The following is a 144,179-nucleotide window of genomic DNA, read 5'->3' on the forward strand; positions in this document are numbered from 1 at the left end:
TCCTGCAAATTTTCCTGGAGCATCATTTCCTGACAGTACAATGAATGTGTCAGCTGTGATTCTGCTGGTCCTGACTTGTCAGCATGATGTATACTGAAAATAGTGGCCACAGTGGAGATGTCCTACAACTGGTCACCTTTTCTGCCTTGTTCTTTATTATCACTGTGTGCAGCACCCAAGATTTCAGTCTGAAACCTGCAAATTGCTAAATACATTTGTAAATATTCTGGCTTTGCAGAGAGGTTTTGGACTCCCATTCTTAGCTCATATGTCTCCTTATTTACTGTCAAAGTCAGAAAAAAATGGCTAAACTTCTATTTCCTTGCTACTTTTTTTGACACACTCTGGTTTAAGTGGAAGCAGTGTATTTCTAACATTACATTACAAAAGAGGTTTAATAAGTCATTTTTGCATTTAGATAGATGTTGGCTTTGGTTAGATTACCCTCAGAAATGGAACAGTGCTGGAAAAATAAATAAGGCATGGTTTTGTTAAGATGCTTTTCTAATATTCTCTGTTCTCAGCAGCTCAACCCATCTCAAAAAAGAATGTCCGAGAAGTCATATCCTGGGGCATTTACTGTTCTGGGTCCTGATGGGGTCAATGCAATACTTACCTAACGGTGCATGAATCTAAGTTAGCAGTTAGATTTAATATAGCTGAATTTATGAGAGCAAGCAATTTAGCCTGTGCCTGAACTACAGACTGAAGCTCATTTTCCTTGCATTCCCTCTTCACTTGCCCAAACAATCAGCCCAGTGGTGCATAACTTCTTTCATTTTGTAAAATTTCTATGTTGGGTGGTATGATAACTCAATATCTTATTCTCATGATTTCCTTATGTCCTGGCAGCTGTGACACTACTGCTGCTAAAGTTTTAATTTTGCACTGGATCGTGGTGTGATTCTAAATGCTTGTTCTTCATCAAAAGCATAATGGATGGGAACAGTAATTGTGTAGAGTTAAAAGGGGTTAATTGGACACACAATCTTCTCTGCAGGTTGTCTGCTTGGCTGTAAAATCCAGTGACTTTGCAAAAAAAATCACCTCAGTAAAAATATGATGTCTCTATATAACATACAAAACACACTGACATAATTTTGACACAGCACTATGCTAAGCCATTATTAGTGCCATGCATAAATTTATATAAATGTTTGTATAAGTTCTGAATTCATTTAGTTAGCGGTTCTATTACCACATAGAAAAGAGAAAAAAAGAAAAAAAAAAAGGAAAAAAAATTGCTTTCAGAGCATTTCAGAGTATTTTATAAGCCAGTAAAGGCAATTTAAATAAATAAATAACCTACACGTCTCTAAGTGTGCATATGAGAAAGATGGGGGAAGAAGGAGAAGGAAAGAGTTCTTATGGGTTTTTTTTATTATTATCTTGAGTTTTTTTGATTATCTGGAGATTCTTTTCTCCCTCACATTTCATTCACGTCATTCATTTTACAGCTTTGCAAGGTAACAATGATCAGTGTCTGAACATCATAAGGCCCAGAGCTAGCACTGGGCACAATTCTATATGCATTTATATACACCCATGTAGCTGCTGCTGCTACTCCATTCAGATTCTAAGGGCTCCATGTATTGATGATACTGAAGTATTGTAACTGATGGCAGAGACAGATTCCAACCATTGTTATCTCAGTGCAAAAATTTCATGCTGCAAAAGCAGCTGACATTAATGGGCCTTCTGTGGCAAGCCCATGAGTGAAAAATTTTGCAGTGAGAGTGGAAAAACTCAAATTCTGACTGAATTTATATGCTAAAATAAAATTTCATCTTCAGTACCTCTCAGAGGAAAAAAAAAATAAAAAAAAATGGGCTTTTCAAAACACACTTTAAAATATTTTGAAATTAAAAAATGCTAAACACATTAATATTAAATACTTTATTTTTCTTTGAGTAATTACTGAAATAAACAATAATCCTTTGCAAGAAGCCCTGCTTGCTTCACTGTGTGACTGTGTGCTAGATTTTATGCTAGCAGGATCTGGTACATACATCAGCAGGGAGATACAATTCATAATAACATCCAGGGTGATTTTACACACTTCCTTTAAGGCAGTACTTTCTCAATATTTTACAAATTGTGATTAAAGATCACAGCCTCATCGGATTTGTAATAAAATATTGCCTATCAATCATAAAGATGAACAGAATTATGTTTTAGAGAAGAGTTCACTCTCTCAAGCCCTGCTGTAAATAAGACATGTCCAGATAGCTTTGAAGAAATCTTTCAACAGTCCTGCTGGGTATGGTGGCTATTGTATTAGAGGTGCAACCAATGGTTAATAAAGCAGTTCATAAATCTGCAATCTATTATCTGGCCGTAGAAATGATGCAGCTCCTTGAAAGTACATAGAATGGGGTTGTACTGAATGAAATTAAAAGGACACGGTCAACCTGATATAAACCAATTACTTAATATGAGCTAAAAGTGCTTCTACAGACATTTTAAAAAACATTGCCTGCTTCCTAGGATTTGCAGAGGGATTATTTCTAGGTAAATCACATATTTCTGACTGATTGCTGGCAGGTCATAATCCAAGTTTTTTCTACTCTGATTGCTTTGAGTTTCAAAGACCTTAGAAATGGAAGATTTCCTTCCCTATAGAGAATTACCATTCCACACAGGCTTGCACAAGTTTTAACAGAGTAAAAAGATTCTTTGTGTGCTCCTCCCAAGCTGCAAACACATAAAGAACTGCTACTGTCTGACTGCAGGTAAGTACTGTGCTTGGAAGAACAAGAAAAATATAAAAACTGTTTAAAAGTGGTTTTGTTCTGTTTACCTATCAGAAAAACACTGCAGGGCTGGTCCCCTGACAATACAAATAAGAGATTCTTCATTAGTCATGTTGTTGATAAATAGACATATTATACCTGTCTGAATGGGAAAGATGAGCTTCTAGTGTGGGGGAAAAAATCCCAAATAATTTATGGGGTTTGGAGTTGTACTGTAGGGATAGCAAAAGACACTAAAATCTTTCATGGAATTAAATTTAGGGTAACAAAGAAAATAATTATTTAGCACAGTTTTTTAATGCTGAGGTGGTAATGACACAGAGAAAATGTAATTCTCACCAAAGTCTTCAATATGCTGGCTCTTCCCTGGCAACTTCAAATTTTTACAGATTTTATCCTATGTAACAACTGGGAAATGTCTAACAAAGATCATTATTCAGTAACAGACTCTTAAGGGTTAAGATGGGGTTAAGACATTTGGGAGAGTAAATCTTAGAGATTATTTTATTTTTCAGGTGCCAGTTACAAATTCGGAAGATATTTTGAGACATGACAAAAACCACAGTATCTTACTTTCTGCATGTATTCATCTTTAGGCAAATGTGGACAGAGTGACCCTGTCATGACAAGCTCAGAGCAACCTCTAAAAGTGTCCAGAACAGGACAGCACAGAAAAGTTTGACGTGTTGTAACAAATCTCACACTCTCCTTTGTGAAGACTAATATGAGTAGGCATGAAGAGGACTTAATGTTCCATTAAATTCTCTGCATCATCCATATCTGATTTAGTGTTGTTGTTGTTGTTTGGGGTTTTTTTTGTTGTTTGTTTGTTTGGTTGGTTGGTTTGGTTTTGTTTGGTTTTGTTTGGTTTTGGTTTTGGGTTTGGTTTGGTTTGGTTTGGGTTTTTTTAATATAAACTCCCAGTGGATTTACATAGACCACTCTGACTGTTTATGTAGTGATGCTGAGTTGGCTGTTTACACAGATAGATAGACAGTGAAATTTGTCTTAAATTCTACCTTGGAGAAGCAGAAAATGTGTGTCTTTGCGGAGATGTTATTTAGATAAAGATCAGGAAAAATCCTATTAGAAGCCTTGTTTTAAACTAGTTCATTAAGAGAGTAAGTTGTTTACTGAGCATGGAATTCTTTGCTAAAACTTTTCATAAAAGTCAGTGTTTCCATGAAATAAGCTTTCACCTGCGGCAAAGCAGACTCCTCAAAGTGGTTATTCCAACTCTAGAGGTGTTTTGAGCCAGTAACACCTTAATCATACAGGGCAGAGGGGAGGATAGGGGAATATTAACCTTAAGCACAAGTTGATTTTCAGGTTTCATAGAACCAGAGAATATGCTGAGTTGGTAGGGGTCCACCAGAACCTAAATCCTGGCCCTGAGCACAAAACCCCAAGACACTACATGCCTCCTTTTAATACTATCTAATAGCTTAATGTCTTTTTTCATGATGTGATGCCCAAAACTGCCTTATTGAGGGTGAGGCCACACCGAAGCAGAGCAGAGCAGGACAATCCCCTCCCTTGCCTGGCTGGTGATGCTGTGTCTGATGACCCCCCGGACACACCTGGCCCTCCTGGCTGCCAGGATACACCAATGGCTCATGCTCAACTTGTCATCGACCAGGTCCCTTTTCACAGTGTTTCTCTCCAGCCTCTCATTCCCCAGTCTAGGCGCACAACAAGAGTTGCCTGGTCTCAGGTGCAGAACCAGGCACTTGCCCATGTTGAATTCCATATTTTTGGTGATTGCCCACCTCTCTAATTTGTCAAGGTCTCTCTGCAGGACCTCTCTACCCTCAAGGAAGTCAACAAATCCTCCCAATTTAGTGTCCTGGGCAAGCTTACTTACCTTTGAGTCCTGTGTCTGTGTTGTTTATGAAGATGTTGAAGAGAACAGGACTGAGGATGGAGCCTTGCCCAAAACCACTTATGACTGGCTGCCTGCCTGATGTCACCCCATGCAATATAACTCTTTGTGCCCAACCTGTGAGCCAGTTGCTCACCACCGTACAATACAGTTAGCCAGCTGTGTGCTAGACATTTTGTCCAGAACGATACTGTGAGGGACAGTATTAAGGTAGCAAAGGTCTAAAAAAGCAGAGGGTTAGAATAAAAGCAAAATTAAAACTCTTATCATATGAGAAGGATTAGAAAACAGCAATATGAAAATTCTTGGACTTATTCTGTGTGCAATATGCAGAAATAATTGAGCCTCAGCAGTAGAATGCTGTCACTAACACATAAAGGTCCATGTCCTGCTGTTTCTGAACCTCTGCCTATGGCATGTATCAGGTCACAATGCATCTGTCCACATCCTCCTGTAATGTCGAAATCCTAGTATTATGTACTAATGGAGAATACTATTTCTCATCTGGACTTAGAAGAGAGCATCTTGCTTTGTGTTTGTGTGAGCTGTACTTCCAGGCTTCAGTAAAGTGCAAAGCTTTTCAGAGCCAGGGATAATGGCTCAGTGTGACATTTAAGCAAACTCTGCGCCATGCTTACCTGTAGCCTGAGTGGCCAGAGACTAGCCTTTTTGCCATTTGCACGTTCTGAGTCACTCTTTTCTTCCTTTGAAACCAGTGTCCATAAAATGAAAGATTAATGAGATCATCTGCAGCCATCCCTTACACAAATAGCATTCATCCCCTCATCAGTCTGCCTCTACAGAAATGACAGACCTGCTTCATAAAGTACTCTGGTATCACAGGTTGTGCAGGGTCACTTCCCCAAACCTTTGTATTCTAAAATTCATGTGGCTGAACAAATGAAGGTGTCCAGTAAGCTATTAAAACATGTCTTTCAGTACAGCCACAACAGGTCTACAAAATAATTACTATAAGCAAACTAGGTTTCCAAAATTATTTCCATACTTTTTTTTTCCTGAAAAATTATACAAAAATTATTTCTATATTGGGAATAAAAGGAGGTTTTGCAGAATATATATAGAGAGAGGAGAAGGTGGGGAAGGAAGGAAGGAAGGAAGGAAGGAAGGAAGGAAGGAAGGAAGGAAGGAAGGAAGGAAGGAAGGAAGGAAGGAAGGAAGGAAGGAAGGAAGGAAGGAAGGAAGGAAGGAAGGAAGGAAGGAAGGAAGGAAGGAAGGAAGGAAGGAAGGAAGGAAGGAAGGAAGGAAGGAAGGAAGGAAGGAAGGAAGGAAATTGATAGAATAAAAGAAGAGAGGGAATAGCTGAGTAACTTGCATCTGCACACAAAATACATTCTCTATAATGCAGAAAACTTAATACTACATACCTAGTGAACTCATGTATCAAGTGATTTATGTTAAAGAAAAAGTTTTACCCCCCTCTATATTTCCATAAACTGTTTATTTTAGTTAAAAAGGAAATTATAAATCTGCAACTGATAGCTGATATTGCTCCTTTTTCCATAATCAACTCTTTAACTAAAAACTATCTGGTAACTTTCTATATGTATTCAGCTCATTCTTCAGATTTTCATTTCAAATTATGTGTTATGATAGCCAAAAGACCCTTGCTATAGGGGGAAAGGAAATTAATCCATGTCCCATTGTTTCTTGCTGCATAAACTTAAATCCTGTGCTTTTTCCTCTTTCCTTTGGGAATTCCTGTGGTGCGGTACAAAGCATGCATTAAAGAAGAGATGTTTTAATGGCTCATTAGCTCTCTTACTGGAGGCTTCAGCCAAAGAAATATTTTGCTGTGGTCACTGGTAAACACAAAAGGTATTAATGGATATGAGGCACATACTTTTACATCCAGATTTTTTCTGTGCTTCTACAAAGTCCAATGCAGAGAAGCTTAAAGAAGCTTGAAAGGGACTAATATAAGTTGCCTGATATTTAGAGCTTTTCCTTTTGTCAAGGACAGCAGGAAACTCAAGTTCCAGTCTTAATTCAGGCCACAAAAGTGACTGGATCCTTTCTGATTACCAGGTGTTTTACAGTAACTGTTCTCTGGTTTTTTTTGTAGGTGCTTGCCCTCTTTCTCCCTTTTTTTTAAAAACTGAGCAAATAAAATTGTCCTAATTAATAATTTGCAATATTCCAAAACGGTTTCGTACAACAGTAAAGCCTTATCCACTACTACCTATAGGAACCTCATCATTAGTACCAACGCACTGGATTACTCTCACCATTGAACTGAGGTAGAGTAAGGTAGAAAAACATCATATTTATTATACCAGACATGAGTCTAGCTGCTGTAACTAGACTAAAAGTATTTAGGAAGGAACAGGAGTCAAAAACATCTTGAATCAATGTCCAGAGAACTAATTATCAGGGATGTTCTTGACAAAAAATAATTCTAGGGGATTAAATTAGGAGATTAAAAAGAAAACACCTTTTTTTTTTTTTTTTTTTTTTTTTTTTTTTTTTTTTTCTTCATTTGTTTCTAAACAGAATTTTTAGCTATTTTGTACACTGTGTCAGGGAATGAACACTGCAACTCTTGGCAGGTCTGCAGTGCTCTGTCTTTTTCTTGCTCTCTCTGCCCTGTTTGAAGGAATCATTTTGACATGCTGAATCAAATAAAAATCCATACATAGCCTTTCTCAGCAAAACAGACAAGAGTAAGGGAGAAAGGGAGACAATAATAGATAGAAAAACAGCCTAAATCTGAGAGTATTTGAAAACTTATTTCTTTCTCTGCATGTACATGTGACAAACAAGGAGCAAATATAAAGAGGCAACAATAGTGAGAAAATAGACTGAAAATTCGTAATTTGTAAATATCCAGGAGACTGGATATTAGAGTAAATTAAAATAATGATAAAACTTTGGGTGGGGCATTTTTACCATTAAAGATTCTTACTTTTCTTTCATCTCAGCTCTTGCTATAAAACCCAGTGAAATGGATTTTGGAAACTGTAAAGCTGATTGGTAAAGCTGAATTGGTTTTGGGAAGATGAATACTGTGGCTGTTGCTACTGACTCTCCCATGTTCTGTCTTGCTCATTCATTGAATCCATTTTTGGAATGCAAGAAAAACATTTCTCAGCTAGCATGACATTGTACTTTTTTTACAACTGCTTGACACTTTCATGGCCTGTGATCACAGTGGAATTTTCTCCATAAAGTGATATCATCTCCACGTTACCAAACTAGAGTTGAAAATCAAGTTTAGGAAGAAAAAAACCTAAACATACCTGACCACAGCCTTGTACCCGGAAGGAAGGTGACCTGAGACTGACAAGCAAGGGGAGCAGGTGGAAGAGGAAAAGGCTCCCAAGGGGGGTATAAATTAAGTTCTTCATGTTCTTTTAAATAGTTTGTGTGACCTCTAGTGGCCTTTGCTGCCTGCTGTGTCCCTGTGACTTCAATTTGTGGAAGCCACATGGATCTACTGATGCAGCAGCATATTCACACAGATGTTAGATCCTTCTAGATTTCTGTTGTGGAAGCACAAATCAGACAAGGGTTAAGCATAGATATATCCACATTTTTTCCTTAAATAAACAAAGGGGAAAATATTTTTAATGGAAAAAAACATGTCAGCTTCAACTTTCTCCCCAGAAAACATCTTCCAAGACAGAATCACAGAATGGTTGAAGTTGTCTTACTCCAAAGCCCTGTTCAAAACAAAGTCACCTAGGACAGGTTGTTCAAGTCTGTGCCCAGTTGGATTTTGAGCTATCTCGAAGAATGGAGACTCCACAGTCTCTCTGGAAAATCTCTTCCACAGTTCAGACACACTCATAGGAAACTGGGAAACTGCCCCCCCCACACCCCCACCCCTTTTTTTTTTTTTTTTTTTTTTTTTTTTTTATGTTTAAAGATAATTTTTTGTATTTGTTTTATGACTGTTGCTTCCTCTCTCACTGGATTCCACTGACAAGACCTAATGCATATTTTTATTAAAGAATGTGAAGAACATATGATTCTCACAGGAGAGACAGATTAAAATAAGAGATTTGAAAACTACACACATACACACACACACATTTTTGCAGAGTAGACTTTTCTTCCTTTCTTTCTCTTACCCCAGAAATTTCTAGGGCCTCTGAGCTGTAGCACACTACCCACAGTTTTCGCTCTGTGCCTTGTTTGACTTTGCTATATATTTGCTCCCTAGTGCTCTCCTCTTCTCTGCTCCTTCTGCATTTTGCCAGGCTGCCCTTTTTATTCCACCCCTCCTGACCTGTCGTGTTCTCTGTGGCATCCATCAGTTCCGTAGCCATTCAAGGTCATGAAAAGGCATAAATCCTCCCTCAATCTCCAAAAAGGAGATAGAATTTTGCTGCAAGGAGAACTCAAACAGGTGATCTATGCTTTTCAGTCATATTTACCAATGGATTGCAATATAATGTACTGTAGAAGAAAAACAAATAAACCAGATTTCTTCCATCATTGCTGGATTTGCTGATGGTTGTGTATAGATGACAAACATTACTGCTAGTTTTCCAGTATACTGTTGTGCTTAGATTGAGATGGAAATTTTCCCAAAACTCTCACTGAAAAAGATGCATTAATCCAAATGAGAACAGTTTCTTTTACAGGGTCAGTATTGCATTATGCTGTGAGCTGCAGATGGTGGGAGTACTTTTATAGAAAGGTATACACAGATAGATGATGAAATGAAGGTATTCATTGCTTGAATCATTTTATGTTATAATTTAGATGTTAATAGATTTATCTTTGTAGATCTTTCTTGCACTGTGTATCACTGTCCTGTCCTTATTTTACAGAAAAGGAATTGAATCAAAGACAATAATAAAGATCAGTAAACATTATCACATCAATACATTATGCATAATAATGCTAGATTACATACTACAGTAATGGTTTGAATCACTTGGCTAAACCAACCCAGGAAATATGTAAGAGAAAAAAATGATGTTCCAGCATTTTAAACTTATAGTTCTTATGCTTTATGGGTTTTTTAAAGCCACAATGTCTCCCTCTTCTTACAAAAAATAAATAGATATATAATCCCACAATGTATCACCATGTCACCAACCTTGATTAACTTTAAATAATGAAGATGACAGTGAGAATAGTATCACATTGAAGCACCTTGAAAAAAGCATAAGTGAATTTGGTTTTTTTCATATGTATGAGCAGGAGAATTTTCTTATTCCAACAGCATATCTGAAATTAGGAAGCCTTTTGTAATAACAGAAAAGTTACATTAAAGTAATCAAAATGAAAGAAAAAAAAAACACAAAAAACAAAAAACAAACAAACAAACAAACAAAAAACCCCAAACAAAACAAAACAAAAACCAAGCAAACAAACAAAAAACCAATCCAAATAACAACAAACCACCAACACCCCCCCCCCCAAAAAAAAAAACAACAACCCCAAACTAAACCAACAAACAAAAAACTTGAAAAGCCCCAGGAAAACCAAACCAAACAAAAAAGCTACACAAGGAGCCCTCCCTCCCCCGCCGCCCCACCCCCCCACCAGAAAAACTCGAAACAACCCAACATTCATCCTAATCATCAAAATATATTTCAAGTAACCAGACTTTGATCTAGTCTGGACATTTTTAAACTCAAGGAATATTTTTGACCTTTTTTTGCCTTTTGATTTAATAATTTACAATACAACTGAATCCTAATACTTGGGTATGTCCAGAGAGATGGCAGATGCTGAGTTGGTATTGCTCAGGCTGAGCAGATTCCGTTGTTCTAAGAAGAAGAAGCTGATCTTTCTTCCTAGTTATGCTTACACTGTGTTGTCATTAAATAAACATGGCAAGTATTCACACCTAATTTTGTAGGTTTTAGAGATTATTTTTTTCCTAAAGAAAAAGCTGACTCCTCAGCTCTTTTTGAGAGATAGGGTACAATGTACTGTTAACACTGAGTTTTTATTTCTGCTCAGCTAAAAACATGGTTTATAAATGCTATCTCTGCCATAAGGTAAGTGAAGATTATATACCTGATTTGTACACAGCATATGGGCCTTTGTATCCAATTTATTTCCTATTTTATTTCTTGGATTTGCCTAAGGCCTGTGTTCTGTTTGTATAGGATTTCATCCAAAAATGAATCCTAAAAACATCTCTTCGATATGTACTGTCGCAGTGTCCCTTAAAACGCTGACCAGCGCTGCCCCAGGCTAGCTCAGATCTCACTGCGGCAAGCGCGCTGAAGGTCGGGGTGGCAGATGTAGCGAGCCACCTCCTCCCTGTGGGGCCTTGGTTCCCCATGCAGCGATGGGCACTCGTTGGCGTCTGGACCACGGCGGCGGAGAAAAGAGTTGGCACTCGCTCGGGCAGGGTGACGTAGATGGAATTTATTGAGGGGAAAAGATTCACACGGAGCTCCGCCTCAGTCAGCAGCTGCTCGAGGAGAGCGCAGAGCAGACTCGTGCAACAACTTTTAACTAGGGGAGGGATCAGGGGTGGCGACAACAGGTCTGCCAATGGGGAAACAGCAGGGCGTAACTGGGGGAGTTAACCTTACACACAACAACCAATCCCAAGACAGGGCAGGGGGATTCCTAGGGCACCCACCAACCACATGACGCCCTCCCTGGATCTTTCCAGAATCCAGGGAAGGGCCCCAACATAAGTGACGGGGCGCCCAAGGGGAGAGGGAGAGGATTGACATATCTAAAATAAGCAGGGGAATGATTGACGGATAACGAAAAGGGACTCCTTAACTGGTAAACAGGTGGAAACCATACATAAAATAGGGGGGTACAAGGAACAAACCATTACAATGAACCATGAAACTTTACATAAATAAAATATTAAAACAAATTCCGCACCGCCACAATGTACATTGCCTTTTTTATTAACAAATTATAATTCAGACATCTGTTAAACTGTTCCCCAGTACAACCATATGAAAGACAAAACTAACACAGCTCTAGCCATTTAATATGTTAATTCTACATTGTGGAAGTTTAGCATCTGCATTTAATGGAAATAGGTTACTTATAAAAATACGCAGTTTGAAAACAACTTTTGAAATTTAATCACTTATCTAGAGCAAAATTCTGTTACTATATAAGCATGAGTTTTAGATCATTCTGGATGTTTCTGCATTTTAAAAATTGCATTTTTTAAGACAAAAGAATAAAGTTTTAATTAGTATAACTTAAAGAAAGCCATGAAATAGCTTAGTGGGTCTAATTCTTGCTTAATATCTATGAGAGTTGTCAACATTCAAACCTTTTTTGATTCCAAAACCTTAAGTATTGGCGAAAACCAAAACTGTCTCAGAAACGCATCTGTGGTTTTGGAAATTAGAATATAATCTCCTATGAGACTGCTTTACCTTAAAGAACAGAATTAGAACATAGTTTCTGCTTCAAAGAACTTTGGAAAACGGATCCGAATTTTCAAATGGATTAATTTCTGTGTGGGGTTTAATTTAAGTCCTAACATGACCAACAAAAACTAAGTAACAGATCTTTTCTTACTGTTTTTTACTGTTTGCTTCTGCATCTACAACAATATTATAGATGCTGCAATCATGATCCACATGGCTGTCTGATATCTTGTCTGTAACAGAATGTAAAACTGAGTGATGGTAACAGATGATGTGTCTACTTGAATCCTCTCTCAGAGTAAAAGAGAATGAGTTAGATTAAACTACTTTCAAGATTATTCTTTAATAAAGTAGTTTTGCCTTTGAAACGGACAAAACAAATTCAGAGAATCTAACAGAGGGTCCAGTACCAGAATTTTGTTTTCCTTATGAAATCTTAATTTTACAGAAGTCCATTAGTATTTAACGTAAAATTTCTTTGTAAGAAACCCTCATTTAACTTCCAAGGAGCGAGGATTTCATCCCAACATCTTACAGTGTCTGAATTTACCAGACAAATGAAACCTATGTTATTTTCCTTTTTTTTTTTCACTGTGAAATAAACTAATTTTCTGTTTGCACACATCCTATTTGGAATTGCTCCAGAAACAAAAGCCAGAATGCAGACTGTGATTTATAGTTCTTGTCATAAATAAGACAACACATCACCAAAACTATGCTTTTCCCTCTTTCTGATCAGGAGAGCTTGAGTGGCAACCCCATCTACCAGGATGATAAAAACATTAGAAAAGCCTTACCTCTTACAAATAGAGGGTCTGTTTTCATACTCTGCCCGGGGGAAATTTTGCCCTTTTGTTTTTAGGTCCCAGATGACAAAATGAAATCCAGAGCTTGGTTTTGAAGGAAAAAAAAATCTTGGAATCTTGAAAATTTTCATTTTATCTTCTTCCACAAAGCAGTGAGTGAAAAACAGAATGTCATTTTCCATGCCCTTTTCTAGCGAGTGCTCTAAAGAAGCATTAACTTATTAGAAGGTTTAAAAAAAGACAGCTGAATGTGCACAGGGTGCTCACATCCCATCTGGTCTTTGTCTCCAGAGATAGTACTGTCATTCTGGTACACATTTCTTGCGGGTAGCTCAGAGAAAAGGGTTATGAAGTTTTACTAAAGGTGTAGTTGTAAATATCTGATTCTATGAAGTTCCAGGGCCCTCAGATACAGTGTTCAGGTTAAGTTCTCAATATTCAGGTAAGACCTCAAACTAGTCTGAGATATTTAGAGTAATTTTATAAGCCATGACCCTCAGGTATCTATGAAAGGACATTAATGCAGAAAAAATAATGAAAAATCCTATCGTTATCACATGAATGCTGTAGGAGCGGTAGGTCATATTGAAATAAGACTGGAAGGTGGAAGGGACCCACAAGGATGATCAAGTCGAACTCTTAAGTAAATAGCCCATAAAGGGATTAAATTCACTCATTTAGATTAGCTGAATGACTCAGCTAATCTCTCAGTCATTCATACATGGATTTTATCCACATATCTTGAAACAACAAATTGGCAAAGATTTTGAGGGTAGTAGAACAATCATTTTAATTTCAATTTGAATAACTCATCAAGCAAATCAGATTTATAAGCACTTGAGGAATGCAGCATTCCTTGAAGGAATGATGAATATTGGCCAACTTTGACCGTCAAGGACAAACAGTAACAAGGCAGTCTTGTTTCTATGATATGAAGCAGTATAGTTTGTTTTCTGAGAAGCTTGTCTCACATGGAATTTTCATGAATAACTTAGGGATATACAAGAGAACCATTCTCTGTTTGACACAAAACTAGTTCCATGCAACTGAAGGACAGGATGGCACTCAGAGGGACCTATACAGGCTTAAGAAGTGGTTGCCTAGGAATCTCATGTGGTTTAACCAGATCAAGTGCGAGGTGCTCCACCTGGATTGGGGCAACCCTCAGTATCAACACAAGATGGGGGAGGATGAGATTACGAGCAGCCCTGCCAAGAAGGATTTGGGTGTGCTGGTGAATGAGAAGTTGGATTTGATCCAGCAAGTGTGCTTGCAGCTTAGAAAGCCAATTGTGCCCTGGGCTGCACCCAAAGCAACATGGCCAGCAGGCAAGGAAGGTATTTCTGCTCCTCTACTCTGCCCTCATGGGACTCCACCTCAAATACTGCACCCTCAACACAGGAAGGATATTGACCTTTGAAGCAAACCCAGAGAAAGGTCACCAGCTTGATCAGAGGGATGGAGTAGTTCTCCTGTGAGAAAAGGCTGAGGGAATTGGGATTGTTCAGCCTGGAAAAGAGAAGGCTTCAGGGTGACCTAAATGTGACCTTCCAGTACCTAAAGGAAACTTGCAGGAAAGATGGGATGAGATTATCTACAAGAGCATGTGTTGATAGGACACGAGGAAATTGGCTCAAATTCAAGGAGAGTAGGTCTAGATTAGATTTCAGGAAAATATTTTTTACTGTGAGGGGGGTGAGGCACTGGAACAAGTCGTCAAGAAAAGTGGTGGGTGCCCCATCCCTGGAGATGTTCAAGGCCTGAACATCTCCAGGGGCTCTGAGTAATCTGGTCTGGTGGAAGGTGTCCCTGCCCACAGCAGGGGAGTTGGAACTGGATCATCTATAAGGCTCCCTCCAACGCAAACCATTCTATGATTCTATGATTCTGTAAATTTACAAAGTACAAAGAGGAGTGACTTGGCGGAATGGGATATATCCATATTCATATTAAGGACACATTGACAAGAATACTGTTTAGAAGATTAAGAACATGTGAGCCCAGAAACTTCTTAAATATCACAGAATATTTTGACTTGATCATTAAACTAAGTTTTTAAAATAAACAGATAAAATTACCATTAATAAATAGCCAAGCCATGCAATATAAACTTTTGAGTCCTACAGAGACTCAGAAAATAAATTTCTGAAAGGTAGTAGGAAATTCAATAATTCTGAAAGACACTTCACAAAAATAAATGCAAATAATTCAAAAAGTGTTTCTAGGGACATACACAGCTAAGGACCAACATGACTGACTTTCATGCTGGAAAACAAAATATAAAAATAAATAAAATTTATAGAGAATATAATGTATATGGGAAGGTCAGTTATAAATAAATTAAATTTTGTGTCCCACACAGTCACCAGAAGTCTTTCAAGGACCACTTAATATATGGGTAAAACATGAGGAGAGAATGTTATCACAAGCTGAGCAGGAATTTATTTTTCATTGCTTTGTTGTGAAAAAGATAATGCCAAACTTGAGCAAGAGCTGTAAGAGCAACATTACTCTGATTTCCTTCATACTGGCAGCATCTCAATATTATATGTGGCTATGTTATAATGCACTCCAAAGAAAAAAAAAAAAAATCAAAAAAGCTGCTTGGACAGACTCATCAGGAAAGAAAATATCTTAGAGGCATGAACAGTAACGACTGAAAAAATCTGACCTCGCTTAGTCAAGACATGACAGAGATTAGAAAAATGAGTAGTTCTGACAATCATAGGGATCATATAGAAACAACTAATGTTATCTCATTGTCTGTGTCCAGGGCCTGTAGGACAAGTAAGAATGTATTTAGGTTTCAACAGGTAACTAAACTCCAAATGTAATTCCCCGGAACATATTTTTTCACTAAATGTAAAGCACAGGATGGAAACCTATCTGGATTGTCATCACATAGAAGAGAAGAAAGGATTACAGGGCTTAGAATATACTTCCCAAATAAATTTTCTATGATTCATTAACTATATCCACATATTTAAAGTTCTGTTTCAGGAATTTTAATCTAAGCACTTAACCTCAGTAATTACAGTAGTTTAGTTGTGACTTCAGATCTTATATTTCCAACAAAAATTCTCACCAAAAAGCACAGGTTCAGTGTTTATTGAGAGTTGCTACAGTATTCTTCAAAGAATAGTTTGAAATACCTTTATCCCAAGCCATCATCCTTTCAAAGTGTTGATTAATATCACATCTGGTCTCAGACAAGAGATGGTAATGGATGACAAGCATTTTTTCCAGCTGCAACCTTGAATTAGGTTTGTTTTTCAAATGGTAGGTTGGTTTCAGATTTAAGGCTTTTTATATGGAGATGTTTTACATTGGAATATACACATTTAGTAAGCAAGTAGGGAAGAGAGCTTTACTTTACTACTTAAAGAATTCAAGATATGTAAATAGGCAATTGTATAACAGGTGGTTTTCATTAGCAAATAATCTAAAAAAAATCCGAGCACCACTGTAATTTAATAGGAAAAATATCAAAAATATCTCTGTGTACTTAGAGGCGAACAAGTTTTGGGGAAAGAAAATTATTTTGGAAGGAAAGACTCATGGAATTCTAAAACATTAGGGCTTGAAGAGTTCCTAGGAGAAGGTTAAACCTAACAAAACCAAAACAAACAAGTAAAGTTCAGTGTGTCTTAGAAAGAGCATAATATTGTACAGGAAGAAGTCCACAAAAAGTAATCATGCGCTAAAATAGAGACCTGTCTTGAATAAGACAGTCTTCAGCTAAATACTAGCAATAGAGAAACCTATTGTTAGTGTAATTCAATAGTGTTAATTTATTACCTGTCCTTTACAAGGCTCCATAACGTTGTATATTTAAAGGCACAAATAGGGTTTTTTTGCATTTCACCATAATTTAGTTCAGATTGTGGACATTAAAATACATAGGGTTACAGAAAGCTATTTTAAATCAACAGATGTGGTGATCCTTGAAATTGAATTTTTATCAAGTTCGTAGCTTTCCTAAATATTGATGCAAGAAATTCAAAAGGTAAGAAATCTATTCTTTAAGCTGCATGGATAAGAGGCTATATCAGGAGATTAAGAAAGAAAGAAATATTTCTCAGTAGTAAAAGTGTCTCACGGTAGTGAACAGGACAAGTAAAACCTGATGGTCCCAAAGGAATTGTTCAAAAGTGATGCAGCCAAGGTGTTTTCTGTTCCTACTGCCCAATCACTTGAATCGTAGTCTGTGAAAGAAGCATGAGTAAGAGTTTTGATGGTACTGTCAAGGAGAGATGCTCCCTTTACTGAACAGGCAAGAGAAAAAAGAGGAAGATTCACCCAGTATGTTTCTGCAGGATAAGAGATGACAGGGAATTTGCAAAATAAAAAATCATCTGTGTGACTAAGGAATGCTTTACCCAAGAGAATGGTCCTAGCTAGAGCTGTATCTGCACAGAGAGAATAAACTGGTCGCTTTTGATGACAGCTAAGCAAGACATAATATCTTTTGAGAACATAGACGTAGAATATAGGATTGTGAAATGCTAGACTAGACAAAAGCTTTTATAATCTAGCTTTTATAGAATCATGAGGATTGGGGAGTGTTATTTAGGCAATACAATTGGAGGAATCGGCTGGGGAAAAACAAAAAATTATCTTTGAGTAAGAAGTGTGGGGTGACTCTCACTAGTGGGAGGTACTACTTATTTGCAAGCACAGTGACTGAAATTATGACCTCTCTTCCATAATAAATGTTGAATGGCTAAAACCAGAGAAGTTGTGGATGACAGCACAGATACAGCTGCTACTGCCAGCTAGCCAAAAATAGCTAGGAACTACAGTCCACCCACTGATGCAAATACTGGAAGGTCAGAGTAGTTGTGGTATGGAGATCAAAGACCATAGAGCAGCTTTGAGGAGAGAGATGATGCACCAGCACACATCACAAGATTTTATGTGTCAGAAAAGAAAGTCTAAGTAGGCCTGGTCTTTATGTGCCATTGCAGGCATAACATAGAAATGGCTCATGGAAAACGAGCAGAGAGGAATACAGAGCAGTACTACGAAGATGAGCGGCTTTGTCAGAGACAGACCTGTAGATTTTTAGACACAGTATACTTTTACAGCTATCACATTATGATGCTCATTTAAAAAGTTATTCCATTTCATGCTTGCAGGTCTGGTGAAGTAAGTGCTGCTGAAGCTTCTGTAACCAGGCTCAAAATATGAAAAGAATATTTGCTTCCAGGAAAGTCCTGCTAAGGTAGTCTCTCAGATGGTCCAGGAGGCATTTTGATGATCTCCATCATCATTATAAGTGCCGTTATGGATCAGGCTAGATGGAGAAAAATACTCTGTCTCTAAACCTGGCAAGAAATTTTGCTGTCCAACATCTTAAAGCAAGTTCTTTGTCCTTTCAGATAACAATGGAAAAAACAATTTTTATGACCTTTTGAAGAATTATAAAATAATGACATTTGTGTCCTATTTTATCCAGAAATAAATTATTTAATAGACATTCAGCTAAAAGGCTAAATTGAAATACGTGCAACCAAAAAGATTACAATGGCAGCTTAGCATTGCCTCATTTGCTCCTGGCTACTCCAAGGTACTTATGGAATCTCTGTGGTTCATTAGTTTATACATCCACACAGAGAGATAACTCTTCAGATCTCAATGGATACTTTTTGCGAAGCAACGTTAGATTAAGTGAGGAACTTTATATATTCAAAGTGTTGTGCGTTACCTTTGACTAAAGGACAGAGGGCCTGGAAAACATGGTACAGCCAGAATTGTTTCAAGAATTCTTTTGAATGGAGGTCTTGATACTACCCTTAATCCTTGAAAACTACTTTAAGATGCTATAGCAGTGTCCTCTCACGCCTCCAGGCGTGCAGGCTAGCTCAGTTCTGCACTGCCACTACGAGGATCGGTCGGGGTTACAGGCAGGGCGAGTAACCTCCTCCCGGTGAGTTCTTGGCTCCCCACACCAGTGAGTGGACCTGATGGAATTGCGACTGCGGCGACAGAAAAAGAGTCTTCTCTCTTCAGGCAGGGTAGAAGGTAGTTTATTAAGGGGAGTCCGGCAAGGAGCTCTGCCTCAGACCACTGCTGCCCAGAGAGAGCAGAGATCAAAGCTTGACAGCCACTTATAAACGGGGGGGGGGCTGACAACGGGTCAGCCAACCAGGGAACACAGGGGTGGTAACAGGGGTGTCAACTTCTGAACCATTAACAAATCACAGGAGGGTAGGAGCGGATTCCCCAGGCACCAGCCTATCACTCGACACCTCTCCTGGTTCTTTCCAGAATCCAGGGAAGGGTCTTGAAGTGACAGACAGGGCGACCATGAGGAGAGGGGAGGGGATTGACAGGGACAGGTGCAGGGAAGGAATGATTGACAGAAAACGTCTGGTTATATACCTAACTCAAAAGGGGGGAAAAATATTACAGAACACAGGGGGGTACAGTGGACTAAACCATTACAAAAATAACTTAAAAATCTTACAAAAATAACTTAATAACTCAATAAAACAACTCTCACACCACTACAAGATGCAAACTTCTTGGGAGATCAGGCTTTGAGGAAATGAAGAGGTTATTAAATCTACTTACAATGACAGGAAGTGACACAGTCAGGCTGTGCCACAAGCAATGCACAATAATAATTTGAAAGTCTATTACAGATGTAAAGAAGTTATAAACATGGTTAGTAGGAAAGAGGAGGTGCCACTAAGCCCTCTTCTGTCAGATACCAGCAATGAAAGGAAGCTCTTTCAAAAATGTAATTTTGCTTTGGGAGGTGCCTCTTTCAACAGGGGCATATTTTTCATAATCAATAGAAAAATATTTCTAATAAAATTGCAGGCTATAATGAAGATCTTATCAGACAAAGTTGCAGCCAGTAATATGAAGTCAGTGATTTCAAACATTATAAATAAGGCTTAAGGGAAAATTAAGTAGTCCTTGAGACATAGTAAAAATGTTTTGTAAATGCATTTTCCATATGACTCGGCAATGGCTGAGCAGAATGGCAACTGTTCATATATTTTGTTTTTTCAAGACAAATAATCTGCTGGTAACTTTGATCTGATTCTCCTATATCAATGGCACTTTCATTTTGTTTGATAAGCTTATATTTTTAGACTCTATTTAAAATGTTCAAATCTGCTTTCACCATAGACAGTTTTGGAAATCAAGATAGCCTCTCCTTGTCTGTCCAGTGCTGAATTTAGGTTTCAGAATCCAACTAGAGAGATGCCATGATTATCTTGGTAGCAGTCGTTTACAGAAGCAGCTACAAAGAATATGTAGGGCTGGATGAAGTCTTTGAAAAACTAGGACCTGGTTTCTAGAAGAACATATGATTTATTCAGAGTTAATCACTTGGGCCAACTTCTAGTCCCCCAACAAAAGGCACAGTGGACTAGGAAAAAATAAGAAAGGTGAAAATCACTGACTAAGAAAATTGTTTGGACTGTGAAACCACGCTGAGGAATGAGAATATTGGAACCATGGCATAGGAACCTACCCTTGTTACTAATTGTCTTTTTAGAACTTTATTGCAAAGATATATTTAGTCAAAATAAATATGATATTCACCTTACTTAACTGTAGGAACAAATAAAAAGTAGGACACTGAAGTAAGGTCAGAATTAAAAGTTGTTGTGGGATTGATTTTTTTTTAATATTTGTTAGATATTGCTGCGGATTGATGTAAATTAAAAGTTTCAGCATTACATTTCATTTAAGATGCATCAAAGTGCTAAAATTTAACCAGAATTTACTTTTTCTCCACATTTCTAGGCTTTCCTTCAGTGGAATGAGTTCTGATTTAAAAGGAAATCAGTATTTTATTCTCTTCTGAAAATTGTTTGGTGTTTTAATGCTATTGATATTATCACCAGTGGCATAACTGAGTATACTGGTATTTTGCTATCTTTTAAAATTAAAAACAAGGAAAAGTATATAATTAACATGATTCATTTTTTCAAATTTAAAATTGTGCAAAAATTTTCAAAAATCTGATTCCCAAATATTCCACAGCAAAATAATAATAAAAAAAGTTCAGAAAAAATGCATACTTTTAATTTTTTTTTTTTAAAAAATTTAATACTAAGTCTGATATTTGATATCCTGATTCATAGCTTTTAAAATTTATAGACTTGGTAATGTTTCACTAAATCAGCCCATTTCATCCCAGATCAAGGTGCTCCAAGACACCTAATGTGCTGCAGCAAATATAAACTGCAATTTAGTTCCTAAAAATTTCTAAGAATTTAACATAGTTAGTTGTTTATGTTTCTTTAGAAGTGCTGTTATTAGTCTGAAGTTTAACTGAATTAGAAAACACGAAAGTAACCATATTCTGAAGTGCATAAAATGAGCTTGCATTCAATGCTTTATTACACAATATATAATAAACAGACTTCGAGTAAAGCCTCGAATCAATCCTCTCTTGAGAGGCCCCTCAACACACAGGTTAATTAAAATCTACATTTAAATCTTACCATTTAGGACACATCTGTTTAGCTTAACATACGCCAAATTATAGGCTCTAAAATTTCTTTGCAAAGACATCTTTTTAAATATCAAAGAAGCTTTCAAAAATGTTATCCATTTGTTAATGTTTAAAAAAAAGAACAAAGTGAGACACTGGGTGAATTATATCCTCTTATTCTCTTGTTCTTCTTATTGTTTCTGGTTTTCCAATTTTCAGACTCTGTCCCTGAGCGAGGCTTATGCAATCACCCTGATTTTTCAAATATGTGGCACTGCAGTAAACACAACTCTAGAAGTAATTTGTTTGATTTTCTTACTCTTTTATCATAGCAATACCCTGTTATTCCCTACTTAGCTGGTCTATTGTAATTCTTTAGATGATTTTCTTGCAGCATCACTTAACCATTTTTGATTACATTATGTAGAACACAAACATCTTATGTCCTGTGTCTCCTTGTCAGATTGCCAGTCACACCTGTTTGTTTTGTTTTGTTTGCCTGGTTTTAGTGTTTTCCATTGTTTTTAAGGAAGTAATGAAATAAGAGGTACCACAAAAAGACAGATTGCTTTAAAATGTGTGAAAACTGATGGCAAGGTAGATTACAAAGACTCTGTAAATGTCCATTCTCAAGGCATGAACTCAACCAGTTGGTTAGTCCATGGCCATGCACTGGCTTATCACTATGTCACCTCATCACTATTTTCTCTCAGTCACCGATGGCAGATTTTGCCTGTTAACCAGCTAGACTCACATTTAAATGGTGGTAAATAACCCAGAAAGAGCTAGAAGAGCTATTTAGGCACAACAGAAATATTACACTAGTGGTGGCTCTAAGTTTAGTGTAGGGGCAAAGTGGAAGTGGGCATGGAAAAAAAAAAAGGGAGAGAGGAGTGAAGAAGACAATGGGACATAGTAAATAAATTCATAGCATGTTGGTTTCATCGCTTGTTCATGCAAGGATTGTATTGTGGAGGGAGAACTCTGTCTAGGAACTTATGCTTTTCAGCAAGTTGGGATACATTTTTGGAGAGAATTCTGTGATATGTTCACTTAGAAATTCTACAAAATTAGAATCAATTAAAAGTAATGACATAACAAAGGGTAAAAGGAATAGACAGGAGTAAGAAGAGGTACAGATACAGATTTCTAATAATCCTCTGTGTTGCATCGTGTGGCAACAGTGACTCTGTCCAGGGAGGTTACAACCACCGGCAGGAAACAGAGGAGACAAGTCTTTGTTGTAAGCATGAGAATCCATTTATTCCCCCTATCCGGGGCTGGGGAGGGGGCGAGAGTGAAGAGGGTGAAGATGAAGAGGGCGAGCAGGGGCAGGGTTGTGGGTTTTATCAGGTATTCTAAGGGAGGAGTCTTAGGTTTTGGTCAAAAGGGGGGAGATGAGATTTCAACCTCAAAACAGGACTTCACTCCTCTGTACTTGGAATACTACATCTTCTACCTATAAACAGTGTAAACACTAAGCATGAGGGAAATTATGGAAGTACCAAGAGGAAAAGTTTGCTAATAAAAAGACTTTTTCATTAGGAAAAGCAAAATAGCTAAAATACCTAACATTTAGACTTGGAGAAATGGCTGAGGAATACTTAAGACTAAACAAAGCTTTATAAAATAAACTGTAAAAAATCTTTGCCAGATAAATTGATGAAGTTATCTAATGCTGTTTACAGCCATATTTGGATGGATGAGGAGGGCACGGAAGTGTGATTGGAATACATTCTTCCACTAGCTAAAACCAGATTTGTGCCAGCTTGACTAACTATTTTTGTATCATATCTGGGGTGGAAAAAAAAGTGACATTCAAGAATAAAAGAGAAAAGGCCTACATAGGACATACAGCTGAGCAATGATCAGAGGCAAAAAAGCATATTCAGGAGTTTGTTTTTGTTATATTAAAAGCCTGCTTGGAAAACAACTTCAAATTGTTTCATTTGATCATTTGAGGAATGTAAGCAACACCAGTAGATTTTTCAATCAATTTATATTGGCTTTTTTTCCTCTCTAGCTTTTTTTTTTTTTTTTTTTTTTTTTTTTTTTTTTTTTAAATTCAATACACGGATATTTACAGCTGAAGTACAGATATGCCTTCAGTTATATTAACTCTAACAAAACAGTTATTATAGAGGTTTATTCATTTCAGCACTATCTATTCAGTGATATTTTATTTAACAGCAGAAACTCTGACAATGCATAGCAATAATGAAATCATAATGTTTTCTTTTGAGACTGGATTTTCCTTCTTTAAGAGAGGAAGATTTTATTTTTGTAGAGGCAAGTTGATTTAACCATCTGATAACTTTTAATTAAATTAAAACCAAACCTATCATCCTTTTAAAAATGTATCAAGTAGGCACATTATTCTGTAAGACAGACAAGATATAATTAGATGCTCACCAAACAAGAAAGAGGTAACAGAAAGACTGCCTTTCAAGAAACAAAAAAAAAGAAATCAGGACTTTTTTTGTAATCCTAGTAAGGATTCTATTTAGGTAATAAAATTATGTAAGATGCCCTACAGAATAGACTAAAACATCACGTTTGAATATGATATTCCTTTAATATCTGCCTAATAATGCATTTAACTTTAAGCCAGATTTCTGATCCTTATCTCTTTAGATGAGCAAGCAACCAGCACATAACATACAACCACATAAGTGTATGCTTCTTTGAGAAGTATTGAGTGATCTGGAATATATATCTTCTTCAGATTAAACAACAGTTCCCTACATTTTTAACTTAGAGAGCAATATCTCAATATGATACTTAATTAATCAATTGCTTTAAATGTTGGTAAGCTTAAAGATTCTGAATCTGTTTAGAAAAGAAAAATAAACCAGAGCAGGAGAATAATACTTTAGGAAGGTCTTATGAGAAATATAATCTCATTAGAGAAGCCAACCATCACACTGAGAAGGATAGTATCTTCTAAACTGGAATTGACAGCTTGTAAAGGCTTCTCAGAATTTTGCTAGCTAAATTAAGGTTGCAGAATCAGTGCAGAAACTATTATTTACTTTGTCATGGGTTCTCACAATACATTCTCTTTCAGAAGGCTTTGTTTAGACTAAACCATAAACCTTAAATTGTAGAGCAGTAGTAGTAGGAAAAAGAGGCAAATTTTTTTAGCTACACTTTTGTGTTTTTCAAATTCTTTAAGCAACTTTGTAGGTACTCCTACAGCTAAAATAATGCTTTTTAATCTTTAGTAGATTTCCTTACAATCGTGCAGCTATCAGTCTCTAAACTAGGGTACAGAGGATGTACAGTGGCTTTATTACAGCATTTTAAACACGTGCACTATGTGTCCTAGCCTGTAGCTCAGTGTTACAGTATTTTCATTGCTAGAAATGGGCCACAGGATTTGTACCCAGTTTATGAGGCCCCAGGACTATGGCTTGTCAAGCTTACTTTGTATGACTTTCTTGATCCACCTGGAACTTCGCTTTGACCTAGTTAAGCTGTAACAGTATTTTTCTTTCATAACTGGATAACCATGTGGTTTTATTTTAATATGGCTTGTCTTCCTATGGTATAACCAGTTTAATATATAGTTGTAAAAAGTAGTTTTTCTATAAAAAATGGGATATTTGTGAGCCTAATGTAATGAAGCAATGTCGAGAATTACAGGGCTGGTATGCTGGGAGAGTCCTTGAGAAGAGGAAGCAAAGCAAGGAGTATAGAGGAATAGTGGTGTGGAATAAGAGCTGAGTCATAGCCTGGCACCAGAGATCCCATGGCAATGAACAACTTACCAATAGCTAGTTAAAGATGTGGACCTGAACAAAAATGGGCTTTGGGGGTATGACAAGTGCATTATATGTAGTAAATTTGAATGTACTGTGGACTTGTACAGCAAGGAAGAAGAATCCATGTGTGAAAGACCACTAAAAAATGAAACAAATATTACCCCAGCAGATCCTAAAGTGAAGAAGAAAACAAAAATTTCATCAGTCTTCCCTGTGAAATAGTTTGGGTGCTGGTGATTTCTACATGGTACCAAAACAGGTGAAAGGATCCCAAAGGAGAGTGAAAGGTTCAACTAAACTATTAGAAGCTAGGAAATGTGTGATACACTATCTATTCTATTCTACACTTCTATTCTAACTATATTGTTATTGAGGGGTGGGTGTTGGTGGTTTTATTTTTTGGTTTGTTTTTTGTTTGTTTGTTTGTTTGTTTGTTTCCCTTTAGTTTGGTTTGGGGCTTTTTTTAGTAGTGGTTGTATCCTTCCTTTATGCTCTTTATTTTTAAAATTTTTGTTAGAATTAGATGTTGGCTGGCTTTCTGATTAAACTTTTCAGTTATACTAATAATGATGTCCTAGCTTTATGTACAATTGTTTACTTTTTTACCTATCATGTCCTTAAGCAGAAGTGTGGATATCGTGATGATATAATTCCATATATTTTGTATATTGTTATTGAGTTCCTGTGGATGCCATATACAAAGAAAAACTCTCAAAATGGTAAAGCAACTTCTTATGTTCTACTAAAATGGCTCCCGGTAAATTTATTGCTTTTCAGCAGAGCAGCATATTGGGAAATAAGAAAAATGCCTAGCTTTTATCCAGTGCTTATCTCCATGTTAGTAAAGGATGTATCATTTTTTCCCATTATAAGGAAGAATCAACAAGTATGTAGGATCAGAATCATTAGCACTTAGGAGTCAGAATTTTTCTTTTCAATGCACTAGATGATACTGAAGGTTAGAAATTTATATGTGAATCTACAGAAGAAATAATAACTGACCTAGATGGCCTTCTATATAAACTATTCTAATCTGACAGTGGTTTTATAAGGTTTTTGGCTAAAAAGATATACTTCAGGATTCATTCCAAAGTGTGAAACTCTTAGAATAATTCCCTTTGAAGAATACTGTAACAGGATCCACAGATTATTCCAGTCCTTTTAAATTCCCACGCAATTTACATTTTGTTAATCTTTTTTATAAAGAGATGCATCCAAGTACTCTTTAAGAATATGGATACCCTATTAATAATATTAATATAAATTCTTATATAATATGCAAAATTATGCCTTTAGCATAAACTTTGAATTTGCCATAAGTTACAAAAGCTTTAGCTTTTGTCAGTTTAATTTATTTTTCTAACACTTTTTCAGGAATGTAGTGCATGTAGCTGGTGAAAAGAAACTGGAAAATGTGGATCTAATGCCCACAGAGCAGATCCCAGTCCCCTCTGTGCCGTTCGTGTTGTTCAACAGGCTCATAAACACACGGGAAGTCATTCAGCAGGGATCCATTTGCTGATGCATGTGTGTTAGATGGAATATTGCAGGAACACATGGCAGGTAGCGTGATGCTGAGGAGAGGTGGCAGGCACAATGATCGTCCATCACACCGTTGTCATCCTCCCCCACTTGCTGAGGGCTCTGTGGCATCTGCACAGGGGACATGTGTGGCAAACTCCTTGTGAGTCACCATCACAGGACTGAATGGATCCATCCTAGTTTGCTTCTTCCCTCTTGTCTAGCTGCCCTGAGAAAAAAAGTGCACATGGAAAAATGGCATATACTTCACATGATTTGCTCTACCCAGGGTAGTCAAGCAGGAAAAACGAAATGGAAAAACCTGCAAGCAAATCCAACAGAGCATTCCCAAAGACCTATCAGGGCTGGAAGCAGCTAAAACACCAGGGTATTTAGCATGGCTAAAAAATCTTTCTGAAGGATAGCTTCTGAAACACAATTTTTGAATAATTATGACAAATATCTGATCAAAAAGTTTTGAAGGTCATAGTGTTCATTAGAAAATATAACTGCATTTTACAGCAAGCAGTAAATTCTTACTTGAGGAGATTCATGTTATTTCAGGCATATCATGCTCTGCACTGAACTAATGCTGTTAGTGTTATACTCATAACTTTGTTATTTGCTATGGTTATTTCACTTATCCTTCATCAGCTGTCTAAATCTAAATTCAGATGAGTACATGTCATCTTTTAGAATAATGAAAAGAAAGCATTCATCTGACAATGAATTTCTTTAATAGTTTAAATTAATATCAGTCTTTCAAACATTGTTAAATTTTTTCTTCTGATGTAGCTGCTTACTGGATTATTAAGGCTTGAAGAAATGTTTCTCTAAACAATTGATCTTCTATAACAAGGTGGAGAAATGTCTGCTGTGATATTTTGTTTTAACTGACAAGCATGCAGCTTTCCAAATTCACTGCAACATTGCAGACACTAGTTTCTTTGGGGAAGAAACTGGAAAAGGAAAATTCAAAATTTTAATGGACAATGTGTGAAATAAAGATTTTTTCTCAATTCAGGCAATTATTTTATAATGGTGAACTGAATCCTACAAATAGAGAAAAACTAAAAGAAAATTTTGCATCTTTATACTTACCACAATTGTTTGGTACCCTAGGTCTGAACAGAAGTCTTATATTTTGGCCCATATTTATTCAAAAAACATTTTTCTGGCAGGATTTCTGTCTTTCAAATCTACCTCTTTGTCTCCACCTCTGCTCCAAATACTAAAACAGCTCTGATGTTCAGAGTAGTCTGTTAGTGGAACTTCATAAACTAGAAGGAACTTCACTACTTATATCATCTCATTTACTATTACTTCAAAGCAAAACACTGAAAGAATATTACCCACCAAATTTCTAAGTTTTCCTGTAATAGCACACTGGACATGTAGCTCACCTCAGAAAGAGGTGAGCTGCATTTTTCAAACAGAGTAATTAATGACTTGAGGAGGATGAGTGGCAATGAACACTGTCCATTTGGGCTCATACATACAAATGCATTTGCTCATGTGTACCAGGAGTGCTCATTTGGGGCACTCCACAAAAATCATATGCAAAAAATCAGGTTCTTCATGAAGCAGAAGGTGGAGAGTGAGTTAAAAGACAGGTCCTATGACAAGGAAAAACTGTCAAATCCAGGGAAAGAAATAAAGACTGTAGAGAAAAAATTACATAGAAACTCAAGAGTAATGCTAATGATGTAGAAATATCTGAATTTCCCCCTTCTTTTTCATTCTGGGTTTCAATTTCAAACTACATTCTCTCACATTCTCCTCTGTCTACACTGTATTTAGTGACCACACAGAACAGTCCTGCTAATAAACTGATGCCTCAGATACGCTTTCTGCATTCTGAAGTGTATTCCAAAAGGTGCACCCTATCTGCTTCCAGGAGCTGTGATAATCTCCTCTGGAATTTTCAAGTTTTACTGCATAGGCTGTCAAAGCACATATAAACTATTGAAAACATGCTCTTGCTAATACTGACATCACAGCTCTTCAAGAAAATTTCAGCTGTTCTACCTCTTTACCCTCTTGAACAAACTAAGGTGGAACTGAATTGGTGTATAAATGCAGAGCAAAAGATCCATAATGGACTCAACATAGATCAATCCATACTTATACTACAGATATCCTTACCATATGTCTATGTATTTATAAATTTGAGTATTTGAATATACATCAAGAAAATTAATAAATACAGTGTGATTGTGCATATACATATGTGTGTGTGAAATGCTAAGAAAGCAATAGTGCAGTGGACAGGTACAGATTAAAATTGCTACTAGAGCAGCCCAAAGATGCAGGCAATCAGAAAAGAGCTTTGTTTTTCTTGTTTTAATCTTAAATGTAAACACTAATAAATCAGATAACCATATGAGGCATCAAGCGGCAATCTGTCCTCTAAGCTAATCATGCTACAGAATGTTGATGTGACATAGAAGAAATGAGGCAAAAGCAACAGAAATTGTGAGGTTCGTGCCTTTGGATTTATGGAAGTCTGTATATCAACTGAATTGATTATCACAGTAGAAGATCATTACTTCACGACAAATGGTTCACTGTATTGGCAGCATTTCTGTAGCTTAGCTTTGCTGGGTGATCATCACAGTTTTCAGGTATAATGGTTTTGTAGAAAGCTTTTCCTTGTGTCATGACATATAAGCAATAGTACAAACTACTTAGTTTCAGGTATTAAGAAAAAAATAATTTGACAAGAAATAAGGGAGAAAAGAAAAAAACATCTAAACTGAAAGTAGTGTCTGATTTGATGGCTAACACAATGATCATATCTTCTGTGCATTGGAATTTTGCCTGCAAGGACCTTACTAATATTTGTAGTGATATAAGAAGAGTTATCAGAAATGTGACCTTTCAAACCTGCCTTGTTGCATGCTCCTTCTTGAACACTGTGGTATAGCTGGCACTCCAGAACTTTCAGGAAAGAGTAATTAGAGACCCTCAAAACAAAGTAAAACCCAGATCCTTCCTTGCTTTTATGGGCATAGGTTTTGCCTTTTGACACAAGCCCTCCAAGAGCATGAACCTCAGTGAAGGCACCTTAGTAGGGTCCTGGTCAAGCCCAATGTCCTATATAATGATGCAGAACACCTCTAACTTGCTGCATCCCTCATAATATGATTCAGCTCTACTTCTGCCAGCTTCTGTAGTCGTCAAAGAGAAATGCCATGACTGCATGCATCTTCTGTTCTGGCCACCTTGTTTCTTGCGGGAGATCTCTCTGAAGTAGTTGTATTTCCTTCTTGATCACTACAGAAAGGAATCCAATACTTGAGTAAGGAAGAAGAAACCTTTGTTTCCTTCTCTTTGTGCAGCTAATAATAATAATAATCTGTAAAACTGAACCTATGAACCCGAAGTTCCTATAACCACAAACCTGAGTTTACTCAGTGTTTCTAACTCAAAATCTCAGCAGGACTACCATAACTAAATGTTGAAAACTAATTAATTCAACTGAAAATTGATATCAAAATTCTTTAGGGTAATTTTTGTTAACTCATCATTCTTAAATTTTGTCTTCTGTTAGAAAGAATACACAGTCTTACCACTGCTGAAATTACAGCAGAGAATAGTTAAAATTTGCTCTACTTCAAGTATGAAGACTTTAAATAAACATCATAACCAACTGAAGAAAAACAAAACAAAACAAAACAAAACACCAAAAAACCCAAGAATACACTGGTGTCAAAACTAACCTCCAACAAAGATGTAAGTAAAAAGCTGTCTAAATTATTTTCTTGTGAACTGGAAATGGAATATATGCTCCTAGGGATGGGAAATATGAAAGCTTAAATACTTTCATGAACCTTTTAATTGCCTAAAGTACTTAACTGTATACTATTAAAATAGCTATAATAATAGGAAATCTCTCCCCTTGCTCAGGTTTCTACTGGCTTATTTTTTTAAGTCATCTATTCTTGATAACTCATATGTACTTTTTGTCAGGTGTAGCAATTTTTTGAAAATGAAATAAAGTGTATGCCTTGTTTCTGCAGTCCTCACTTACAAACACATGCTAATGCCCTGCTTGAATAAATGTCATTGTTCACATTGCCATATACTGCAGAACTTGACTTCACATAAATTCTCAAATTTTCTTAACATATTTCCAAAATGGGTAGAAATTCCTAACATTTGCATTTAAGTCAGAAAGCAATGAATTATGTTCTGCTTCCTGACCTCTGCATGCCCAAAGCAGTTAGTGAAAATAGATGAGGTCAGGAGTATAACACAGCCATTTAAATTGTTTGACTTTCTAGTCAAACCAACACTCTCTCTTCCTTTTTTCTTTTTTCTTTCTCAGTATTCATACATGCATTTTTCAGTCACAATTTAGCCATAATATAAGGTTATAAGCAAAAAAGTCTGTGTTTATGTGAAAAAAAGAATGTTCTTGCTTACATATTTATCTCCCCCCTCATTTTCTGCACAGTCTTTTTCACAGCTTTCCCAGCTTTTCATAAGAGAGGTGTAGGTCTACTGCCTTATTTAGCTGATGCATTTCATTTGGGGATACATAATGTGACATGCTATACAATATGTCACATTGCATAGCATATTGTGTTTAATAATCATTCTGTTATATACGATTGTGATTTATAGTCAAAATCATTGGAGTCAGGATTTCACCATAAAAATGTGCTAATTTGTTTTAGGAATGAAAATTGTTGCTAAAAAATTCACCAAGTTCTCTCTGTGTAATGGAAGTATTTTAGAAATTTTTAGTTTCAGTCCTTGTTGACAGTGGAATTTCAAGAAGAATTAAAATATTTGTTGCAGTTGAATGCAATTTCTCCATGTGGTACCATAACTCTTCTTCAATGGAAGAACTCTTTTTAAAGTGGAATATAAAGAACTTTGACTGAACAATAATGAAAAATACTCCGCCATGTGCTTTCTTTGAGAGATCTTTGTAGCCAAATCCATACACAAGAAATTTATGCACAACTGAACACGTATGAACAACTCCAGATAACTGAGCTTAGAAGTATTAAAAATTAAGTTTTATCTTTGCTACAAGAAATAATTTTGGGTTATTGAAAGATTACCTGATGAAGTCAGTGGTTGTCAACTCTTTGTTTTGACAGAAAATATTGTCAGTTGAAAATTATGATGCCCTCATGGTCAGAAATACATAACTGATGGCAGGCATTTGTCATTTTCATTATCTCTACTGTCCACCCTCCTGTGGTGAGGCAAGTAGTTTTTAGTTTTACCAGGGTCTAATGTGCTTCAGTAGAAACATCAAATCAGGGGAGGCATATTACAGGGGAAAGGAGGCAGGACTAGTTGTGGATATACTGCACACAAGCCCTTGGTAGTTTTACATGATATTTAGGGTTAAGAAAGAGAGGAAGATAATTTGTTGAGGAACTGTGACACTCAGCAATATTAAATTTCTAAGCTTTGAAACAGCATAGCTTGCATCATTTAGTATCTCACTTTCTGGTAAAGCAAAAAATTGGTTCTTGTATATGGAAGGAGAAGAGGGGCAATTTCCATTTCTCAGTAGCTAAACCATCTCTTCATATATAGTATATACTACCATGTGTGCTATGTATAAGATTTGCTTTATACAAAAATTTATTAAGGCTTATGTATGAATGTTGTGCATTCTGAAAAATTCAAGAACACTTTTGAAGGGAGAATTGGGAAAATAATCATATTTCATGTCAAGGAAACAGATTAAATAGGTAATAGTGGTTAAAAAACAGATTCATGATTGTTATAGATGAATGTCAAACACATTTATCAAATGGTTATGCATAGAACGAGTCACAGCTTCCACATATATATATTTGTTATAGACCTGTACCTAAGTGTACCTATTAATTGCAAACACTGGAGTACAGTCTGTTCCCATTTTACATTGCTTTTCTATATGCATATTAGAAAGATATAACCTTTTGAAGATAAGACCAAATCTGAGAAACTGAGGTAAAAAATATTTAACTCTTTGAGTGACATGTTATTTGTTTTTTAGAAACTGAAGAAAGGATTGAAGAGACAGAAGTTTCAGTGGAACACCTGAAAATTTCTCTATAAATGAAAGTACAAAAATTTGATTTTTTTTGTCCCTTTCAGAAGCCCACATCCTTATTTTAATTAACTTGCTCATATAAATACAGCAAGATTGTTGTATTTTTTAAAATAACTCTTTACTGAATATGTCAACAAGATAATATATAGTGTATAGTGAGGTTTTGAAGTTAACAATGCGTGCAACATGGCAGATTGCAGAAAACAGATAACGCAGACTTCAAACCATCTATTTTTCCATGTTAAAGATAGAAAGTATACCAAACACAGAAAAGAATCAAGTGTGCATATCTCAGTTAAAATCAATTTTATGAAAGATCATCTTCAGATATTTGGGATCAACTCATCATAACAATTTTAGTAGCTTATCTGTTTCTGAGAGGATCAGAATTCAGCTCTCATGAGGCACATTTCCACAGAGCCCCAGTGTAATAAAAGGTTGCCAAATCTCTTCTGTGCTAGTTTTCCTTATGGACTACTAGCCAACGTCCTTTTAAAGAGCAAAACATTCTCTGCTGTACAAAAGTTTAATGCCAAATTCTTCAATATTGCCTGTAGTATCATCTGGGATACAAAGTGCCCTGTTCAATAGAGTTCAGGGAAGGAGTGATCATCAGCTTCCTAGGATTATCTCTGTGTTTAGAAGAGAGCATCAGGCAGGATTTGATGAGGTTCAGAGCCAGTAGCTTTTGTTTTGGCACTCACTTCTGTTTTGTTTTTCCACTGAGCTGTAAAGATAAGTCATGTGTAAAACCATAATTCTCATGTTCTAAAGAAAAAAAAACAAAACAAAAAAAAAAAAAAAAAAAAAAAACAAACAAACAAAAAAAAAAAACAAACAAAAAAAACCAACAAAACCCACCAACCTTTAATATCTCCATGTTAAATTTAAGGTGAAGAAGTACTATAAATGTAGAATTCAATGGGAATTAACCACTTTACTGTCAAAAGCTGAGACTGAACTTTCACTTCAATGCCACTAATAAAGTGCCTTATGTAGACCCTTAAAACAATAATATCAATATGAATAAAGTTCTTTTGTTTTCAAAACTGAAATTAATAATTTTTTCAGATGGAGAAAGTTGCTCTCATGAAAAAAAGAAAATTATTCAGAGAAAAATATAGTTGAACTACTCTAGTAGCAAATATCATATGCTACTTAATTTTTCTGTTTTATATGATAGTCAGTGTAGTCCTTTATTGGCTTACAGGGAAAACCGCTAATATATTTTCAATTCAAAGTAGCTTATTCCCCATAAATTCTTATTAAGAAATTCAGTAATAACGTTCCTATAAGAACCTGTTAACACAAAGTCCATGCATTAATCAGGTGTTTGCTTCTGCCAGCAAGCCACATGCAAGGAACACTGGTTAAAGTGACAGAATCCATGAAAATAAGGACCTGTTTGTAAATAAATATGTATACAGAAGGAACCCAAGTTCTGGGAAGGAACTGGGAAAAGCAGTATATTGATACTTCTTTAACACAATTTCACTTAAATTATTATGTTATTCTACTCACCAATCTTTCTTCACATCTATGTCAACTACTAGCAGTATACAATGGAAGGTGGGTGAGATTTTGTCTGAAAAAAATAATTTGTCACCAGATCCAATGAACTTGATTAAAAGTGAACATTTTGAGTGAGTTGTACATGCACATATTTGGCACTTCTGCTCTCCTGCCTTTAGTTATTATATGTGGTCAGATATTTGTTCTAAGTGAAGATCACCCAATTTTTACAAATCCCAAAGAAAAAACTACTAGCCTTTAAGTTTTTACTTCCGAAAGATTATTGTCTATTTTTAACTGACTTCTACATACTTTACCTAGTGAAATTAGCTCACTAAGTGCTTATCTAGGTGGGAACTGAAATGAAATCTCAGATGTTTGTGTGACTGGCATTTTGAGAAGTCCCAAATTCTTTTGTAGGCTGAAATACAATTACTGCTCTGGAGCTAAGGAACAATTAAATTGGGAGAAACATTCATCAAATAATACATATAACCCTTCAGCTGATTACAGCTCTGAACTTTTTTCGATACTATGGCCAGCTCTATCCACAAATTTCGGTATAAGGCGCTTGCTATGTTTTTTCAGAAGAGTCTTTATAAGTAAAGAAACTTTTGTCAGTATCCCATACAAATGGGTATATCTTTCTTCATACCGAAAACAAGCATAAAGTACGCTATCTTTAATATCATTGTTTTTTGATCTAGGTAAGCAAGTCATGGTCTACATACATATATCGATCTATATATAGATATATATATAGATAGGTAGATATATATATGTTTCATCATTCACAATCAAAACAAACAGTTTGTGAATGCCTTCTATTTTCACCCTATTTGAGAAGTAACCAGATTTGTTGTCATCAGGTTGGGCTTGTGGATCATCCACCTGCAGTACAGGCCAAACTCCCTGAATAAGTCAATTGCTATAAATAAGGTGCCTATGGTATTCTAAGGTCTGGAACAGAAGATTCCTCCTACATCAGTCATTGAAGTACGAAATTCTAGTAAGCATGTACTTTCAAAGGGGGACTTTTGAAACCAAATGTACAACTGGTCATTTCATTGAAATTAAATACTATGTCCACACCCATCAGGAATCACTGGCTTTGCTTAACTTCAAGCAAACTCCAGCATGTAACAAAAGTGTTCAGAAGCACAACTATTTGCTGCTTGTCTTTTGAGCTGTGGCACCTAAAATATGTTAAACAAAGCAAACAAAAAAAAACCTACAAAAATACCACCAAAATAAAGAACCAAAGCCCAAAAATATCAACCTTATCATCATCTTCAGTAAACAGATCACGGAAAAATGCCTCCACTTTGCATAGACATTTCTAAAATTATGCCATTTGAACTCGTATGGTAAACCTTTAATCAGCAAAATTTTAGTGACTTAACTATTAAGAGTAGCTGGTACAGGTTGTTTAGAATACTTCTATAGCTGGAGAAAATAGCAAATATATAGAATATGGAGTGGAATTCCAAATGTGATTTTAAAATGTGTTGGTGGAAGGACATGATTCCTTACAAAATGGTTGTACTTTGCCATTAATCATAACTGGGTTCATTTTTTGGCTGCAGAAAATTAGTGTTATCCTGTGATCTGAATTGCAGGAAAGACATGCTTATAGACTGCTGAGTTTCAAGAATGGGTTGAATGAAATGAGCGAAGGAAAGGATTTAAACCCTCTCTTCCAGCATAAGGAGCTTCATAAAGTGAAAATTCTAAGCATTCCACTGTGAAAGTGCTTCAGCCTTTACTTCCAATCCACATGCAGCAACTTTCTGTCTATCCCTAGGTAATCACTGTAAACTTTGTCTCTTTGGTTCCCTACTACCTCAGGGAAGTTTTGTCTCGATCTTTTTTTGTTTTGATTATTTTTGGGGTGTTTGTTTGTTTGTTTGTTTTCAATGTGATGTAGCTTTAGCTTGTCCCCAAACTCAGGAGAAAATTAGATACATTAAAAAGGCAAACTGAAAAACCCCCAAATAATTAGATTCCACCACAGTTCTTGGCAGTCATTGTGTTAGCAGTGTGGCTGAAACATTGCACAATTTTGAGAGCTGCATTATGGTTTTAATACAAGCATGATGTTTTGCACAGTGCATGTAAAACTCAAGGACTGAGAAGGTATTGCAGCCAAACAATCTGAGGGTACAAAAAAGCAAATTCTAAACCCACCTGCTGCTTGTGAAGCAGAAATAATTATGAAAAACTCAAAAATGCTGAAGGTGAAAGAAGGGTAATCCAGAGGGGCACTGTGTACCTGTGTTCTCAAAATTCCCCAGTCAATTGAATGCTTAGTTAATGTCAATCTCTGTATACTTTAATTGGGAAGGGGAAAAAAAGCAAAACAAACAAACAAATCCCACCAAGATTTGTACAAGATTTTCCCCACTAAACATATTTCAGTTCATAATAGCCCTGGAGGTCTTTCCAGTACTAAATAAGTTTTTACAATATATTTCTTGTTTGTTCTCTCTTTTTGTCTTTTTTTTTTTTTTTTTCTATTTCTCCATACTGAACATAACTCAGACCCCTAAGTCAAACAAAGCTTGAACCACACAAATTATTACCAAAACCTTTCCATTGCCATTATATTTTGCACCATGTTTTCAGCAATCTGCACTTTTAGATTTCAAATTACATGAACATGTACATGAATACTGACTGCAGAGATCGGGGCACTCAGGATTTCCCCCACTCTGGTTTTAGCTGAACATGCTATGTCAACAAATGATGCTGTATATAAGAGGTGCAACTTAATGACAGCTCTCTGTTACACACTGTTACATAACCTTCACCTCCCACTGAGAAGAGTCAGAGAATGCCTAAAGCTTCTTAATCCTAATGAAAAACACAAACAGTTTCTAAGATAAAGTATCTAGTATTGGGGACATTTACCGAGCAACTTTTGCAAATAGGAATCAAGGTCACTTTGAGTTTGACGCTGCTCTTTGCACATTTCCTATTCTGAGTAGTTTGAAAGAAAAGTAATCAAACAAGAAAGTAGGTTTTTTTGGCAGCACTCTGAACTCCAGCTTTCAGTTGGAGGTGAGAAGTGCAGAACTGACAAAGAGGAACGGATGTATTTCCAATTGTTTGAAGCTCAACAGCAACTGCTGGGTTCAAGTCAGAAGGGTTGTGCCCGTTTTATCGGAATTGATTTTGTCTGTTCCTAGTGACCCTGTTTTAATATGCACTTATTTTCCTGTATTCCAGGACACCTAGAAACTTAACATCCCTCAGACTGCTTCGACAGCAAAGTGGTTAATGTTTAAAGAATGAGTAATTCTTTCCTTTGCCATGACATTGGGTTCTTATTGTACAACCCTGTACAGTACTCAGCAATATTTTTTAAAGATTTAAAAAGCAAAGAGTTACAAAACCATTTGCAATTAACTTGAAATAGAAAAGATAGCACTTTTTTTTTTTTTTTTTAAATCCCGTTATATAATACACCGTATAAATTACAGAGTATTCCAATGCATAAATGCATCTGTGTAACATTTATCAAATGTAATTTTTTTTTCATTATTGTTAGGGGGCTTATTTTTTCTAGAGTTTTTTCTCCTTGTCCTGGAGACCCCCATCTTCCCTCACTATCACGTATGACAGTGCTCCAGGTCTGAGACGTTGCTGTTGCAGTATCGCATGTTGTTGGGGATGTGGCAGTCTGTGTAGTTAATGCCCCCGTTTGGGGTATAAATGGGCTGCAGTCTGAAATCTCCTTTAAGGAGCTGATCGTTATTTAAGGAGACAATCTGGAAGCTGGTTTCCGTCATCTCCAGGATGGAGTTGTCCTTCTTGGTCCCTGCCTCACAGTAGTCATCTTTCCGACGGCCCCGGTTATATTTCCACTTCTGGGAGGTGTAACGACCTTTTTTGTGCATGTGCCAGCAAAAAATGCTGAGCAAGACCACGAGGACAAATATCACTGCACCCCCAATCAACCCTGCCAGCAGAAATGGGGAGCCTAGGTTCTGAGAAGTTGTCTGCTCATGGCTAGAAGGGATGTTGCTGCCATTCAAAAAGGAAGCCTTGGTTGTGGCTTCTGAACAGACAGTGTCTTCTCCAGTTCGGTAGTTGTTGTAAGTATCCAGTGGAACCAAACAAATCCGGTAAGTGGATTTGGGCTCCAGATTTACCAAGCTTGATTGCTGCTTCTCACCACTAATAATTCGTTCATGAACAATTCCTCCTACTAGACTATGGCCCATCTTAACCCACGTGAGTTTATAGGCCATCACGGTAAAAAGTGACATCCAGTTGACTTGGATGCAAGTGTCATTCACAAAATGGATGGAGAGTTGAATCCATTCAGACAAAGGAGGTGTCACCCTCTCTCTGTCCTCCCTGTCAGGCACAGTGGGGAGTGTGGCTATGATGGGAGTGAGAGGATTATATTTACTACTTGAGGGAGGAAATGATGAGCTGGGAACTAATGTAGTTGGCATGGTTGTAGCTGGGACTGGGGTGATGATAAGTGGTAGACCAGGTGTGGTGGTGGGACATGACAACATATTCATGTTGAGCTCCCTGACTGCCATACCTCGGACCTGCTCTGGTCCCTGGCACATAAAACCCCGTACATTGATGGAAGGAGGAATAAATTTGAGCCATTCAGTGACCCACTTAATACTGCAGTCACATAACCAGGGATTATTCCTTACAGTGAGTTGTCTCAGGTTATGGAGATTATCAAATACTCCCTTTGCCAACATCCGAAGTTGATTGTTGGAAATATCAAGACGTTCCAGTTTGTGGAGGTTTGAAAAGGCGGTAAGTGGTATATGGGTTATCTGGTTGTCCTGCAAGTAAAGTCTTAGTAGATGTGTACCTGGAAGATCAGGAGGAGGGTAAGTCAGTGAATTCCGAACTATTGAGAATTCCTTGAGTTTGGAGAGGTGGCTAAAGGTGCCTTCGGCTATGCCTTTATTAGTAAGGAGATTGCCATCCACAATCAGACGCTCCAGACTTGTAAGATTCTGGAAGGCCAGGTCTGAAATGACAGCAATTCGGTTTTCGTCTACACGAAGTTCTTGTAAGTCCAGTGGAAGGCCTACCGGCACACTGCTTAAGTGATTCTTGGACAAGAACAGAAGCTTGAGGCTGATGGCTTCCTGGAACGCCCCATCCTCAACACCAACAGTGGAGATGGAGTTGTCATCCAGGTGCAGTTCTTCCAGCTTCAAAAGCTGAGCAAGAGCAGCACGTGAAATGGTCTGAATGTTGTTTTCCTGCAGGTGGAGAACCCTGACATTCTTGGGCAGGTTCATGGGGAATTCATCCAACTGATTACCATACAGGTAGACTGTGTGCACAGACTGGACATTGTGCAACTCTGCAGGAAATCCAGCATTATTAATTTGGTTATTATGGAGGTAGAGCACGGTTACACCCTCCGGTATCCCAAGAGGCACTGAGGTCAAGCTTCGTTCATTACAGTAGACAAAGTTTCGGTCACAGCGGCAAACTTTTGGGCAGGCCAAGGTTTTGGAGACCTGTATGTAGACCCCCAGGGAGAAGATAAGCCATGATTTCATGAGAAGAGCCCAATCCATGGGCCACATTTTAGTCCACGAACCCATTTCTAATTTAAAGAAATAAAGTACCAAAGAACTGATAACAATAATAATGCACAGGTAACAAAATCTCAGGTCATTAAAATTGGCTTCTACTTATGTCCAGTGTTCAGGCCAGAGTTAAAGTTCTGGAGGCTAAGCATAAAATAATCCTTTTATAATTGGCCTACCTCCTACTTTTGATAAGGAAAATACAGTCTTATTATCCAGGGTTACAATGTTTGTTGCCTTCTTCCATGTGTGCTGAAAGAACCAGTAGCCATGTCTTTGCAGATGAACAACAGGTTACTTTAAAGCTACGAAAAGTCTCTGTGCTTGGAAGGGTATTTCACTGAAGTCTGTTGGTTTCTGTCAGCTTTCTGAAGTCAGCAAAGTCCTCATATCCGCTATCTGCCAGATCTGGCCTGCCTGTAAAAGGAAAGAGAAAAGCAAAAGCTGAATAGCATGAAATGTTTAATAGGGGAGATCAAACCCATTAGAAGACTATTCTAAGGCTGAGCTCTTTATGGATTTCTGGGGAAAAAAAGGAAAAAAGGGCATTAATATTAAACATTAGCTTAATATTACTGTTAAATAGTCTTGAAATAGATTTGATGCAAAGTCATTGCAATGACTGAAGGACTTCAATGAAAGTTGTATCTATTACTTGCATTTGCATACTATACCTCCAGTCTTTGTCCTCTCACAGTCTGTTAAAAATTCTAGAACTAAAACCAACCCCAAACCTAAACCATTTAACTGGAAATTTTTGCTCAGATAATTATTTTTCTTTTGCGGAACCACTGACTTCAATGACTGTTATTCACTGATGCCTGACAGAGTAGACTCTGGGTTGTATTATTTAATCACACTCTACCATTTTTTTCATTTTCTACCAGACTCTGGAATACTCTGCTTTTGTTTCTGTAATACCATTACATATACTGTCCAAATTAATGGGCACTGCTAACTTACTGTACCTCACTTTAGTGAATTAGAGACTTATGAGGAGAATCTTTTAAACAAGTATGGTAGTCCACGAATGTAAGATACCCTGCTACATGTAAGACGCATATTTGCTAAAACTATCATCTTGGTCTTGGTTCTGATGAGAACTGTGCTGTCAATAGATTTCACAACTTGCTTTCCACTAAATGAAACAGGCTCACATCTGCTAAGGTATTGTTTTAGGAGATCAGCTCAAACTATGGCAGTTTTGCAGAACACTTCCTTTGAAACCATAAAGGTTAGATATGGCTTTTAATTTTGCTACACAGTTATCTGTGAATGGCTACATAAACAAGTGTGTTAGTTTTAGTACAGTTGAGTTCCTTAATGTGTATTTTCAGCTTGTAGGCATTCTTTTTATGTTTCCAGCTACTATTTATTTTTCAGATCTATAACCAAACATTACCACTCTCTAAAGCATGCAATGAAAGGTACTGTGTTGTTTGATGTTATCTTGTCTTGTTATAAGTTGTTTCCAATCATTGTCGTCCCCCTGCTCCCCATGCATTATACATAGTTGGACCTAATGAAGGATATCAACCTCGGCAAGTACAAAGTATGTGCAGATCTCAGGGTCTTCAATTGCAGTGACATAAGCACAGTAATTTTCCAGGTTTTGTTTATCTAGATCAAAATTCAGGCTGGGATTTTGAACAAAAATCCTGTTTCAAAATGGTGGTTGCTTTAATTAATTAATTAATTAATATTATTATATTTATATTTATTTAAAGTGTTTAAGAACATCCAGGTCATTCAGAAAGAAACTTACTTTAGTCATACATAAAACCTTGTTCTTCTGATACAGCTCTGTGGTTTATAACATGTTCCTGATGCTACTTTTGGGAATCCTATGTAGTGTGGAAAGCATCCTTAGGAGTCAAATTGTTATAACCCTTCAACCATTCACTTGCAGATTACTGTATTTATTTACAACATTATCAGGTATCAGCCTCAAGGTTCAAACAGCTGAAGATAAAAAAGTGAGACTCTGTAAATTCCTGTTTATCATTATGAATTCAAATTTCAAAGATATGAATATGTAATACTGTAGTACAGTTTATACTGTGTATTGTCCTTTTATAAAAACCAGTAAGATTAGGTAACCGACATGGTTTTCTCTCTGACAGGCATATTTCAGTCAGGAGTGATTTCTTTTCAATTATGCCAGATGACGTGATCCTGTAGAGAAACTCCTAACAGGATTACATTCTAACATGAGTCTAAGTGTGACAGTTTATCCGCCTTTAATACGGCCTGGCTCCCATCTAGATCACAGTGCTCTGATCTGTCATGACACTCTCTTTTAAAATGAGAATGGATATGCAGAGCATCCTCTACGAAGCTTGGGACCACACAGAGTAAAAATAGTTCTCTCACTTTTCCATCATCATCAGAGAGAGACCACCTGTACCTCTTAACAGATCCAATACCCTACACTAATCTTGCTTCCAATTGTAAGTCCAGTTACTGATTAGGTTTTATTTCACTCCCAGGTATAATAGAAAGCCCAGTTAAGAACATGCAGCCACGGACAGCTGCAGTTCCTGGTTCGCTGGGAATCTCCTAAGAAGGGATTGTCATATTAAAACTGATTTATGCATTCACTTCATTCTAGTACTCTGTCCAGTGTACCTCTCTCCCAAGAAGATGTGGCACCTGAATTAAAGACTTCAGTAATGATTCAAACAAATTAGATCAAGCACACAGAACTTCTCATTAGATATTACAAGAAAAAGAGCTTTGGACAGTCACTTCTGGAGTTTCTCTCCTTTTTTTTTATTACATGGATTTTGCTATTAGAAATCTGTTAAAACTTTCCTAATGTTTTCTTCCCTTGTGATGGTAGTCCTCTTATTATTGCCAGTATCCTAAAATCTAGGTAACAGTTCTTAATAAACTGATACAATAAAAATCAGCACAGATTATATGTATTTGGTACGACTCTGGATCATACTAAGCAAGAGCACAAGGGCATATCTAACTAAATATTTATGACTTCAGGGTTGACTGTGGTGTGGCAGAGGTAAAGAATGAGGAAGCAAGGATAAAACTGAATGTATTTAAATAACTTTTTTGGGAAGGGTCTTACTTCAGCAGACTTTTACAACTGCTTAATACTATCTTAAAGTAGAACTCATGGTTGCTGTATTTTTCCCCAATGCAAAAGTGAGTTCCCTACCCCAAAATCTCTACCCCAAAGACATTAAAAAGATTGAAGAGTTGGAAACTTGCTTGACTAAAAAAAGAGAAACTTTTGGAAGGAAAACCATCGTCTGTAAATTCCAAAAGGCTAGAAAAGTGTAAACAGTTTTTCCTTCAGTAAACTGCCCAAACTGAAGGTAGAGTCACTAAGCTTCCTCCACCCCACTCCTGGCATGCTGGCTTCCTAAAGCAAGCTCTGTTTTCAATATGAATGCAAATACTAAACTGAATCTCTCTGTAAATTTACTGATTTTTTCAGAAGTAGAAATTTGGAAGTGGAGGAATTAAAGACATTCCTTAACTATTGTGAGTGTAAATCTTGGGAGTTGACTGACAAGCTATAGGTGGCAGTAACTGCTTATCTGAAGTCAGAAAGCTCTATAAACCAACCTAGGAAGAGAAAAAGACAATTGTCACAATTAACTTAAAATTAAAGAAATCAAAAAGCTAATGCCTCAGTAATAGCACATTTTTCCATCACCAATTTGGTAATTTTTGCTTCTATTTCCTCCCCTGTAAACTTGATTTCTATTATTTCTCACAATATCCTCCTTAGACACAAGTTATATCTTCCAAGTGTGTCAGACATTTCCTGCCCTACTGCAGCCAAGATATTAAATCCCATTAGGATTTAAGGAAGGATACAATGAAGTTAAGAAAACTACATTGAAATGGATGAGAAAATATCACGTGTTTTAGGGGGCCAAGTCTGAAAATTTGGCTTAGTAGTTCCTGCAATCAATGGAAATATTTATTTTCGTAACTTACAACGCATGTCTGATCAACATTTTTATATCACTGTCTTTTTTTAAACCTGCCTTGTTTAAATTCCCTTTTGGCATCACTGATGCTAGCTGGAAAAGAAAAATTCTGTCTTTATGTACTGGATAAAATATAAAGTATTTGATTAAAGATATTATAAGGGTTGAAACATCTGTCTGTAAGTTGGGAAGGTGAAAGTTTTTTATCAGTCATATGTTTATTGGTCAGAATCCTCCATACAACTTCCATCCTTTGTCACACTGCTGTGCATAACCATGAAATAATTAATATATTACTGAAAATTATATTCAATTATAAATTTGTGGCATCTAGGGGAAAAAAAATCAACTCACTAGTAGTCTGCTTGTGGAACGTTTTCCTACCTCACTGACTGGTACACTGCTTCAGTGGCTCTGCCTACCCTGTCTAAAGAATCTCCAAAGCTGCCTTTAGAACCATCTTTCCCATTTTTCATTCTACAGTCTCCCAAACATGCAGTCAAGGTCTCTGGATACCTGAGAACCTAGAGACATTCAGGTTAGATAACAAGAATAAAGGGAGAAGATAGCATATGGAGCCAAGCCTGTATATGAATACTTACAGCCCTAGGTTTATAAGCACAGAATTTTGAGGTGTTCCTAAAGCCAGGTTGTCTGTCTTCATTACCCTAACCATGGTCCACATTAAGGCTATACATTTTTCAGAGATAATAAAATTAAGAATACTTGGCTATTCTTTCCTTCAAGGAATCCTTATAACAATTAAAAAAAAAAAAAAAAAAAAAAAAAAAAAAAAAGTCAAATGACTCCAAATCCCTTTTTTTCCTGACAGTCTAACCACTTAACACCACTTTTCCCAGCAGCTCATCTGTTTATCTGGACCTGAGTATCATGCAACATAAATCGAAAGACAAGCAAAACCAAAACCAAATGGTCATACCTATTCTTTGCACTATTACCAGTCAGTGACTCTTATTTAGCACTAAACCATTTGGCATAAATTTTCTTGGCTGTACTTCAGACCAGGGTTATAATCAAGTCATAATCTTACTCTACATAATTATAATATACAGTAAGTACAAGGCAATTATGTCTGGAATTGAATGACAAACAGAAAACAAATCTAATTCCATTCATATGAAATCTAGTACAGAGTTTTTTGTTCTTAAGAAAAATGTCCCTGCATTTCTATCAACTGGTAGCAAGAAAAATTACACAATACCTGACACATGCCTTTTTTCCATATAAGTAGAGTTCATATCTGTGAGTGTACACATTAATGAATATCCTGGTGTTTTGGTTTTTTTGGGATTTTTTTTTTTTTTTTTTAAGTGATTAGGAGCCTTGGGTGATGGTTTGTTGTACATATTTCTCTGAGTTACTTGGGTTTGAACTTTGTGTTCAAATTTTAATGTGAGTCTATAATCTCTGCATCAAAGGCACAGGAAAAATGACCCAAAGGAATCAAAATGCTTTTACAGGAAGCCCTTTTGCATGCCTGCTGTTCTGGCTGCTTCATAGTTATGGGTGTGTATTATGTAAGAAGAGGAGGTAAGGAGAAAGAAAAAGAGAAGAAAAAGAGATAGAGAGGAAGAAACCATCCTTGGTGCACTCTTCTAGATTGAGTGTTGATGACAGGATAATGATCAGTAGCTGGTATAGGAAAGAAACCTTAGAGTGTCTCTGTACACTGTTACAGACACAATGAAGTCTAGGTGAACTGATTTTGGCAGAGAAGGGCGTTACTATCTTTGCAATACAGTTAGCAAAATGATTCAGCAAATGGACACATCTGAACTCGTGCTTTTTTCTACTCTGAACAGGATGTTTCTGGTTTTACTTCGCAATTTGCAATTATAATTATTCTCAAAACCTCAGGTCAGGCAGCCTGAGGATGCAAGTGAAATTGATTTGGATCTGCCTTGGTGGAGACAGGAGAAAATTCAGAAGACCGTAGATCTTTCAACAATGGGTGCAAAGACCTTATTTGCCATCCTTCTTCTTCTGTTTCTTCTGTAATCCTCCAGCTACATTCCTGAAAATTATTATGCAGACACATTGCCCAGAAGGATGCAGGCTTCAGGGGGCTTCAGGAAATCCCTTTATTAAAGGTATGCTATTATAGTGAACAAGAACTTTGTCTTTGGAAATTTGGGTAGTGTACAGGTTCAACAGGACTTTGATACAGCCCAATTCCTGACTGCCAGGAGAGGGAGCTAAGCCAGCAGGAAACTTTCTCTCCCCTGAATAAACAAATAAATAAATAAATGTGGGACTTGCTCTCTTCCCACTCTGTCTGAACTCGCACACATGCACACATTTCTTCCTCGAAGTTGTCTGTGACTGCTGACTAGTTTGATAGTGTCTCTGTTACATACCTGACAAACTGAGTTGTATAGGACTCTGCTACTGCAAAAATTAATGTTCATGTAGTCTTATAAAAGCACTATTCCCAGCTTCATGGTTCAAAACTTTTTACTTGTGGGTTACTACAGAGTGACATTACTTCATAGGCATGAGGAGGCACGTAAGAGTGAAGGAGAGAAAAGAGAACAAATAATGGAAAAAAGATAGGTTTTTGGGGGAAAAAGCTAGGGTAGAACAGATCTTTTTCCTTGCACATATTAACAGGAACCAGTAACAGGTCAAGAGAGAGAACTTACTGCAAGACATAATCACTAGAGTGACTGCTGCACTCCAGGAAGCAGAGCTGAAACAGCTACAAGATCAATAGCATTAATGCCTCAGGTGTGGCCATGGATTCAAAGCTGCCAGTCACCCCGTCAGGCACTGTGGCGTACGACACACCCTGCTCAGCTCCTCAGACTCCGCCATAAATGGGTGTTGAAGTGCCGAAGTTCAGGTGTGGAGACTACCTAGACTAATGTTTTCTTCATTCCTGTGTTTACCAGTTACTGAATCGTAACAAAAGGAAGTTATTCTGAAAATTTGACAATGCACAACTTCATCAAGACTACCTCACCTGTGAAAACTGACAAACCTCTGAGCCCACAAACAACTGTGTTTGTAGTCTGTGGCAAAAAAAAAAAAAAAAAAAAAAAAAAGTCCTTGCTCATGCACATACAGGTAAATACAAATTTTGTCATTAAATAATCTTAAAAAATAAGACTATTTTTGTTAATAAAACCCATAAATGAAATACTGTAGAACAGCTAGTGGAAAACATATCCATTCAAATTCATGCTTTTGTTTTCATACCATCCAGTCTTATCTGAATGGCTGTGTGCCTGAATTAATCTTGCAGGGACCAATTTCTATTGATAATTTTATCTTAGGAGTTCTAGAAATTGAAAACTGCCATTAAGAATATCCTGCCTGTGGAGTCCTGAATTCTAATGTAGGAAACATCCAAGCCTAGTATTTCAATTAATTGTAGTTGTTAGAGCAAAAGTTAATGAGGACACATATGACAAATTAAAAAGCAAAATCTTTAATTGCCTGTACCTGAGCAGACAGGACTCCCTTACAGAACACAAGGAAGAAGGAAAGGGGCAGAACTCCAGGTTTTTAACCAATGTGAGCTTCTGAGTGGTATAGGGCTTCAAGGCAGCCCAAAGTCAATGACAGCCCAAGCATCTTTTTATAAGGAAATATCCCTGCTTTAATTATAAAATTGCTGAATGCTGTAATATTATTCCAGATGGTGACCATCATGATATTTTCACTCCAGTGGGCAAAGAGGAACAGATGATCACCTCCAGGACTCATATTAAATGGAGTATTGCACCTACTAGCAAAGAGTTATTGGTGTCTTTATTAACCTTGCCCCAAGGCCTACTCTAATTTTTCACCAGTCTAATACTGCAGTGTTCATAACGTAACAAATCTGTCAAACAGTGAGAATGATCTATTTAGTATGGCAGTGAAGTAATTCCCTAGTCTTTCATCCCCAAAAGCTGTTCTCATATCTTAGGTGAAACAGTTTTGATGGATCTTATCCAGGACTTCATAAACTCATGAGTGTACCATGCGATGATGTGAAGTTGGTTTGAGAAAGTCGGAAATGGCAGATGAAAAGACTCTCACATGAAGAGCTATCCAGAACATTTCAACAAAATGCATTTTCATTAAAATATATTATTTCACTGAAGCAAAAAACTTGTATGTAGATTTGGCAGTTTTGATAATGTTTTCAATAGGAAATGTGCCTGAGGTCCAATGTTTTCTGGTCCTTTGTGATCAGAGACAGAGAGAAAAAAAACAATAGGAGAAGAATAAAAAATTGACTTTTTTCACCCAAAACCATAAGTCTGGACACAATTCCACTTCATAAAAGCATTTATAAAATAGTGTTTACATTCCACAATTTAAAACAGTGAAAATTGTTGTGGAATTATCTGCCTCTGGACAGCTGCACTTAACACAGTGAAAGAAAAAGAAAGATAATCTTTGCCTTCTTGACAGTTTTCCAGAGGGCTTACAGCTTTCCTTGACAAAACTGGACACGACTGTTGAGAAAAACTAATAATACTAAACTAATTTTAAATAATTCCCCTTTTGGAACACATACATTCCGTACTGTGGTTAGCATAATGCATTTTGCACTAAGAAAAAATGATGGCAACCTGCTGTTTCCTTGCAAGCAAATTGGTCCCTACCTATAAATTATTCTACACTGTGAAGCAAACAGTTTGCTTTTATCTTAGAGATATGTGGGCAGCCTGGCAAAACGTCTGTGGAGAATTTGAAAAAGCTGCTTTTAGTGACCTAAGTGGCTAAACATTGCTGCTTTGGAGACAACATTTTGACACATTTTAAATGTGTTGCATAGTGCTACATCATTGATGCGATCCTGTACGGCGTTACATTACTTTGTGGGGTATCGTTCATTTAGGATCTCAGGCAGATAAGCATGGGCTGTGATATTCTTGTCTTCCATATTTGTAGCATATGGCCTGGAGAGAAAATATGGCAGGAGCTGCCCCTCAACTTCTTAGGCACCTCAATATAAAGTTGAAAGTGTCATCATACATTCATCTTTCCAACAAAGGCAGATGGAGATCTCTCCTTCCTATTTTAATATCACTTAGCATGCTGCTCCTTCACAGCTCTAAGAACTATTCCATAAACACTTCTAAGGAGCTATCAGGAAAGATTAATAAAGTTGTTTGCACTCTTAACTTCTGCTTCAGAGAACCTGTCATGTATGGTGTAGTCACTTATGGGACCAGTGAACAAAAGATGTTCCCCAGATATAGAACAAATCCTGCTTGTATTACAGTCCCTGTAACAGGCAAATAGAAAGTTACCATAAAAAATTCTTAAATCATTGCCATCAGATACCCAGTTAACAGAAAAGGGGAAAGATATTAAAATGATGGATGAAGAATGTACAGCTAAGCCTCTGAAAACCCTGTTCAGCTAAATAGCTGAATTATTTATCAACTGTACAATATCTCAGCGTCAACAGTGCCTGACAAGAGCCTGGGGATCTGGATTTGTTATCTTTTCCCAGTGATCCAATTACACTTTTCTGTATGCACAGGTGGAGAAAGTGCAATAATTTCACTGTGACACACCAGATACGACACAGCACTTCATACAGGAAACAACTTGTGATCCCACATATCATCATTAAAAAAAAATAAAAATAAAAAATCAGTAATATTAAACACTAAGGTATAGCTGCAACTGTAGCTGTCTTATAGAAATACAAAAGCATCCATACAGTGCTTATCTGGACGCCAGTAAACACAGTGATTTTTCTGAGTACAGTGAGGAAAGAAACACCAGAGGCAGTAGGAGAGAAAAGTTTACCAAGGATACAGGCCATTAACAGATTTTTATTACCTCACTTACTTTTGTTTGGTTCTGCCATTTAATTTTTGCTAATTGTCTTTCAAGATTCCAGTAGCTATGATAATACCTATTTTCAGTGAAAGAGTCCTGTTTCTTTTTAGTATTGCTGGTCAAGCACATATCCTAAGAATGTATACATCTGAGGGTTAAAAGGATTGATGAAAATATGATAGGATTAAAGAATTTCTCTGCAGCAATGGGGATATGAATCTTCCCCAGGTCTTGATTCTGACAGAGGGCAAATTTTTTGGCACTTTTCTCTGATTTAGTTCTCATTTAGTGAAAGGGTACACTACTACCATTCCCCAAAAGCCATTGAGATCTCCCATTTAACCTTGAAAGTTCTTTGAGGAAAGAAGGCTGCATGGGACAGAATTTAACAGGGGACAGCTTCAGTTTTAGGTCCAAGCAGAAATAAGAGCAAGCTAGAAATAGTAAATAGACATTTCTAACTCAGTGATTCTCAGCTGTGGAATCAAAACCACAAGAATCTCATGAGAACTCTTAAGGGATCACAAAATAATACATACAGGCAGTGTTAGCCAGCAAGAGCACTGTTCCTGCAGGATGAAGGAGTACCGATTATACGTTTAAACACTGACTGCAACAGTTTACATCAACTAAGAAGCTATCTGCCTTTAGTTTCTGGCAGCAGCTCAGTTCCCTGGGGAAGAAGAGACAGAGCGGAAGAAAAAAAAATGGTGTTTTCATCTGCAGTTATGATTTAAGTCACTTTTCAGTCTTCCTTCTGCTATACTATTTCCTTGAAGGAGCAGAGATGCTGCCAACACAGAAGGTGCTCAAAGACAAAGCAGAGCCAAACACACATAATTTCCAGAAGCTGGATGTGTTGCTTCAGCCAATTTTTCTTTTGCCCCATGCTGATGACTGTATATTCTGTGTGAATAGTTTCACCTGATATATCAAATCACAAGTCTTCTGACCACGAACAGAGAAAGGAGGATATAGTAATGGCAATGGGTCTAATTTTGTCCACAATGTACAGAGTAGATACACAAGAAAGAGCCTGCCATCTTTGAGCATTTATGAAGAAGCAACTCAGAACAAAGCCCTGCTATTCTTTCCGGAAGCTTCTATCACAGTATTTTCTCAGTAACTGCTCTAAAACACTTTTAAAAGAGCTTGCCTAAGTTTATTTCAATTGTAAAGTTCAAAGCCTTTATGTTGAACGAATCCTGAAAAAGATGAAAAAGAACACAGAAAGCAATTCTGCATTGTTTTTTCACTTCTCCCCTTTACCTTTGAGGTCTGTGTGGTGTTGCATAAGTTGATCAAAATTGCCAGGAGACCCACAAATGACACATACCAATACTAAAGCAAAATCCATACTCCTCTGCCATTAATGCTTCATGGTGGGTGATTTTTAGCCATGTGCAGACAGCCAACAAGAGACTTGCAAACCACTTAAACTCTCTTAGTAGCTTTTAAGTGGGTCCTAAGAGGTACAGAAGCCTGGAGTTGGCCTTCAGCTCAAATGCAAATTCCATCTGGCATGTGCCAAATCATTCCAGGCAGCGGAGTCCTTATCATTATGCGTCCTTGTGCTACTTTTCAGCACAGTTGCTACTGCAAGAAATCACAAAAGTCTTATCAGCATTTTGTGCTTATATAAAACTGGACAACTCAAATGAGTTCAGAAGGGCAGAGAGGCAGTGCACAATAAAACCTGAGAAAGGGCCAGAGGGAGAAATATATAAAGAAAAAGTGAGATAGAGATTTAAGCTATCCTACAGGCAGCAAAATATGCCTGCTCAAAAATGCAATTATTGTTTTCTTCTGTTTGTGAGTGCTCTATTTTTTCAGGTCATTGCATGAATCAAATAAGAAGACACTCATGTTTTCTGTGCAGACCTCTGGGTACTTTAAATGAACTACTTAAAAAGATCTGCTATGGAATTTAGGGATTTGCTGATGGGTTTTTCTTTGTACTAAAAACTGAGTTAGGTCCCTAATACAAGTATCTTTGTAAGCATTGGGAATCTTGGATTTTGATTTACGTCTACACCAAAATTTTACATGCTAAATGCACAGGATCTCTCACTAATTAGGTGTATAGTTGGCATAACCCATTGAGGTAGGGTACATGGGCCTGCACCTTCCTGCTTCATTGCATACCCTGGATACATACATGCGTACATGGAAGCAGAGAAGATGTGGAAAAATATCAAAATCCTCTGCTTTATGGAGACATGAGTGGCAGAAGAGCCTCTAAACAGCCTGGAAATATAATTTTGAGAACTTGAGTAACTGCAGATGTTGCTTTGATTGCACAAAGGCAATTTTCTTATAGTGCAAATCCCTTTTTACTCCACCTCTGTCTTTGGGCTTCTGCATCTGTGTTGTGTTATGTAGAATACACAGCTTAGACAACAAAGCAGCGCTGACAATTACAATAAATATGAAGGGGGGAAGTCATCTGCGGCTTCACCCATCACCACCACCACTCCCATATACCTTCGGTTTGGATTTGGCAAGAATTTGTCATACATTTCACTCCAAATCTGTCTCTGACCCATTACAGCAAATAGCTGACCTTCACTCAAGAAGTAGTTTGAAGTAGTAAAGGACAAAAAATAAAAGAGCTACAGTTACTCCAATGGGTAAGACTTATTGACTCATATGAGTTCAGCCCACAACAGAGTTTGTTTACTGCAATGTATTATTTTAGAAATTCTTTCCTTCCTATTTGAATCAAAATAAACTGCATTTCCTAATACCATACATTGTGAGAGATGCTGCCACACGCTCTATCCAAACACATGCTCAAATTAACCCACCCTGGCAGCAGCTACCTTCAAGGGTTTTGAGTCTCTTGGGAGATATTGCCCTCCTCTGTTCCAGTGAAACAGAAAACTGTCCTGTATTCAAGAGAACAAAAAAAATCTGGTTTTATATTCACTGAAAATATTTCAAGCATTAGCCCTCTTTAAAAAAAAAAAAAAAAATCAAATCTTCTGCTTAGGGCTTTTATGAAGGAGGAAATCTTGTCATAGCAATAGTTTTCATTATTATTACTAATAACCAACTACTTTTAAAGCACAAAGAAGGACTGACTAATCATATGTCAATGGCTGTTCTGGTCACTTTCTGAGTTCACTTCCCACAAATCACTGAGCTGCACTGGAACAAAAGAAAATGTGAGGTGATTCGAATAGGTACCTGCAGCAAATTAACTGCAAATACCAGTCTTCACCTGGGAAGCTTCTGACTCACACTCACAAGAAGCACTGAATTAGGAAAATTCTTGCATAAAAAGCATATTTTGAATACCAAGAGACACTGAGATTCAATAAAATTAGTAAGGTATCTGTGAAACAGGTAACAATAAATATTCCTTTCCACAGCAGACAGTGAAACTTTCTGTGGAAAGGGTTCCACAATTTATTGGTCTTTAAATAGGTTCCCTTAAAAAGAAGAGAAAAGGATGCACACTCTAATACACCTAGTTCTACTGTTTCAGGTACTTCTGGATGTGTATGGGGGGAACGGAATGGCAAAAAGCAACTCCAGCAATTTCTTGTCTTTGTTGGAGATAAAACACTGAGATAGACAGAACACTGTTGGTTTGTCTCAGCTGAGAATTTCTTGTTTTAGTCAGTCATATCTTATGGTCTGAACTAGGGACTGAGCACAACAGAAGTGCAGCAGGCATGGACCTGTCCTTTACATTTCCAGAGTATTTGAGACAGTTATTAGATATGGTGCCATGCTGTAATATATCTGAGAGCTTAAAAGTCATTGAAACAGCTCAAATTCTGCATTTTGAAATTCTGGGTGGTTTCTAATGACCATAAATATAATGTTAAAACTAAGCTGACCAAATAGTGTATTCTCAGGAGCATTCGAAATGCAACAAGGAGGGTGACTTTACTGCTCTATATTGTTTTAAAGGATATGAATTTTTAAGGCAAGTAAGAAAATAAAATGGTAAAATGATGAGGCAAAAGAATGTGCTTCCATGGCTAAGTTCTGGTTCCCTAAATAGCAATGTTCTGCTTTAGCTTCAGAGGACTGGAAACTTTATAGAGTGAAATAGTGACCACAGAAGGAACTAAAACATATCATCATGTTTTATAGTCTTTTCTTCAATGACCTCTGCACCTTTCCTATAGAGAAAAACCCAAGCCAAAATGTCTGTATACAGACTGAAAACTCAGATTGTTTTGAATCTAGCATTTCAGTGAGAACACACCTGTAATTTTTATTTATTTAATTTTTGTATTAATTTTTTTCCCCCATTTGTATTCTTTGTATAATATAAATGGGGTCTTTCTTCACAGTGAAACTTTGGTGAAAGAAGTCATCCAATCAGCTGCTATATAAAGTCTATATGAAGTCTGTGAACTTTCTAGGTTATATAGTTTCCTTTTTGACTACTGGGAAGGTTGTCAAACCTTTCTTCTTTGAAGAAAGGCTTGCTCACCATCTCACTTCACCTCCTCTGAGGTAAGATATTTAGAAATATCCTCATCTTCCACTAGTATATAGAATCCATAATTTTGTGTTTCAGTGTAAGGAGAGATTAGAGAAAATGTATCCCTTTCTAAATTAGACACTAATCCCAAAGAAAATTTCAGAATATATATAGTGATAAAAAGAAAAAAAAGCAGAGGATAACCACATCTTTACTTCTAAAATTGCACTTGATTCCATTCTACCACCACCCATAACACATCAACATCAATCCTGATCAATGTCTTTCCCCTTTTTGTGGACGAACTTCAAAAGCTTCCACTATTCTCTGCCATTGTTAACTTAAGCAATAACAATTATGATTCTTAAAGACAATTTTCTAAGCAATCACTATTTTCTGTTGTTTGAATGTCATAAAAATAAATAAAATAAATCCAAAGATGGTCTCTTGACAGCTGTGACACTGGCACTTAGTAAATGCCTGGTAACAGCAAACAAGAATTGTTTATTTTCTTCTCTAAAAAAATGAAGTTACAAATTTGTGATCCCAGAAGATAATTTTCTTTCCATGTTATATTTGCAGTCTCTCTCTCAGGGAGTCAGGTCAGCTTTTGCATCAGTTACTGCATGACATAGTAAACATCGTCTCAGAATGCTAACACAGCCATGAGAGTACAAATACTGCTTTATTCCTAAAGTATAATTATATCCCAGGATCTGTGGGGCACAGTCCTACTTGTCATTGCATACAACATTATCCACCTTCTCATCATCCTGTCTAATCCAGACTAGGACAGTAGTGTCCAGCCATCAGTCATTAGAACAGGCTATGAGTAGGTGAAAAATGAGGTGGCTACTTAAGGCTATTCCTTAGGAGAAGTAGAGTCCAAAGTGGTGTGAAGAGGAGGTAATGCTTGTGTGATGGTTTCTTTTTCCTGACGCCAAATCTTTGATTAAATACTGAGCCGTAAGCAGTCAGGCAGGTCTCTAAAAGGGGAGCTTGGAGAGATTAGTGTCACTCTACTGATAGAAATAAACTCCTCTCTTCAGTGTCTCTTCTTGGTAGACACCGATGTTTTCTATGACAAGCTCTTTGGATGAAAACTGCCCTACAGTAAGAAGCAGTAAATAAAGATAGGATAAAAATGAGTCCATCCTTCTAATGTATGGCAAGTAGAATACCTCTGCACCTCTAAATGGTGCTGCTTAATCAATGAAATAATTAATTATTCTAAGAAATGCTATGGTGGTCTGGACATCCCTTAGCATTTACATTTGCAATCCTTACTCTCGTATCTATAATCACAAGGTCTTGCATCTCAGGGAACACAAGCTTAAGTACTTTTGGACCCACTGGTTCAAGGAGAGATGTCATGTCATAAAAGACATGAGAAGCATATTAAGATTCACAGTAAAATCAGGTTGCAAGTCAAAACCTATTGTCAGACATAACACCAGTGGATGTGTTTCTTAAACTCAATATGAGCATAAGAGCATACCAAATATGCTCAATATGAGCATACCATAAGAAAATATGACTGATTAGTTCAATTATCCCACCTGGCTTCCCACTTAAATATTTATGACAGCTCTATCTCTCCCAAGCATAGTAAAAGGCAAAATGAAGCTAAGCACCTAAAAACAACATTCTCCATTAAGTTGTGTGGGTAGGATGACCCATATATCTCACTACAAAGAGATAACAAAAATTAACAAGATGAAGTGTTCTCTGCTTGTGTTCAACGGGCAAAAAACAGGGTTTGGAGCAGTACCATGGACTTCATTTAGCCAGTATCACGGTAGAAACAGAGGACATTTTTCTCTTCTGGGACTTTTTTTGAAACTTTTAAGGTTTTGGATTTCCCTCCTCAAAATAAGGAATCAAAAGGTCAGGCCTCATATGGTTATGTGCTGGCTTTGTGAAGTTCTTTTGTTTTTTTGCTAATAACATCTACAGTCCATTATATTCCCCCTAGAGATAATTTACTCATGTCACTTTGGGGTTTGCAAGCTCTGTCCTGGAACCGCAGCACTGGCCATGCCTCTGACCAGATGGCTGTCAGCAGGAGTGCAGCTCATTCCCTGGTTCCAGGCATCGTGGGCCTGGAACTGACCTCCTGCGTCACAACGTCCAGACTCCTGCTCTGGCAGGCAATCCTGCCACGGGAAGGTAATACCTCGGCTGGGAGCTGATGAATGGTTTGTTCTTCCTGCTGCCAATCCCTCCCTGCTTTCTCCAGGGAGATAAGAGTTTGTGCTTCAGCTGCTTTTGTTCCCAGGGCTAGCTAAAGATCCCTCGCAAAGTCACGGCACGACAAGCATCATTAGCCTCCTCCCGGAATTCAAAAAAACATTTTTATTTTTCAGTTCAGACTGAGAAATTGAGACATGGGGCGGCGTGTTCTGGGTTCAGCTGTGAACTACATACAGCCCCACAGCAAATATACATACTGCAGAAACTGCTCAACTGCACAGTCAGTATCAAAAGCAGCTCAGACTTTTCCAAGGAATACAAGATGAGACTCAGTATACGGGATATAGAAGCGTAAGGCCAGGGGCTCGAAGATAACACCTAAGTGTGTGATTTAATGCACATAATTGTACTAGCTTGGGTGGTTATTCTGAGCTACCTTCAGGATGCCTTCCTACCCCCTTGGAGCAGAACAAAATGAGTACAACTCAAAGTGTGGCCTAAATCTGCCTTGGCCTTTGGGACTGGTGTTGTGACTCTACAAAAGACAATGCTAGATCCTCTGCAAAGATAAATGAAGTTGCTTAAGGGTTGCAAAGTGAGACGGGAGCACAAGTAAAATTAAAAGTTACAAGTTCCTGTCTCTCAGTCTGCATTCAATCAATGAAACCACATGTTCTCCCTGCTTAGACATATGGCTTTGAAGACACGGCCCTTAATGGCCTGAGGTTTGACTGTTCCAGCTTTGTTATTTTGGTTTGTTTTTTTTCCTTTCAGCCTTTACTACCAACCCCAGACAGAATCATTCAAAGCAAGTAGAGGGAAGAAGACTAGTGTCACAGTGGGGAAGTCAATTTAATAGAAGCACTTGCAGATTTTTTTTTTTGTTTCTTGAAAGCATGTAAATAGACAGTATGATTTACAAGGCTACAGGGAAACAAGCACACAACTTCCCCTGATGTTGTGGTTAAGACAGCTTGGAAACTATAGTGCTGTGCAGAGAACAGCACAAATATACACTGCAGAAAGCCAAGGTAGCTATTCAAATCCATCTTCGTTTTAAGCACCAACTATTAAAGTGACGATGCTGGTTTTACCTTGTTCTCTCTGACAGTGGGTGTCAAAAGGCTTTTTAAATGCTGAAAAGTTGCAAGTCTGCCTTTTCTGAATTGCAGAGGGAATTTGTCTTCTTGGCTTTTGAAAAATAAAGAGTGAAAGCCACAAGGAATAGTTTGCATATACTATGTCAAATATGCATAGAAGAAAGAAAAATAAATATAAACCTCGAATATTGAGATTCATGTGGATTAAAGTGCCTAGATTATGCAGCGTGCAGGTTTCAATGTGGCCTGAATGAGACATGGTAGAATTCATGGCAATTATTTTACTACATGAGCAAAAAAAACTAACCTCATATTGCTAATGCTGCAGATTATCCCAATCTCTTGATTCAGCTATACCTTGTGGACAACCTTGTGCTAAAGTTAAATAGTCTTGCTGTCTTTCACCACTTGTTTCAACTCTTTTTACTGTTCATTGGATGAGCCATCTTAGATTTCAAGTGGAGATAAAAAATTGCAATAGCAAAAAAAGAATCACTTTTTATTCTGTTCCTGGAGTGGTCCTGATTCAATTATGATTTTCTAAAATATCTTTATGATTTTGAATTGTACAATAAATTCTTCTGTAAATTACAGCTATGAGATGGCTTATTATTGAAAGTGTCAGTAATTGCAGCTGGTCACATGAGTCATGTGAAGAGCTTTTGGGTTCATGCTCAATGCTCAGAATTCCTGGGACTGATTTTCTGGTGGAAATGCTCATAGGAAGCTTTGTAAGACAAACTCAACACAACAGCTTACAATTCTCTGTTAAAGTCCTTCTCAAGACTCATGTAAATGTGCCCAAAAATCAAGGAAAAAGGAATGCAAATATATTTCTCCCATTTTCAGGAATTCTTGCTTCCAGGGCCAAAATCTCCTGTGATGGAAATGACCATTTTATTGTGCTTGTCTGGCTGAGAACATACTGCATAATATTTTGACACTTCAAACTGAAGTCTGACTAATATATGGCATGTACATTTGAAGAAATTAGTAAAAAGGAGATTCTTACCACCTTACACAGGGTTTTTGTTGTTTTCTTTTCAGGTTTGTTTCTAAACTTATCTAAGATTTGTGGAGAAATAATTACTTTTTAAAACAGATGCCACAATGTGATAAGAAAGTTTGAGAATGTGAATGTTCTTCCTCTCTTAAAAAAAACCCAAACCAAACAAAAACAACCATGTCAAAAAAACCCTCTCTCCACTGTAACTTTCTTCCCAATGTCATGTGCTAATATGTCATCATAACATCTGTCATCAGTATGCTTTCTCAACAAAATTAATATTGATGTTTTTAGTCGAGTGTTAAAAATACTTTACTGAGTTGTTTTATTGCTTAATTTTGAATATTTTAATTCTATAATGCTCTATTTCTCATGGGTTTTTTTATTTTTGAAGTAGGTTTATTTGCACTAGGCTGCCAGACTTCTTTGATTCAAGAGAAGCCAGAAATTATTAGAACTGATAAAAGAAGGTGGTCTATAGGAAATGCATCATTTTGAGAAATTACTACAAAATCATAGTCATGGATTCCTTTCCCATGTATGAAGTTTCATGGCTCTGATTCTATTCTACTGCCTTTGAAGTCAATGGAAAATCTCCCATTAGTTTCAGTAGGCCCTTTGTTTTATTTTCAGAAGTATTTTTTAAAGTTTCCCATTTTGGCGTTCCCATGATTTAACCTTGGGCGTGACCTTGAAAGAATTTTTATGCCCATGAACAGAGAGAATTTTGAAGTCAATGAGCCTGAAGTCAATGAGGGCTGGACCAAATATCATCACTTAGAGTGCTCCATTCTGTTAGCTGCATAGAATGCCAATCATTTGACTTGATTTCTCCATCCCACTTTATATTTGGATATGTAGCTGTGCAGCTTATGCAATAGTTATACTGCTAACAATGGCAGCTCAGTAGAAAAACACAATTAATACTTTGTGGAATGACAAGGACATAAAACTGCAAGAGAATAGTTTCAATATACTAGGGAAAAATAGCAAAAAGGCAATTTTCTCCAAGTTTCTTGGGACTATTCTGAATGACATTTAGTGTAATAGTCTTGAGAGAAATATTTTCAGGAAAGTAGCTGAAATTTTGTTTTACATAAATTCAGTTGATTCAGGAAAGTAATTATTGCTGCATCAAGGGATTTTTAAAGACCTGAATAATAAACAAGATAATGGGCTCTATCAGTTTCATGGGATATTTAAGGGTGTAAATCACTTCTCAAAACAAAAAATTTATCCTAAAGTTTTATCTGGTTGCAGTGCACCATCCTGAACTGTGTAAAATCTCACTGCCATGGTTTGATTTAATTGGAAGCAGAGATAAAAACACTGCTGTGTATTAACAACAGTCTCACTAAATAATGTCAGCCAAAACTTTAACTCATTCCAGGCATTGTATTTTACTTTTACTCTTTACACCTTTCTAAAAAAAATCAATGCTCCCTCCACCTTCCCCATTCTGATGAAGCTCTCATTGGTACCAGCATAACACCAAGGAAGAACCCAACTGGAACCCTGTACTGGATGTTCTTTCCCCCAGTCTGTAACACTGACCTAAGTTCACACACACACATCTGTACTTCCACCTTTTCACTCTCCTTTTTCTCTATATTTTTCTTCCACCCTGATCTCTGCACTCTCCAACATGAAGCACAATCCACTCCAGGAGGTTTCTGTGGATTTCAGCAAGTATGAACAGGCTTCTGACTCTCATTCTATCCCTCCTGTGACTTACATAAACTAAATGGCATTCGGATTTCTGAAAGAACTGTATTTGGTTTGAAAGTGAATATTTTTATTCTTAATTTTTCATAACAGAATTTCTAAGGGGTTCTTTTATCCTTCTTAAATATCAAAGTAATTGTGTCTCAGCAGCTCCAAGTTCCCCTTAGATTTGTGAGCTGAACATTTTGTTTCCTTTAGTGTGCTGATATCTTTCCAAAACAGCAACAATGAAAAAAGCATAGGAAATAAATCCATCTTTCTTGAAAGAGTTCTCCTCTGCAAAGTAAATGGATTTAAGGATATCCAGGCTCTACCCATAGGAGATAGCAAGAGCATTTAACACAGTAAATGTACTTCTGTGCTAAATTGCTTTTCACCCCTCAAGTGTAGTTAGAAATATTAGGTAATGATGCTCCAGTCCAAATGAAGACCAGCAAATGCATAATCAAGTAGAAATGAACATTAGAAAACCTGTAAAAACCCTGACATGCAACTAGGCCAATCATTACATTTGGTCTGACTTGATTTCATCTGTAAGTATCTAGCAGACACTTCCCTGCTGAAGGCCAAATGTGCAAAGGTTCTCTTGACCTACTGATTTTAATAAAACATGTTTCAATGTTTCTTTAAAATTAAATGTCCAGGTTTGTGGAGGCTAGGCATCAAAGAAGTACTGCATACCTGGAAATAAGAACCATATAACATATTTGCTTACAATGTGTTGAAAAAAGACATCACACTAAATTTACTACTAAACTTTGCTAAGTGATAATTTACTGGAAAAGTATTGCAGATGGTGAGTTCGGGAATCAGGAATGAAAAAGTAGTGGAGGACTCAAAAAGTATGGAAAGAGAAGCATATCGTGAGATATTTTATGGTTACAAGTAAACTATCTTCAAGTAGACTTTCCTTCTGTAATTAGGACCAATGCAAAAATGCATAAAACAGAGAAAATAAATTGTGTATCAATAAGGTCTTAAAAAAGAATGGTCAAATTCTACAGCAAAACAGGATAAACTTGTGATAAGAATCCTGATTTTCTAGTATGTTACTACCTACAGGGGTTTGAAAACATTGAATTTCTTGATTGCATTATACTTCTTTCAAAGGTTTTGATGGTCTCCTATCGTATATATCTGCCCTATTGTTGAGATAAAAAATTCTGAGTTTGAGACATTTTTTACTATTGACTGCTGGACAACAATTGTGAAGGAGAGAAGGAATGGATGCATCTTCTCCTTCTTTTCCTCAGCACTCTTCCGTGTTCCTTGGAGCAGCACAGTCTCTTAAGTGCACACTCGAGAAGAATAAAAAAAAATGCTTTCAGTTAAATCTATTGTCAGGACTAGGTTTTAACCTATTTTCTCACTCCCCTTATATTTTAAGAGAAGGCACTATTATCCTTCCTAGTGTGGGTAACATTCTACTTCCTATGCTCACATAGGGGACCACATGGGGAGCTTCCTTTAATAAATTCACAAGAAGTTGCTCTTACTTGTGAACCTAATATTATTTGTGTTGCCAGAACTGTTTTGACTTTTCATCTTAAACTGGGCTTTAAAAGAAATTTTCTGACCTGTAGCTTATAATAGCAGGCAAAACAACCATTATGAATGGTTGCAAGGCTCTTTCTGGTATTTTTCTACCAATACTAATACCAATGCAGAATCAATACTCTCCTCATAACCCTACGGAAGATAATGCTGCCACAAAGACTTTGAAAATCCCTGGATCTCACATGACTTCGGCTCTGGTACCCCTACTCTGCTATAACACCTGACCTGTTGCTTTAAGCTAACTCTGGTACTTGCAAAATTTCGAGGCACTTGATTTTTCTCTGCCAGAGAAAAGCTGGATTGCAAGACAGGTTCAGAACATACCTCTACAGGACGCATGAAAAATCACTGAAGCATTGTTAGAGCCATGCAGGAGGTCCTAGCTCACTTGCTTCACTGACAGTGTGAGCAGAATGGGATGTTTCAGACATATTTCAGATGGTGGAGTTTATAGGGAGGGCTGCAGTGTGTGCCCAGTCTCAGTGATGGGTGCTCAGCACATCTGCCTCTTCTTGCACTAATGGGGAGGAAAGCATGTATACATGTAGAGGCTCTGGCCTTCATCCCCACCTCAACTATTAAAACCACTGTCAAAATTGAAGAATGTTCTCAGAACATTACAGCAGCTTCAGACAGATTAGAAAATGTGTTTAGTTTGTTGATAATACTGATTATATAAAAAAGAGAACAAAATTTACAATATTTAACACTTTGTATTACAACCAAATCAGAAATCGAATCATTTGGGAAAAAAATCACAGGGTTATCTCTTAACTAATATCAAATTTCTGCTGTAAATAAGACAGATATGGACGTTTATGAAAGAAGAGCTCACTGTAATCCTTAGTAAAGAAATTCCTAGCCAACTTAAATATAGAATTTGCAATTAGCTACTACTATAATTATTGAGTCAAAACCCAGATGGGAATACTAGACATGAAAATTTAAATTCTGTAGTTATATTGATTAAAAATATAGAGATAATTAATGCTAGGACTACACTCAAATACTTGTTTGAATATTTTGATAATGTTCCCCATTTTCAAGCATATAATCCTAGTAATGTTCACAGGTGACTGTTTTCTAAATGGCAAATTATTATACCTACCATTTAGAGACCATGATTACACAAAGAAAGTAAGATCTTAATCAAAGAAGAACTGTCAAAAATTAAGCTTAGAGGTATGGCAGGCAAGAGATCAGGATGTTTTTCAGACTAGGAGCTGCTAGCAATGCATGCATCACAGCAACACTTGATTTACATACCCTTTTACATTTAAAAGCATGTTGTAAACATGAACAATTCACCAAACATTTCTATAGAGTAGACAAATACTAAAGAACTAGCTGAAGCAGAAAAGTGGATAGATGTATTCCAAAGATTCTGAGCAACCACAAGATTTCTAATAGGATTTTAGATGTGTAGCACTTGACTGGTATGTACATTTCAGCAGTGCATATTTTTTGGTGAAAAGTTCTGAATCAATGACATAAAAAAGTTTTGTAGTGCATTGCTATAATTAAATTTTTAATTGCAATTTGGATTTGAGTACTATTTAGACATGGCTGATATTTTCAGTGCTCATGCAAGTCAGCATTCTCCTGCTACTGATCTGGGACCGGTGAACTCTGAGGGCTGACTTCAATCAGTCTCACAGTTTTCCACAGAGAGAACAGATAATCAAGCACTCCACCTCTGCTTGGCCAAGTCCCCACCAAGTGCCCTGGATCCCTGGAGCCAGGAAGTAACGGTGGATCTCGATTTACACAGATGTGAGTTAATATATATTCTTCTGGGCATATATTCTGAAAAAAAAGGTGCCATGGTCATATTCACATCACCTAGTTCAGGTCTCATAGATTTACCTGTTATCTATAGATTTAAGTATCTAGTAAATCTGGAAAAAATTATTAAGGTTGAGGTAAGATGCTTTGGAAACTATTAAGAGTTCTATTTGTCATTATTATTACAGAAAAAAATATAAAATTCAACATAGTTCTTGTTTTCACATGGGTTTTTTGAAGTACAAATATAAAATAATCAGGATTTAGAGCTAGGATAGTTCAGATTCACCCAAAGCAGTAAGGGTCAAATGCAATTAGCCCTGGCTTCCACATCCAAGTCAGATATCTAAGAGTTCCTGTGTGACCTGTTCCTAGCTACAGTAAAAGCTGAGATTGGAAAGAAAGTCCAGAAAAGAATACAGGTTGTCGACATGGTATGAGATTAATATATGAGGAATTATTTGGTTGGAAACTGAAAATAGACCACAAAATCCCTCAAACTTTGGCATGTTATTTCAAATGATTCTCAGCTGGACCCAACAGCTGATGGCAGTTCTGTATGAAATAAGGAATTAGATTCCAGTGCAGCTACCACTGGGTACAGCCAAAACCACAATTCCCATTTGGAGTAACGGTGTAATTGTGCGGCCAAAAATCCCCAAATAGTAATGGAGATGAAACTATCCAGTTATTCCCTAGAAGGTCTCTCTGAAATTAGGTGAAGGACAGAATGAGATGATATGTACATGTGAAAGGAGGATGAAAGCATGGCTCGTACTTCCATAGCACCTGTGTTGTATTTCTTCTTTGAGTAGAGACATTCATTGTTTGAGACTTTCATTCTGATAAACCATTAAACAATTAATAATTGCAAAAGTTGAAACTAAATATTTTCTACTCACTGAAATGACAAGATGGGAAAATATAGTACAATATATAGGCATGTTAGTATATTTTCTAGTCCGTATCAAAATGAGAAGTCATTTAAATGCCTTTATACTTAATGTTCTTAATACGGTCTCAAAGAAAAATTGATCACACTCATATCACCCTTCACCAAAAAAAAAATGAAGGGAAAAAAACTCTCTGTGCTGAGCATAAGATTTATGTATGACCTCCATTAACATTAATGAGAGCCTTCAGCTAACTCCCCAAGCCCTGCAGCAGACATCTACACTTTATAATTTAGTCAAGAACTAAAAAGATGGTGGAATAAGATCTAACAAATAGCAAAAAAAAAAAAAAAAAAAAAAAAGCAGAAATCAAAGAGTAAAAGGAATTGCAACATGGGACAGCAAAAACATTGCATAAATCTGTAGTTTGCAGAGGAATAGGGCTGCTGGATTCAGAGTCCTGAAGAGGTAAAATAGAGCTGGTGTGAAGAGAAGTGGCAGAGGTCCAAGAAGCTTAGGAAGCTCACCAGCCTATCATCAGCTCCAGAAATAGTGGCATATGCCTCCGTGATGGCGCAGGTTGGAAGGTATTGTATTATTTTCCAGGGATGAATCAAAGTGATACTTTCTGTTTGGGTATTGTTTTGTTGGTGGGTAATTAGCTTAGTGGGAAGAAATTTATCTGTCCTTGTTTCAGCAAAGGCAACAAGGAAGAAGATATATATGAACAACTCAGTGATTTCCAAGCAAAATATATAATACTTTAAACCAGATGAGCCCTTTTTATAGGTGGCTGTATATTTAACACATTTTTGCAGCATAAAAGTTCATTCTTTCAATTTTCATCTGTCTTGTCACACTGTAAGTGCAGTGAAAAAAATTCAGACACATTCGAGGATGAGTATGTCAGTTTTGGCCATCTAAGATGTTGTACCTTTTAACAACTTCTGTTCTCTTATCCTACATCTTTTAAGTTAAATCCCAAATCAAATCAGACCCCCTAAAAACGAGTAGAATTTGATGTAAAAAAGAAAGCTAGATTTAATGGAATTATATCAAGAACATTTTCAGCCCAAACTGTAAATAACAGAATTTCTGCCAGTGAAGGTCTTCACAGGAGCAGAGAATCTAATAAACTTTTTTTCCTATGCTATCACCTTAGGATTTAACTATAGACAACCAAATGTCAGAAGGTATCATTTGCACACCATGAGGGGCTGCAAAGATTTATATTTTGAATTAAACAGCTATTTGAAAGGCAGAAAAGAAGTTGAATCCAAAGCAGTCTGACACGGTGTAGCTGGGAATCTCTACTATGTGGTGTGAGAAAGTATTTTTTACACCTGGAAGAGCTTTGCTGCAGAACAAGGCCCTTATGTAGGGCAGGCAAAAATAATAAATCTACCATGTATTCTAGGAAAAGGCCAACTTCTTAAAGAGTTGAACAGGAATAAATAAATTCAAGCATTAATTTAACATATAAGATACATCTCCAAATTGTAATTTGCACTTTGATTCTGTAAGAAAGAAACTCAGATTTGGTCAACAATGGTGTGATTTGGTCAGCATTTTGTGTGATTCCTGTTTCCAAAAATGTTCAAAACCCTCCTGCCTCATTCAATCACTAATCATGGTTTGTTTCTGCTTCAGTTTCTCTGTAGTGAAGTTCAGAAATTTATCTACAACTTGTATATTGACACTGCACTTTTTCCCTCTTGCAGACCAAGAATCCTTGGTTAACAGGGTGTCCATTTTATCTTCTTATTTTGCATTCAGTCATACCTATAGTTAGATTATTTCTTTATGTATAAAGAATCACCAGAGCAAACTGTCTACAAAAAATTACAGAGCTCATCTTTCACAGTAACAAATGTAATCGAAAAGTTGCACAGCATTAAACAGAGAAAAACTGTGATTTATGATTGATATATTGAAAATAGTTACAGTCACAAAAACAAACCAAGAACACCATTGTAACAGCTGAGTGCTTCTCCCTCTTCCCCCTTCCCTCTTTCTCACTCTTCTGTTATTGAAATTAATACATTGATATTGACAGAGTTTATCAGGAGCTTCTGAAGGACAACATTTTAAATATACAGAAACTCATTCTTCTTTTACTTATAAATTAAAGAGCTGTCATCATTAACACCATCATTTTGAAAAAGCAGTGAGAGTTCTAAAGAAAGTCTGTTTTCTGAAATTTGTCAATAAGAAATACACTGTATCTATGTATATGTGTACATTTTCCTGTGAACTTTTTTCTCTTCCTTTTAAATATGATACAGACTTACTCACAGAAATAGTTTCAAAAGGGTTAAAAGGCATAATATTAATGCGTACTACCCGGATGTCAGCAATTTACAGCAGGATGGTGGGTCCCCAGTGCCAGAAGCTTGGCACAGGAGAGAATGTTATTTTAACAACATGATTCCCTATGAAAGCCTGTCATCCTTCTGTTCTTGAACCTTTGCTAATGTACTGAGGCGACATGCCCAGATAGAGAAGGAATGTTTTTTCAGCTGTTATGTGGTGGCTATTAATATAATACTGCTATACAATAAATATGATGACACTGTTTGCCATCATTTTAAATTGACAAAAGACATAGGAATCTCTTGGGACACTGTCTCTGAAAGGGCCAACAACCTTCATCCTTATTCAGATGAACTCTTAATAATCTAGCTCACAAGAAACTTTCCTTTTAAGAATTTTAAAGCCCTTGAGACCATCTGGGCACAATACCATGCTGTGTCAGGCCACATTCACTGTGACTGACAGGGCATAATGCAACACAAGTTTGAATTTTTCTGCATTGCTGCTCTCACACTCCTTAATATTTGCTTAGCATGCCTGACAATAATACCACAGTCAGATCCAGCACATGCTCAATAGCAGAGAAGAGCTGAAATTCTAAACATTATGACTGATGAACCATTTTGTCTAACAGCCCTCACAACTCACAGTGGATGAATAAAAAATTTAGTATTTAAGTCCTCCCAAAATTCCTTTCTTTCTTTTATCACTTCCCCAAAATTACTCAGCTGTACTACAGAGATATATGTACTTATTTTCAAAACAAAATAAAAGGAGGAGAGAAACTTTCTATCTACTAAGGAATTTTGTTATGCATGGCACTTTACCAGTTGCTTACCATTTTCTTTGGGCTAACAAGTTCTTGCAACATCATAGTCAATGACTATAGAGGTAAGTCTTCAAGACTTACACACATGCCCTTGTAGGCAAATTGTCAACAATGCGTGTTCTTGAAAAGATAATTCTGTCTATCCAATGCATCAAGAAAAGAACGTGAGTAACCAAGATGAGCAGATGCACCTTAGTCACCTGAGCCAGTTAGGTCACCCTAAGCAAATGTAGCACTTCAAGGCATCAGGTCACTCACAAAATCAGCTTGGTGATCTGAGAGAGCAAGAAATTTCTGTGGAATCACTGCAACTTACCAAAAAAAAAAAAATCTACGGAGAAATACAGCTCTATATTTGACTTTCCTCTATGTCTGTAAAAATAAAACTCTTCTTTAATGTTAAATCAAAGTAACTGTTAATAATTTTTACACCAACATTAATATGTAACATGCCTTTATATATTAGTGCTCGTATTTGAAATACAGTGGCGTAAAACTGGTTTTTTACCTGTTCATACCTACTCATACATAATTCCTGCTCAGAAAGTTTATCACGCCTTTCATGTAATTTTTGTCTCCACTCATCCTGATCTGCTTTTCTGCCAAAAATACTGGAAAATGCGAAGCATAGCATTATTTCTCTTATACATTAAAAAGAGGGAAAAGTATGTTCTCTGTGTGTGTGTGTGTGTGTGTGGAGGGGGGGATCTAAACCCAACTCTCGGATTGCATCATCACTGGAAATGAAAATCAAAGTTTATAATATCTCAGCAAGGAAGTAGCTATCAAGAAATAGGTGATCTACTAGTCAGAGCACAGAACTGCGATTTGTACAAGCACATGCTGTAGATGAGGCATCCTGGGTCAGTGAATCCAATTCCCTGCCATCATAAATAATCATGTCATATAATCCCATTCATCTCATTTGAGCTCCATCTTAAACCCCTTTATGAATTTGCGGAACAAATGCATTCATAGCTAGTTTATATTCATTTGCTCTTGTGTAACCTTGTCCTTTTGCAAAATAACTCATCTTCCTCCTGCCCCCATTTATTTATAGAAAGCAATCGTACTTTTTTCCCAGCTATTATTTTGCTAGGCTAAAAATCCAGCTCTTTCAGTCTCCTCATGCAAACAGCTTCTTCATTCCTCTAGTTATCAAAGCAGCTGGTCGGTGTACCTGCTCCAGTTCAAACATGGTTTTTTATTAATACTCTCTGCAATGCTCCAAATAGTTTTAACCCTTCCTATTACTAATGATCAAAATTTTCTTTATCTACTGGAGATACTTTACTTCATGCATACTAACCTGTCCTTCCTCCTTCCTTCCTTCCTTCCTTCCTCCTTCCTTCCTTCCTTCTTCCTCCTTCCTTCCTTCCTTCCTTCCTTCCTTCCTTCCTTCCTTCCTTCCTTCCTTCCTTCCTTCCTTCCTTCCTTCCTTCCTTCCTTCCTTCCTTCCTTCCTTCCTTCCTTCCTTCCTTCCTTCCTTCCTTCCTTCCTTCCTTCCTTCCTTCCTTCCTTCCTTCCTTCCTTCCTTCCTTCCTTCCTTCCTTCCTTCCTTCCTCCTTCCTTCCCTCCTTCCCTCCTTCCTCCTTCCTCCCTCCCTCCCTCCCTCCCTCCCTCCCTCTTGGCCAAGGCACTCAAGAGTTTTGTGATTGACTCACGCATTCAAGTCTCCCTTCCCAGCTGTTGTTCTTCTAGACTATAAGTTAAACCTTTTGTTAAGTAAAAATACAAATGCCCCAATACATAACATGTTTCAGTATTTTAATGTTCTTTCTTAGAACAGTCAAAGAGTTTTCAAATATTATGGCAGTACTCTCATGTGAATTTATCTTATATGTGTGCCATGGGTTAATTTTATTCTAATAAACTAAATTTCTAGATGAAAATGCTAATAATTGTCAGCACCAAAGATAAGGTTAGAGAAATTCTAATGGTAATATATGTGGAGAGAAGTTACTGCATTTTTAAATTCTCTTCCTTTTAGTTGTTTTACACTAAAAAATTGTTTGCAGTCTCTAAGTCTCTAACATTTTTCCCCATGGTAAAGAATTTCACCAGATCAGTTGTTCTTTTGAAGTCTAGATAGAAAAAGTACATTATCATTTTCCTCAAAAAAACCCAGTTACCTTGTTAAACATAGCTATCAGGCTTGTCTAGCATGACTCCCCCTCTCTCTCTGGCTAATGCAAATTGTATTCCATCCCATTTTACACAGATATTTATATTATTAAATATTTGTCTCAAAGTGTGTTTTAAAACCTAGCTTATGAGAAGGGCAAAGAACCTCTAGCCACACTAATAAAGATAATCACTTTATTCTTTTTCTTTTTTCATATCTTCTCCAATTAGTGAAGAACGCCTTAGGACTTACTGTATCAAATCTCCCAGGTGAAATTTACGCATCCTTAATACTTGCTGCATTCTCAGATGAAGAAATATCAGTTTTTAAATACATGCTTCCACTAGCTTTTCTCTCTGCCTTTGCATTTTTTCTGTGTCATCCTCACTGAAAACTCAGTAACAGAGTTCTAACCCTGAGCCTAAGACTTAAGTTGTTTGGAAAGAGTCATAAAAAATTATCTCATCTGTTTCCCTCCAATAGGCATAATGAAATATGTCACTCAGAGCATGCTTGTTTTGCTTGCATCTATATGTTGCTTTAGAAATAAATCCCAGTGTTCAAACCCACAACTGTATCTCCAGTGAGTGACAATACGATCTTCTAAGCATCCAAATGAACCCTCCTGAGAACCTTGTAAATTGTCCTGGATGAAAAACTCTCACATTAGGTATCTCTAGGAGTCCATCTAGATTAATCATTGCAGTCTATACTTTCACTGTTGTGCTATGATAATAAGTTATTATAATATTACTATTGTTACAGACTAATCCTACATTGTCAAAAATTGCTACTGTTTTATTACAATAACTTAAAAATTCATCAAAGCAAATGAGAAGAAGAAAATGTTGCATAGGCTGAAAATTACAATCAGAAATACAAGCTGTATAGAAAATATTATGTGCAAAACATCTTTATAAAACATGGCTTACTAACATAGGCTGGAATCTTACATATATGCAGATTAATCAGAACTAACCTGGCAAGTAAATGCTGGAAAGGCACACAGTATTAGACAGAATGAGAAGATTAGTGTTAAAAAAGACATGAAAAAGAAGATAGTATAACTTCTTTAGCCATATGGTAAATGGCATGATTCTGAGCAGAAAAAAAATTGTTTGATATGGAAAATATATGCTTTACATCACAAAAGGGGAGAAAAAGGGCAAGACTGACTAGTCAAAAGCAGCAGCCATCACCAAAGGCTTCAGAAAGTCCTGAAGACTAAAGCACTACAGATCCTAAACTCTTAATTGTTTACATTTGTAAATAGGTTTCGGAGCTTCTGCCTAGTTCCTGAATGTTAACTGCTCTCTTTTTTACCCCCATACAAGGGCACATAGAATCTTTTTTATTTCCTACCTAAGAATGTGTTTTTATCCATATAAATAGCTTGTACTCATTCTGACCATAAATACTGCAGCACTTAGTTCAGCAGGATAGCTCCTAACGATGGAGAATACAATCACTTAAAGAAGTAGTTGACTTCCAGACCCTTGATCTGATCTGAGGAAAAAGACACTTGAGAATATTCTCCTTATCTACCTAATAGCTCTTGTATTATAATATCATCCTCCTTCTAAGCTAAATACTTCTATTTTGTGAATGTCTCCTTATAATAGCAACAAATCATATTGTGAAAAATGGATGCTTCTTTCTGGGGGAAAAAAAATAAAAGCAATAAAACCAGAAAAATCTCTCTCTTGCCGTTGACTTCAATTTTGAAGAATTTGAGATATTTAGATTTTTATGGGACTTTTGATACAAATATAGTCTTTCACTACACCATCTTCAAGTGTTTTAGAAACAAAATATGACATGGCTCTGAACAAAATTTCTGGGATTGGTAAGAATTTTTAACCAGCTAGGACCAAAGGTTAAATGGGTTGACCAAGTGAGCTCAGTGAGTCAGCAGCAGAGTCAGAAGGAATAAGCCCCAGGATGAATTTTCATCTTTTTAGAGCCAACATAATTTTCCCAGTATTTTCTGCTTAGCCAGGATTTCACTTCAGTTTCTATAATATGCCTCTGCCTCCTCTAATCACTAAAGCACAATGGCTCTAAGTGGCTTTTCAGTTACTAAATTTTCAAACTCTTCAGTTACTAAACTTTTAAAGGCTGTTTTGATGGTGTTGCTGGTGATATTTTTTGCCCTCTCATGTACTTGATTTCACATGATTTTACAAAAGTGCTCATCAATCATTATTTCTGTAATACAAGCTTAGGCAAGTAGCTTGATTTAAAATTTACTGACACTATAATCCCTTTAAATAGCTCCAGCATAGCATTAACTTATTATAGAGGATGACAGCATAACGCAAAAATTGAATAAAGTAAAATATAAATAAAATTTCTGAAGAAAGACCAATCTAATGTCAGGCTATTTGCACCAAAGAACCTGAGGGCAATGTAGCATATTTGTGAACTTGATCTAGAAACACTTTAGCAACTTTTGCTTATATGTATGGGACCAACAATGGTAACATTTTCTGTCATAAATATTTGGAAACTGTGGAACAAAGAAAATAAAATAAAACTTTTGTATTTTTGTGTAGTCTGAGGAATCTTGAGCAGCCTATCAGATTAAATTTTTCTTTTTTCAACAGGAAAAAAAGTTATTCAGATATTTCCTTAAAATAACTTAGGTTTTTTTTAGATCATTACTATACTTGATAAATTTATCACAAAAATTTGTAAATGCCAAATTGCCTATATTCTTTTCGAGCAAGACTCAAAAATTAGTGAGCTTAACTTTAACACCTTCAATACTGTTGAAAATCCTAATTTGTGGATGATAGCTACTGTCCAGAATTTTGCTCAAAATTCTTGAGAAATGTTTGAAATTAAATAAGTGATTCTTTGATTTAGTACTTATATTTTTAACCAATTCAGATGGGCATATTTTCCAATGCAATTTTACCGATGACATTCAATCTGGACAGCTACAGTTCTCACATTGCTGAGATAATGTTATTGCTATTAATAATCTCAAAGAACCTCTGAGTTTTAAGGCATTGAGCAGAGCCTCAGATGGCTGCATAAAGGTCATTATTTTACAATTTTTAATAACATTAACAATACTGGAAATTCCATACACTTGGCTTAGTTTTCCTGTATGTTTACCTTTAAAAAGCCAGAAATTATTGTGAAAGGAAGAACACTTGCAGGAAACATAACACTATATAAATGACACTCTAGTGCAAGCTAACCTTATGGTAATATAAATAGTGATGTTATTAATGACACCTGAAGTGTCCACCGAAAATATCCAAATAGAAATATACCTGCCTGTCTCATGTACCAGCAGTTTATGAAGCAGTTTATGTCAACAAGGCATTGCTCCTAATGCAATGTTTTGTTTGAAACTGATTTATTGCACTGATGCCCATCAGAAAAGGAAAGGAGATGCAGTGGGAGTAAGAAAGGACCAGGAAAAGAAAGAATAACCAAATGCACTCAGTGTTAATAATATAAATTACATAGTATCTTTCTACATGTTTCCACAGTGTGTGATTTCAACTACTGGCTGCACTGTAGGTACTTCTGTGTGAATGTAGTTTCCTGACATGAAAGGAAATTTAGAGATTTTTAAGGGTTTAGCAATTAGAGGCCTAAGGAAGATATACATAACAGATCTTATGAATAAGTGCCTGGACAAAAACTCTCCCTGTGTTCAATTGATTCTAACTACTATTTCAGTGCCTTGTGTTCTTAATTACCTAAGGCTCCAATTGAAGATGATGCTGTAATCAGTACTTTCTCTGTCAGAGGAGAAGAAATGAATCCTATGGTAGGGCTCAACTCTGACCAATAAATTTTGCTATTCCAAATGACCAAACATGGGTAATTAATTTATCTTAAGTAGTGAGAAGGTTTCCTTACGCCAGCTGCGCCTGCTCTGTCACTGCATACATATTTTCAACACTAATACATCAGTGCTTTGTCAAAGCTAATTCCATTTGTGCCTAGAAATGAGGCTTACACAATTTTTTGGAGACTATGCATTAATTTTTGATTTTAGGAAAATATCCTGATGTTCTGCTTATTTGAGACAAAGGCTGAAAGAGGAAAGATGCCATTCCAGCTAGTGGGACAAGTATCACGATTTTTAGTTTCTCAAAGATGCTCAGCATCTCTCACTCTTTATTTGGATATCTGGAAAAAAACATGTTTCAGAATGGCAGTTTATTAGGTCTGTGAAGAATTCAAGCCAGAATGTTCCAAGCATATACATAAAATATACATAGATGTATCAGATCCTGGTTTCACAAACTTTCTTTGCATCCTTTTGGTTCAAACTAATTTTTACATGGTTTTGATGAAAAATGCTAAGATGCAGTACTGAGCCCGAAACACACTCAGAATATCTGTGTATTAGCTTAGATTCCAGGTGCTCATACAATAATTTTTTTGTCTCCCTTTGTGATGCATTCTTGTTTCAGTGCCCATGTTCCACTGAGACAAGAAGAAAAGTAATACATCCTTTCCCAGGTGGTTTGTAGGACCTTACAGTAGAGCTAAATCTAGCAACCAAACCACAAGTCAAGCTTTTGTATGTGGCCATTTATTAGATGGATGCTCCTTTGCATGACAGGAAAAGCATAAAGACCTTATAAACATACTAAGAATTTTAGCAACTACTCAATTAAGTGCTTGAATGAAGTCTAAATTAACCATATGGAACACAGGAAGGGTAGACAGAAGTTACCCTGTTTCTTTGATGTCAGTGGGAACTATTTTTATTGATTTTGCTGAAGGACAAACCATCATCTAAGTCTTTGACTCCAGGAACTTCAGTCACTTATATTAAAACAAAGAATCTTAGCTATTTCAGTGCTATATTGCCACACAAATACCTAAAAAATTATTACATCTAAATTAATCAATTACCTATCAAAATGGGCTGGTATTAAATTTCTGGGGTTTATGTAGCTTGCGTTTAGGACGCCAAATAAGTAATTCTGCATCCCTTTAGATACAATGTTCCACCAAATCAAGATGTTTTATTTGAAATTTATTTGAATATTTCTAAAATTTTCAACTTACAATTGTGTTAAATTTAGGAGGAACGGACTCCTCACTAATGTCTTACATTCTCTTTCATTTTTTGTTATTCTGGAAAGGTAATCAGGTCAGGTCATCTAGTTAACTATTCATTCTTCTGCTGAACTCCTGAACTAGCACAACTAATCAAAGTAAATGATGTTCACTACAGACCAAGTGAGGAGTAGAGCTGCATGTTCGGAACACAGAGTATATATTCTAGCATCATCAGATACACTGAATATTGAATCAGTAACTGGGGAGCCACGTTTCAGCCCACTGAAGCTTGCCCAGTATGATATTGCAGGTATTTCTTTCAGGAAACACTTGGCAATGAAAAATTTCACATATATATGAGAATTGCTAGGAAAAACTGCATATTCCCAACATTCCTTATTAGGGAATTCGTTTGGGAAGTTTTAGCCCAGAGACAAGTTGTGCAAACTAGGATGTTGGAGACATGTATAAAGGGCTTTCCCTTGAAATGAATCTCAATTCCTCCCATGTCCCTAGAAGGAAACTGGTTTGGACAGACTGTATTTTGCCTCTGTTCATTTAATTATTCACATCAACCTTACCAAGGGAGACTGGTCTTTGCTTAAATGCTCATTGCATGCCAGACAACCTGCTGCCTATTCTTATTACTTTTATTACTTATTGCTGTTGTTCGTGGACTTTTCAGGATTACTGCTACAATTTAAATTTAAATTAAAAAAAAAAAAAAAAAAAAAAAAAAAAGGTTACCATGAGACAATTTGATCTTCAGAAAGAGCTTTTACTCCAAACTATCTCAGATTTATATTTTAGGCCATATTACATTTGGAAGTTAAATCTTCCTCACTCAAAAAACCTAAAAATATAAAAGGTGGTTCTTCTTGGTCCTTCCAATGGAGATAGTTGAACAATATTTAAGTATATGTGGAGAATGGTTCTCATGTTCAAAACTTACTGACTTTTACTGGAATTGAAAGTATGCTGAATTCTGAAGGACTTGACCTCAGCTGTGGAAAGGAGACTGCTTCTCAAATTTCTTTTTCATCTAACTGGAAACAGAAGGAGCCAATGTCATACACAGAATGAAATAGAGACCTGCATTTCACAGGAATAATATCTTAAGTCACTTTTGGGAGAGAATGGGAAGGTAGGGGAGAAATCTAAAAAACTTATATTGTTTAAGCATGAAATGACTGCAGTACAGCTGCGTGATTCTTAAGCTTTAGGGAGAAATAAAGCAACCATAGATACTGTTGAGTAAGTAGTGTTTTTAAGTAAGTAATTTTCAACCAAGCAATGTGGAGCTAATTGTCCCAGGAGCAAAGCCCCTAGAAGTCAGTCATTGCTGCCTGGAGAAATGTGTAAAAAGTGATACATACATACGTTGCAGTCTTTTTGTTGCAGTACTCTTCAGATTTTTGTGGTATTTTATGGAGAGACTTACAATGTCGTTCACCTATTTACCCCAAATTCACTTCTTTATATAGAAAATCAGTGATTTTGAAGCTGTAGTTTCATTAAGAATCATCTGATTATAGTAGCATTTTTAATCCTTGTACCTGGGCTGGAAGCAGATAATTGTTTTGCTGGGTTTATTTTTATTATTCTCCCAGGTCTTCATGTAGGCAAAATGGTGATATATACTAAGCACACTTATGAATTTTCTCTACAGGATGGCACATTAATCATCAAAATAAACCAAGAAGTTCTGTTCAAAACAGTGAAAATTTTGCTGTTTGTGGAATGCCATTTTTAAAAAGTTTATCTTAAAAGCAGAGTATTTTTTTACATTTACCTGTTATTAGTATTTTAATAAAAATCTAATGTACATTTACAAATGAAATTTTTGAATATGCCCTTTGGACTAAATATATTATTGGGACTTTATTCAGCCATTCAGGTCTGTGCATGAATTGTTTATAATTATTTACAGCACCAAATATGTTTTGCTGTGGCACTGTCACTTGGTATGATACAAGGATTTTCATATTTTTTCTGCTTTATCCTATAGGTGAGGACCTGAAACAAGGAGTAAGTCTCTTAATTTTCATTTATGTAGATGTAAAGTAGTACCAGATTTTAGAATAATAAACCCATATTTATACTGGAGAAAAATCTGTGGTGAAAGTGTAACCAGTCACACTTTAATTTTTGCTATTTCAGGTTTTACAATTCCTTTTCCCTTATTGGTAATGATACATCATGAGAAGACTAAAGCAGTGAAAAATTATCAAAAAGATTCCCATCTATTTAAGAGCAGGAATATGAGAAATGGTGTTACTTACTTCACAATATTTTATTTGCAGCGTAGCAATGCATATAATGGAAAAGTTCCCAAATAACTGTCAGCAATTATAGAACACTGTTAGTCATTTATAATAAGGAGAATCTTCCTCCTGGAAATTGCCTGAAAAGCAAGAAATACACAGGGATCATGCATTCAACTTGTGTAATTACCTGAGAGAAAGGAAGGGGAGATTTGTTTCTTGTCAGATCAGCTCTAATCTCATTTCCCCACAGCCTAAAATGACAGCTTTGTACTGATATCTATTAGTGAACCTGTGGACTCCTTATTCTCTGATAGGAGATGTTAAAATAGATGGAACCATAGTACCGTGAAAATGCAACCCTTTAGTCTTGGTGGGAAGACCCAGGTTTCAGCATATCTAGGGCTTTAAGCATTAGAGGTTACAACAGAAGGGCAAAGTGAGGGAGAGAGGGAGAGCAACGGTGAGAGAGAGATGATGTACATAACATTTCTAAAGAACAATCCATTGGGAGTAATTTTTGCAACATGTTTATTTGCCAGTTGGAATATGCAGCACAATTGACGTCATTTTGCTAATTACTTATCTAGACTGTGCATGTGTACCAAATCAGTGGAGGTATAAACATGATCGATGCACCCATAAATTATTGTGTGTGCAAACCACGGCCCTGAATTTCATGATCAGAAGGGAAATTTAAAGATTTTCAATTCTGACTTATCAGGTCTCATGTTGAGTTCATGATTGATAATTCTCTGCATGATATAAAGACATATAATATTATTGAAGATTGCAGAACACTTTTGTAATGGCAGCTTTCACTAAAGTTTTACATATTGGCATTAGGTTAATACAATGATGAGCAGAATAAGATCACACAGAACAGAATGCAATGTGGCTCATTATTAGTCACTTTGTTTTATATCTAGTTGCAAAACATTGTACCAGCTTCTATAAATTAAACAATGACTAACGAAAGGACACATTTATAATTAGATGTTAATAGCCTCTGGGGTACAACTGAAATTTGTTCTGGAAAAAGGCTACTAAATCCTGAATGAAAAAACCATCACTGGTTAACAGCTAGCAAAGTCTTAATGTAAATTCTGGAGATAAATACTCACTGCAAAGCAGCAATACTGAATTTGCTCGAGTAACATTACAGCGGTTGTCTCATGCTGTTCTTACTTTTCTTGGACACCACCACCATCAGAACATGCACTATAAAGCCTAACTGAAATTTAAAAACGGCAAATTGATAGAAAAACCTCTGCTATTATTCTCCCTTCTCCTGCAATAGAGAGCTCCTTCAGCAGGAAAAACTATTTAATTCATTAAAACGGATAGGTTTGAAATTTACTGCAAGTGGCAAAAGTCCACTGCTGCATTGATAAAGCCATTATGTCTGTAGTGCTCTAGCAGAAGGAGATGATGGTTAGGCTGGTACCGTTTTTAGAGCCATGTTACATGCCCCAAATGGTCACATGCCTGCGAAAATCAAGCTACATTAGTTACAGCAATGGTGGAATGCATGAAAAATGTCATGGAAAACATGTCAGTCACAACAGGCATAGCAATTGCTATGAGATGGATATAAGATCATAGTGCAGTATAAAATAGATGCCTCAATAAATTACTCCACAGATGACTCTGAAACTCCAACTGTGTGGCAAATAACAAGAGCAGTGCTGTAAAACCTGACCTTAGGCAATTGCATGCCCAAGCATTCCCAGTTAAATCAAGAAAAAAAATATTTACTTTGTGTGAGAGAATTGAAGAGCAGGGTTCTCTATTCATTCTGAAGAAGCCCGGGCACAAACAGCAGTGTCAGCTCCCGGACTGCAATCCTTTCTCCTTATTGTTTAAGAAGGAAGGCGGCCTACAGTCACGGCTTTAACAAGGAGCTCAACAGAGAAAGTTTTTGGTTTTAATGTGGTGGATAATTCAGCTGTAAACTGGTCGAGCCCTGATTTACACAAGTGCTACTAACACATCTAATATCAAACAGCTCTCTGAATCTGCTTGTGCTTCAGAATACATTGATCAAATGCTGTTCTTAACTCTTCATCCTATCTCGTGTTTACATTCCCTCTTTTTATGTCAGGAAAAATACTGTAGAGTTTGTTTCTGATAACGTGCTTTTTATGAGGACTTGTACAGTGTGACTGAGGCTCACATCTGCTTTACAAGAACAGAGGAAGAAGAGCATGTGGAGGTCAAAGAGCAGTTTGTCTTCCTTACCTAACAAATCTTTTCACTTCTGACAGGGACTGGAAAATAACACTCTGTTAATAGTGGTGGGTTTATCTGAGCCCACTTTTCATTTAATATAGTTCACCAAAGACTATGCCTGGATTTCAAATAGTAAGAAAAAGATTTTGCATCCAGCAAGAGAAACCCGGTGTCATTTAGTCCCCTCATAAGCTTTTAAAATATTGTTTCTTTAGACTGTCAGGAAAAAAGAATCAGAAAACAAAACACAGTTCCTGTTGTCAGGGATGACATGTCTGACCTAATTCTTACCCTAGTAAGGGCATTTAATTTCCACTTGTACTTCATTTGTCTGAATTGTCTAATAAAGTATCTGCTAATCTGACAAAATTGGAGTTTTCTCCAATTTCCGAAAGTCAATTACTTAAAAACATGTTTGGCTAAATTTTAGTGCTCATGAAAAAGGGAACGCAGATACCATCAAGCGAATCATCACACACAAGTTCCCTGGCACAGTTCTGCCAAAGCAGTTCAGTCGCACACCTGTCCTGGAACTATTCACAGAGCTATATCTATGCAGTAGTTATTCCTGTGTGGGCAACTATCCATGAGAGGCTTGACTGAGACCAGCCAAATTCATCTGCCTTGTGTTTATTACTCACAGGAAGCTTGATCTGAAAGAATGAAGGGCTAACATGTTTAACTCATACGGTGCCATTTTTCACTGAAGTTTTTTTTTCTCTCTTTACAGTTACAGTAACTGAATTCTAGACAGATTCCTTACTGGACTTTCTGCAAGATAATAAGCAAGAAAATAACTAGAATTACATTTGTTCCAAATATTACTGCTACCACAACACTCACGGAGAAGGCTGACACTGTAAAAAAATTGCACATGCTCACTAACAAAGCAAGGACATATATCTTATGTCTAGTCTTCACCATGAATTATCTCCTTCCTTCATATTAGGGGCTCAGACTTGGTGCTGATGCTGATTTTGGGCATTTGGTGTGCCTGGGGGAACAAAAATGCCAGCTCTCCTGTATGTACATGCACAGGGAGTTTCTGCAGCCATTGCTGCAGAATTTAATCCTCAGTCTGTTCCACTTCTTGTCCCCTGACTGCAGAATCCAGTGCTGAATTCTGTCCCTTTAAATAACAAATAATATTAATTATTAGCCTTTGATTTAATCACATAAACACACTTTCTGTGACTAAACCCATTCCTGAGAGGAAAATTTAAGACTAATTTCTCACTAATTGCTTTACCCATCCCACCTTTACTCTGTAGCTGTTTTTTCTTATGGCTAAAATGCATAGTTTCTAAAGACACAAAAATGAGAGCACAGAACAACATTAATAGGGAATAAGCTAAAGAGCAATAGACTCGCAAAACCAGCAAGAGATCTGTTCTAGAGGGATCACACTCTGAGAGAACACTAACTGTGTGATAACTCAAATGTGTTATGCCCACCACAGAAACAATTAGGGGAATGCAACAGATCCTTTTGTCCCATCTTAACTTGTCCTAGAAGGTGCACTGTCCCACTTCTCCCTCCCATGGCAGTCATTTTCTTTTCAGATGAATAACAGCTTAGGTGGTTAAAACTGTGATCTCTAGGAAACTATGATTTTCTATTGCACATAAACTTGTTTATCTCTGGACTTCATTTGGTCTGGACAATTTTGATTACTCACTTCCATCCTGTTTTTCCAGTTATTTTCTAGTTACTTTCCCTTTCCAGTTTCCCTTGGCACGAAACTTTAACTCTTGACTTCCAAAAAATTATATGAGAAATATTTAAATGAAAATAAAAGCCTCTGTGAGCGTTATTATTTCAGTTTTGATAGTATCTTTAGTTGTCCCCAATGCACCTGACATGACAGACATAAGAGGATGAACTCCAGCTTAAAATAAAGATCCTTCTTAGCTGAAGAGCTAACTAAAAATTCTGATTCAGCCTATGCCGCCACACATATTTAAAAAATAGAGACAGTAAAAGAGAGAAATAGAAAAGTAGTATATCTCTAACCAGAATGCAAAACCCATGTCAAAAGTACCCCAGACAGTGGGAAGGCAAATTTTCATAGCAAAGCTCCAGGTCTTTTTTTTTTTTTTTTTTTTTAAATTTCCTATTGTATTATTAAACAGGAGATAATCTTTCAGCATAACACTGAAAGAGTTAAAAAGAATGCCTTTCGACAAGCACTGGCTATCAATCAACACAAGACAATATACACCACTATATTTAAACACCCCCTCCCAAGATTGCCAAGTATTTTTTCACAAGACTTAAGCAGCCTGTGAACTGACACTGATGTTATCTGAAATTTAAAAGTGTTTATTCTCTTGGTGCTCAAAAAAGGATCATCTTTCTGCAGCTGGCTGGCTACGCTAGAGGATGCCTTCTCTGGGTCAGCACATGCATAATCAGACAATCATTCGGCAGCTTGTAAAATATGATTGCATATGAGATATTGATGGCCTAAGGGAAGTTCTGAATATCAGAGGTTCATAATTAGAATATCTATGCATTTGATTCAATAGAGTTTCCATCAATGTCACAGAGATGAGTGGTTATGAATTTCAGAGTCATCTCTGCTCATACTGACTGATTTATGTACTTTTAGTTTTGGACAAATGAAGGGTGAAGAGTAAAAACTCTTCTACCTAGAGACCTCCTTATCCTTTGAAGGGCTCAGAAATTTATAATTGTATCTCCTGGTGATCAGGATCAAGCTCCACAGTTGGTACTCATGACCTATTTATGATCATGCCATCCATTCACTTTCAGTCATTCTGTCCTCTTATCTGTAAATTCACAGTCACACCATGTAGGATGTGTGGATCTGCTGATAAGACATTTTTGCAGGAAAATGAATCTGGGCAGATCAACAATTCTGTTGCCAGAGCTGCTGGCAGCAACTCTAACATCTCATTTATTCCAGATTTATAAAGATACACTGTGCTGATCTGAGAATAGAAATGAGTGTTTGATTTCTGTGATAACAGACAAACCTGTATGTGATACTACATACAAAGTTAAATAGATACGGGTAAGATGATCCAGTGTGGAACCAAAAACAACCATCTTTTTAGCACTGAGATTTCCACAGCTCCTGAACTGTGGGCTTTGGTGTCCTTTGGTTTTGCTTTTGGGTTTGTTTTAGTGGGTTTCAGTTGTTTTTTTAGCATTTTATTTAGTTTTCAATGACAGCATTTTACTGGAATTATACATAACTAAAAGCTAAGATTCTAGGTTATCACACAAGAAGGGATACAGAGCCCTGTATCCAGAATTTAAAATTAAATCAAACTTCAACATTTTTCTTAAGACCATATTGAATGGAGTAATATTTGGGAAAACTGTTCTGTATTAATTGTGGAGGGAAAGCACTACAGAAGAAAACCAAACAAACTAGAAAAACATATATAACAGGTTCCATTTCAAAGTTCTGTCGTATCATTTTTGCTCCACTACCTAGTTAAATAATAAAAAAGGAAGATGCTAACTAAGCTTCAGAAAGAAATAGATTTTAAGTGATCTTTTACTACGCTAATTCTCTTGAAAATCTCTTTTTTGTTGGTTTTTTTTCTGTATTTTGTGTGCGTGTCTCACCACATGCATGTATTTCCATTTTTATCTTTTTAATACATAATACCACATGAATAAAAAAGATTTCAAAAAGGATATTTTTATAGGGCTCAACATGGATAAAGGAACTACAGTAACATTACTGTCAGATGCTCTGCCACAGATGCTTAAGAATCTCTGGGCAATTACAAGGGACTAGGCTCTGCCTGTGGCATTCAAAGTGCAAACTCTTAAAAGAATGAGAGGTGTCCATTATACTTCTTTCTTCCCTAAGTATTTTCAGGGCCACAGTGGTAGACACTTCTCTCCACGAGCAAAGACTGTAATTCTGCTGCACCACTGATAAACAGCAAGGTTTTGAAATTTGTTCTGTTGAACAGTGAAAGTAATTTCTCAAAAAAAAAAAAAAAAAAAAAAAAAAAAAGGAATTATAATGGCAAAACACATTTTACAATTTACTGTTGAACTGTTCAAGAAGCGGCTCTTCACTGAGCAGCATGGCACAGGGCCAGAATGAGCTATTTCAAAATCACTGTTAGGCATATACCAATTTGATATACAGGATTTAGCAATACAGATGAGAATGACTGCCTGTATGTTAAAACTTAACAGTCCCTCACTGTATACTCATCTTCAACATGAGGAAATTTGTTCTGAGACAACCAAATCTGTTTTAAAGAAGGAGAAATTTATCAGGCTGGATAACATGTTTCATTGGCTTGTTTTGTTTCAGAAATAAATTTTCAATGGATAGTTCAAAGCATAAAATGATGAGATTTTGAAAAAGTTTAAATTAAGAAAGAAAATGTTATGAGCATACAGCATACTAGAGAGACAAGTGTGAGGTGTTGGTTAGCCTTTCCTATCTTTTCTGCTTCCACTTTCTCTTCTCCAATGAATAATGCGGGAGCTTACTGTAATGGATCTGTACAACATGATCAACATGATGCAATAATGCATCTAGAACAGTAATATATTTAATTGGAGTCCTACAATCACCGGATCTAAGATAACAAAAATTCAGGTATCAAAATGTTGTGGGTTTTATTGTTTTTATTTGGTTTTGTGTGGGTTTTTTTTGGTTTTTTTGTTGGTTTTTTTTTTTTTTTTTTTTTTTTTTTTTTTTTTTTTTACATAACAATTGATGAAACTTAAGAGCAAGTTATCAACTGATATAGCTCAGGAAATAATGTGTAGTCTTGGAACACTTGTGACTAAGTCCAAAGCTAAGTGAGTAAAGATAAGAATAAGGTTAAACTTAGATGAGCTAATGAGATGACCTGTGAAACCAGACAAACAAGACTGTTAAACAGGGTACATTTAGTTGGATGCAAATCTCTCAATGACACAAGAAGCACCACCTAGGAAAAACTTCCTAGATCACAAATGAAATTATAAGGTACTGCTAACAAATACTCCTTCATTTAGAGACACCTGACATAGTTTCAGTTAGCATTTAAAGCATGAAACAGGCTCACTAAAACTCCCTCACTTACCAAAATCATAATTCATTAAATGATATGCACACACGATGTCCCATCTACAGATAGTTTTTACAGAAGTATACCTATGTATGCTGTGCCTGTGACAAACACACATACTGCTACAATCCTAATAAAGACACAGTTCTAGTAACTAAAATCACTTTTACCTACATAGCTTGTTTTCCTATACATACCTGAAGAAACTACTATTGAAAGCATAAATACATTAGTATAACCAGAGACATGCTGTTGGGATTGTATCATCTTCAATTACAGCTAAATGACATCACTTTGGGGTATTTAAATCATTACCCACATGAGTAATACCTAATAATGAGAAGAGTGTCTGTGAAATTATCTTGCCAGTGAAAGAAAGAAGGATTGAGTCTGGCATCAAGTACAATAATTTAAAATGGAGTTCTTCAGCTGTGAAGTTGCATTTCATAAGCTCAGGTAAGTTTGCTACAGACTCTTTCCACTGACCTAGGGAGCAATACCTCTTGGGAGCACTTCAGCTTTTTTACCCTGTATAGAAATTTGCAGCACACTGGAGGTAAAAGTATACCTTTTTTCTTATTGTTTAATTTGATCTGCAGTTCACCAACAAAATTAATTTTGAATTAATATTAATTATACCTGCTTTGAAAGGTCTGAGGAAGACAGTCACAGTCACCTATATTTGAAACACAAAAAAAACCCTGTATATATATGCATGTCCATATATATAGCCTACATTTATTTTTCAAAACTGCATATTATTCTCATGTTCTTTCAGTATGATATTGATTGATTTTTTTTTTTTTTTTTTTTTTTGGCATTAGTTTTCAATGACATTTTAAAGGTCATCTTTTTCTCTGTAGGAAAAATATACAGGAAATCTTAAGAGAAAGAAATATTTGCACTCTGAACCTACAGGTCTGCAGTTGATGAACCTATGACTGCAGTTTGACCACCTTTTGATCCTCTGCAACCTGTATGAAGATTGAAGACTGTGCATGAGCATCACCAAAGCCCCCCAGCATTCCTAGGACATGCTGCTGGAGCACTCCCACACAGACAATCCTTTTAAAGTTGATGTCTCCTGGCTAACTCTCACAGAACAGCTTGGCCAGGTGTGAGCTGCTAGTGCAGCTACGTGGTGCAGCACTGTCAGAGAAAGCTCTTCTCTTTAAATTAATTTGACTGTTGGTTTTGGGAAGGAATGACAGAAGCTGCCAGTTAGAACTGAGAGTAACACTGCAGCACGCTGATTTCTGTTTTCAGGAGGTGCTGATGAGGCTTTTCCTTCAGAGCTCTCACCTTCCCCGCTTTCAAGAGGTCATGTCGTACTTCCATCTAGTTTACGGTATTTACGACAAGAGAAGTGTGTATCATCAGCCTGCCCAGGCCTTCCTGAACACAGGTGTACACGACAATGAGTGTCGAATACATCAGATATGCAATTTCAAAATATTTTGCTTGAAATGTTCCCACAAGATCTCAGACATTAAAAACATCTTTAAAATTTTTGGAACTTCTTTAGCTTAATTTAGTCATCTAGAAGGAACTAGCTTGACATCTATATGATATTTTTAAGATAATTCGATTAGCAAGGGCAGCTTGGACACAATAAAGAACTTTGGTCAAAGAGTAGAACTTCTGTCACTTCATCCAAACATTTTCACTGTGATATATTCAAAAATAAATGATAATAAAAGGAAGTGAGTACTGAATTCTGTGGCTCAAGGTATGTCTCTGCATGGGCCAGGATTTTCAAAAACACTGTGTAGACCATCACAGTAATCTACAGATTGATACAGCCTGAAGTGCCTTTCAAAATTTTTCCTTTTTCTTCAAAATATTTTTACTGCAGTCTTTAATCCACAACTGATATTGCATAAAATTACAATGATAACTTATATTGTGAATAGTCACCTGGTGTTTAAGAGTCATAGAAGTTGCATGTTGGCTTGAAAGCCAGGCCAGAATATTATCTGTGACATCCAATATTCTGCTTAGTAAGGGGCAGATCCTACAAAACACTGACCAGGGTCTGTTGGAGGCAAGTCACCTCTCACCTAGGGCCAAATTAAAGCTATCACTTTGAAGGACCAAACCTGGCAATGATCTAATCCTGTATATCAAAAGAGGATTTTTTCCAAAAGGACTTAAGCAGTTTCAAAGACAGCACCTTTGAATGATAAACAAACTTCTGTGTCGTATGCCTTTTTAAATACATCCTTGCATTAAACTACCTAGAAAAGGTTTATGAAAAAAACCCACACCAAATAAAGCAGTCATAGCTTGAAGTAAAGTATACAGAAGACTATTTCTAGGTAGAGTTGAAACACAAGATTTCTTTCAAAAAGGGAAACTTTACAGACCTTGTTCTGCATCATTAAGTTTTCAGGCATGCTGAATAGACCATGATGAATTTGTTTTAAGTTGCTGCTAGTGTTTAATTTTGATACAGTTCAAGGGGCCACATCAAGAGAAGGAATAAAAGACAGAAACAAACAAACAACCAACCTGTTAACTGGGAAAATCATCAATTAATAAAAAAGGAAAGATATAAGAAGGTCCCAACACCTTTCACCAGAGGCTGAAAATATCAGATTAAATTTCTGGGGCATATTGTTTGATGTGATTAGAATATAATTTTTTAAACAGAGTAGAGCTTTTATTTCAAACACTTCTTTCCTAAGTATCATCAATGGATTAAGGTTTGGGTTTGTTTAAAATAAATGAATAAAACATGCCATCATTTTAATTGTGATCTTTTTGTGTTTGTTTTTCTTTAAAAGAAGTAAATTACTTGAAAGGTGTGGGTTACATATAGCTGTAGGGAAACTGACGCTCATATCTTCAGTGTATGTCAAAATAGTTTTCTTTCAAAAAATAACTGTATATTATTCTTTTCTATTTTTTTTTAAGATAAAAAACCCCAAATATTTGTTTTTTAAAAAAAAAAAAAAAAATCAATTTTTATACCTCTGAGGCAAGTTCCAACTCTTTTGGTTTCTTGAAGAAATAAATTTAAAAAAAGCTTTTCAGAAAGACCCCTAAAAAGACTGCCCAAGGGGGAGGGAAGGAAACACCTAAAAACATCACATTGCCAAGCGCTGAGGTAATCAACTACAATCTGAGAAATGTCAAATAGTGGTATTCATGTGCTCAAAGATTTTGCTGATCAAGTCCTTAACTGCCATTTGCAATCACTAACTAAAATATGGAATATAGTTGTGGATATAAACAAGAGGCAAATTAGTATCGGAAAGCTGGGTTTAATAATCCTCTAAAAGAGTCCATCTGTTTTATAAAGACCCCTTTTTCCTTGATCTCTGACATGTATGCCTAATATAGACAGCACTAGACTTTTTTTTTTTTTTTTTTTTTGGTAACATTTTTTAAACACCCTGCTACTATAAAATCTGCTCATAGTATATCTGAGCTGAGTGTTTCTCTCAAGTTTCAATTAGGTAAGCACTGAGGGGTAATAAAATTTCACACAGGTTCAGCCTGCTTTAGAGAAAGTATTATAGTATCAGACAAATATAAATGCAATTCCCTTAGTACTAATGTTCAATAGCACTGATTACTTCTTATTTTTCTGATTTTTGCAAATATTTATCATATTATCACTGGAATAGCTGAAGCATACTGAAAGTGCTTTCATGTTTGAACTGGAGTTCAGTTTTGTTTTCCTGCTTAAAATATTATAAAATCACATTGTTTGCACTGAATATAAGATTGATAACCTAAAAAAAAGTACGTGTTTTGCAGGTAAAAAAGACTAAAACAATTTATAGTCTGTATTTCCAATCCACTATGGTGAAGGGAAAAAAAAACAAAAAACCCACCATTGACTACACCCTTCTCGCAGATAGAGGTCACTAATGGACTGGATTTGAATCTGCCTAGTGAAAGCCTGAAAGTTACATGAAAGTATCCTAGGCAAAAATGAACTCATTCTGAGATTAAAGAGGTAACAGAAATGACTAAGAACTAAAGCTCTCACCTTCCTGGAAACAGTATTATCATAAGTGTGCCTTCTTTCTAGTCCTTTATATAGAAAGCTCAGTACAGGAAAAGCCTGATAGTTGTACTTGTTTCAACTCCTTTTTGTTTTCTTCATTTGGTAAAACTGTGTCTCTCCATCTTTGCAGTGGGAAGGGCAGGGAAGTCAGCCCTAATGACATCCCACATTTTAGATACTGCTATTTTAAGCAGTGATTGCAAGCACATTCTTGATTCTTGAAGGAAAGCATAGCCTATGTAATGCAGATTCCAACTGGAAGGGTGTAGGGTTGCGAAAAGGAGATACGTCTGCATCCTAAATCAAACTCTCCAGCAGGCCAGGATATAAATGTGACTTGTAACAGTGGCTCAAATTAGATCCAGACTTCCCCAAGCCAAGCACAGATAACATCACCTTATACAAAATATAGGGTGTACATGTGTGTGAGAAGCCACTCTTAAGAAGGCTGGGTGCATTCCAGCACCACTTCTTGATAAAGCCTTGGACTTTGGAAAACACTGATGACTGTTCTAGTCACAGGTAGTTTTATAGACACTGTATTTGCACAGTGCTCTGCCTTGTTTTACCTACAGTACTCCAGGCCTGAACTCTCTTAACTGCCTCACTACCATATCAGGACACAGAATAACCATTGAAATAGCTTCTTGAAATCTCTCCTCACATAATTTTCAGAAAAAAGATCAACACTAACATTCTAACATCATTTTTGTCACATAGAAATAATGACTTCAAAATCACATCTGTTGTGTGTTTATTATGCAATGCTTAGGTCTTTTTCATTATGCAAAGTTTATGTCTCAGTGATAACTGTATATTGGCTCTTTCAAAGAAGAAAGGAAGGTGGATAAAGATATAGGTACAGTACCTTTTAAGAGTTTTGAAAAAAATGCCAGGATGAACTTTTCTCCTTTCAAAAAATACATATATTGAAAATCAATTAATTAGCTTTGTCTTAAACTACAAATACATAAAGGTCTGTCTTTGGAAAAAGACCATGTCAGTGAATGAAGCAAGGAATTAAGTCCATGGAAATTTGTAGGGGTTTTTTTGTACGGTTAGTTGGGTTATTAGACCAAGCACTGATCAATCTCAACCTCTATAACTGGTTAATTTCCCTGCAAGCACTGTAAAGTTAGTTACAGTAAATAAACCCCTCTTTAACATAACACCCTGACTTTCGGGGGGGGGGGGGGGGGGGAGGGGAGGGGAGAGGGAAGGAATGAGAGAGGGAGAGGGAGGTAGAGAGGGAGAGGTCTGACTTGCTTTTAGTATCTTTCCTGCTCCTCGTGTAAGGAACTTCTCCCTTTCTATTTGGCTGAATGCTGCACTGCAAAAAGCAGTATCTGAAGAAATATAATCAGTACCTTCCACACACAGTGCAGGAATTTACACGGATTTGTGCCTCGGATTTATTAGCTTATTGTAAGCCTTAAAACAGATTTCCTCCATTAAAATTAATTAAAAGCTCCTGTTGACTGCTTCCCACTCTGAAAAGAAGGTGGAGAATCTTTCCCTCTTAACTTTGCTGATTGTTTATTTATCTTTTATGGGGTTCTATACCGTAGTCAAGAGAGGTCTTTTCAGCTGCTTGACTTCCTTATGCTATTTTTTGTTCACGCACCATCCCCACGCACCCAGCCCCCCGCAGTATTTACTCTTATTTTGCCAGATCCCCGTCTAACTCGTCAGGTCTCTGAGCCGCTCCTTTGTATTCCGAAGTCTCGATCCGATTCTCTTAACCTCGCCCCCACCCACTCACCGCCGGCCCCGCTCCGGAGGCTGCTGACCGGGATCCGATGGATCCTCCTGCCGGCCGCAGCTCCCGACTCTCCCCGTAGATTCCTCAACACCCGGCAGCGCCGAACTGAGCCGACTACCTCTTCCAAGCAAGGCTCACCTCTAAAGGTCCCGTGTCTTCCGAGCCACCTCCCAAAGAGGACCGCTGGTGCTGCTCACACGGGCGCTGTGCAGGTGCCCCTGCCGCAGGGGTAGTCCTGAGCTCTCCCCTCCCCACGGGGTAGGGGGCCAGGCTCGGCACCCTCCCGGCTCTGCACTGAAACGCCACCGGGGACCCGGGACCTCGCTGCAGCTGCCGGCTCCGAGTGCCGCTCCTGAGCCAGGGGCTGGCCCCGAACAGCCCGGGGACCCTGCTAGCACTTGCCGCCGGCCATTCATAAATCCACACTTGTGCGCGCCCGGCACCGCGGACGTGGGGCTCTAACGTGGCGAAGGCGGTATTTCTGACACAGCCCGATCCCGGCTCCTCTACTTTGCCATCTGGGAGAAGGCAAGGGGCAACCAGGGCTTTAGATCGCCCGGAGCTAAGAATTACCAGAAAGGAAAAGAGTGAGAAATGAAATCCCAACTGTACCTGGCGGTGTCTGGGAATCCCTCGCCGGCACCGATCGTAATCCCCCTCCGCGCCTCTGGCCCCCCACACCAAAACTTTGCCGCCGCCGCTCCTCGGTGGTGGCCGCCGCCGCCCTCCGCCCGGCGCCGCTCCCGGCCGGCCCCGCGGGCCCGTTCCCCGCCGGCCGCCGCCGCTCCGAGCGACCCCCGCGCCTCCCGCGCCTTCCTCCGCCCTTACGAGGCGGCGGCATCGTCCTACCCCCTGCTCCGCCACCTCCTCCTCCGGCGCGCAGCCCACGGCTCTGGCATTCCCAACGCACTTTCTCTCCTCGATTCGCTCTCTCTTTCCCCCGCCGTTCCTCCTTCTCCGGTAAAAAAAATAAACAAGAGGGAACCGCGGCTACGCTTGGTCTTGGGGTTTCTTTCTGGTTTTTTTTTTTTTTTTTTTTTTTTCCCTTTCTTTCCCCTGTCCTCTAGAAATGATGAAAGTTTCACATGAGGAGCAGGCACGGCGACCCAGGACCCTCGTAAATCGGAGAAGGCATCGGACACATGTAAGTATATGTGTGAGCGTGTGTGGCTCTCTCCAAGTCCTGCGCCTGCCTCCAACCGGGATTGCAGGCTGATCTTAGCCGTAATGATGCCTCACATCTCACTATTCCCTGCTAATGTAAGTCGTGCCTTTTTTTCCTCCCTGCCTGACACCCCAGGGAGATGTTTACAGTAATGAATTCAGTTGATAGCCATCTCTCTCTCTCTCCTGGAGTCCCTCCCACATTTCTAGTTTAAAGAATGCTTGGAAGGCAGGGCTGTAACCTAAAGCTTTCCAAGAGGCAAAGTCAGGCTAGATTTTCTCTTTTTCTTCTTTCCTTATTTCCCTCCCCGTCCCGTTCCCCCCGACGCCCCCCCCGGCTGCTTTTAACCCCTAGGTTGCTGAGGACAATTTAGCGAGCTTCATCCGTTTGGACTCGCTCTCTGCCCCTCTTTCAGCAATGGGAACCAAGCGGGCGGCGCTGCCGGGGGGATGTAGGGGCTACGCAGACCCCGATCCCCGCCCTGCCTCACCGCCGAGCCCGCCGGGCCGGCGCTGCGGGGAGGAAGGTGTGGGTATCGCCGTCCTTCGCGGCGGGACTGCCCCGGCACGGCTGTTCCGGGGACTCTGGGAGTGTATCGGAGCGTATCGGAAGAGAAGCCGGGAAGTGAGCTGAAAAACTCCCCGAGCGGCGGTTCTCGGAGATGCCCTCGCTTAGCAATAATTACAGCTGTGCTCTCCACCAACATGGCGATATTTCATGTGCAGCCTCCAAGCCCGCCTCCCCCACCTCCTTTTTTTCCTCTCCTTCCTCCCTTGCGAACTTTTAGATACCCAGTACTAGTATTCAACAAATATAACACAGAATAAAATAATATCCAACCCTCGGGGAAGAGACGGACCTCCTCTAGTATTCTGTCTGATTTTCATCATCAGTCATAAAGACTTAAAAACCTCTGGAGAAACCACCTTTTGCCCTAAAGCGGTAACAACACCCACTCCCCCCAACCCCCCTATTTCTCCTGTACACATTCAGTGCGTGTGCATATGAGTGTGTGTGTGCATGCCGGGTTGTCCGCGCTTGTTTCGGAGTAACCCTTCCCCCGCCGTCCAGCTGCCTAGTAGGCTACTGCCTTGTCCTGGCAAGTCCGCTTAAAGACAAGGGTACTTAATATCGAGAAGCACTTGAACGGTGGGATACAGCCGTCAAGGTAGGACGTGCGCTGTGCGAAGAGAATTTGCCTCAAACTCCTACATTAGTAAAGAAAACACACGGCACAGCTTTTGCTGCGAGTTACTTTAAGAAAAGGGCTGAGGAGGGATGGAGGAGAGGGAGCTGATCAATGCCATGTGTCGAAGAAACAGAAAAGGGAACCGAAATGCCTCGGGGTTGGCTTCCCCCTCACCCCTGGCTGCTCAGCGCCTTCTATTTGCTCGGTCGTACTCAAAAGCTGAATCACTCGCTATTAGCTCCGCGCCTCCTTCGCCCTTCGCTTGGCGGGGCTAAACCACTCACGACTTCAAAGGCTCGATAAGGAGCCCCGAGGAGCCCCGGGCAGGGTCAGCCCAGCCCAGCCCAGCCCAGCCGCCGTGTGCTCGGCGCAGCTCCTGCCCCCGCACCCGCCCTGCCCTCCACGCCCTGCCCTCCAAGGGGCCTTGGAAGAGCCCCCGCGTACGGACAGCCCGGAGCCGAGCCTGCTCGCTCGGGGGAGGACTTGTGCCCTCACCTACGAGGAGTGATGGGGGTGGGGAGCGAGCACGGACGGGGGAACGCAGATAGCCAGCATTTCTCAGGGGACTCAGCAAGAGGAAGGGAGTTAAAGACGAGACCCCGCTTCCCTCCCTGCCTTACGCCCCCAGGACGGAGGGGCGGCAGCCCGGGACTCTCCGCGGGTCTGAAGAAGAGGGTGTGACACCGGTCAGTCCTGCGGTCAGAGCCTGCATCCCCACCTCGGAGCAGGGGCTGCTCTGTAGTCGAGTCTGCTCGCAGCTGCCAGCTGGTCCCGAGGGATGAAAGGATCAGGAGCCCCGCAGAGTACAAAGGCTAATGTTCTAGGTATTTTTTGACTTTTTAAGATCTTTTTTCTTTCTTTCTTTCTTTGACCCTGCATACTTTTCAGAGCTCTTATTTGAGCATGATTTATATCTCCCTCATGAAGCTGATGGACAGCCAGTGCATTTTCTGGGGAAAAAAGCCCTCTCTTTCCCATGTTTAGTCCACCTGTCCCTCTGTTTTCCACGTCTCCCGTACTAGCAACCTGTCGTCAGCACAGAAGGCAGAGCTGGCCATTGTCGATCACAGGTATTTCTGTCCTCTGTGCCCCTGATCAGGGAGGGAAGTGGGAATGTTAAAAACTTCTGCAAAGCTGTAGGTAGTTGCCCTGCTTCGCAGTCTCAGATCAGGCAGAATTATTCCTGTTCCTCTCGCTGCCCCCGTCCTGGACCCAACCAGCCTACACTTCAAATCAGTGAATGGTACTCAGAACACGTTTTGGTCAAATCAAGATCGTGTCAATCCAGAAAGTGACTTAATCAGGCGTTACCTGCTCCTGCGGAAGTGGGTTCCTTCTCGGTAGGTCACCCAAAGCCCACCGGGTCCGGCAGGTTGAAAGGGGAGAAAGTGGCAGAACAGCTGGGCTCCAGCATGGTACTGTTTTAAGGATCACCACCGAGGTCTCTGTTTTCCATAGCTGCCAATGGTCACCAACACCCAAGGTCGCTCTCAAGGAAGAGGAGGAAAGAAATTATCTTCCCGAACTGCTCTCCAGCCGGTCATTTGACCCTGACACCCACCGATGACACTGAAGAACACCCCGTTGAAGCGGCTAAACGCCTCGCAATTTCCTGTCTTCTCTTCCCCCGGGCGGCCCCGGCGCACCGCCGCCGAGCGATCTTATCGCCGTGCGATCATTATTCACCGGTGACAACCAGAGATGCAGCGCTCCTAAGTGAGGGTGACAGATTTCAAACGCGGGGCTGCAGCGTATCCAGCCTCAGACATATTCTTCCTCAAACTTTGCCTAGCAAGCAAGTCAGCGGCTTAACCCTTTGCAGCTCTTTCTCTTGCCCGGGAACCGAGACCCCAGCGCCAGGGAATTTGGGGGGAATGCAAGACAAGACGGCTGCTTGGCTGAGGGTTCTTTATTGTGTGCCTTTTTCTATCCTTGGTTATTTTCACTTGAAACAGATGAGAACCTGGGGAGCAGATGGAAGGCTTTTCTGTGATTAGGGGCTGGAAAAATCCTCTTGGCAAAGCAGATCGCTGGGGACTCACCTGCGATCCCTCTCTGTCACCGAGTCTACAAACTCATCTGCATGGCACGAATTCCAATCGTACATACATACATACAGAGCTTCTGCACTTTCCCCAGCGTGGCGTGGTTAAAAGTACGATTCCAAAAGTGCCATTTCACTCAGATCTCCAGATTCAGCTCTTTTACAGGTTATTAACTACAACAGAGAAAGGAGCAAGTGAGAAAGAAATACATTTTCAGGAAAGAAAGGAAAAAAAGCCTTTTTCACACATGCACTTTGTACTCAAAGGAAATATTTACCACCACCAAACTCCAGCATGTCAGAACATGTTTCCTCCTAAGCACAAGAAATCTTAAAACTGAGAGAAAAGCATGTGCAATTCAAAGATGAAATGAAGTGCTTGAAAGCTTTCCAAAGTGTGTAGCACCAGCCCAGAGCTCGATGTCAAGACAACATCATGACGACAGGGAAACAAGATTAGCAAACAGTATTGGTTGCCTAGTATTAATTTATATATATTTTCAGTACATTATGATGCATTATATGCCCCCCACCCATATCCCCCCCCCCCCAAAAAAAAAAAAAAAAAAAAAAAAAAAAAAAAAAAAGGGACATGACCTCTGACTGCATCTCAGCCCCTGTGGTCATGCTGTAGGAAGGATGGAGAGGCAGGTAGATGTGTATGAATGGGAATTTGGGAATTTCAGTGCTTTCTTCATTAAATGTGTAAGATAATGCTGGACAAGGGAGAAGTATCCCACAGTAAGCAAATGGACCGGAAAAAAAAAAAGTTCTCCTCCCACCCACATTTCTAAGTTCCGATTTTAAGCACAGCAGGCAAATAAACCTCATTGAAAGAACAACCCCCAGCCACACTCAACCCCTCCCACCCGCCCCCCCAAAAAAACCTCCTCCAAAACTGACCCTTTAGACATCCCATATATCCTTGTCCAGTTTGTAAGAGCAGGTGACTCGAGCGGGGGCGGTGAGTGGCCCTGGCCGGGTGGAGGTTTCCAGGCGGGAGGAGAAGCGCTGCCGCAGGGGCGCAGCGGGAGCTCCGCGGGCGCGGAGCGGGGCCGCCTGCACGTCCCGCGGCGCGGCCAAGGTGGCAGCAGAGCACAGCGGGAGGATGGACGCTTCCCCCCTCCGCTCCCTCCGACACGCGCTGTTTAAACTGCCGCACAGCCCTTCCCCCTCTTCCCCCCTCTCCACCTAATCTTGGTAATAGTCTGATTACTTGGACTTTAAACAAATTTTCCCCTCACCATCACCAGACTATAAATGTGTCAAGGATGTATTTTATTTATTTATTTGCTAGCAAACCGCTCTGCGTGGTTGAAAATCTGCAAACTGAAAGGGGAATATAGAAATATATTCTTTTTAAATGATCTGTGATCATACAAGATGGCTAGCCTGGAGTGATGGTCCACTGATCCATAATACAACCTCACTTATTTTACAGAAAATGTAAGATGGGGTAACATTAAGAAATGTTATAAAAATGAAAGTGTCTTCTTAATATATTTTTTTTCTTCCAGCTATACTGTTAAATTGATTTCTGCAGCTTGCAAGAAAGAGGGTAAAAGGAAATAGACATAATTTTGTAACTGGGAGGTTGGTCTAAATCCTACTGAATAATCTCAGTTTTTGTCAATAATGTAAAATTTTACTTCAGGCCCTAAATTCATGCAGCTGACGGAAGGGAAAAATCACTAAATATATTCGCCATCAAATTTTGGAAAATCAGCCTATTAAAAAAGGTTTTGAGGAAGGAAAGGTAAAGGAAAAGAAAGAAAAGGGGTTAGGGAAGGAAAGAGAGGAAAGGGATGGAAAGAGAAGGAAAGGGGCAAAAAGGAAGGGGAAGGGGAAAGGGGAGAGGAAGGGGAAGGGAAGGGGAAGGGAACCAGTTAGATACAGTTATAGAATATTGATGTTTCTTACCGTAGTTTTCATACTGAGAACAGTTGCACAAATGTAGATCAATCCAACCAACATTTAGTTGAATTTGATAAGATTAAGGTAATTAGAGTGGCTAAATCATTATGTAAGAATCCAGCAGTCATTAAATATTGTTATGCATTGTTTCTTTGTGGTTTTACTTTTTTTTTTTTTTTTTTTTTTTTCATATATAGACAATGCAAGGAAAAATCGAATAACTAAAAAACACCTTAAATTAACATATATACAGAAAAAATAATTAATTTATGATTGACCTAACTATCTACCATGACAAGTGGAAGGTACAAGTAAAACCTTCTGAATAACATACAAATAGCCAACATAAGTTTTTTCTTTCAGATTTTCTAAGCGTGATCATTAAGGTCCTTTTCATTGCCATAGCCAGCTTTTAAAATAAAGGAATATCTTCCATCTCTGGTTCTGCCACTGCACCATTACGTTTCTGGAGAAAATAATCCACGCACTTCAATCAGACAAACTCTTGCTTCACTATATAAAGCCAAGACACCTCAATGAAAGTCACACAGCATTCATTAAGTTGCCTTTTCTACATTCAGTGCTCTTATTTTTTTTAAAGTGGAGAAGGCTAGAAGGTAAACTATCAATCCACTGTAGAGAAAGCATCCCATTCTGTTCACAAGGGTATCTACCCAATCTCCCAAGGGAGCTCAAGAGCTCACTCATTCTAATTTCCTACTGATTAAAAAAATCAGATTTATTTGTATTTTCTTATCCACAGATTTGGCAAGCTCAAGTCGTTCTTTCACTTTCTCATGGTCTCTGTCAAGCCCATTTCCGTAACTTTTTGTATTTTCTAGGGCATGGTTGCAGTTACAATAGAGTGCATCTAAATGATCAAAGAGGAGCCAGTTTTTCTTCAGCCCAATAAGCATGAATGAACACTAGAATTATGAGAATATATAGCATATATGTAACAGTTTGACAGGAGAACATTATTTTTAAAAGATTAGCCTGATCAAAATATCTCAATATTATTTAAAGAGAAAACATTTAAAAATGCTGCAATTTATAATATAGACCCCAAGGCTCATGGCTTAGCTTTAGCTGTATATTTGCTTGATTTCCATGCACCTTTGCTAACCTTTTCACAAGGTTAGCAAACTTTGATCTGGAGTATTTCAAAATATTTTGAGCTCTATATGACAACTGTTAACCCTCTTTCAATTCAAGCTAATTATGTGTAATAGAATACAACGAAGAATGCAAACTTTCTATTGAAACGTATCAATTTTTGCCTTTTCTGGATTAATCCCTAGTTTCTGATAAACTGGTAGCATGGTTTGGTAAGGCCTTTTCTAGTTTTTTCTTTTTATTTATTTTAGAACTTATTGCTGTAAAAAGGATAGGTGAAAAGGAAAATTGGTTTCAATTACCTAAAGAAAAAGCTATAAAGATGTTATCCTGACCATCAGAGCCAAGAAGCAGAGGCTACATGATTACACCTCCCAACTCAGAAATAAATGAGCAGTGATCTTGGCATGCTGGGGCACCAAGAGGTGCAGAGGTACTAGAGGGCAGAGAGACATGTCATCATGGTACAGACCGATTACCTGAAAGGAAAGGAAAAAACAACAACAAAAAAAGATTAGGCAGATGGTATCTGTTTTGAATCTTGATAAACTGGCAGTAAGCTTTCAGGTCTTCGAGAGGATTTTGAGGCAGTGAAAATATCTTGTGAAACCATTTGTCTTTCTCTTTAGCAGTGCAAAGCACCCACATCACAGATTTGTGGACTGAGGGGGATAGGAAGGTTGCCACACCAGTAAACAACTTCAACTCTTTCAAATCATAGGGCACAAGATTAATTTTGTTCAGACCTAAAACTTTTTCTTAGGATTTAGTAAAAAAGATCTTATATCACTTCAATAATCTCTTTATGAACAGGAAGGCACTGCCTTTTAAACTTAAGGGAAATGTTTTCAGGAGGAACAGGGATCTCTGATTACATCTACTGAACCTGTGAAAGGTATCCATCCAGGTAACCATGACCTGCTGATAGAAAGTGCATTTATGAGGGACACATGTATGTTGAACTAGAAATGCAGCACTAAATGTTATGAGGCTGCTTACTAATTGATGCTATGAAGAATATGGTGCTTAGTGCCAGTAGATTTTTTTATTTCATTCCCATAGTATAGCAGAACTGGGAAAGTCTAAATTTGTTTTATTGGTGGGATGCTGAAGGAACCTTCTGGTGAGAAAACTTATCTGCAGAATTTCACCAGGATTACAAATTTAGGGTGAACTTAATTCAGCTAGGAATCATTGTTAGGCAATTCCATCCCTCTTGTGGAATTGTGTTTTCCATTCAGCAGTCTTACAATCCTCAAGACCTTGAACAATCCCTGAAGAAAGACCAATTTTGCCTTTTATATATACTTACACATTCAACCTCTGAGAGAGTACTGACCATTTTATATAAAACCCCATCTATATGCAAAGATAACAACACATGGAAAATTCTTTTTCTGGATCATATGTGTGTATGTATATTTATCTATCTATCTCTATCTCTATCTCTATCTCTATCTCTATCTCTATCTCTATCTCTATCTCTATCTCTATCTCTATCATCTCTATCTCTATCTCTATCTATCTCTATCTCTATCTCTATCTCTATCTCTATCTCTATCTCTATCATCTCTATCTCTATCTATCTCTATCTCTATCTCTATCTCTGTCTCTGTCTATATCTATATATCATCTATCTATATCTATATAATTGTCTTGCAAAATTTAAAACTAAATAATTGAGGTCTACTTCTTTGCTTTTAACTCAAACTGACTCTTCCTCAGATCATGATGAGTTTTCTATTCAGTTAATTCTGCTTACTTGGTGGTGACAAATTGCACTTGCAATCTACCATGAGATTATTTAGTTAAACATACCACTCTTAAAATGTCCTAGGTGGAGTAGTTATGAAGAAGAGCCAGGAATATACCCCCAGGATAAACTGAACTTTTTACTTGCATCATAAAATGATCCTTTTTTATGTGCTTCAGGCAAAAAGAATGCTAAGAAGCTAAACTATTCTTTTTGGTAGGGTTAGAGAATACAGTGAAATCCTCCCTGGAGAAAATTTAGCAGCTTGAGTGTGTAATTGTTTATTGGTGAACTTTAGTAAGTCCAAACAATGAGTCAGGGAGAGAAGAGTTTTCAGGTTTTGGCTCATTTTTAAAATTTTGAATCATATGCATATTCGTCAGCATTTGTTCATCAGAGAGACAGATTTTTGCAAGCTCAGAGAAGCTGTGGTTTCACTATAGGAACATCTTTGGTGTCTGTTTCTTGCGTTTGTCAAACACAGTTTGTCTTAACCACTATTGAATAAAATAGGTTAACTATATACTTCATTGTCCTTGATTTTCTCTGGTCTTAAAGGTTATTGTTGACTATTGAACCATATGGTATGTCTTAACATTCTCATAATTTTTAGCTTACTGCTGGACTTGGTGTAGGAAACAGCAAGAAAAAGGGAGGATGAGCTGGAAGTCAAGGGTGATCCCCAAAAAAAACCTGAGTGCCCTCTGCCAGTCCTGCCGAAGGGAGACAGGGTGGACAAAAAAGGGGGCTTGGTACAGGGTTCATTAATATTCCCAGGCATGCCAGGATGGAGATTCAGGCTCAGGGTTCACAGAGGACTGGAGACAAAACTGGAAAGAAAGATATCGTGCCTGTCCAAAGTCCATCCAGAAGACAGGACTGGAGACGTGTACTCCTCCAGCAGTGGCTGCATCTGGTCATTCCCAAGGTGACACAAAGCTCCTGCACCAGAGCAGAGTTGGAGAGCAGTGAAGAGGGGGGTTCCCAAGGAAGGATGGATCTAGTCAGGGCACATGGGTTCCCCAAGGACTCTGGATTTATGACACTAGCCACCAGTAACTGCACACTTGACTTACGGAAAACATGTGATACCTGATGAATACATAACATCAGTTCTCTGAAGGGCCATTTCATAAACTCACGAACAAGCTCAAGCTCTTTCCTCTGACAATACTTAGTTTTACCAATCCATACTGTATAGTCTGTTGCATTACATATTTGAAAGATCAAATATTTCATCTATATGTCAGAAAGTTTTTAGCTCTTTTCTGATGCTATCAATACTTCTCTTTTCTTAGTCTTTTAATTGTTGTGCATGAGATTGGACAGTCTCAGAGAGGAGATACACCATTACCATTTTGAACAATTGTCTTATTTTTCTTATAATTGATGATAATGTGATGGAGTTAATTTCTAGAGTAAGGCTATTGCTTGACACATGCAGACTTTTGGAGTCATCTAAACTGTAGAGGTTTAGGCAATTATTGATCAAAACTTTCTGCTGTTCTCCTACAGGTACATATTTTTTGCAGCAATTATTACTGACATGTATTCTTGAATCTCTGCAGATGACAGCAAAATATGTACTAGCACTGACCTGGGTCAATTTCCAGCTTCCTATTTTTTTGCTATGCTGTAAACTGATAACTATCAGGGGATGCTGCCAGTCTAAAAAAGCTCTTCCTGTTGAGGGAAAATGAGGAAAGGGATGGGTGGACAACTGGGGGAGGTAATAACGTTAACCAGTGCCGCTTAATCCCCCACTGCAAATGAGTCAATAGTCACAGCTCTAAATTGAAGTTTAAAAAAAAAAAAAAAAAGTCTCTAACTTTTAAGAATAAAAAAACACCCCACCCATTAAGGAACCAATACAAAGTAAGTGAACAAGATAATTATTGGAAGAAAGGAATTCCTAGTGAATATTGGGTTAGAATTCCACATCATGTCATATATTCCATTAGAAATGCAGGTTTTTAATCTTATGATTTTCAGTTTTGTGACTAAGAAAAGGTTGGAGTTAACAGTTCTGGTTTTTATTTCACTTTTTGTTGCCATTAAAGTTGCATGTATTGGATTGTTTGTTTTGGTTCCCCCTCTTTTTTTTTTTTTTTTTTTTTTTTTTTTTCCCCTCCTGTTTTAAACTGCCCAGAAATGCTGAACAATGTTTGTGGCATGTGATATCTGAGCTAAGGAGCGTTTGTGAACTCTCCATTGCCTGTAGCCTCAGGCTGTTGTCTACTGTCACCTGCCTTATCCTCTGATAGAATTATTTGACTTAGCTAGGCTTACTTCAGGTTTGTGGGGGATGATATTAAATTTATAATTTCCTAGTAAGTCTGTTCTTGGAGACATGTGAGTAGATCCTTTGGGAACATCTCTTCTGTAGTTGTACTAAAAGACAGACCATTAAATTGCTTTCTACATATTTGGTTACTATGACAAATCTGGAATTCTATACTTGGAGATAAATGGACAAAAAAATATCTCCCGCTGTTGCAGGGCAAACTATATTGAGTCAGCTGAGTCAGATCACACTGATTGCACAACTTTTGATGCAATGAATCAGAGAATTGGTGTAGCTGTGCCAACACTCTGCTACTTCTGGCCATGCCATTGTTTGACACTTTAGAGAAATGCGCAAAAAATCCATAAACCACCTGGCCAATTGTTCAAGTTACATATCTTGATTAAAAAAAGTTATGGATGAAGAAGCAGAAGTCAGGGAAACTGATGATATTTTTCTAGTTGTGTGCTCAGTTAGACACCTTGTATTTAACAGAACATGAAGAAGATCCCTTTTGTTTCTCACTTTTTTCTAAATGATCATATTTTATGAAGCATGCACGTACTAATCCAGAGACACAGACAATTGGACTATTAAGATTCATTAAATGCATTGATTTGTCTTTTTCTTTCTATTTCTTATCTCTTATTAATGATGCACAATGACTTGTTCTCATTTTTTTCATCTGTTTTCAACTGTATTCCTCATATTTTATCTCGAACAAAGAGTAGTCTTGTGTCACGAAGGCTCATCAAAGTCATAATTGCACTTCATTTATCTGCATTGAGCTGTCTGTCATCTGTTAGCATTTTGAACGCTCTATACATCTTTCTGCACTTTTCTGCATTCTTCTTAATTTACTTCTCCTGGACCATCCATTACTTGATATCTGATTTCTGCTTTTAATTTATTTTTTTTTTTATTACCAGGTGTGTTTGTAACCTAGCAGTTTCAACCTAGAAATATTGATTTTTGTTTTGTTTTGTTTTGTTTTTTGCATTTAGCAAGAGTTTATAGTCAACACTACTATTTATCTACAAGACTAATGTGCTGGATAAATCTCAGTATTGAGGATATGTTGTACACCACAACAGCCTACATATCTTTTCCTAATCTATCTTTTATGCTCTGGACATTATACTTGGCATAACCAAAAACTCAAAAAGCACTTTTTGTAAGTAATTTCTGTAGAATTGTCAGCTGATGATTATTAAATTTGTGGCCAGAAGGGGAGAGGAGTATTACTGATGATTTTAATTTATTCTTGCTTTTATAATGCATCATGTTTTATTTTTTAGTTAGTTAAAATATTCCCTTTTTTTTTTTTTTTTTTTTCCTATAATACATATGCTTGTCCTTTTCCTCCTAGGTGCTTGTCTCATCCTCTTTACTATATCTTATTTTAAAAGACCTGGCGAAACAGGGTTACAGAAGGCACTTTAAAAATTAGGTAAAGAATTCACATTCCAGAGGGCTGCTTTGAAAGAAGTAAATGTGGAAACATTAATTTTGGGCTGTACAGTTACTGTGTTCCTTACCTGTAAAATGGAACAAATGACCATCCTTTCCTTCACAAGGAAATCCTTCTTATGAATAGGTGAAGGATATCAGAGAGAAGGTTACTGTAAAAGAATAAAATAGTATATTTTTTGTGTTTCAGATTCTTAACTGAGGTACACTGGTATAATGCAATCAGTGAAACTATGGTTGTTTATATAAAACAAAAACAAATGTGGATGGGTTTGTTAATTTGTTTTTGCATTTAGCAGAGAGTCAGGCAGATGAACAGTGGTATCATTACCTCATGTAGTCAGGTTTCAGAGGCCTAGGAACTTTATTTACTTGAGCTTGGGTCAACAAAACACTATTTAGTGTTTGGTAATTCTTTAGACTAGAAATAATATCGGTTCACAAGAAATCTGCTGAAACTCAGTTTACATTGCTATCTCTCTGTAATTAATTTTTCTATGTTCACCGAAACTGAAATTTCTGATAGTGTGTGCAAACTATTAAATAGTTTTAATAAAAAGAGCAGAAGCCAAGTCAAAAGGGACAAATACTTTACCAGCCTTCTTAACTTTTCATATGTTGTTTTAATTTCAATTAATTTTGTAAGTACTAGAAATACTTTATATCTTTATGTACACTGTACTATGAAATTAAGCAAACTAATCTTTAACAAGTGTTATATTTTTTTGAATTAGCAATCTTCTAAGGGGTCTATGAAGCATTCCTAGAGTATGCCTAATTTGATTTTTAAATGTTTTTATTACACCAGTAAATTTTAACTGAGAAAGCACACATAGCTTGGAAACATAATGAGATAATCCATCATGATGACTAATTATCTTCAGTGCCAATTATACATTTGAGTTTGTCTACCTTGAATTTTCACCTATTGTACCTTACTACAGATTATGACATATGAACCTTCTCATCACAAACAAAATGGAATAATCTCCTTGACTTCCTCAAGTAGCAAAATCTTTTCTTCCTCTTTCCACTCTTTTGTTGGTTACCAGTTCCTTGTCAACTACAGCATCACCCACCCACACATCCCAGCTGCCACTCTCTCATTTTCCTTCCAAAACAGCAGAATACATCACCTGTTATCAATGCTGCCATTCATTCTCAAGAAACAATCAAGAAATAGGTACTTATCCAAGGCTCCTGGCAGCCACTAGTGTTTGAAAGATTGAGGAATTCCATTTCTAGTCTATTTCATGATCTTCATCAGCATAAGTATAACATGGCTCTGGAAAAACTTCTGAACTTCAACTAGAAACAGCTAGTAACACAATGTGAATAGAAAAAGTTTGTACTTTTGGCTGAGCAACAGGTGAAAAAACAAATTCCAACTGCACCAGGTTGAAGGAATCCCATTTTTCTGCCCTTCAGGGCCACAGATGAGACTATCTCTGACTTCCCATGTTCTTTGCTTCTCTGGTGTTCTGTGGGAATTTCTTTAATATTTATGTTTAACTTGCTTTTTCCTGCCATATAATTTGTGCTGCTAAATGCTATAGCACAGTCAGGTCTTCTGACCATCTCTTCTTCATTGCTATTTAATCCCTTTTGCTACCTTATATCTCCTTTCTGCCTATAGATTGGCTGCGCCACTGCTGCAACTTGTGTCACTAAGGTTGTTGTTTTATTCATCTGTGCTGAAGTATGCTGTGGATTAACTATTTCTATTAGTCTTCTATTACTGGACTTATTTATTGCTCCAAAGGACATAACTCTTCTCATGTTGCCTGATTTTCTCATCTTGTACTCCTCTTTCCTCCTTCGTTCCCCTACCCTTTCATTTCTTAACCTCCTTTTATCTCAGCACAGAATCTCAAGCCCTAAATCACAAAGTGCAATGCAATAAGCACAAGTGGCTGTACTGTTATAACTTACAAAAGAAAATGAAAAAGGGTCAGGGAAAATGCCCCCATTAATCTCTGCTCTTGCATTTTATACAGCTGTTTCTGCCCCTGTAGGACAGATAGCAAAAGATGCCAACTTTCAAATTCATCCCAACCTATAGGCAAAGACTATATGAAGTGGAAGATGAAATGACCATTCCCCATTGATGTCTTCTTGAAATAAACATATACATGCTCTTTTTTTTCTTTTTTCTTTTCCTTTCTTTTCTTTTCCTTTTCTCTTTTCTTTTCTTTTCTTTTCTTTTCTTTCTTTTCTTTTCTTTTCTTTTCTTTTCGTTTTCTTGTTCTTTTATTTTCTTTTGTTCTTTTCTTTTCTTTTCTTTTCTTTTCTTTTTTTTCCTCCCCACAAGCTGTACATTTTAAAATCCTCATGTATTACCACCTGTGGTTTTTGGTATCTAAACACAGCACATGGTATATCAGGGAAAACTGCAGTCCTCATTCTCAGGTCTGCTTAGTAACAGCAGGTGAAAGCAAAACCTCTCCTCTCCAGAATGTCTGATAGCATCATTTAGAGCTACTGTCTGCTCAACTGGTTATTGTTCAGCCTCTTCCTAACAGTAGCTGTCAGAGTCATTGGTTTCTGGCTTTCCTACTCCTGCCACACAACTGCCAGGGAAGTTCATGAGAGTAACAGTCCTGAGAGAGCTGTAAGTTAAAGAGATGTGGAGCCAGAGGGTGACTGGCTATATTTGAGACCTTGTGGCACATTTCCTGATCAAAAAGAGGGTCTACTGCTCCATGTAGTTGCCACTGAAGGTCTTCTTCATGAGTCAAATTGAAGTGAAAGACTTCTTAAGTGGGTCCAGCAGTGTTTTAGGCCGCATATCCATAGTCCTTCCCCATCTTTTGGTAAACAACATGTTTCCGCTGTCTCTGAGACTCAGTAGAAACCTTCTGGTCATCCAGAGCACAAAAGCAGTTCAGAAAAAAAAGAAGATTGTGACTTGTTTTACATCTTGGAATGCAGTGGCAGTATTTTGGTCATGTGTTGAGAAAGGGTTATAATGGCCCTCTAGAATTAATTACCTTCTACTTCAGTGGAAGTGTGAAAAGAAGGCTGAAAGGAAAATAAAAATTATGAAAACTGAAAATGTGAGGTAGGGATGGAGGCAAGTTTGGGAGCAGTGCGTATCTGAATTCTGTTTCCTATTCATTTAGATTCAATGTGTTGTTAACCAGCAGCCCACCACTTATTTATTTATTTATTTATTTATTTATTTATTTCACTTGGATGTGTTTCTCAGACCATGAAAATCCAGGGCAAACCAGTCAATTTTCAGTGTTAAATGCAAATTAGGTTTTTTTTGCTTTATCACCTTTTCCAACAGAGTATTTTGTGAAAATAATTTTTCCTTAGTTCTTTCTAACACTGGCAGAGATCTTCATATATACAGTGTATAGTGTACAAATGTCATGTATACACAAATAAATACATTTGCATAGCACACAAATAAATACATTTGCATAGCCAGGGATCTGTCTATATTAATACAATCTTTAAGCCAAGTTCAACATTTGTACAACTTGTCTCTCCATATAATTCTAGTGTGTTTGGATTAAACAAGTCTGCAGCTTTCTAATTGTCATGGCTTAACCCCAGCTGCCAACTAAGCAAAACTGGTGCATTAATACAAGATCTGACTCTTCTTTCCAACTCTGCAGAAACCATACATCTGGGAGATGATTTTGGAGGAGTGAAGAAGACAAAACTTCACTTCCTGGCATATATTCTACTCCAGATGAACATGTCAACATGCTCTCTTTGATTGCTTACCTGGTGTTAGTACTCTGTGAAGGGATCCCGTCATCACAGGACTGTTTCCCACTCAGGTAAGTAGAAATTGTCAAATTGTGTGTCAGCCTTTTACAAATCCCAAATCTAGCTGAGCAGTAATGAAAAAGCAATGTCCTTTTAAAGATAGTATAAATCACACAACATCTTCTCTGGATGTCTTGTTCAGTGGCTAATCACTGAATGCTGGGTGGGGAAGGAGTCTTTTGGTTCTTCTCAGGACAGAAATTCTTCCTCTTCTCTCTTCTCAGAAGAATATGATTAGCTGAAGGCAAATCCTCAGGGACTCCTGTTTTTCAAAAGAATCCATACAAATCACAAGTCATCATGGCTGGCAGTAGGTGTCTTGCTGTGTTGAAACCTCAAAAACTTTGGTTTTTTACAAGGTCTGAACTCTCAAGTCATAAAAGGGATTTCAGTCTGACTGCCTGCTTGCTTTTGCCATGTTTTGCTTCTAACTTAAGAGCACTAGTTATTTTCAAGAGAAATTGATGATAACACCTCTTAAAAGTTGAAAAAGCCTTACAAATGATGTTGCAAATGGTTTGATGTTTTCTCAGGAATGATCCTTCACCCTTCCATTCTGGGTTTCTGTTAAGGGAGCAGTGGTTCTTGCTGATGTAATCCTTGGTTTTGGTTACACCTGTTGTAAAGTAGATGGCCGATTTTCTGCATCCTCCGCATCTCAGTAAAGGGTTTACATTGATAGCAACAGTATTCATTTTTTGATCTCAAAAAAACATGCAGATGAGTTTTGGTACTGGTAAGAGAGAAGCTGGATTATGAGCAAGTTGCTGCAGTGATCTTGGCAGATGCAGTGGTTAATTGTATGCCTATTGGAAGTTTATGCACATTTCTGGACATTTGTAGCAATATCCAGTTTCTTTTACCATTGCTTTTCATAGGTACGCTGGACTTGTAGCTGAGAAGTAAACAGAATTCAAAAAACTGTTAAATATATAATGATAAAATATCATTATGTGACTGGATATATATTTACACAATGTAGAAGAATGGTTCCAGAGCCTACTGGGTGAACAAAATGTATTTCTTAAAGATTTCCAGTAATACTTTCATAGTATTGAGGGGTAAATGGGATAATTAAAATTAAGGACATTTAAATGAGTTTCTCGTGTATATTTATGCATGAGACTCATGCTGCTAGATAGAATTTTTCAGCAATTGCTACCTAATGTCTTTAATAGTGTCCCTTTTAATTCTAATGGAAAGGAAACAGGCTGAAGAGTCATAAGTTAGGCTTTAATTTAATTTGTTTGCTTATGTAAAGATAAACAAAATTTTAAGATAACTCAAAATTAAAAACAAACAAACAAACAAACAAAAACCAGAGAGAAAGAGGTATATTTAATGTGCATTCACTGAACCAGATCTCTTGAGACCAGAGATCACAAGTATTTGCAAAATATGTTTCTGATGGACAGACACATTAAGAAATGCATGGCCAATATGTATAGATTGACTGGCTCAAATGCCTTTGACATAGTCATTCCAAAATGTGCTGTGACTGGAGTAGTCTATTTTCTTTGGTGATAAATAAGTATGAAAAAGAGGGTTTTATTCAGAATGATGTGTATCAACTCTAGTAGTATCTTGCACAAGTGCTAGAGAGAGATATGGTCATTCAGAACAAAATCCTCCACAAGACAACTTGACACGCAGAATATATTTTCTCACTGTTACTACAGTACTGTTTAACACTAGTTCAATACATTGCTGAAATTAGGTTCAACTCATTGTCAGATGAACTTTATCCTTTCAGAACTTTAAAACTTCCAAGGATGCAGACTTTACTCTTGGCAATCTATTTAATATCGACTTCTTTCATTCCTATATTATGAGAAGTCAAGGTAGTTAGGTAAAGCCTTTGGTGATTGGAAAATAGAGAATCACCACTATAATTAAAAAAAAAAAAAAAAAAAAAAAACACCCAGGGAGCTACAAGCTGGTGAGTCTCACCTCTATGCCTGGGAGGCTGGTGATGAGTTGTGTCCTTCAGGGCTCATTTTGGGATCAGTGCTCTGCAATATCTTTGTGAATGACACAGACAGTGAGATTAATGAGCACCCTCAGCAAGTTTGCAGATGACAAGAAGCTGAATGGTGAGGATGACAGAACAAAAAGATGGAAAGTCATCTAGAGGGACCTGGAAAAAACTTGAGAAGTGAGCCCACAAGAACATATTGAGGTTCAGCAAGTTCAAGTGCAGGATGTTGCACCTAGGTTGGGGCAATCCCACACATAAGAACAGACTGGGAGGAGAAGTTTGGGAGAGCAGCCTGAGGAGAAGAGCTTGGGGGTTCTGGTGGACATGAGCCGGCAGTGTGTGCTTATAGCCCAAAAAGGCAACCATATCCTGGGCTGCATCAGAAGAGGAATGCCTAGCAGGTTGAAGGAGGTGATTCTTCTCTATTCTGCCCTCATGAGACTCCACCTGCAGTGCTGCATCCATCTCTGGGGTCTTCAGCACAGAAAAGACATGGACCTGTTGGAGCAGGTCCAGCGGAGTGCCACTAAGCTGGTCAGAGAGGTTGAGCATCCCTCCTGTGAAGACAGGCTGAGACAGCTGAGGTAGAATTCCCTGGAGAAAAGAAGTCTGTGGGGAGAATATGATGTGGCCTTCAGGTACTTAAAGGGTGCTCATAAAATAGAGGGGTTAGAGATAGATCAAGGGAAAATGGTTTTTAAAAAGAGAGGAGAGATTTAAGTTAGATGTTTAGAAGAAATTCTTTACTCTGAGGGTGGTGAGGTAAAGAAGCAGGTTGAGAAGCTGTAGATGTCCCATACCTGGCGGTGTTCAAAGACAGATTGGATGGGGCCCTGTACAATCTGATTTAGTGGGTGGCATCCCTGCTTACAGTGGGCTTGTAACTAGATGATATTCAGGGTCTCTTGTAAAGCAAGGCATTCTATGACTCGATTATTCTGTGAAGCTCTTTATCAATGTCTTTACAGGATGCAGTTGCCTAACACTGGACAAAGAAGCTTTATAGCATTCCAAAGAGTGGCATGTAAATGGGAATAAGCAACTTTCTTGATTACTTGAATGTGCTCTCCTCTTGTTCCTACAGCTCAGAATGCAGTAAGCCATTTCTGTTGCAGGTACACACTGATGGCTCATGCTCAGCTTCCTAACCACTGAAAACTCCAGGAATTTTCCAACAGAACTGCCTGGAACCAGTCCATCCCAGCCTGTAACACTGCAAAAAGGCTCTGCTTCCCATGTACAGGACTTTAGATTTGTCTTTGCTGAATTTGATAAGGCTCCTGTTCACCCCATTCCTTCAGCAAGTTAGAGTCCTTCCACCCTCAACTGTATTGACTGTTCCTCCCTTCCTGGTTGTCACCTGCAAACTTGAAGAAAGGGCACTTCATCACCTCCTTCAGCTTATTGTTACAAACACTTAACAAGACAGATATGTAATGCAACATTAGTGTTTCAAGAATTCAAATAGTTCATTCTGTCTTTCTGGTTCTGACACCAACAAGTCTCCCTCCTAACTGTTCTTAACTCTGACCAGCTGAACTAAAGGTAAATTGATGGGCACTACACCAGAGAATGTCTTTTATGTCATTGAAAATGTTGTCTGAATGGAGACCGAAAGATTGTGTCATTCATCATACTGGGCATTCTTTCAACAAAGGGATTTCAAGAAAATCTCTGGTTCAGCAAATGCATAAAAGAGAATCTTTTCATTTTCATAGCTGTACAGTGCAGTACTAGCAGGGTAAGCCTGGAGTATAATTATCATTTCTGAGAATGAATTGAAATAAAGGAACTTTATGATGAAATATGTGCTCTAAAATGCGAGTGCTATTTTCTATGGATTGTGATTATTTTGAAGTCTTAAAATAAATTAATGTTTCCAGAAGCAAACACAGGCTATTTAGATGCCAAATTCTTTTGTTTTCATAAGTGTCCCTTTGAATGCGCAGAATTCAGCATTTAGCATTTGGCATCTAATTAACTTGTTATCAGGGAGGAAGTCACAGAGCAATGCCATTCCCCATTCTTGTAAGTGCCAGAATCTGTTTTAAAACCGTGGAGGCGGAGCACTAATAATAACAGCTTTCTTAGCTTTACTCTTTCCCTTCCAGCTCTACACCATACCTTAAAGAAATCCTCCCCCTAACTCAGGGGAAAAAAAAGGAAACAAAAAATAAATCCTAAAAAACCCCTCCATAGCAAGATGTAACCCTCAGAATGTTTCCTATTATTAATATACATTGTTATTTTATTCTGCTTGGAGAAGCCTCATTCTTAGTACATTTTTAAGTTAATGGAGATGAGATTCTGGGGAAGATGAACTAGGGAGTTTGCGTATTTTCTATAACTAGACTTCCAGGAGACCAATTAATTTTAACTGGAATGATGGAAGGACAGTTCTATTATTCACCTTTTCAAAGTGCAGAACAGGCTTTGCTTGTATTGAGTAGGCTCATCAAATTTACATCACCATTTAATTAAATGTTTGTAGCAATAATTGACCTCAGGAGTAAGTAATTTGGTAATAAATAGATTCCACTGTTTCTAAATACAATTTTACTTACTCTGAGATGCTATTCATAGCCTCACAGCTTTCCCACAAATCTCATTAGCAATTTACTTAAATGCATATTCCATTGTGGAATTGACAGTGAATCAGAATGAAATTTAACAAGAGAGATTTCAGAGCATGGTCCAAAACAAAAAATAACATACATTTCTCTGATTTTTTTTCAGGGGCAGCTCAAATCTGAGAAGGAAAAAAAAAAAAACAAACCAACAACAACAACAACAACAACAACAAAAACCAAACACCAAAAAAACCCCAAAAAACTAAAACAAAAAACAAAACCAAACTAAAACAAAACAAAAACCCCAAACAAAAACAAAACCAAAGCAAACAAACAAAAACCCAAAAACCCCCAACAAATAAACCAAACCATAGCAAAACAAAACAAAAAAAACCCCACCCAACAACAGAAAACCAAGCTAAATCCTGATATATATAGTATCATGTTTTTCTATTTTTTTTATCTTCTTAAGGGGCATATCTCAATTTGAATTCAGTAGGGTTTCAAGTAAAAAGGCAGGACCTTTTTATTAGTTTTGATGAAATACAGTGATAAACTCGAGAAACCAAAATGGACACAAATTTCATGTCCTCCCTCCTCTAAACTATCGATTTATTACTCTGCCTTTGTTTAAAACCTATGAGCTAAGTTCAGAGGTGATGGATAAAATGTGTAATTTAGAGTCCTTTATGCTCAGTTAGCCACCTTAAGACCTACTTACACTCACTTACTACAGTATAAGTCAGTGAAATGGAGTGTAGATGGATGTGATTTACATGTGGAGGAGCTGGCAGTGTGAGAAGGCATTACCTTTAGGAGGGACTAGACTTTGTATGAGCACTTTCTAATGTTCAGGTGCTTTTCTTGCTACTCCTATGTACCCCTGACTAAAGATGTCTGCTTTCGACTGCTTAAGCTCCTGCACACTCAGTGAGACTTGCTGGGCCAAAAGCACTGATGAAATATAAGAAGCATGATAAAAGCTGTGTGCTGAGCAGTGAGTATGGGGTTTATAAATAAGTAACTAAAGGCTATGCTTCCCATTCCTCTTTGCAGTTAGCTGTAAATCCAGCAGTTTTGTAGTTACTTGTAATGACTGTTCTCATCGATGGTTCTTGCTCTGCTTTCTGCAAGAAAAGAAGAAAGGGAAGATTTTTACATCCAGTGCACACTACATGTTTGCCCTGATGCCTTGTTTGACAAGCTGGCAGGTAAGAGGAAAGCTCCACCATATTTTCTGTAGGATAAGAAAATGCACCTGGCAGTTACCACGTTGCTGTAATTTCACACTCATACCCTGCAGTAAGTTGCTCTTTTGCCAAGTGAGCTATGTAAAACCTTGTCAGCTCCCAGAGCTGTACCACTTGAAACATGCCTGTTGAAACACTACCAGTACAGAGGCAATTCCTGCAGGATAAAGAACCATAAATCTATTAATATCAGTTTCTACTGCCTTAAAACCTCTTCTGGTAGAATACCAATTTAATAATGAAAAACACCCCCAAAACCTGACCAAAATACCTAGCCTTAGATCATGGTTATAACGTAAGCAAGACTCAAGTTAATCTGAAGTACAAAGAAAATAGTGGGATAAAGCATAAAGAAGAAAGGAAGAAAAGTAATGGAGATATAAGCTATCCTAGTAAAGTCTCTGGGAATACTTCAGCCTGGGCTCCCCTGGAAAGTTTGGAGCATATACAGATAAAGTGGGGAAAAAAAAAAAAAAAAAACAAAGCAAAAAATTGTATCCAGCTTTTGCTTTGCTGGCAAAAACAAATGCAATTGTTCTGGCAAAAAAATATATTTCAGCAAGTGTTCATTTTGCTCAAAATTATAATACTAGCTTTTTTATCCCCCCATTTTTAATTTCTTTTGTTGTTGTTGTTTTGTTTTCCTTTAATTCCACATTTTGATAGAGAGCCTTTATCAACTCATTATTGTAGTTATATATTTAATTACACAAGATGATAAAGGTATTCATATGAGTGTGATCTATATGTAAGCTTTTTGCTAAGTATATTAGTATTAGATATTGGTAAAGTTAAATTTTATAGACAGAAATAACTTAGCCATAATATGAGTGATAATTTTTATGTACAATATTCTTTTTTCCCCAGCTAAATTCTAAATAGGTTGCTAACCACAATAAGTAAACCTACTCTAGGATTAAATTGCTATTTCAGCTTGCATTCAAATCTCGATTTATACTAATAAGATTTTGCAGTGCAGCCAAAAGCTTTTTTGGTGCAGGACTGAATCCGGCTAATGCTTTCTGAAACTGTAGTCAAGACAAAGAAAGTAATTTTTTGTTGCATATTAGAATGATCATGTGTTCCAATATAAATCCAACTCACTTTCTATACAACTAGCTTCATCTTGATTATAATTATAAATCTGGTCTTTTTCACTTGTTTCTAAGTGAAGTCTTGCAACCAAGCTTGAATTTACACAGGCATATTTCCCAGATAGAATATTTATTCTAAAATGATGAACATTAATGCCACCTAACTCATCTATTAAATCCTTCTTTCAATAATAAAGACATGAAGTCATCAAAAATTTAACCTAATTGGTGGCTACAGTTATGGTCCATTTTCAGCTCATTGTTAAATTGTACCCCAGAGCAACCCAAAATATTTACCTAATTAATAATTAAAGGATATCCTATCTGTTTCTGTTTCAAAATAGTTAACATTATATCTTAAAACAAGTGTTTTAAAAGAAACAAAATATAATTGAGGCTAAATATGGCACTGAGTTTAAAAATAAAAGGAAGAGTTTAGGAGATCCTGTAACTAAAGAGGAAAGAAGGATTTCTTCTGATGCTCTTTGTTAAAAAAGAAATATGAAGTACAAGGAATAAATTTAGGGAAAAAAAAGAAAATATGCGAGCTCACTTACATAGTATAACCCCAAAGAGGATAATCAATGTGAGGCCACCTGGACTTATTGCTGATGTTCCTGTGAACAAATCTTTATTTTAAGGGAAACTGACTCAGTAAAGCAGATAGCTATGGCAAATGCCAGTGAAACTGTTTTCTATGAACTATCAAGGTTTTGGCAAGAGTTTGTGTGTGTAAACGGATTTGTGTGTGGTGTTAAAGGAACCAGCAGTCTGCCCCAACGGGGGCTGTTTCAGTGGCCATGATCAGCAGGGTCACTTGGGGCAGGATGAGACTGGGGACAGAGAGAGGGTAGCCCTGGCTGACCTGAGAACTCATCACAGAGTGGAAGTGTGGATTTGCCATCACCACTGTGACATTTGAAAAGTATGGCTGTGGTTTTGGAATTAACTAAAGGGAATATAATTATCTATGATATTTATGTGTCTCTAGTTACTGTGCTATTTTGGTGCCAACTGTAGAGCTGGAATAATGGCAGTGGCCCAAGTAGATACTTCTCTTGCCATGGTTCTTCTGAGTACAGAAGGAGACTTTTTATATTTTTTTGTCTTCCTGCATTTTGTTGTTTCCAGCATACCTGTGGATACCACATTGTCTCCCTAAGATTCACAATTAACATGAAAAAAAGGCAGAAAATAAACAAGAATGATGGAATTTATTTCATACAGTCATTGGAGATATAGATCCACCTTGGCACATATTAACATAGGAGTTCAGGAAGTACATTCAGACTATGAACTCTTGTAACACGAAGCCCTAAAAATACTTTGTAATGCATTCATTACCTAGATTTAGTATTTTTTCTTTTTCATTCTTCTGCTTAATTTAATCAATTTTCTGGGAAGTTTTGACTAAAATTCTATCTGAATTGTAGGATGAGGTTCTCGTTCATTTCCTTTTGACAGACTTTGACCAGTTAAATTTGAAGATATAAGAATTCACCAAACAAAATTAAAAGCTATTTGGGAACACCTTCATCTCCCCAGAGTTTTAGTAAACATCTTCAACAGTTTTTCATTAAATTCATCAGCACTTGTATCAGGCATGGGAAGAATTGTAAACCTGAATAACTGCCTTTAAGCTGTTAGCAATGCTGTATCATTTAAGAACAACAAGGTTTTGGGTGCATTAACTAATTTTCTGTTTTGTAGAAGCCTTAATAGCACTTGCATGGGTAAATTAGGCATTTTCTTCAAACATTACCCTTCTATTGAAGAAATTCCTATACATGCAAAAACATGCAATGTTACCCAAATCCATCTACTTGTTTCAGCTAGGATTCTTTTTTATAATGAGAGTGCCTAGCTATTTGTAGATGTTTATTGCATAATTGGTTATTGACTATGATTCTGACTTACTTGAGAAGTCTTAAAAAAACCCAAACCAAAACAAACAAACAAACTTGTTTTTAAAGAGCAGATTCATTGCTACAGTATTTTCAAAAGTACCTCACCTTTCTAAGGCAGTTCTGCACCTTTAGGATTTGAAATATTTTATAAAGTCTGATGCCTGAGGTTTATACATGACATAATCTCAACCTTTTGTTCTTGTTTTTTTTGTTTTTAAAGGGCAGACTATTTTTGTTCAGGGGGTACATATTTTTAGGGTGAAGAAAAATATACCTTCAAAGGTACAAAGCTTTACTAAAAATCTAGGACCCACATTCTCTTATGACTGAACTACTGTATCTTCTCTGAAGTAAAAAGAGGTGCTCCAGATTGTCAGAAGTGTGAAATGAGAACAGGATCCTTCCCTAACATGCATCACTGTGAATTTTAACACCATACATATGTCTAAAATCCAAAGAAATTCGTATCTATATTTGACTTTGGAAGCACATGAAATTTGAGTGAGCAGTTTTCTCAACCAAGAATTAAAAATAGGAGATAGAGGTATCTAATGCAGAGCAAAATCAAATAAAAATGGCATATGAATCACTGAACAATTCACGCTACAACCTAGTTGATTGGTTCATGAATAGTTTATGTTCTCTCAATCTTTATATTAAGCAGAATTATTCCTGATTTTATGATGTTGCCTGCATTTAAAATGATCAGCATATTCCCTGATCATTGACAGGTCTCTTTTGGGTCAAGTTTTTGCTGTTGTATTCATCAAATAAATTCATATTTGATACTATAGAATGAGATAAAGTAATCCACTGTAGCAGTGTTAATGTTATACCTCACCATCTATTTTTTCTAAAGGTCACTGTTGGTACTATTGGAAGAGGAGTGTATTGAAGCGTATTTACTTAGGGAATGCCTAGACCAGTCACAGCAAGCCAGGAAGAGAGGAGCTTTTCTAAAGTCTAGTCTAATTGATTGGAAATTATCATCTGTCCCATACAAAGGGAGAGCTAACAAACATTTCTCAGAGAAGAAATAGTCACTGAGATCTTTAATGAAAAGCAGAAAAATCTGTGTTTCAAAGGAAATGAAATAGTCAATGGGTCTGTAATATCCCAATTTTCCTACTCTCCATCTTTTTCTGTGTCTGACTGTGTTGGCAGCATTTTGGGTCTGAGGCCATTCCACTTACAATCTTGGTGAACCTTTCTTCTTTTATCTGATATCTCAAGCAACAAAGGACAACCATACACTGCTAGAGAAGAACATGATTCTCTCCAGATCCCTTTTCCTCGTGCCTGTAATATAAGCTTAAAAGATAAGACATCGTTCTCAAGAAAGTTCTATTTTCTATATGCATTAGCTAATCCCATTAAAAACTCCATGGAGTATTTTTCACTTAGGCACACAGAAGAGCAATTTTTTATTGTTTGGAGAGCTCCATCTGTATTGTTTTATTAAACAGAATGAAAAGAAACAATCAAGCTCGATCAAAGCACTTTCAACAAAAGATCTCGGATGTACGGAACCACAGACAAATCCCCTCTTATGTCGGTCACTGACTCCCTACAGGAACATTGATTAGAGCAAGAATAGAATGGTGGACTCTGGATATCCTTTCTATCCCAAATTACTGCATGATTCTAAGACCACATTTTGGTTTTCTTTGGTTCAGATTATGGTGCTTAAGATTGAAGCGTGGACCTCTCTTTTACCACAGGAAAAAAATTTTAGCCTTAAGAATAATTTCCTTAAATGAATCTAGTCATTTGCATGCTTAGGAATCACTGAGATAGTAAATGAAAGAGTAGATGATACCAATCTGCAAAACATAAAATAAAATGCATTACATTTCACCATTAAAACTCACATTTTTATCCTCAGAATTCCATGTAAAAACAGTTAGTGGGCTAGCCAAGTAATTCAGATCTCAACCCATGGTTGAGAACCTCAGAAACTGCAGAGTACAGCCTGACTGTTGATGTAGCCTGGTATCCCACCGTGACAGCACGGCATGGAAGCCATCCATTCGATATGCTGTCACTTCTTAACCTGGTCATCCAGGTTAAGAAGGGGGAAAAAATAGAATATAAGGGGGCCTTTCTTTTCTTTGCTCCTTCCCTTCTTGATTATTTGGATAAGATTAAATGGGATAATGTGAATATCTGTGATGACATCTTTCCTTGTTTGTCTACTTTGGATAACCATTAGTTCAGAGTTTGGCTTGACTTGGATTTGAAATCTGATTTTCACCTCTTGGTATGTTTTCAGCTGCCTCAGAAAGATGACAGGATAAGAGTAAAATTCTCTTACCAAGGACACAAGCAGACAACAGCATATGCTGTGACAGGAAAAGCCACAGCTGTTTCAGGAGCACTGAAACTCTCTCTTTTTGGGGTGAAGTTAATGAGAATTAACTTGGAGAAGAAGGAAAGAAAAATTAAAGAGATATTACACTGTTGCAACAATGATTTTTCCAGTTATGTTTTATAGACAAAACTACATTAGCCATTTCACCAGTGTTTGCATCTGTGAAAAATGGAGAAATAATTAATGAGTTCCAGGAAGAAGTTAGAAATACATTTATAATTTTTTTCATTTTTCCACAGAGAAATCATAACTCCATTATGAAGACTTGACAAATTTATAAAACTCCTGAAAGGTTAATCTCTGTGCCTAGTGTATTTCCCATATTTTATTTCTGCCTTCTTAGTATAGAATTTTTCTAATATTCCTCAATAAACTGGGGCTATGAATGCAAAGTTTTATTTTGCTGTTGTGTCTTTGAGCAATGATTAGCATCTCTACACATGTTAATTTACAAGCACAGCAACATCAGTTTCTGGGTCTAGGGACAATTGAAAAGGGTATCAATTGTAAGGGACACCACAGATAGATGGAAATAGGGATTCTAGTCACTATTCCCTACCCAGGCAAAGGCTTGCACTCATGTCACGTTCTTGTGACAGTGAGTAAGTACTGAAAGAATGAAATAAGCTCCAAATTTCTGTGTAGCAAAAGCTGTCTCTTGAACTTTGCTCTGAACTTCTGATCCCATAGAGATAATGTTCTTCCTAGCACTGCTGAACTCTTAAGCTATAAGTAATATCCAAAGAACTGCACTGTCTTTTCTCCAGAGAAAATTTTCTATTTTTTGCCCACGAGTAAAAAAAAATAGGATCTGAATACTTTTTAAACAAAGCTTAGGAATCAGCTACTCTGCCTCTCTACATATCTCTGACTATATTCTGAAGTACAAAAGGGAAGAAAATTGCCTTGGTACCTTTGAGGATATAGCTATTAGACACTAATGTTGCTATTTTTGGCACAGTGGTATGGATAAAGAGAGACAGGCAGAAAAATCAACTTATCAAGCATCTCAGCAGAGTGAGACAATTATATACAGCATATTTATATGAATTATTTCACCTGCTTGATTAAATTCCCTATTAAATAGCTTTGGTTACTCTTATCTCCTAGAGGGTCTTCTAGGGATCACCCTCATAAACTATGCTAGCATGCATACAACATTAGCTAAGCATTAGTTCAATATTTAGTAACTAATAACACTGTAATTTTATAACTGGGATTGAAAAAGATGTGGTGAGATATGGCTTACAAAAAAGAATTGCAGAGAAAATTTTATAGTTATTTAAAGGCATGACTTCCGAAATTTGCCTGCTTTTTCACTGCTGTTCTATCTTTGCATAGTCACAGGTTTCCTAGGAAGACACCTGTTGCTCAGAGAGAGGGTTGTGTGATCCCATACTGCAGATATCCTTTCTCCTCCAAGCCAAGCAATTTTAGCCAGTTTATACATCAGGGCTTCACTGCACAGCTGGTTGTATGTAGTTATCTCAAGTCAGTGTTCTCTTTAATTTCCCTTCAAGTTCTGTCACTTGAAATAGCTCATTAGTGAAGTACTGGACAAAACTTGTTTGGTTTTACCAGCAGTGGCCCTAATTCTTAACTCAATATGGTCCAAAATAAGGACTGAAAACAACTGCATCACCAGTGGTACAGAATGATAAGGTAAAAAGCACTTTATGGCATATTTTTAGTCCAGTTGACCATTGACTTTAATGGCAGCAAGGGCAATTAATGCTTTCATATCTTCTGAAGGAATATTATCTTAGTATATATAATTTTTATATAATTTTAGGAAATCTTTGTTTGCATACCTATTTTTTTATTATTTTGTTATTTTTGACTTGATTTTTCTTGCAAGGCTTGAATAAAATATATATCAGAATCTTTTAAATTAAGAATGGGGGAGCAGAACAAAGTGTTAAATAGGTGTGCCACTGGCAAGGAACACTTAATGCTTTGGTGTTCTGGGCCCATGAAACAACAAGAAATTCCAGTGGTAATTAATGAGAATTCATGACTGATTTTTAGCTTGAATATCATGGGTATAAGTAGAGTCTAAGTACCTCAGTGACTTGGTAAATTAAGAGACTTCAGCTTCCTCTTTGTAGTCTTTTTTTTTCTTGTAGTTTTACTAACAATTTCTAGGCATGTAATCTTCTGGATGCTACATATCCTTTAAGAAACTTAAAATAGGTTTGGTTAAACCTAAAGTGTGAACCACTGCACTGTGGTGTTTCAGCCATCCTTGCTTCCTATTTCCAACATCCAGATCTACAGCCCTCCTTGACAGAGTTATCAAGGTTCTTTTCTCTTAAGAAAGTCAATTTATACATATCAGATTTCCTCTAAGGGTGAGGCTTCTAAATAGCACCCTCCTTTTTATATAACTAGGACTCTGGGAGTGGCTTTCTTCTGTACTCTTTGATACTAGAGTACTGACTTTCCTGGGCTGCCCTCTAATTTGTAGTGATTTTGGTGAGTAGAGATTAAGGTCTGTCATACTAGAGATTTGCATGAGCACTTCTTCATTCCATATGCAACACTTTGGTTGAACTTTTGATGGGAAAGTAGAACTCAGAGTTTCTGACCTATTTATCCCTTTTCAATTCCTTTTTTTTGAGATAAAATTGTCATATAGATGAATTGCACATAACAGAGTATGTGTGTTTGGTTACTGTGTCACTTTTGGTAAATCAAAGAGAAAAATCTTTTGTAATCAGCTAGCCTTTAACTTAATAACACTTTTGATAAATTGCTTGTGTACAATAGGTTATCAGACCCAAACATTAAAGATTTCAGTTTGACACTGCTGGAATGAATCATACAGCTACAAAAGGCCAAATTTACAATTCTTTATCCATGTAAAGAAACAAAAATCATATCAGTTTCAAGACCTGCACTAATGACTGAATAAAGAATTTAAAATCTGGCCTAAGGAAGTTTGAGATATGCTTGAAGCATAACTGTTCATTACAACAGCATTTACAATTCCTTTACCAGAGAGTTTAACACACTGTGGTTCATTGTTTATAGTTTATCATATACTACCATTAAGAAATATCTCCTTATAATATTTTTTTTCTTTTTTTTCCCTTTCTTTTCCTAATTTATGCCATTTTCTTGTAAGTTTTCAGCTTCCCACATACACAATCCCCATGCTGGATCTGCTGCACTCCAAAACATGTGAGTGACAACAGGTTTGACAGCCTTTAGGGTGGTGAAAGGTCTGGCGAGAGCGAGCCTCCCCAGCATGCTCATCAGGTTAGCAAGGATACTGTCATGGATGGCAGTGCCATATATTCTTGTCAGCCATAAGTGTAAAGTGATTGCAGTCAAACCTTTCCTCAAAACAAAAGGAGGAGAAGCTAAAAAAAAACTTCCTGAGTTGAAAGATTATGATGCTTTCAAATTTATAAAAGTAGGCTCCCTTCAAAGTACTCTGAAGTAACCTGCTTCTTGTTTCTATCACTTGCACACTGTAAAGAAGCCTTACAGTGTCTGTAAATATAACCTATTTGAATTTTATAGTCTTTTATGCTGCTGGAATGGTGTGCTGAGGCTCTAGGATAAACACAAACTAAAGCCAGCTTGTTCCATTAAGACCTTCATTCGCCTATTTTAGAGATTTCCCTCTCAGAAAGATCATGGAGGCAAAACATGTTTACTGGGTAACGCTGACTGCACCAGGGAAATACCTACTTCAGTCTTCCCAGAACTCAAGCACACCCTGTCTTCAGCAGCTCTGTGTATGTGTGGACACCTATGTCCTTCCTTTAGGTGGCCAGCAAAAACAGAGACCCTCTCCAAGGGGATGAGCAAAGTAGGTGTATCTGGCCCATTCATTGGAAAAAGGTGTCTGAATGCTGGCTGTGATATGGTGGAAGGATCAGGGAAACAGCTGGCAAGCCCAAAGTCAGCACCTCAGCAGTTGGAATCTACCAGCAGTTTCAGTTTATGCTACTGTGTTAAAACAAAAATGCAGTCAGTCCCATTTCAGTTTACTTTAAAATGTGCTCTTTACTTGCTGCAGAGGTAATAATTATAATAACTATTGCAGATGAGCATTTACCATATTTGCTGTCCTGTCATATCACAACACCATACATGACAACATCCTGAGGTTGAGAGAAAACGACAGTGCATCTCCATTTCCTTTACACACCCCCATATTAGCCAGGTAAAACGTGATTTCCACAAGCTCCTTCTGACAGAGGTAACAGTAATGGTTGTTTATTTAAATTTGGTAGGTGAAGGGCTCAAAGTTTAGTGGTATTTTCTCAGTCAGAAAAGCACCTGTATTTTTCAATGGCATGCCAGAACCCTGACTTCTGCCTTGTGCTCCCACAGCTGAATTTTATCTCATAGAGCTGAAGAGTGGTGATGCATGTGCTGTGGAATTTGCTTTGGAAAACAAATATTTAACTTTCTACAGATCACTGAAGACCTGATAAAACTCTTGAGTGTCATCTAACTAATTTCGCTCTGTTTTAAATTGAAAAATCTTTTTATTCTTTTCACCTAAATGTGTGGTTCAGATAAGAATGGAAAGACTATTTACAGTCTTTTCAAATATCCTTCATGCAAATAGGATTCACCAAGTCAGAGTGTTCAGAGTGAGACTTTGAGAGAAAAATATCCTTTTAAAAGCATCAGTTACTTCAAAAAGAGGAGTCACATTTATGATTAGTCAAGAGGGCCAATGATTCCTTCTTAGCTTTTGGGTGTGGAGAGCCAAATGGCCAGGAAAGCAGGGCTGGGCTGTGTGTGGGGGTGATGTGAGCAGCCTTGATGTCCTGGGTGATGCTCCCCGTGCACAGGCTGGTGGTGGAAATTCCATGGTGGGGAAGGGCAGAACAGGAGGCAAGTAAAGCGGTCCAGAGAGCAAGGCAGTGAGATAGTTTGCTCCCAGCAAAGATATGGGAATGCTGGCACAGGCTAATTCACCTAACTCCATTCTCCAAAATGGGAGATTGGAGTCCACAAAAGGCTTTATTTTCCTCTTGTTTATTGTTTACAGTAATTTACTATGAGAACTGAAGGGCAAAAGTGTTAAACATTGTTGCTGAAAAATATATCCAAATATAGGATAGGAAAAGTCAGTCTGAAAATGCCAGTGTGAGGAAGGGATTCTGCACAAGGCGTTTTATATAGTTGCTTTTCATCTCTTTTTCAATAAATTAACTAAATATGGTACTTATGTATTGTTTGCATTTATTTAGATCACTCACTTTGTAGCAAGATTCTAATTTGACAAAATTAGGGTTTTTTTAACTTCAAGATATTGTAGATTTAAGTTTTAAATATTTTATATGAAACTTTTTTCCCTTGTCTTCTCCCTAGAAACAAAAGAGATATTTTATAAGTCTTGACATATTTAATATGTCAATAAGTTCTGATATTTAAAAAAAAAAAAATCATTTGAATGCTAGGAAATAGTAGGGAGGGGACTGGGTATGTAAAGGAAAACGTCATTGTGTTACCATGTATGTTCTTTAAGTGCCCATAGATTCAACATTTAATTAATTTCTGATTATTTAAACCTAAAATGGGATATAGTAAAAAAGACAAAATGCATTGAAAGGAGAGAAGGCTGATTAAGGAAACAAATTGTTTTTATATTAAGTACAGACAAATAGATTAAGATTATACAAGACAAAAAAGACACAAACAACGGGGAATTACAAAGATCTAAAGCAGCATTATTTGCCTGGGGAAGGCATGTTTATATGCAATGACTATTCACTGCTTCTCTAAATACAGAAAGCAATGGAAATCAAATTATGTTTTTCATATAGTAGGCTCAAACCAAACAACATGTTTTGGTTTTTTTCCTACATAAAAAAGTATTAATTTGTGCAACTTGTTGCTAAAGTATTTGCCAATGCCAAAAATTTACATAAATTTAAAAACCCTTTAAGCAGACCCAAAGAAGAATAATCCATGAAAGGCTAATAAATGTAAGTAAAAACCAGCTACTCAGGAAGACCTTGAACTCCAGATCAGAGGAAGCTGTTAGATTGTACTAAGAAAGTAGGTCTTTAATAAACTTTGCTGTGTTCCTATACTGTTCTGAGGAGGAAGTACTCTTCTTGCGCTTCCTGTGATCAATCCTAAAAGCAAGAAATCCTTCACATTACATGTAAGTTATTTTCCTACCCAACAATATTACCTTTTTTCTGGAGTTTAAAAAATCTGAACAAACATCCAAAATTTAGAAAAACGAAATATTTTGATCATCAGAAAAAGGTAGTCCAGGTTGTGGTGAATGAAGGTTAAAAAGAAACAGTAAAAAAGCAAACTACCTATTTACAAAACAGAAAATCTTATTTTCCTCCCACATTTATTCATATCTATTTGCAGTCATTACAGGTAAGAACATATTGCTGATGGGGATACTTAGACATATAATTACACAAAAATATAGCAGGTAAAGTAGTAAAACAGGCAGAATAAGATAATACAAAATTTAGGCTTATTTTATATTGGACGGTGTTTACAATTTCATTATGAGTTTTGGACCAGCTTCACTGAAAAAAATAGAGAATCCCTTCCTATTGTTTTTGTGATGTTTCACTTTAGGATTATTTTGTTATTCTCCTTGCTTCAGTCAGTTTACCTAACTGTCACCACCCAGTCATTTAAAAGAACAATTTACAAGATGTATATTTTAATAAAACAAAGTGAGTGAATTTTTATTATGCTCAGCTCTGAAAAGAAATTATCTCTTCTACTCACTCTTTGCAGCTAATTATCTAATCTACTTCAAATTATTAGCAAGCATAAGCCTGCCTTTTCTGGTGATTGATGCAAAACTACCCTAATCTATTAAACTGGGTTGCATTTCACGCAAAAAGGAACTGAATAAGGAAAAAAAAAAAAAAAAAAAAAAAAAAAAAAAAAAAAAAAAGGCAAAAAAATTCAGACTATGAGGAACAAAACTGACTTTATTGCCTCTAATGTTCTAATTCTGCAAATTTGAATTCACATTACATCTGGAAAGTCTTATCTGCTATAAATCATATTTATACTAATATTGCCACATTTGTTTTGAAAAATCTGGATGTTGCATAGGTGTGAACATCCACCCTTAAGAGGAAGCAATTTTGCTAAACTATCTGAAGCTAAAACAACTGCAGTTGGAAAAAGTAGACAAGCTGTTATATAGAAACTGTTTTTTTGGATTTTTTTTATTTTTTAAAGAAGCCTGTTCCTTTATGTCTCAGAAAGCTGGACTAGCATTCATTTCAACGGCAATGCTCTTCCTACAAAATCTTGATTATTCCTAGCCTTAAGCAATCATGTCTGTGATCATGTTACTGAAATAAGGAGGTCTTGAAAGATCAGTAGACTGAGAAATGACTGAGAAGTTGGAGCCATGGCTATTTGTCTAGGTAAGACATCCTTTTGTTAATAGTATGTTAATAGTAATAGTGGTGATCTAGCACAGTGGGAACTAGATCTGCTTGCTCTGAACATCTGGGAGAGCAAAAGTGAAGCATCAGCTCTTTAGTGTAATTCCATGTGTTATAAAATCCAGTGTCATGGGAGTGATGCATCGCCGTGGCTTGTCAGACTGGTCCTTCTGTGGTACAGATTATGTCTGAGTCTGTCTGAGTTTGCTCAGTGTTTGAGATAAGGAAAGACTTTGAATCTTGCTAAAATCCCTTAAGGAAACCAGACACCTGAACTGCAAACAGATGACATAAGCAGCAGCAGTCAATAATTTGGAAGTTTATCTCTCGCTTGTAAAATTCAGTGGGTGTTTAAACATTGATTTTCTCGAAATTAGAATCAGGCTCCCCCAGGTTCTAAATTAATTTTTAACTAATGTACAGAAGGAAATGCTCCATTAAATTGCTGCTACTGTATTACTTGTCACAACACCAACACCACCTTCTGCTGTTGCAGAGGCCTCAGTTCAGCAGTCTCCCATCCTCCAAACTGCTCAAAATCAATAACACTACATTCAGTCTCCCAGCAAACAGTGAAAAGTCTGTTAGCATAAACCTGACACAGGGCAAAAAAGAGATGGAATTTTATGCGGTTGTTATTTAAATTTAAGAGGAAAATAAGGGTGGAAAACCCCTCTTTTAAGGCTGAAGTGTTAAAGTTCCGTTGTTTACCTAGGACTTCGTGTCAGAAATTTCCTTTGTTTCATAGACTCTCTGTAGACTCCAAGGTGGGTAAAAAATTCTGACCTGCAGCCTGAGGTCAAAGTGCAAACCTCTTCTTCCTGAAGTTTTCAGCTTTGCATAGAGCTGCTGGACTGGAATGTATTAATGTGATGTTCAGTTTGCCCTCATTTTCCTTTCACTAAGGGAAATGTGGACATTCAGTAAAGTTGCCCGTCAAGCTATGCTTGACATTGCTGGACTAGGTCAGGAAGTTCCAAGTTTTGTAAAGTGCCTTCAATGCAGGAACAATTAGAACTTGCTAGCCTTTTGTTGTTCTTGCCACTTGCAGGCTTTTTAAAATATAATATGACAGAAACAAATGCAATGGGGTGACTTTTGTACCTAGCTCATCTAGTATTGCTGTCACAGTTTAATTATAATTTTAAGAGGAATTCACCAAATAAAACATTTATGGTTTTTCTATGGTAAATCCCACCATCAATATTCAGATAGAAAATCTACAAAAATAATACTATCATCTCTATTTTTTCTATTAGTTCTTCTATATTTCAATGGGAAGAGAAATAACAGTTGATATATATCCAGTACAAATAAATGAGTTTGTTTGGAGCTGCTACATGTTCCATTTAAAAGTAAAGCAGCTTCTGTACAATCTGATGCATGTTCCCATAGCTATAAATGGGTATGAGAAAGCAAACACAGTTGCACGTCAAAAGGTTAGACCATCAGACTGCATTGACCCTTTGAGGTCAATGAAAACAATGTTAATGAGTTCATTAACATTGGGCTTTTCAGTTTGATTCTGGATATATGTACATATTCACCACAGATGTGGATTTCAACTGCAGAACAAAAGTATTTACAGATGAAGGTATCATCCTTAAGGCATGACTACTTTGTTGTCACTTACTAACCAAAATTTGCTTGATTTAGTTCAGGAGGCTTTTACACAGCTTCACTCTCATTGCAGTAAAACAGAAACAAAAATTTACTTAAAACTTTATTGTGCCCTTGCATAATTTCAAAAAAGAGTTTGGTGGCTCATGAATGGCTTCAATTAAGTAAAAATATGTTTAATTTGTGCAAGCCAATAATTTGAAACAATCATTTATGGAAATTTAAATTAACACAGTGAACAGAAAAAAACCCCTCTTCTAATCTTGATATTGTTTTAGGTTGAATACATTTCATTGTTGACGTTTGAATTTGTTGCTGGGTGAAGTTTAAATTACAACAATGAAAGCATATTTGTTTCAGGTTTAAATTTCTCTTTGTTTAATATAGCTGTCAAACCATGAGAAAAAGCCAGATCATACAAGTAACATTTTTAAATAGAAAAATATTTTATAGGGTGGTTAAATTTAATTTGTCTTAGCTTCAAAAAGAATGGGTTATTTCAAATTTGCAAATCCATGAGCAACAAATTTTGCACCTGATTTGCTTCATTTGTAAATGCAAGCTGAAGCAAATCTGCTGATTACCTGCTGATGTTCACAGTGAGCATATCTCTTGGTCTTCCAAAACATTGGAGAAAATAGATTCTAAAAGCTAGTTTGAAGTACCTGATGAAGAGAGCTTTTCTTTTAGTTTTCTGTTTCATCTGATAATCTTTCTAAATGCTCTGACAAAATGCAGGCTTAAATGTAAAATTTGTGTCTATTCAGAATGATTTTCTTGAAAGAGCTAAGGAATAGTCCAGGGCAAAGAAATCTTGAGGGGATCATATTTGGTTGAAACTAATGATTCCTCGGTACAAAATTACATTTCTGTAGTATGCGGGACGCATATTTCATATGTGGGATGCAATTTTCAAAATTTCATTTTGAGGGGGAAAACATCACCGCAATGCTAAAAAAATCTCATTTTACCATTTTCATAACAATTAAGTTTTGCTGTTGATTTTGCTACTTACAATTTATATTTCCATTGTGTTTTTTTTCCCACTCTGTAAATTACAACACTTTAGCCAGCCACAGGAATTTTCCCTCTCTTATGTCAAAGCTTACCTTCTTGGAGGGTTTGGATTCTGGAAGATTTGTTATACGTTGAATTTTTTTCCCAAAATGGAACTTCCAGCCCCTCCACAGCTCTTAGGGTTGATTTTCTAAAAGCCCTTTATTGTTTGATTCATTTAATTTCATGCTAAAGTATAGCAGTGTCCTCTCATGCCTCCAGACGTGCAGGCTAGCTCAGTTCTGCACTGCCACAGCAAGGATCGGTCGGGGTTACAGGCAGGGCGAGTAACCTCCTCCTGGTGAGTTCTTGGTTCCCCACACCAGCGAGTGGACCTGATGGAGTTGCGACTGCGGCGACGGAAAAAGAGTCGTCTCTCTTTAGGCAGGGTAGAAGGTAGTTTATTAAGGGGAGTCTGGCAAAGAGCTCTGCCTCAGACCACTGCTGCCCAGAGAGAGCAGAGATCAAAGCTTGACAGCCACTTATAAACGGGGGAGGGCTGACAACGGGTCAGCCAACCAGGGAACACAGCAGTGGTAACAGGGGTGTCAACTTCTGAACCATTAACAAATCACAGGAGGGTAGGAGGGGATTCCCCGGGCACCAGCCTACCACTCAACACCTCCCCTGGATCTTTCCAGAATCCAGGGAAGGGTCTCGCAGTGACAGACAGGGCGACCACGAGGAGAGGGGAGGGGATTGACAGGGACAGGTGCAGGGAAGGAATGACTGACAGAAAACGTCGGTTAAACAACCAACTTATAAGGGGGAAAACTATTACAAAACACAGGGGGTACAGTGGAATAAACCAATACAAAAATAACTTAAAAATCTTACAAAAATAGCTTAATAACTCAATAAAACAATTCTCACACCACTACACAAAAGAGTGATAATTCTGCAAGAGGCTCTCTCGAAGTATCCAGTTCTTAGTGCAACTGCAGTAGAGGTGAACAGACCAACTGAGGAGGTCATAGGTATACATCTCAGGCAATTCAGGACAGACCTGGCTGTCCAAACTGAACAGCTTACACTTCCATGGTGATGACCTGGTTCTGTGGGTTATTTTTAAAGTAAAACATGAAATCTGCCCATCTCAGCGTAAGGAAAGTGAGGTTAGACCAGATGATCCCACCACAGTCCCTCCCAACTTTACCTTTTCTGTGATTCAGAGAAGGCAACAAACTGATTTTCCCCCCAGGAGGATGCTTAGAGCTGGAGGTGTGATATGGTAGGTACATGTCACTGGGACATAGGTGTGAGTGGCATTTCTGACACGTTCCTGACCACAGAGCCTCCCTCTTGGTTAATTATATTCTAGTGATTGCTGCTGAGCTGGGGAACACTGAGTGGTTCCAGCCCCCATGATTGCCTTTTAGTGTGATGCTGCAAGGGCTCCATCTGTCTGAATGCTCCCTGCAAGGGAGCCTGTGCTCCCATTTTTTAAAGTCACCTAAAGCCTTTGTAGACACAGGCCTTTGGTAAAAATAAAACTCCAGCTGAATCAGGGGACATTTAGGCCAGGACTATCAAAAAGGAAGTTGTTTAATAAATGTAATCTCTTGTTCAGATACCACAGTCCACTGTTTTGTAGTGAAACTGTTGAATTTTAATTACTTGACAGATCTGAAAAAAAATTTGCTCGCTTGATTTTCAAAGTTTTCTGAATTTGTAGTTTCATTCCACTTCCCTGCTTATATACTATTGTTTATGTTAAGTATTCTTCATAACTATTAAATTTATGTTTTTCACATAGTCTCTTGAGTTTTTTTGTTCTGTTCAATGTTCCATTGTGTTATATAGTTCCTTTAAGGAAGGATTAAATTTTGCATTACTTTATATTGCTCATTGTTTTGACTGTTGCTGTGTTCTTCCAACAACATATTCAGGCTTTTTTTAAAGTTTTGTTTTAACTGACTGCCAGCATCTGAAAGAGCATTTCAGGACTAGTGCTTGAAAGGTATATACTTTTTCCAGGCCAGTTGAGTAATGAAAACATATTTAATTATTTCCAGCCTCTCGAATGGTGTACAGTGTAATTAACTATGATGCAGATTTCCAGGCTAATTAGAGCAAACTGTGGTACCAAACTAATTGGACACAAAAGTACCTCTGAAGAGCCATAAAGCAAGTTTATCTCTTGTGTTTCAAAAAAGTAACATGAAAGTGGTATGAATACAGTATATATAAAAAATTTAGGAAAACTATTAAGATGATCTTCAAGGCAAGATGAATTTCTGTCTGTTCATTTCAGAATCAAGTGGATCTTTGCCTTTTTTGATTCAAGCCTCCTTCCTTTGAAGTGTAGCAGCCTACCAATGTGCTGGAGCTCATGTCACACAAGTCCCTATACCATCTTCTCCTTAGGCAGGAAAATCTTTCCCTATAGCTACTTGGATTCTCATGAATCCCTGACACATACTCCTGAGATTTTATGACATCTGCTATTTGTCCTATAAATTTCTGGAGTCATACTAAATTTTATGAATTCCAGCTTTCTTAGAAGAGGAAAAGCACGTACAGGATAAATCTGATAATTCTGCCATGTACTAAAACAGGGAAGGGAAGGGAAGGGAAGGGAAGGGAAGGGAAGGGAAGGGAAGGGAAGGGAAGGGAAGGGAAGGGAAGGGAAGGGAAGGGAAGGGAAGGGAAGGGAAGGGAAGGGAAGGGAAGGGAATTTCCTTCGAAATTGGATATTCTTATCTTGTTACTTTTTCTTCATTGCTCTATCCCTATTTTTTGTTATCTCATTATAAACAGATAATTTTGTGTGAATAAAGATAATGAAGAATTATATTTACATTTCCTTCAAACTGCAGCTTAAATCTTTCTCTCTGATTCTGTGAAATATGTTGGGGGTTGACCTGTGACACATAGTGCACAGAAGGGGAAAAACTTCAGTGGGGGGTTAATTTTTACAGGCCTGTTAGTCTCACTTCAGTGCCTAGTAAATTTATGGGGAAGATTATTCTGGGGGGTATTGAAAAATGCCTGAAGGACAACACCGTCATCAGTCAGCATGGCTTCATGTGGGGAAAGTCCTGTTTTGCAAACCTGATTTCCTTTTATGACAAGGTGACCCACCTATCTGATCAAGGGAAGACAATGCAATCTTAAATTTCAGCAAATCTTTTGATTTTGTTTCTCATTATATCCTGCTGGAAAAAAATGTCCAGCCTTCAGCTGCATTAAAAGCATCACGTGGTGGGTGAGCAAGCGGCTCGTGGGTCAGGTGCAAAGGATTACACTGAACAGGTGCCGCTGCCATCCAGGCACTAGTGGGGTTCTGCAGGCCTCCATCTTAGGCCCAGCTCTCTTCAACACCTTCATTAACAGGTTGAATGCAGGACTCAAAGGGATACTAAGTTCTTAGATGATACAAAATTAGGAGGAGCTGTTGACTTTCTTAATGAGAGGTCCTGCAAAGTGATCTCAACAAATCAGAGGTATGAGCAATCGCCAATAAAATAGACATTGAACTATTAGAGAGCATTCAGAGGAGAACCACGAGGATGGTGAAGGCTCTGGAGGGGAAGCTGCCTGAGGAACAGCTGAGGTCACTTGGTTAGTTCAGCCTGGAGGAGATCAACGGGAGACCTCATTGCAGTTACAGCTTCCTGTGAGGGGAAGAGGAGAGGCAGGCACTGATCTTTTCTCTTTGGTGACCAGTAACAGGATCTGAGGGAATGGCTGAACTTTTGTCAGGGGAGGTTTATGTTGGATGTTAAGAGGAGGTTCTTCACCCAGAGTGCGGTTGGACACTGGAAGAGGCTCCCCAGGGAAGTGGTCACAGCATCAGGACTGACAACATTTATGAAGCATTTGGACAATGTTCTCAGGCATATGGTGTGATTCTTTGGATTGTCCTGTGCAGGAGTTGGATTTCACTGATCCTTGCGAGTCCCTTCCCAACTCAGAATATTCAGTGATTCTGTGAATCTTTAATGCCGGAGTGTAACTGGTTTTAATCTTGGAAGTGAAAAAGTGGCAGAAATTATCTTGTTATTCAAAGAATGGCTACAACAGAAGCGAGTTCCTTTTTTTCAGTATGTCAAAATCCTCAGAGCAAAGATGGAAAATATAATTTTGCTTTTTTCTGCTTTAGTACCAACCAAGAAACTGGTTGTGACAAGGTGGCAGAGGTGCCTGCCACCTAATGGAAGGTGGCAGGCACCTCTACCATTTCTCCCTGGTAATCAATCTCTTACAGATCCATTGCCAGGGGTCTGGCATCATTTGGCTGTTTTTCATGAAGAGGAGAACAAAGTACTACACCAAGATCCATCCTTTAAAAGGCATAATCACTGTATTTGTTTCTTTGATTTCAAACATGGGCTATGGCCAGTATTTCTAATTTGATCTGGGCTATAAATGGAGTGTTAGAAGGGGAAAACACATCAAAACCAAAACACACCTGAAACGTCTTTTAAATCTTAGCACCTATGATAATATTTGTGATCTTTACAGTTTGTGGAACTGTCTCTTGTTCTACATGTTCTTCCAAGAATCCCATGCTGTAACATGCTGCATCTGTAACAATAATGGTGCTGGAAAAATTAGCAATGGCCTGAACTGTAGTGGGATCTGCTTATGCTTAAAAACTGAAGCTATGCAATCCATAACTACAGTTAAACTGTAACCTGAGACTGCTCATACCCAGTCAGACATGAAATGAGACTGTAAGCTCCTGAACCCTTGACAGCAATGCCATTCCTACTGATGTTATCACCAGTTAAACTATTCTCACTGGGAACAAAGGGTCCCAAAAATCCAAGTAGAGAAAAAGCTGGTGTGCATGCAGTTGTTGTAGAGAGAGAGATTAAGAAATGCCATTGAATCTGCACTTGTATAGACTAAATAAAAAATGGTTTGACATTTTTGGACTTTTAGCTATAATGGTTCACAGCTAACTGAAGGAGACAATTCTGTTAGCTTTGATACACAGCTATTCAATTAATTTATGTATTAGGGAGATGAGCTGTATTTTCATTTGAACTTTTCTGTTTTAAAGGGCTAAGTCTGTGTTTTTATTTTATTTTCTCTAAGAACAGTAAAACTTGTGTCCTCAGCAGAGAGATGATAAGCAATACAAAACCTTAAGCTTAAGAGGAAATAGACATAGAAATGAGGTTTTTGGGTTTATTTGTTGGGTTTTTTTCCCAAATCCTTCCCTTCCCACTGCAGTAAAAGACAGCAACAATATCTTACAGTGGCAGAGCCCAGAGCATGCTAATAGGCTTTACTGGCCTTGACCTATCTCCTCTGAGGCATTCCCCCCTGAAATGGTCTCATTTAAGCTCAAGTTTGTGAATTATTCTTTTCCCAGTGTGAATGTGTTAGACCTGTTATACCTCCTATTTAGGTGTGTTGTGTTGTCCCTAGCCCTCCCTCTGTCCCAAATGGTTTTTGTCACTGACTGGGCTTTCTCCTTGTCATGTTGATGGTTCCAGCACTGGGTCTGCCCGTTGGGTTAGGCTCCTGTTCCCCTGTGCACTCAGCTGCTAAAGGGACAGTGGTCCTTGCTGTTCCCTGAGGTGCATGTGTGTCATTTGATCCCCATGCAGTGCTCTGGAAGACAGGGACCATCTTGATGCCTTTGCTATTATGTTCTGGGAAATGTTTTCCTTCAGACCACTGTTTAGTGCATCAATTTTTGTCTTGAGCAGGAAAGGAGGAATAAATTTTCTTGAATAATCAAGGTTTACATGATAACTTACAATGCAGTCACCAAATTCTCAAGACAGTAGGCAAAATCTGTTTCTACAGGTTTCAGGGGCAGATGGGGTTCAGCTCTTCTGCAACTCAATCCCATATATGTTAAGGCTAAATATGGAAAATTTCAATAATTTAGTTTTTCTGTGGCTCTCTAAAATAGTTTGTCCTTTTTGGAGGTAACTAAAGCATGGAGTAATTGGGCTGTGCTCTTAACCAGTTCCTATAAAAGAGGCAAGAAACAGATGATTAAGAGTTATGTTCTATGTATGCTAGCCAGGGGACAAATATTTTTGCTGGAGGTGCAGGATGGATTGACTTTAATCCAATTTCTGCCTTTGCAGCAGTGAAAAGGGAGTGCCTCAGAACAGGCTAACCTCACCTGTGTCAGTCCTGTTCTGCCTAAATCTCTACTAATACTGGAAGAGCATTTGAGTCAACCACCAGAATACATTGCATCTTAGTGGAGATAAAACTAGGGATGGATTTAAGTCCTTTGCATTTTCCTGTGGTAGCTTGAAAAAGAGATTAATTTATCCACTTGATGCACTTGGTTGAAGCGAAATATGCTATACTAGTCCAACACAGATGAGAAAAATATTTGAGATTTACTTATTAGCACAGGTTTAAAACCACTAACAGATGATAATTTTCATTTTGCAAAAGCTATTCTCCATGTGAAAGAAGGAATTTCTCAGGTTTTCATAGTTCACAGTTCTAGTTAAGACTAGAATTAGACCAAAGGAAATAGTCTTTTTTTCTGGCTTGTCAGCTGATGTTCAATCTCTGCTAGCAATGTTTACAAGGAACAATTTTTTGTACATTGCCCTCATCTGCCATCTGGGTTTTGACTAAGTCTGTGAAACAAATAGAATTATCAGGGGGAAACAGCTTAAAACAGAATTCCTCTCTGTATAATAACTCAGTTACATTTCGCTTCTTAGATAAAGCAAGAGATTTAGGCTTGAAGGAGCCTTAATATGAACACAAACATGTGACATATGCAATGCATTTCAAGCATTTTTTGCAGCTCCTTGATTTTTAGTGATTTATTATTAATGTGCACATGTGGCTGAATACAAGTTTAGTTCATATCAACTTTGATTCTCATTAATCTCTCACCTCCCCATGTATATTGTGCATCACCCTCTCCTTTATTCATCTGTGATCAGATTTTTTCTTTCCTCTTTTAAAAACATTTGTTTCCAAAACAAGATTAAATAAACTGATATTACCACTTATTTTGAACAATAGCACTTCATTCTATGAGAATATTTGATTAAAAACTGTTAGATAAGCACATAACTGGTAGAAAATACTGTGTGAAATGTAATGTAAAGGGAATGTATAAGTGTGGACTAGTTTCCAGAAAATGTACACTTCTAGTATGTTCTTTTCTAAGTTTCAAGAAGTACACAGAAGAGCATATACTTGATTTGGTAAGCTTAAAATGTGCATATAATGAAATTTTCTGGAAATATCTGTCATGGACTGTTGTTACCAAGGTTGCTAACAGCGGCTTATCGGGTGTTAAGTATGTATTCATAAATGACAGGATTAAAAATTTATGTATTCATAAATGACAGGATCCCAACAGACACTTTTCTGTGCTCTGCAAAGGTAAAAATTGAACTAAAATGCTGAAAGTGAAAACTCTAAGAGTGATAAAAGTCATTATTGCTGTGCTTCTTCCTTGTATGGCAAATGTCTTGAGTTTTGAAACATTAAACAAGCAAATTTCTTGTTCAATGTCTTGGAGAGATAGACAGCAGGACCAGGCTTCTCAACAGTCAAGACTCTAATTTGGGTAGGCACATGGGAGAAAAATAGATTAGGTACCTTATCTAGTCAATAAGAAAAACAGAGAGAAGGCTTTTGATTGATTCTGCCCCTCTGCCTTTTTCTCTTCACTTCTAGGCAGAAGTCTCAAGCCTTTGTCACCTTTATTCAATCTTTTCCTTTGAAATGGTGCTTTGGGTGTGGGATAGAGACAAATTTCTTTATATTTATTGATCATTATGGAAAGATTGTCTGACTGACACTCTGAAGTAAATGGTAGACTGAAATTCAAATTCTTTTCAGTCTATGGATATAGAGATCAGCATTTTCCAATACACTAAGATAACAAAATGTTTAGAAAAGTGGTAGATTGTATCTTGCTGCTTTCATATCAAGTGCATGTTTTACTGAAATTATACAATTGACATAGGCTCTCTGTCAATGATATATAATTAAAATCCTTAGATTATAGCATGCAGACAATCTAATACTCTCCTCTGGCCTTAAAATCTGTTGTCAAGAGTCTTTGACTTGTAGGTCAACCACCAATCTTTATTAGAGTTTTCAATTGACTACGATTTCACTTTCATTGTGTTTTTTTTCTCTCTCTGCACATTTTATTGATACAGACTTTAAATTATTTTCCTGATTGTAGAATTTGTCATTTCACAGAATGAAACTGTTCTTGAGACTTACCATTGCATGTGGAGTCTTTTTCATATATTGATAACTTGTCTGACATAATTGTGATGGAAGGAGAAGATTTTTCTGAGCTTTTCTTTCTTTTCAGTCCTGTTCATGGTTGATTTTTTTTTTCCTTGCATTACACTAATATCTGCAAGCTAGTAAATATCCTTGGGCTTACTGGTTATTAATTAATGCCGTACCAGACAACTGATTTTTTTTTTTTATTTTATTTTTATGGTATAAGCATCTTTCTTCCCCTCCACTTCATTACAGATCATATTTATACAAATGCTGGATGGCTGCCTAGTCTTATTTTTCTGAATGTACAGAAATAACAGAAGGATCTGTGTAGGTATTTACAGATGGGAATGGTCAGATCATATGAAATCAATTGTGAAGACCATATTGGAAATCTAAGTCAGATGATTCTTCTATCAATGGCAATATATCACTTACTAGAAATGAGCTTCAACTTTAATCTTGGTAAAGTGCATTTGACTGTTTGTAAGGACTGCAAGAACTGTAAAGGCATTCATAACAGTCAGCTGAACTTCAGGTGCAGGCTTGAGATCTGGTGATAGGCTGGAGAAAAGGCTGCATCAGGCAGTGCATTGTTGATTATGCAATATTATGTATTACAGTACATCTCACCTATGGTTTGTTTTTACTTATGGTTTACTACTAAGTACAGTCAGGAAGTCCACAGACAAAAAAGCAGGCCTAAAGAAAACGGCACTTAAGCTCTCTGTATCGTTTTTCTTTTCTCCCACCCATTATGCCCTACCATCAGAATGTAGTAAGGCATTTCTCTAAGCAAAAAAAAAAACCAAAAAACCAAAAAACCCCAAACACCCAGCCAACCCTGTGTAAAATTTCTGTGATCCTTTCTATGTATTTATATATCAAAGATTTCACTTTCCTATAAAATCTCAAGTTAGCTGTCCTCCCACTCTGCTGAGGAGTGAAGTGAGTCAAGCGAAGCATCTCCAAGCTTCAGAAGAAAATGTTATCTTTGTAAGCTTCTCTGCAAGACATCCTCCTGATAGGATAGTTCCCTTTCATCCTCTCACTTAGTCTGCAGCAGTTTTCCCACCCAGTCTGCCCCTTTTTATGTTTTATTTTCTCAAGACTTTCCCATTTTCATCCTTAACCTATGAGCACTTTTTCCAGATGTGCGGCAAACACTGCCTTTTCAGAACAGTTTTGAAAACAAAAACATTCCAGGGGCTAATTTCTCTCAGAACATTGATGTCTTTGTGTGAGTAGATACCAGATGAGTTCAGAAGCTTGGGGGAGGCCTCTCCTTTCAGCCTTCCTGGTAATATGAGTCAAAACTCTATATACTCAGCATGAAGAGGAAACCTGCTTCCTCTAACACCGGATGGGGCAGAAAAATATCTGCAGCTGAGCTGATATTATTCCTTGTGGTGGTTTAGTTGTTTATTTTGAGATTTTGCTATTTCATGGTTTGGTAGAGTCGTTCTTTAATTGTTACAAGGTGTGCAATGCTTTGAATTCCTCTTAGCAAAATGCTTGAAGCTGATTACAGTGACAGATTTGAATTCAGAATTGGGTCCTTTGATTTGACTTGTCTCCTTTGATGGGGAGACAGGACCCCTATAAATAAATTCATGCCTATTGAGGCTGCTGGAGGTCACAGCCCATGTTTATGGAGGCACAATGCTTTTTTAATGAGCTACTATTTTATCTATAGTGAAAGATGCTGGGAAGAATAAGGCACAAAGAGGAATGGATGAGCTGTATCTAGACAGTAGCATGAAGTTTGTCTTTGAGAATAAAAGTGCCAAAACACCAGTAAGATGAGATGACAAGTTCAGAAATGCTTTGGGACAAAAGCTACTAATAAAAATTCTTACGTGTTAGGAATTTCTCCTGGCACTCTGAACATGCTAGTGAAAATGTAGTCTGCAAATGAAATTAAGGAATCCTAAATTATTGACTGTTTTGCTATATGTGGAGCTGCTTTTTAAGGCATCTTAGTTAATTTTTAATTTGAATCTGTTGACTCTGAAAGTTAATCTAAGCCCCTCTTTTATTCAAACAGCTCAGATATTTTCAGTTTATTTCTTAGAATATTTTGGACAGAGCCTGAAATGGCTTTGGCTGTGTTAACACACATCCAGGAAATATCTAATGGCTCAAACCAAGCCCAGTGCAGCTGCTGTAGAGGAGATGGTCATAATCTTATACATCTTGGAAAGATATATGCTGTAGTAATGGATCATGACAGCTAAAAACAAGGTCCTTTCCGGTCTCTGTCATTACTCAGACTTAACACTGCTTGAATAATGTCAAGAATTATTTCTGAGTAATTTAGTTCACAACTGACTCAAATACTGAATACACTCTTTCTAATTGTGATCCATCCTAGCAGAGACATAAAGAAAATGTAGAGAATATTTGTAGAGAATCAAACAGTTTTTTTTAAAATGCATATGAAAATGTTGGTTTCTAAGAAATGCTTTTAAAATAACAGGACAAACATATTATGTAGCATAAGTATTTTCACAGTTTTTGATCCCAAACTTAATATTTTGACAAAATGGAATTGACTTTCCCTGTCCTTTCATTCCTTGATCACAACTCTGACATTGATAGTAAATTGCAGCGTATTGTAGGCAGATGAATAGGATGAAATCTAAGCAAAATACAGTGTATTCTTGCAAGCTGTCAACTATTCATGAGAGAATAGTTATCTTTAGTCTTAATAAGCTAGGATCCAGAAAGAAGCTCTAACTGTATTCATCCTATTGTTTTATGTTATGCACAAACTTGTATAGTACTTGTTCATTTTAATTTAATTTGTATTATCTAAAAGGTTTTTTCTCATGGGGCATAAGAAACAGGGTGAAATTTATTCTTTGATTATACACTTGTATTTATGTTGTTGCATGTCCTTCAGATTTTTGGTTTGAGTCTTAGGCCTACCTTTTATCCTCAGAGGTTTTGGGGTGGCTGTTAATACTGCTCATGAATGAAATGCAGGAGATACTTCAACAGCGACAGTAAGTGTGAGTGACATTTGATTAGATAGATTGATTAGGTTAAACTACTCAAGTTTGTCTTGTCAATTGTAAACTTTGTTTCATTCCCTCTCCACAGATGAGAGACAGATTTATATACTTTATACCATAAGATCAATAGGCATTAAAGAGTGTCAGTTAAAAGAACAGTAAAAAAGAATTTGTGTAATTGGCTCGCTAAGGACTACAAATGAAATTATGCAGGTCGAGGTTTCACTGGTGTAAATTATCCACTGTTTTACAGATTATTAAGCATAAATGGAAAGATAATCTAATGTCATTATAGGATCACTTGCAGAATTTAAAATTCTTTCACAGAATGATTTTCCTAGCATCTATTTAAGACATGTTTGAGTAATGCTTGCTCTTTAAAAAAAATCCACCCCTGGAGTTACTTTGGAAAAAAGTTTCACTTAAGGATGTCTTCATTTCTAGTCATGAAATATTTGTCATGTCGTGTCTGAGTAATTAAAACTGGATTTCTTTTTTTTTTTTTTTTTTTCCCATTTTACTCTATTGTGCTATTAACTATCTTTTAAAGGATTGAAGTGTGGCTTCCTGGTTTAATATTATTTAAAAAGTGTTTTTTGAATGAGATATGCATTTTATTGGTGTTTTCACATCCGAAAAGAAATTCTGACTTTCTGGGATTCCCTCAAAGTCAACAGAAAGGCAAGCATTCACCCCTATTTTGTCTAGATTTATGAGAAATGTGGTTAATCAGGGATAAGAAGAATCAATTTTTGGAAGAATTATTAGGAATGTGCTACAAGGTCACAGAGATTAATCTGTGGGTTGATAGATTTCCCCTGGATTTCCTCTTCAGATGAGTTGTCACCTTTGAAGTAGATAGTATGCTGCTTTGCCAAAATGGCTTGTTAGGTTTTTATAGTTTATAGATTTTCATAATTTAGTAGTCTGTAACCAGTAAGGAGCTTCCTTTCTTGTTGCATTCCGCTGAGCAACAATCCCTCCTTCCTGAGAAAAGAGAGTGATGTGATTGTGAATCAGAGTGATCTGGCAGTGCCATGTGAGCATTGTTTCTAACAGGTTTTGCTGAACCGTTCCTTTCCTTACACACCCTCTTTCCCTATGAAAACTGCAAAGCTGATTATGACATTTCTGCGTTAAAAACATACACCCAGCTAATGTGGTTGTGGGTTCTTTGGGATCCTGGACTAACTGCCTGTTGCTTCTGTTCTGCCTTGATACTTTCTGCACCTTTTCTTACTTTAATTTCATTCATTGCAAGCAAGGTTGAACTTGTTTGCTAATAGAACAGGGTGTCTCTGGAGTTTTCAACAAGTAGTTTGTTTTCTGAGAAAAAAGTCAACAGAATTGCCTTCTCCAGCTCCCAAGATGGCTGATATTGGATCAACCCAAGGGTCAGGATTAGTAAAATGGAGTTTGAGCACGTGTCACAAGCACAATATCAAAAGTGATTGGCTTATTTTTACATTTTTGATGTTGCAAACCCATAAATTATAAGGAATGCTCCATTGCTATAAAATTTAATTTTTACCCCTACTGGTGCCTTAAGTTTTAGCTTTCATATTTTCAGAATCTGTGTTGCCTAGGGGTGTAGTTCTGAGCCTCATATTAAGTGCTAGTAAGCTCTCTTCACAGAGCAGGTAGACAAAACAAATCCTTTTCCTGCTGAAGACCAAGGACAACTTTCAGCCCAAGAGCTTAAACAACGGTGGACTGAAGGGAGGAGCAAGGATGAGACCTCACAACCTGAAGCTGTAATTGGACAATTAAACCCCACTATGCAAATGAACCAAAACTTATAAAAATTAAGATCTCATAACAGGTCATCCATTTTGTGACCATTCTTAGTCCACCCTGGGTGTAGCCCGGGTCAGGCTCCCGTCCTGCCCGAGGTGGATCCTAGAGGCCTTTTGATAAATATCTACTTTATTCTCTAGCTCTGTCCAGTCTCTGTTTCAGGTCAGCCTTCCCAAGGCATCACTACCACTAAACAGTGTCGTCTAAGGCCTAAACTATTTTATCTAACAATTATGCCAATTTATTTTTAAATTGACTTCTGCATTAAAGATGACATACTTTCTTTAGTTGTCTTAATGAACACATTTTTACAGTAAGGCTGATTGATTTTAGACATTGTCTGCTCCAAAAACCTGTGACAGCATATAGCATTAAACCCAAACTTCTTCACTACTTGATTTTATAACTGAAAAATAAAAATGTTTGTCTTACAAGAGAATATTTTTGGTCAGTTAATAAATATTTCAGATGTTGAGGCAAAACTCCATGTGGAAGTATCTGAGAACTAATGTCTGTGGATTTTTTAAAAGATTTTCTGGCATTTTTTTGGCAAGAACAGAAGTGATAATAGAATTGAGAGCGCCAAAGACAGATTGCACCTGTGAGAGGGTAGGAGTGATTTGGTTTCTGTGTTGCTGCTGCTGTGAATGCTGACATCCCTGAAATCTCATGAGGTTGTTTTGAGTTTGAGGACTGCAATTAAGATTAAAATCTAGTTCATCAACACAATTTAGTCCTAAAGGCAGTCTCTAAGCCAGAACAGACCCAAGGGATGTTTCATCTGAGCTGTGCTTTCATGACAGGGGAGGTAGAGAATAACTGGGCAATAAAAAATTCTGTAACAACTGACACTGTTTATTACTGCTGAAAGTGGCTTAATGTAAAGGCAGGGGCAGGTAGATATCCGTATGAAGAAACCGGGGCTCAGGTTAGCATTTTCTCTGTTTAGTAAATTATGTGTATCATGGGTTCCTTAATGCCGCCTTTTTTTTTTTTTTTTTTTTGGTCAAAGAATCAAATAATTCGTACTTGTGGGTCTTGAGATAAGTAACGGATTTAATTTTAGGAATTTTGAGAAAAACAGCACTTTCCAGTCTTCTGGAAAATACTTGGGTTTAGAGAGTAGGCTTTCTCTGATAATGTCTACAACTTTTTTTTTTTTTTTTTTTTTTTTTTTTTTTTTTTTTTTTTTTTTTTTTACGGTTTTACATGGAAAAATATGGGTGAAAACAATCAGCTGCTAAATATAAGATTTGAAAATCTTTGGGCATGTGCAAGGTCAGCAGAAAAGGTAAATAATATAGATAAAAAATTGAGCAAAAAGCAACATGCTGTTGCTAAAAAGCAAGCATCCAATCCAACATATGAACAAAGCTGTAGTTTGGAAGGTGCAAGGGTAAATTGCAAGGATAAGGCTTTCAGCCATTAGTACCTTTGAGCTCATTGCTTGAGTGATTGCTAGCCTAACTGAACAGAGCCAAGGAAACAGTTCAGGACATAACCTACAAAACTTGAATAAGAAGGAGAGTGTAATCTGTTATTTGTTTATGTGCTGGGTGAGGCAAGAAGTAATGCATTTGAACTACGCAAAGAAATTTCTCCTCAGATCTGTGATAGCCCCTTTTGTCCATGATGATATAGTACTATAAATACGCTAAGCTGTATCAGATGCAAATGAAATGTTTTAAATAAATGTGAGAAACAAGGGGGCTAATAAAAACAAACAAAAAACACAAACAAAAAGCAAAACAACAAAAAAGTACCTCAAAACCCCAACAACAAATAACCCCTCCAAACATAGCATAGGACCACTAAAACAGCAACATGAAAACCTCCTGGGGTGTTGAAACTATGTGGTCTGGGAGCTTTGAGAGACAATATTTTGAGTAGGGAGGTTAATATATTTGTAGGGGAAATCAGAGGACTCAAATAGATTCAGAGAAGCAGTAATTCAGGACTGTTCAGAGATGATCTCACAGGGAGAAGATGAAGGCTTCTAAGTCGAGATCCAGCTCAGAGACTTTGAGAAGTGGTGAAGATATTGTTGATTTTCTATATTATGTTCACTGGAAAAATTCCCTCTTTCATTTAAGAATAAAAATCTGTATAACTTGATACCTTGTTACTTTGATACAAACCTTTTTAATTTATAAAATAAATAATACTATGTACAAGATATTCTTTATTTATAATTACTCTGTTCAATAAGGAGTGTGGCTTATTAAAATAGCCAGTAATTATTCTAGTGCTGAATTAGAACTGGAAGAAATTTCTCAAAGCAAAACATTTCTGGGCCTGTGTTTTACTTTTGGTTTTCACTGACATACCATTATTAAATAGGTATAGCACAGAACTACTGAGCATGCTCAGTATTTTATTATCAAGAGGAGGGTTTGGAAATGGTATATGGAGACCCTTACTACATATAAATATCATGTTTCTGAGGCACTTGATATGAATTTTTAGTCAATAAAATACCTGAAGAGAAAGATGTTTGTTTTAATTGAGGAAAAAATTATAAATTGCATATAATAAATAAATAAATATAGGAAAAACATACTTGACTTCTGTTCAAAGAAAGGCCTGATTCACGTTGCAGTTAAAGTTCCAAATGTCCCCAAGATCAAGTCATGAATCTTTATTTTTTTCAATGTGTCAGTGATCAGACTGATCTTAAATTAATTTTTTTTTTCTCCTTTGTTCTCTTTCTGCTTCAGGGTTATGTATAAATCATAACATAGATAATGTAGTTTATTGCATAAATTTTATTAGTTGTGTTATATTGGTTCACTTCTGTGTTTGAGAATAATCAAATCCCATGCTTCAAAATATTGCTTGCTCACTTTTTATCACAAAACAATCATTGTAGCCTAGCTTCCTGGAAAGCATTTTACAAATTACTTTCAATTTAATCTCTCTGGTAAACTTCATTCAGTAGAATAATGGATTAGAAAGCCCGTGTTTGTAAACTTTATTCAATATAAAAGACTACAACACTCAGCAGATGAATGACTTGTCAGTGGCTGCCTTAGACATGGACGGACAGGGCTATCCATGTTATTTGGGTGGTTCTTGAAGAGATAAGGGAATCTTTGGAATTAAAGCAGGAAGTCCAACAGTGTTATTTCCAGTTGAAATACATTCAGTTTCTTTCACAGGGCAAATACGCACGCTACAAAAATGTAGTGTTTTGATAAATAAACCCCACTTCAAATCCTTGAGAAATACACAATTAATATTGACAGCGAGGCGCTGCCTACTTGGAATTCTTAAGTAAGAGCAGCAGGATGACATACAGGCTATAGACTGAGGAGTTGTATGTGAGAAAATCACAAATGGAGAAGTTGTCAGTCTAGGATATACCATTTGTCAGTAAGAGTATGTCACCCATGCTT

At 37.3% G+C, this 144,179-nt stretch overlaps 1 protein-coding gene across 3 annotated transcripts; it reads right to left on the bottom strand.

Moving 5' to 3' along the window:
- Window positions 1-33,457: 33,457 nt before the first annotated feature.
- FLRT2 (fibronectin leucine rich transmembrane protein 2) lies at window positions 33,458-93,639 on the bottom strand. Of its 3 annotated transcripts, none has more exons than XM_040068606.2 (2): window positions 93,464-93,639; window positions 33,458-40,102 (listed from the first exon to the last, which is right to left on the bottom strand). In XM_040068606.2, the coding sequence occupies exon 2, from the start codon at window positions 39,698-39,700 to the stop codon at window positions 37,715-37,717; it is 1,986 nt and encodes a 661-aa protein (XP_039924540.1). In that variant the 5' UTR covers window positions 39,701-40,102; window positions 93,464-93,639; the 3' UTR covers window positions 33,458-37,714. The 3 variants fall into 3 exon arrangements, with proteins under 3 accessions (XP_039924540.1, XP_058277183.1, XP_039924541.1); XM_058421200.1 differs by lacking the exon at window positions 93,464-93,639 and adding an exon at window positions 90,648-90,668; XM_040068607.1 differs by lacking the exon at window positions 93,464-93,639 and adding an exon at window positions 90,411-90,477.
- Between the last annotated feature and the right edge of the window lie 50,540 nt (window positions 93,640-144,179).

This window comes from Hirundo rustica, chromosome 6 (genome assembly GCF_015227805.2).
Source record: "Hirundo rustica isolate bHirRus1 chromosome 6, bHirRus1.pri.v3, whole genome shotgun sequence".
NCBI lineage: Eukaryota > Metazoa > Chordata > Aves > Passeriformes > Hirundinidae > Hirundo > Hirundo rustica.

What these genes read in the sequence shown, in the direction of transcription:
- FLRT2 (XM_040068606.2), bottom strand. Translation starts at nt 39,700, where the DNA reads ATGGGTTCGTGGACTAAAATGTGGCCCATGGATTGGGCTCTTCTCATG.